Source organism: Gossypium raimondii, chromosome 3 (assembly GCF_025698545.1).
Source record: "Gossypium raimondii isolate GPD5lz chromosome 3, ASM2569854v1, whole genome shotgun sequence".
In the NCBI taxonomy this organism is placed as follows: domain Eukaryota; kingdom Viridiplantae; phylum Streptophyta; class Magnoliopsida; order Malvales; family Malvaceae; genus Gossypium; species Gossypium raimondii.
Window position 1 is genome coordinate 14127165 of NC_068567.1, and position 144179 is coordinate 14271343.

General features: G+C 33.2%; 5 protein-coding genes, 1 non-coding gene and 1 pseudogene across 11 annotated transcripts; 4 read left to right on the plus strand and 3 right to left on the minus strand.

Annotated features, from left to right (window-relative positions):
- Positions 1 to 23071: 23071 nt before the first annotated feature.
- Positions 23072 to 26267, minus strand: LOC105797259 (uncharacterized). Of its 2 annotated transcripts, XM_052628141.1 has the most exons (5): positions 25818 to 26267; positions 24084 to 24141; positions 23960 to 23985; positions 23675 to 23789; positions 23072 to 23280 (listed from the first exon to the last, which is right to left on the minus strand). In XM_052628141.1, the coding sequence occupies exons 1-5, from the start codon at positions 25969 to 25971 to the stop codon at positions 23079 to 23081; spliced, it is 555 nt and encodes a 184-aa protein (XP_052484101.1). In that variant the 5' UTR covers positions 25972 to 26267; the 3' UTR covers positions 23072 to 23078. The 2 variants fall into 2 exon arrangements, with proteins under 2 accessions (XP_052484101.1, XP_052484102.1); XM_052628142.1 differs by lacking the exon at positions 23675 to 23789 and having other exon boundaries at positions 23111 to 23280; positions 25818 to 26262.
- A 27808-nt stretch (positions 26268 to 54075) lies between these two features.
- Positions 54076 to 79629, plus strand: LOC105797260 (BEACH domain-containing protein B). 4 transcript variants are annotated; one of them, XM_012627211.2, is made up of 41 exons: positions 54076 to 54244; positions 54730 to 54947; positions 55243 to 55306; positions 56164 to 56386; positions 56939 to 57109; positions 57500 to 57820; positions 58205 to 58427; positions 59333 to 59401; positions 59815 to 60273; positions 60428 to 60734; positions 61518 to 61979; positions 62071 to 62229; positions 62341 to 62490; positions 63474 to 63629; positions 63783 to 63824; positions 63946 to 64290; positions 64442 to 64615; positions 64838 to 64998; positions 65121 to 65436; positions 65550 to 65985; positions 66124 to 66460; positions 66603 to 66791; positions 67476 to 67737; positions 67850 to 68041; positions 68137 to 68355; positions 68464 to 68640; positions 69018 to 69133; positions 70056 to 70517; positions 70661 to 70874; positions 71553 to 71774; positions 71932 to 72405; positions 72503 to 72814; positions 72905 to 73357; positions 73469 to 73515; positions 73620 to 73713; positions 74518 to 74724; positions 76525 to 76650; positions 76751 to 77122; positions 77230 to 77461; positions 77882 to 78632; positions 79191 to 79629. In XM_012627211.2, exons 2-40 carry the CDS (start codon positions 54829 to 54831, stop codon positions 78565 to 78567), a joined length of 9750 nt encoding a protein of 3249 aa, XP_012482665.2. In that variant the 5' UTR covers positions 54076 to 54244; positions 54730 to 54828; the 3' UTR covers positions 78568 to 78632; positions 79191 to 79629. The 4 variants fall into 4 exon arrangements, with proteins under 4 accessions (XP_012482665.2, XP_012482671.2, XP_012482666.2 ...); XM_012627217.2 differs by having other exon boundaries at positions 77888 to 78632; XM_012627212.2 differs by having other exon boundaries at positions 54080 to 54244; positions 54688 to 54947.
- A 4769-nt stretch (positions 79630 to 84398) lies between these two features.
- Positions 84399 to 88497, plus strand: LOC105797264 (GATA transcription factor 25). Its single transcript, XM_012627222.2, has 7 exons — positions 84399 to 84867; positions 85129 to 85212; positions 85298 to 85431; positions 87130 to 87228; positions 87446 to 87551; positions 88092 to 88151; positions 88262 to 88497. The coding sequence occupies exons 1-7, from the start codon at positions 84604 to 84606 to the stop codon at positions 88370 to 88372; spliced, it is 858 nt and encodes a 285-aa protein (XP_012482676.1). The 5' UTR covers positions 84399 to 84603; the 3' UTR covers positions 88373 to 88497.
- A 3032-nt stretch (positions 88498 to 91529) lies between these two features.
- On the plus strand, positions 91530 to 96009 carry LOC105797261 (serine hydroxymethyltransferase 2, mitochondrial). The gene is made up of 15 exons (XM_012627219.2): positions 91530 to 91717; positions 91821 to 91859; positions 91974 to 92060; positions 92217 to 92338; positions 92632 to 92708; positions 92853 to 92977; positions 93184 to 93276; positions 93772 to 93864; positions 93962 to 94159; positions 94298 to 94402; positions 94535 to 94600; positions 94739 to 94816; positions 95012 to 95123; positions 95224 to 95334; positions 95439 to 96009. The coding sequence occupies exons 1-15, from the start codon at positions 91628 to 91630 to the stop codon at positions 95585 to 95587; spliced, it is 1545 nt and encodes a 514-aa protein (XP_012482673.1). The 5' UTR covers positions 91530 to 91627; the 3' UTR covers positions 95588 to 96009.
- Positions 96010 to 99081: 3072 nt separating this feature from the next.
- On the minus strand, positions 99082 to 101942 carry LOC105797263 (probable beta-1,4-xylosyltransferase IRX9H). The gene is made up of 4 exons (XM_052628143.1): positions 101037 to 101942; positions 100136 to 100385; positions 99810 to 100025; positions 99082 to 99542 (listed from the first exon to the last, which is right to left on the minus strand). Exons 1-3 carry the CDS (start codon positions 101786 to 101788, stop codon positions 99891 to 99893), a joined length of 1137 nt encoding a protein of 378 aa, XP_052484103.1. The 5' UTR covers positions 101789 to 101942; the 3' UTR covers positions 99082 to 99542; positions 99810 to 99890.
- Positions 101943 to 127304: 25362 nt separating this feature from the next.
- On the plus strand, positions 127305 to 127911 carry LOC105797266 (SKP1-like protein 1B; annotated as a pseudogene).
- Positions 127912 to 132115: 4204 nt separating this feature from the next.
- Positions 132116 to 135553, minus strand: LOC105797267 (uncharacterized). Of its 2 annotated transcripts, XR_001134737.2 has the most exons (5): positions 134615 to 135553; positions 134244 to 134407; positions 133570 to 133685; positions 133212 to 133299; positions 132116 to 132566 (listed from the first exon to the last, which is right to left on the minus strand). It is a non-coding gene; the product is annotated as an uncharacterized LOC105797267 (transcript). The 2 variants fall into 2 exon arrangements; XR_001134735.2 differs by having other exon boundaries at positions 134244 to 135548.
- Between the last annotated feature and the right edge of the window lie 8626 nt (positions 135554 to 144179).

Below are 144179 nucleotides of genomic sequence, written 5' to 3' on the forward strand. Positions count from 1 at the left end.
TGGGACAATATTTGTTCTCCCAATATAATTTTATTTTATCTCATGGTAACCGTTATATCTTCCTTCATCAAAAGTCAATTACTATCAAATAGTAATCAAGTCATTCATCACAAAGACGAACGACCTATGCCCGTATTTACTTTTCATCAACCATGTAATGTCAAGGAGAGGATATCATTTACCCATGTCTTGGGTTATGAATTCCACTATTGTTAATGATGTTACGTATTGTAGAAGTCGTATACCCAATGTACTAGCTTTAGGTTCCTTATCTCTTTGACCTCAATTTTTTATTACATCAAAGCATACAAGTCATGCATACATAGTTCGTCATCCACTAGGGATTTAGGTATGTCATACTATGAACATCACAAGTGAATAAATCCATAAACAGATTCAAAATTTATTCTTCTTAGGTCTTATCTAATGTACTATTAGTCCAGTCAGTCACATCTATGTCTTTATATTCTCGAAGTCATCTGTTCTAATACTCAAGACAAAGCATCTCCCCAATTGGACTTGATAAACGACATATTAGTCTTTCAATCAGTTTGCTTAATTTTGATTAGACTATGGACATGTTTAGGTTTTTCTATGGTGTATATTGATGCAAAAGGGGAAAGTAATTGCATATGCTTCCCGACAACTCAAACCAAATAAGAAAAATTATCCCACTTGTGACTTGAAACTTGTAGCCGTAGTTTTTGTCTTAAAAACTTGGAGGCACTACCTTTATGGGGAAAGATGCCATGTTTTCACCGATCATAAGAGTCTATAGTATTTTATCATAGAGAAAGAATTAAATTTAAGGAAGCGTAGATGGCTTGAGCTACTTAAGGATTATGATTTGATCATTGATTATCATCCGTTAAAAAGCCAATGTTGTGGCTGACACTTTGAGTCCAAAAACCTTATTCGCTTTGAAAGCGGTGAATGTACATTTGGCTTTAGAGTGAGATGGCTCTATTTTAGCAAAGTTGAGGGCTAACTCGTGTTTCTCTAAGGAATTTAGGAATTACAGAATTGTGATATTGAGCTTGAAGCAACGCAGAGACTAGTTGAAAGTGGGCAAACCAGTGAATTCAACATAAATGTTGATAGGAGTTTATACTTTCGTAATAGATTGTATGTGTCGAATAATGCAAGTTTGACATAAGATATTCTCCATAAAGCTCACATCAGTACCTGTGTGAGCATATAGGTAGCAATAAAATGTATAATGGCTTGAAATCGTTCTTTTGGTGGCCAGGAATGAAAAAAAGATCTAACCAAATACACAACTAAGTTTTTGGTGTGTCAGCAAATAAAAGCAGAACATCAAGTCCCCCCAAGACTGTTGTAACCTATAGTGATTCTTGAATGAGAGTGAGCCATTATGGATTTTGTGAAGGGACTGTTTTTATTATCGAAAAAGAATGACTCAATTTAGGTGATTGTTGTTAAATTAACGAAATCTGCTACATTGTATTCCAGTAAGAGTTGATTATTCACTAGAGAAATCGGTTGAATTTTATATCTTTGAACTTGTGAGATTCCATAGAGTTTATTGTCTACCATCTCAATCAGGATCCGAGATTTACCTCTAAATCTTAAGGCAAGTTGCATGAAGCACTAACACAAGTTTGAACTTCAGTACAATGTTTCACCCTTAGAATAATGGTCAATCAAAATGAGTAATTCAATTACTCAAAGATATGTTGCGATGTTATGTGTTTGAATTTTATGGAAGCTGGGAAAAATTTCTACCCCTAATTGAATTTGTATAAGCTACCAATTGAGCATCAAAATGGCACCTAACGAAGCTTTGTATGGTCATAAATGTCGAACTTCTTTGTGTTGGACGAAGTTGAGTGAACAAAAGATGACAGGAATTGACCTAGTTTGAAAAACTAAAGATAAATTTAGGATCATTTAAGATTACTTAAAATATACTTCTGATAGGAAAAAGTGGTCTACCAATGTAAAAATAAAAGGCACTGAGTTTGAAGTGGGGGATAAAGTCTTTTTGAAAGTCTAATCTGCTGTAATTTGGTATAGCAGATTAAAATATTTTCTGTACTTGAGGAGCTTGAATAGAAGCATTTTCATCATATTTTAGTTATGTTTTCTTAGTTTAGTTTAAACCAAATAAAAAGTGTATTTTAAGTCTTATTGACCTTAGGAGCCAAATGAGGCATTAAGGTGAGCTAATGTACTTAGTAAGTGTGCAGGAAACCATTTAAGGGCACAAAATTTAGTTGTTGTGTTGCAACATGGGAAGTTTAATGTCACAACATAGGGAGCAGAATGCAAGAATCTCGAGACTACCTTTAGTGTCACGAGACACACCTGCAGCTATCCTAAACCTAAGCATACGACTTTCGATGTTGCGACACATGCAAAAGGATGTTGCAACATCGGCCTTGTACGAGAAATACTTATGAGCCAGGGGCGTTTTGTTCTGCACAATGAAAAGTTAGCAATAGAACATCAACTAACGTAGGGTTAAGGATATGGCAACCCTAACTTTATAAATAGGCTCTTAAAACACTTGTTAAGGATAGGTTTTTACATTCTAAGTTTTTCTCTGTAAATTTAGTTTCAATTTTTCCTTGTTCTTAGGTTTTATATTTCTTTTCAGTTTATTTCTATTAACGTTCGTCGAAAGATCTGATTTGTAGAATCAATCAAACTCTTTGTGGATTTTACGTTCATCGATTAAATATAATCAAGATTTCTCTGAACACTCTATTATTGAGTTACTCTTAATGTCTATTTATTTTATCAAGTTTATTATGTTTATGAAATCTATGAGAAACTAATCCTCTTATGGGGGATTAATGAGTGGAAATGTGATTGATTAATTAATTGCTATGTAGGGTTTCTATTGGGAGATATGTAGTTCTTGTCGACTCATTAGTTTAGTGTAACATCGAGAGATCCTACTAGGGCAACGACTAGTTGATTAAGTTTACAGATTCAATTTTTCTATCATTCTTATTTTATGCATGTTATTTCTTCCTTAGGTTATAAGAAATTTCTCCCTTTTATATTTATTCGTAGCATGGTTTATTTAAAGTAATAATTAGATCTATTTGCATTTAGGTTAGAATTAATGTAGTACTTGCCTCCCTTAGGTACAATCCTCAGAGTACTCATCCACTCCATTGTAACTATATTACAACCTGACTCATATACTTATGGACACTGCCTTTATATTTCATATCTTGTAGTTAAAGTATTCATACTCTAGACGTTAATCCGTCTGGAGGAGGTCAAATTCTCACCTTGGAAGAAAATCCTACCATTCGACAGAAAAAGAGAAGCTCAACCTGAGGGGCATTATGAAATTCTTGAAAGGATTGGACTTGTGGCATATTCTTTAGCTCTACCACCAAAGTTAACCAAAATTTATAATGTTTTTCATGTGTTAATGCTGAGAAGGTATAGATTTGATCCCTCCCACATCCTAGCTCCCAATGAAATTGAATTACAACCTAATTTGACTTATAGTAAGGAACCCATTAATATCTTAGCTCGATAAGTGAAAGACTGAGAAACAAGCATGTTGCATTAGTAAAAGTATTGTAGCATTGTCATGACATGGAAGAAACCAGTTGGGAGTTTGAAGATTTTATGAGATCTCAATATCTACATATTTTCTCAAGTAAATTTTGAGGACAAAATTTCTTAAGGAATGGAGAATTGTAAAGACCCAATTTTCAGTGGTACCAAAAAATACAATTTCAGAACCCCATTTTCATGAATCAAGTCTTTAAATATAAAATAGGATATTTATAGAGTTAATATGAAAATTGCTAAGGAATGATAAAGTAATTTCGTCGAGAAAATAGTTAATTAAAGCTTAGAGACTAACTTGTAAAAGTCTAATCACTATTGAATTTTAATTAGAAAAATCTTGAAGGTCAAAATAACAATTATCCAAATGGCCAAAATGGTTATTTAACCATTTCGAAGCTTGAGTTAGTGGAAGATGATGGTGTTTCCCACTTAGTGTTAATAGTAGAATTAAAAATGAATAAATATATGTTAATTAATGTCATAACCATGATTAAGTATGTTAATTAACTTAATAATGATAGTATAAATATTAAACAAAGTGGAATTTAATGGGAGCATCATCTTTCTTCATTCATCCATGTCGTCCAAACCTTGAAAGAAAAAGAAGAAACCTTGTTCAATTCCAAACATTTGGTCATCCATATTTCATAGGTAATCAAGCTATTTTATTCATTTTTTATAAATTTATGATCATGGGAGCTTGATTTATGATCATGGGAGCTTGATTTAGCTTGATTAATTATTGAAGTATTAGCAAGTTTCTATTATTTATAAATTGATTAATTAGGCTTGGAATTTGTTGATATTGAGCTTAGATTATGAAAAGAACAAAATTATGAAATTAATTAAGCTTGTTTGCTAGCTTTGAAATTTTAGGGACCAAATTGAATAAATGTAATGTTTTTCATGAAATTATACTAGAAATAGAAAGTATAATGTCTCTAATGAAAGTATGTGAAACTGGATTTTAATCCAGAGCTAGGAATCAAAAGTTATGCATATCCCGAGTTTAGGGACTAAAATGAATAAAATGCAAAAAAAATGTGTGCAATCGAAAAAGGGATTCATATAGGATCATGTATCTCATGACATTGTGTGATAAGGTAAGTTATTGATTTGGTATATATAAATATTTGTATAGACCAAGAATTGGACCAAAGTGGAGCTAGTAGAGGAAAAGCAATAATTGCGGCTTAGGCCCCGAGAAATCTACTATTTGTGTTTTGAAAAGGTATGTTCATATGGAACTTACTATCTTTCCTTTTATTATATGTATGCTTGCATTTAATTCATTATATTTATGTTTGAGCACAATTTGAAACGTTGATGAATTTGGCATACAAGGCTAGTAAATTGGATTGAATTAAAAAAAATGGGATTGGAGATTGAATGTGATAGTATAGGGTATGAAAATGCAAATGTGAATGATACAAGGTATGAATATGTTATTGTGTATGATAGATGCCAATGTGAACTTAGTAAAAGGTTAGGATACGATTGGCATGCCAATAGGGTCATATGCGCGCCTATACGAGATATTTGATGATCTGGAAATTATGACAGGTTATATCAAGATCCAACATCTATTATGGATAATCAAATATTATTTGTCTTTATGAAGACTTTGGTGTGGTGGAGGGGTGTAATTGAAAATGTTTAAACATTTTATGCCTATGGGCTTTGCACTTTGGTGCCTTAGTATATTGTAATTCACTCGTGTATCTAAGTTTGTTTTACTATGGTTCCATTGGGTGAAATATGGAAAGTGAATCTTGAATCTTAAAATTAGAAAAAGGGTAACAAACCGAATTTGATATATTATAATGATATGTGACTCAATTTGAAATAGTATGAAAATTGTAAATTGATGATATATGATATTGTAATGATCTTATATGGTTTTGTATGGATTTTATGCCATGATTAAGGCTTGATTTCAAATGTTTGTATGATATATTTGTAATTGATAGACATGAAATGATGTTTTGTTGCTCTTGGAAAGAACATATGAAAGTATAATTGTGATTGATAGGGTGAAACCAAGAAAAAGGATTGAACTTGTAGTAGATTGTTGGCAAGGTCATGACACCACCTCATGGTTCTTGCGACACTAGCCTTCAACGTCATGACATTGAACCCTTGATGCTGTGACAATAGTTGAAAGAAAATATGAATCCATAATATACTATTTGCAAAGTCGTGACACCATTCCATGGTTGTCGTGACACTAGTTATCAACGTCGCGACAACCCCTGTTGAAGTCACAACGCCAAGTCGATAAAGTTTGAAAGTTTTACATTTTAGACCCTAAGTTGTGATGCTTGCATACTATTTTGAAGGTCATGACATTACACCCTTGATGTCACAACACCAACCTAAAACAATTTGAATATTTTCATTTTAGTCCTCCAATGGTCTCGGGCTATCAAAAGAGCTTTCACAAGCTCGTTTAAACCCCAATTCAGATTATATGTTCTGATATAATGAAATAATGATCTTTTTAGTAATTGTAAATTGCTGAATTGATAGAAATTATGTTGCATTCGAATATAGTTGCTCTTAAAATGAATTTGACATCTTGTAGCTTGGACAAGACGATCGGGTCAAGCAAGGGGTGTTACATGGTCAACTAATAGATGGCATGATAATTTGGTATTTGAGTCATGAATGATGAATTGAAATTATTAGAAATTTTGATCATGTTAAATGTAAACTTAGCATATTATGTTTGTCATATTATTGTCTTGAATCATGAAAATACCATTGAGCTCTATCACTCAGCGTATGATTTGTTATTTTTGTACATAGTTTTTAGTGGATCTCGAAGACTCAAGGATTGATCTGGCATCCAAACTGCAACTCTCGACTCAGCAATGTTTGTATAGTCTCCTTATGATTTGATAAATGGTTGGTACCTAGGGTTGAGTCAATTTTAGGTTGTGATTTTGTCAACTTGATAATTGTATAATAGGTGTTAATTAAAGAATGATACTTGAAAGGTTTAAGGTATGTATAATAGTAATCTAAGGCTTCAATGGTTGAAGTATGTAAATGATCTTATATGTTGAATTGAATTGTATTTAGGGGACTTTATACACATTGAGATTGAGAATTGCAAATTGACCTATTGAATCAAATCAAGTAAATGTTAAGGGAGCCTACCATTAAATTTGCGAACCAATCTTATTAATGTCGTGGCATTATCCCCCAACATCATGACATCAACCTACTACTTTTGAAGTCGCGACGTCAAGCTTCTTTCATTGATGTCGTAACGTGAGTCCTCAATGGTCGTGACACCAACCCAATTTTAATAACTTGTATAAATGTTGTTGAATTGATTGGAATTGTATTTGTAATTACTTCGGAAACGAATGTGACATTCTATAGCTCAAACTTGACGTATGGGATGTTTCAATACAAATACAAAACAAGAGATTAAAATTGAAAAGAACACATTTTGAAATGGTTTTGGAGGTAAAAATGGATCAAACATGTGTTAAAATAAAATCTGGATTAATCAAGAAAATAAGATTAAAATTAATACAAGATTAGATGAACATTATAAAAGATAGAGAACCATTTTTCTTTCATTAGTCACCAAAGGTAGACTCTTCATTTTCCTTTTACTCCCCACCCCCTTGTGGCCTTTTCTTTCCTTTTTGGCTTTCCATGCATAAATAAAGGAAAATGGGAAGGCTCTAGTGAATGTGGTGTTACCATACTGATGATCCTCTATCACCAGGTTGCCCAATTTCCTCCGTTCCTCAAAAATACCAAAAGAAAGAGATTTCTTTGAAAACAAAAAAAAAATCGGTTTACTTCCATTTATTTTTTCCTTTCTTTAGAAATAAAATCCGATGAAGCTGTATCATCAGTTTAAAGAGCTTAGTTGCGAAGACTGAAATAAGCAAGACCTGGCCTCCACATATGTAAAGAAATAAAAAAATGGGATGAACCCTTTTTTGTTTTCAAAAAGAAAAGAAATAATTTTTTTAAAACCTTTTAAATTTCTTACCATCCTACACAGTGCTCCACCGTTAGAGATTAAAGAACCCAAGGGTTTTTCAATGGCGAAGTTGACCAAAATTAAACAAAGGATTGAAGAATCCTTTCATTTGGTTTTTTAAAAAAGGTAAATTTAGGTTATTCATATCAAGATCACTACTACTTTTTTTTTCTCCTAATAACTGAATGCTAAAGACTCTTTGATTATTTTGCTTGCAAATAATTGAGGGGAGAGGGATTGTTGAAATTGATCTTCTTACCATGGATTCATTCATCCCCATTTTAGTAGTTCTTCTTCTTGTCAATTTTCTAAAACTTCATTCATCATTACTCAACCTACTAAAACACGATACACAACTATTATCAATTCTAAAAGTCAAAGACGATTACACAAAATAAATAAAGAATACAACATAAATACAAACGAAATAGAATAGAAAAGATGAAGGATTTGAAATTATTTTTGTTGATGCACTGGATCAACGATTGTGGAAAGAGATAGGGCTGAGTGGTTAAACTCTCTAGGAACAAAGAATCAGAAGCAGAGAAGAAGAAGAATAAGAAGAAGAAGAAGAAGAAGGCCTACTTCCCTTTGGGATGTTCATTGCTTTTTATTGTACCAGGTCAGATTTCGGGTCGGACCCCAGGTTGGGTTATTTTAATTATAATTATATAACAATTTTCCCCTCACCTGGTCGAAGAAGAGTTATAAAGTGACTCTTCTCAGACAATCTGACATTCATGAAGTGTGTGTAATTTGGGGCTTACCATATAGGTTTTAACTTGAAGCATTATTAAGCAAGTTTTTTTTGTTTGATAGTATGATACAAGGATAAAAAATTGTATTACAGAATATTGCGAACTGTATTTCCTGTAAGAAAAAAATTGTAAATTAGCGAACTCAGAGAAAATTATTCATGACATTAAATCGAATGAACTTAGGTTGCAATCTCAAATCAACGAGTTGTTCTGAGGGTGCGATCTTAAATGACCTAACTCAAATAATTGGAGGTTGTGATCTTAAAACAGTGAGCCTCAATAAGATCAGCAGAGAAGGTAAGTCCGTGAGCTGTTTTGGAGTTTCAAGCTTAACTCAGCTAACTCGAATAATTTGGAGGCTGCGAGCTTAACTCAACTAACCTTTAATCGTTAGCTAGGAATGTAGGTCCGCTTATTTTCAGAGTTGTGAGCTTAACTTAGCTAACTTAAATATCTAGAGGCTGCAATTTTAAACTGGAAAGCCTTTATAATATCAGCTAGGAGCGTAGGTTTGCAAGCTGTTTCAGAGTTGCGAGCTTAACTTAACTAACTCAAATATCTAGAGGCTGTGATTTTAAATCGAAAACCTTTTATAATATCAGTTGGAAGCGTAGGTCTGTGAGCTATTTTGGAGGCTACGATCTTAAACTGGCAAGCTTTTGTAATATCAGCTGGGAACGTAAGTCCGCTAGCTATGCTGGAGGCTGTGATCATAATTCGGTGAGCCTTTGTAATATCAGCTGGGAACATAGGTCCATGAGCGATGTTGAAGGCTACAATCATAAACTGGAAAACCTTTGTAATATTAACTGGGAACGTAGGTCCACTAGATATGTTGGAGGCTGCAATCATAAACTAGTGAGCCTTTATAATATCAATTGGGAACGTAGGTCCGTGAGCAGCTTCGGAGGCTACGATCATAAATCGACAAGCCTTTATAATATCAACTGGGAACTTAGGTCCGCTAGTTGTGTTAGAGGCTATGATCATAAACCGACCAGCTTTTATAATATCAATTAGGAACGTAGGTCCGCAAGTTGTGTTGGATGCTACAATCATAAACCAGCAAGCTTTTGTAATGTCAGCTAGGAACATTGGTCCGCTAGCTGTGTTGGAGGTTGCGATCATAAATAGGCGAGCCTTTGGAATACCAGCTAGGAACGTAGGTTCGCTAGCTATGTTGGATGTTGCAATCATAAACTAGTACGCCTTTGTATTACCAGTTGGGAACATAGGTCCGTGAGTTGTGTTAGAGGCTACGATCATAAACCGGTAAGCCTTTTTAATATCAGCTAGGAACATAGGTATCTTAGCTTTGTTGGAAGCTGTGATCATAAACCGTCGAGCCTTTGTAATATCAATTGGGAACGTAGGTCCGTGAGCTGTGTTGGAGGCTGCAATCATAAATCAACAAGCCTTGATGAAGTGAGACTACAAATGCATGGCCATGCTCAAATAAGTTAATATGAGATATTACACTTATTTGTTTATTGTAGTCTACTTCAGGTATCAAGAAACATTAGATTGGACTTTACAAGTGTGACTATTCCATGACTTGTGTCCAATTGAGATATAAAAGACAAAAGGATATAATACATAAAAAATTATCACAAAAAGGTTATGTCGAACCACGACTTCTTGTAACTTGGGTAGCGATGATACATTGCTAAATGCCACTCATTGCTTGTAATGTTAGAAGTGTTCTGGTATTACTACCAATGTTACAAGAGCCTATAGGGTCACACCCTATGGTTGAAACGAACAGAATCTAAACACAGTCGATATTAAATTTAATTGTCACGAGAATTATATTAATTGTTGAATTAATTTAATTTGACAGTTAAATAATAAACCTCGTATATGTACAACTTCGTTGTACAACTTTAATACAAGAATAGAGAACATAATTAAAATAAATGTATCAATTTGATTCATATGAAATATTAATTATGATATGTTTACCTAAATTATTAAAATAAAGTATTATAATATTTTAATTTAGATGAAACATAAAATACATATGGAAATTAATATCCTTTTGGAAAGGATATTACAATGTAATATTTGCATATATATTCGGAACCAAAACGAGGATTTCATTTTGTTTTTTTAGGGAATATTAAATAAAAGGAAATTAATCATAAAATAAAATCCTAGGGTGCAAAAAAGTGTTTACCAACATTAACCACAAAAGAAAAATAACCTAGGTCTAGTAGCCGCATTTCTTTTCTAAAAAACTCTCTGAAACGTTCAGTGAGAGTTTTTGTTTGTTCTTTCGCAATAGGGTGGACTACGTAGAGGTTGGAATGATTCTGTTGCGGCTTAGGATCGGCAGCATGCGAAGGGAATTAAAGCAGCAGTGGTTCCTTCCTATTTTTCAGAGTACGAAAGGTAAATTTCTCAAACCTTTTCTTCTCGATTTGTTCCTCATGCTGAAGTAATTTTTCCGCTGCGCCATGGGGCATCCCGGCAACCCAACATTGGTATCAAAGCCACTTGGACGATATAGATTCGATATTAAATTTAATAGTTGATGCAATCGTATAATATGCATGTTGTTCGTTTCGATTTGCTCAATCTATTTTATGTATACTTGATGCAAGTAATCTGTTTAACAAAAAAAATTGTTGTTGATTAATACACTATTTGTTAAGGGTTAACGAATTTGTTTAGGAACAATGGGGTTTTCATTGAAGTTAACAGTTAACTTATTAGAATTTTCGAAAGGGAACAATAGTTGTTCTAGTAATCCTATTCAAAATTTTACTAGCGCCTACGCAGCCTTCATAGATCCTCAGATTTACCACTATTTTATTTTTAACAATCACTAAAGAATAAAACATAACATATTTTATTTTACAAGTATGTTGTATGTTATGGTTATAAATACGACCAACGTGTTGTGCCTTACTATTTTTCTTTTTCATTTCTCTTCTCTTCTCACTCCCTCATATGTAAAATGAGTTTCTACAAATTGTAAATTACATGACTTGCATGACTTGCTGTGAAGAGGCTTACACCTTTAGGTTTCCTTTTGGGTCTTCCGTTGGCTTGGGAGGAACCACCTTAGTTAATGGGCTATAACTATTGCATTTATTTACTGCTTTATTTACTCATGTATGAGATGCTATGGATGTCTAAAACATGTCAAATATTAAGTATTTTAAAATTTGATAACTATAAACAAGACTAATTAATGAGATCAAATAAAGGACTAAATGGACTAAAGTAGACCATAATTGGTGAGATGCAACCTTAACAAAATTCTCTCAATCAAAATATTAAGTCAATGTTGCATTCCAATCCTTTCCCTAGTTAAGGCCTCGATTGATACTATGTAGGTTCTACTAAAGCGAAGTACTAGTATCTATCTTGGTTAAACACAAAGAATAAGCAAATGATATTCGCTAGTTAAAACATTGGTTAATGGCTCAACTAGGTTACTCTAATAGGATTAGAAACCTAGAGGCAAGTAATTTTTAATAAATTATAAGATGATTACAACAAGAGTTGTTCACCCAATATTTAGGAGTTACATGTGATGTAATTAGCAAGTGTTGCTTACCTAAATAACCATAATCTTGAGAGTAAAGCCAAAGCTGACTTAAGAGGAGGTGAAATATGGATCCTTACCCACTAGAAAAACTTTCGAGAAAGTCTTTCTGAAATTAAAATATGAGGGTTGTTAATTCTGAATAAAATAGTGGGAGAATCATTTAATAAAGTCCTTTTAATGATTAATATAAACTTGGTAAATTTACTCACTCACATATTTCATTGTTGTAGATATATTCTGGCTGTAAATACAAATTCACTTTCATTGCGATCAGTCCTTGAGAAGGAAAAATTGAATGGTTAGAATTTCCTTAATTGGTTCCGTAACTTGAGGATTGTCCTCAAACAATAACAAAAATTATATGTCATTGAACAAATCCTTCCTAATGAATCACCTATTAATGCCTCGAGGGCTGATAGAGATGTTTACAAAAAGCATCTCGATGATATGGTAGACGTTGGATATCTTATGCTTACTACTATGAATCTTAAGCTTCAAAAGCAACACGGGGACATGGTTGCTTACGATATGATCAAGCACCTAAAAGAACTTTATCATGGGCAAGCACGGCAAGAGAGGTTCGATACCTCTAACACCTTTTTCCAATGTAAGCTGGCAGAAGGAAGCCCAGTAGGACCTCATGTTCTTAAGATGATAGGTTATATTGAAAGCCTGTCTAAACTTCGATTTCCACTGAGCCAAGAGTTGGTCATTGATGTTATTCTGCCACAGTTACTCAGCATGTTATGAACTGCTGAAGGTAACATGAAAAAGGCTAAACCCAAGCCCATTCTGATGGTCCGTAATAACAAGGGCAAGGGTAAAGCTAAAGCTAAGACAAAGCCCAAGGGCAAAGGCAAGCCCAAATTTGAGAATGGAAAGGCTACACTAAAGCACAAATGAGGGGTGGCTAAGGAAAGAAATGGCTTTAATTATGGTATGATTGGACATTAGAAAAGGAACTACCCTGTCTATCTTGAGGGAGTCAAGAAGGCTAAAGCAAGCAGAGCGTCTGCTTTAGGTATTTATGTTATTGATATTAATTTATCAACTACTACTTCTTGGGTATTAGATATTGGTTCTGGTTCTCATATTTGCACTTCTGTACAAGAACTGCACATGAGTAGGAGTAGGACTCTGGCTAGAGGAGATGTGGACCTACGAGTTGGAAATGGAGCAAGAGTTGTTGCATTAGTTGTAGGAACATATACTTTTTCTTTGCCTAGTGGATTTTTTTTGTTTAAAGGATTGTTATTTTAGGTTTAGTTGGAAATGAAGCCCTTGAAAAGTTCAAGGAATTTAAAAATGAGGTACAAAATCAACTAGGAAAAACTATCAAGACATTATAATCTGATTGAGGTGGAGAAATTTTTCGCCTAGAGTTTGATGACCTTTTGAAGGAATGTGGGATAGTCTCAACACTTACTCCTCCAGGTACTCCTTAATGTTTAAAGGAAATTCAGCTATGATTTTGTTGTTGCCAGCATTAAAGATCAATCAATTTAACCTTAGATAAGGATCAAAAGAATATATAAAAAGATTACCTTCAAAATTGTTCCCATTAAAAGAGAAAACATAATTCAACTTAACATACAAAGTATATAAAGAAATAATAAATGGAGGAACTAAGCCAATGAACTGATTCCCACCCAAATCATGTAATAAAACAAATTCACTCAACGAAATTGGGGATGGACTAGAACCAACATTTATGAGAGCATTCCTACAAAAGAAAAAAGAGTACAATCCAACCAGATCCATCTATGACATTGACAAATTCAGGGAACCATTAGAGCAATCCCAATGGGAAAATATTGAAATGTTCCCAGACAAGGAATTTTGGCTGATACTAAATACAACCACACATGGATCATAAATTACAACTAGAAGCGAACCACGTTCCAACTATCCCTATAGCAATCAGGTAACAAAGACATGACAAACTATGGCTTGGTTCATACAAACAATGACAAACAATTTGTAAACTAGAATTCATAGTGCAAACAAGCTTAAAAGGAGGCAACATGTTATCCCTGCTATTAAAGATTTAGAAACAAGGAAATTAAATCAACACTTGTATATAGAATCTTCCCTTTTTTACTACATGCATACAAGAGCATTATTTATTCTATTAAATAAATAAGGCACCTTGGATTCTTAGTTCTCTACTTACTATTTCATTGAATGGTATTCAATAAAACGATAACAACAAACAAGCAATTTATACCTGTGACTTGGCCATTCATATTTGATCACAGAAAACAGTGCTGAGATATTAGAAAAATGGGAAAATAGCACAAAATCTAGCTAAGCAGAAAGTAAAATATCAAAACTTTTTTTCAAAAAGATAAATGAGTAGATCAAGATAAAGAAACTCAAAATGTTGTTAGAACTAACAAAGTAATTGACCAATGCAAGCATAGCAACACTACGGATATATACTTGTATTACTTCTGCAGTATGAGCAGGGACATCCCATATAAGTTCTTGTACCTTCAGTTTTACACTGTCAGTATCATCTAAAACTTCCCTAATGTTTATTCTAATACCAGTGACGTCATACCTCGCCATCTTTGAGAACTTTAATCTCCTAAATTCGCTAGCATTCTTTTGATTAACTCACAAGCCATAGACCTCGTTTGAATCGAAGTCCACAAAATATCCTTCTTTTTTGTGATGGGCAAACGATGTTAAAAAATAAAAGTAGGAAAATAGAAATAGCCATAAAACAAAAAGCGGCAACATCTTTTCCCTCAATGTAACCAATCTGTCGTAGATCGTACAATCTAAATAGGAATGCAATTTTGCCTGCTATTAGAGCACTGGGGTGAAAAATGTTTTAAGAATGAAAAAATTATCCAAATTCAGTAGCCCCATTGTGTTTAACATAGAATAAATCAAATACTCTATCTGCAAAAAGATTTTTCTTGTTGTTGTTTCTAAAAATCGAGGGTTAGTAGAATCGGAGGTTAGTAGAAATGGGTTTGTGAATTGAAAGACAATGGTCATGCCTTAATTTTTTAGATTATCTATGCGTTTTTAAGAAACAAATGAGTTAATGGCTTGTTGGTTAAGTGTTAGTGGAGCTATCATTGAAACCCAAGTTCAAATCCCTGCTCTTACACTATTTTTATTATTATTTTGTAAATTTTTCATCAAACCCTAGTACGTAACACACCTTGTTTTTAAAATAATTATTTCAAAATTATTTCAAAAATGAGAAATAGCCCAGTTTTCAAAAGAAATATTAGAAAGCATGAAATTAAATTAAGGTCCCAAGTTTGAATCTTTTCCCTTGTGAAATAATTAAGTTTTGCAAAATCCCTTATTTTTTTAATAGTGTGTCATCCTTGCCCTTATAAACCTAAGTATAAATATTATTTTTACACAAAATGATTAGCCTTTAATTCTTTTTCCCTTACCTTAGTCGTCCCTCTCATTCTCCTCCCTCTTGATTTCAATTTTTTTATTCTTTCTACATTGTTGCACCACCCATAGCTTTTGATTTATCATCTTTTTCTTTTCTTCTAGCCACAAGATCATGCCTCATCTCCCCCAACAACTTTTTATCATTTTTCCCTAAAATATTCAGTCCCAAATCTCAAATCCTAGACCTACAAGATCGATTCATATAGTTGCCAAGAAGTGTCATTGCCGCCCATAGCATTTAGCTTGTGTAAGATCTTTTTTGTAATGCCCTGAATTTTGGGCCTAAGAGAATGGGCTTCGAGAGTCGGAGCAATTAGATTTTTATTACGTGAAAGGTTATCACCAATTGCATGTCTGCTATATTGACTAAGTGATTTTCGAGTGTTAGGGGGGTTTCTAGAAAGTCCTGGGATCAAGTTATGGTATAGGAAAAATTTTGGGTTTTTAGCCTTAGGGGAGCTTTAACTTTAGGTAGGAAGTCTTTTAAAAAAATGGGAATGAGATATGATACAAGGAAGCTTGTGGTCTAGCGGCAAGGTAGCGTCATGGGGGTGACAAGGAGGTCCAGGGTTCAAGTGTTGGCATGGTGTTTTGTTGGGTATTTATTTTGCATCTTTGGACAGCCAGTGGTTGAGTTGGAATTGAACTTTGGAGGGGAGAGTTTGAACTGGTCAAGTGAGAACATTAAGGAGGGGATCATGGATCAAATCATGGAGAAAATCAAGGGGATGTGGTTGGTTGAGGAGTTAGAGCCGAAATGGGACTTTAGGTAATCTTGGAATCGGTTTTGAAGAGGGTAGAGAGTAGTGCCGAATTCCTTTTGGATATTTTGACTCTTGGTGTTTTCTTTTGGAAGCCGAATCTTTATTTTCTCTCAAGTGATAGCTCTCTTGTCTTCTCTTTCTCCTTAAAGATCGAGTACAACCCTCTTACTTTCCTCGAACATCTTTTTTTGTTTCTTCTAAGCAGTGGTCGAATGCTTCTCTCTTCTAAAACTGATTATAATCCTTTGTTCTCCTCAATTATCTCTTTGTTCTTCTTTTAAAGTTTGGCCGATTAAATATCCTCTACTATTTGGTTTTCATTGTGGATTTACATCTCTGTGTTTTTTTTTCTCCTTTGCGTCTCTTGAAGCCGTTCTTGAGTTAGCAAGCGATCTCAGTCAAGCAATAAGTGAAGGTGACTTATTCTTGTTGTTCTAATCTTTTTCAAGGCACCTTACTGGGGTGTTATTTAAAAGCCTAAGGTGTTTATTCCTCTTTCTCGTTATTTACTTCCCTCTTTGTTGATTGTTAGGTACGGTGTTAGGAAAGGTTGAGTGTGTTTAAGATCTCTCGATCATCATTTGTCGGAAGGAAGGGATCCAACAAGGAATCATGGGTAAGGCCGTATGTAGATCTTTGATGAGGCGTATGTTTTCTTTGAGGCGTACATTTGAATAACTCTAGTTATTGGATATTAGTAATAGATAGACTGTGTTTGTGATTCAGATCTTTTTGCAAGAAAGTGAGCGTGTTTCGTAACCAACCGATCTACGAAGGGATAAACCGATTTGAACAAGGCTCGAGGCTCGTGATCTAGAGTGTGGCTACTCAAAAAGATGTGTACACACCGCACACACTAGGAATCGGCAAGGGCCGAAATCTTAAAATACCAAAAGTTTGGCAACGGTAGCCACACGAGCATGCAAACGCTTGCGTAGAAAGATCGATATGATGATAGAGGCCCATGAGCGATCTCATGGACTTGGACCACTTTTTAGCCAAGTGGGCCGAAATGGGCCATATGGGCCCGATGGGCCGTAGGCCCGACACGGGTGAAATTCATGGATGGATAGAAATTAACGAGCCAGTCATGTTGTCTACATAGCCAAGGGCAGATTTAGGCTCAGTGGGCCACACAAGAGTGTGGGCTCTACTTGGGCCACATATTGGGCTTTTGGGCTCTAGTGTATTATTGGTTGCTAGGGTGACATAAGACGCGCTGAATGATTGTGGGCTCGGTAATAGTCAATTTGTGTACTTGGGCTCATATTGGTAAACGACTGTTATGCCCCTAAAGGGAAAAATGTCTAAAGTACCCCTATATGGTTTACGATCAATTTTGTATGCTATTTCGTATGTCATTAATGATATGTTGCGTCTTACATATGATACCATGCTGCATGGGTTGGGATCATTTATTGGAGGAAGTATTGATTGATCTGTTAGGGTCACACGGTCGCGAGACAACTGTGGATCCATCGATGGCTTTTAACCGATTATGTGATTGGCAGCTCTGCTACGTTTTTGGTTAGTGCCACAACCGGTACTACATTAGAGTGTAGGGATGGGTGGGTCGATTAAATCCCCATAGGAGTGTAGGGTTGGACGGGATATGGAGTGCAGGGTTAGATTGGGCATTGTGCATTGCATACCTTGATATAATGGTTGATATGGGCTCTGGCCCAACCGAGGTTGTTTTGGGCTAAGGCCCAATTGGCACTGTTATTGAAAGGGCTTAGACCCAGTTTGATGTGATAATTGTTAGTTGACTGCTAGGGGTTGTACACACTGAGTTTCCATAAATTCACCCCGTTTCTAACTGTCTCAGGTAATCCTCAGTGACGGGCTGTTAGACGTATCGGGAGACTCAGAGGGGGCCACATTGCAAGCAGCTACATTTTAGTATTCTAAACTACTTTAATTTACTCACCTTTTCTTTCATTTGGGTTTAATTATAATAAGGTCCTTCTCTGGTCATTATTTTAATTGGGATTTTTAGCTATTACAATTTATATCAGCTAGAAGTAGAACATGGATTTTTCCAAAACAATAATTGTTTTCTAACACTACGTTTTTCGCAACTCAATTTTTTAAATATCATGTTTTTGTAAATCATTTGTTTAAAATTATGCTTCCACAATAATAAGGTTTTGAAGGTAACAAATTTTCTTAAATAAACCTTAATTGAAAATAAACAAATGCAAACTGAGGTTTTGTACAAGTTTTAAATGGAAAAAAGGTTTGAAATTTCAAAAAGGGTTTTCAATGAAAACATGGTTTTCGAAAAAAAAACTTCAATATGACACGCCAGATTTGGGCCAAACTTCTAGGCCGGGTTTGGGGTGTTACATTTAGTGGTATCAGAGCCAAGTTCAAAACTCGGGCTGTGAAGTGAGATTTTAGTTTTAAGGTGTTAAAGTGTTTTTCAATGATTTAAAAACATTTTTGAAGGATTTTATTGTGTGACACACCGAGCCTCCAGCGTCGAACCAATTAAGCTTTCTTGATACTAAAATCTGTTTTAAATTGATATTTTGGAGATAGTTACTGAGCTACTTTAGATAGATTATATTGAGACTCTTAGCTAGAGTAAAACTGAAGCCTGTAGGAAACTGAAACTGTAGTGAGCTTACGACTGCGAAAACAACTCTGAACTACTGCCACTTTCGTAAGACATTTGTTTAATTATTAAAACTAAGAACTAAATTCCATAAAATTTCTAATTAAGATAATACGCAAATCGACGATGAGCATTCGAAGAGGTGTGAGAGGCCGCGGCAGAGGCCGTGAAAGTGCTAGGGCTGGATCTTCGGCATCAGGCCATATGCCAAAAAGGCAAAAAGTTTTAAATTTTCAAGAAGGGTTTTCAATGAAAACATGGTTTTCGAAAAACATTTCAATGTGACATGCCAAATTCGGGCCTAACTTCTAGGTTGGGTTTAGGGTGTTACTTTTTTCTCTCACTTTTTTGATATATCTTATTAAATAAAAACATAAATTTATAGAATTGGAATTTGGGTGATTTTTAAAGATTTAGTGGTTATTTTTCTAGCTTTTTAATTGATCTCAAAGGTGGGTTTAAATCAGCCCCAATTCGGCCATTGTAGGTGGTGGTGCGCACATGATCTTTGGTTCTTGAATCCATCCTCATCAACCTTTAAACATGTTCTAATTAGGAAAAATCGATCATGATCAACTAATAAATCAGATCTGACAATTCGGGAAGCGTAAGAATGGGTAATTGTAAACTAGTGAATAGTTTCGGTGTAGATATTGGGAAATTTTGTTAATTGATGAAATAAGGAATTTTTAATAATATATTAGCTACTTATTTTCAGTAATTAAATGTGTTTAGGTTCCAACTTAAACGCCTCAAATCAGCAGCAAAATCGAAAGATGTTCGTGCGTACGATTCACCTCAAACCAGTGTAAGAAATCTCACTAGTTTGGATTCAAAAAATTGTTGTACTTGTGACGATTGGATTGAACCCATAAGTGGGTGTTTAGGGGATTTTTAATAGGTGTATTGATTGAGTTTTATACTAATTTTTAATTTAGGTTCGTTTTAAAGTTTATTAGAGAAACTGCACGATTCATTAGTGTGCTACAAAATAGCGTAAAATAAGGTGTGGGTCCTAAACTCAAAAACTTGATTGGGAATAATAATTATATGATTTAATTTATGATTTAGTTTGTTGATTGGGCTTGGCTTAATAGCTAAGTAATTTAATTTGTGAGTGACCAAATCAGGTACGTTTCGAGCCCTAACTATTTGGCATGATAATAATACTGCTAGTTTGACTGAATGATTAAATGATTGACATTTTCATGAAAGTTTGGTTAATTTGATGAATAATTGGTTGTATGTATAGCATGTTTTTAAATGAAAATAAGGCTTATGCATGATATATTCGTACGAGTGATTTGCTAACCGCTATGCATGCACATAGAAAAGTTGTAAAAGTACATGAAATTGTGATTTTTGAATGATATCATCTTAATGGTAATTGTAAAATTGGATTGTTGATTCCATATTCTAAAAGTATTTGATAATTGAGGGCGTTTTGAACATGCCAATAAAATGTAAAAGTACTGAATTATGGATATGTATGAGATTGTATGACATATTGCATATTAATTGAGCCGGGTTATTTTTGTGGTTGACGAAGGAGTTCTGTGGAGTACTGGTGGCATATTATGTCCGCATTTATACGTAGTCAGTGCACTACACCTAGAGTACCAAGGGGATTGGTGATTTTATCGCATTATAGGTTATACGATATATTTTTTGCATTTATGATATACAATGGTTTTTACCACATCGAACTTTTATTTTTTGCATTTATGATATACAATGGTTTTTACCACATCGAACTTTGCTCAGATTTGTTGGAGTTTGGGAGACAAGTTCTGGGAAACTCAAGGTGTATAACGGATGGTTGAGGTAGAAACCTTTTTGCATTGCATCATACTCACGGCATACTCAAACATTATTTATTTATGCTACGGATTGTATTGTGTTGTATTGAATGATATCAAACTTAATGATTGTTAATCGAACGAATTATAGTCATGCTTATACACCAGTTGACATCGATTCGTTAATGGATATGTAATGATATGAAATTCCCATTATGGTTTTGTGTTCTTATGTTAATGCAATATGTTTCAGTGTATTTGATATTTATGTTCATTTAAATAATTGTTTAAGTGACACTGAGCTTTCGTAAGCTCACCCCCAATAGTGTTTAACTTTCCAGGTAAAACTCAAAACTAGGACCGGACCCGGCATATGGAGAATCTGTAACAGCCCGATTTAGATCCTAGCCGGAACAGTGATTTTGTAACCACAAATCTAAGGTTGTAAGATTATTTTAATATTATTTTTATGTGTTTACAGCATGTTAGAATGCATGGGTGAAATTTTCGTGAATTAATTTTACAGATTGGTTGTTTAATTTGATAAAAAGGACTTAATAGCGTAAAATGCAAACGTGACTTTCTATTTGTTAAAATACTAATTTACTATGGCTTATTAATTGATAAGTCCTTAAAATGATATTAGGTCACTTTATAGGCAAGATAACGGTAATGGACCACCATTAAAAGGTTTTGTTATTAAATTAAAAAGGTTAATTTGGTGATTGGCTTAGTAATATTAATTATAATAAAACAAAGCCACATTAGTGTTCATCTTTTCTTCATTATTTTCAACCGATAATAAGTAAGAAAAGGAGAATATAGAAGCTAGAGAAGAGGACCGCCGCATGCAGTGGAAAAACCATGAAATTGTTTGTTTAGAAGCTAAAATTTTGAAGTGGCAGGGTAACTCTTCTAAACTCTCCATTACCTATAGCTTTTTATTGATAAATTCTGGTTAAATTGTTGATCTAATTTTGACCGAATGTTTGAGGGAAGGAAAAAATTGAATTGTTATAATCGGTGTTGGGAAATATTAGCAAGCTTTCCTTGAATTTTTTTTTATTTCTTTAGAGTTTGATAATTTTTGAAATTGTTAAACTGCTGTCCGAATTTTACCCTCATTAATATTGTTAATTGCTGCTCTATTTATACTGTCCGATTGTGGTATTGATGTTGTTCGAATACTGCATTGTTAATGATGTTCAGTGAGTGGTGTATTTATGTTGCTTTAAGGACTGTTGTTTGGTGTATTAATTTAGCAGAAAAATATGTTATTTTAAGGACTATTGTTTGGTGTATTAATGCAGCAGAAAAATTCTTGTTTAGTCGTCAATTAATGTTGTCTAAGTGACTGTATTTATGTTGTTTTAAGGACTATTGTTTGGTGTATTAAAGCAGCAGTAAATTGTTGTTTAGATGTCAATAAATGAGGTTTGAATGACTTTAAATTATGTTAATAATGGTCGAAGTTGCAAATGAATAAATAGTGATGTATTTATTATGTCTGAAATTTGAGAAAATGAGTGTTTGATGCTGCCTTTAATGTAGCCGAGAAGGTAATAAAAGACCAATATAATGCTACAGAATTTATGTCTTAAGTGTTAGTTAATGAGTTAGTTATATGGTAATAAATAGTCGTATGTTTATATCGTTTGGGCGGTTTGTGGACTATTAATTAATGTTAATTAATGTTGTCTAAATTGATGTCAGATTAAGCTATTGAAGAGTGTAATTAGTAATTAATATGTACTGCATCAATAAGTTAACTGTTAATTATTATTAAAATTGGTTTTAGTGGATTAATTGGGCTGCTGTAATGCAGGATTTGAATGCTGTTTGAATTGATATTAAGTACTTAATTATACTGCCATATTTTTTGTATATTAATGTTGTTTATTAAAGAGTATCTTAATGCCATCCAAATATGTAAATCTTTCAGACTTTAAGTTTAATGAACTAATATAAATTCCTATTGTATTCATGTTGTCCAAATTGGAATAAATTGGATAACGGTTGTGTTTGTAATGACCATTTGTGAGGAATAAATATGTTTTTACTAATTGTAATTTAATGACACTACACCAAAACAGGTTTTTAACGGCGTTTTTTATGCCTTTAGCGGCGCTTTTTAGTGTCGCTAAAAGTATTTGTGGCGTTTTTGAAAACGCCGCAAAAAATGCCGCTGTTCTCAACGCCGCAAACGTTTGTGGCGTTTTTATAAATAAACGCCGCTATAGATCAAGACCTTTAGCGGCGCTTTTTCAACAAACGCAGCTATAGATCAGGATCTTTAGCGGCGCTTTTTTACAAACGCCGCTATAGATCAATACCTTTAGCGGCGCTTATACTACAAACGCCGCTATAGCTCAAGACCTTTAGCGACGCTTCTCGCAAAAACGCCACTAAAAACATAACATTTAAAAAAATTATTTTAATCAAATAATATTTATTTTTATGATAAATATTATATTATGTTTTATTTTTTAATTTGAACTTTAAATATACTTTTAAGGATAAAAGTATTATTTAATAGAAAATTTTAACTTTAAAACTAAATATAAAAATTAATGAATTTAGTTTTAGAATTTAAAATAATAAATTAATAACACAATTAAAATCCAAAAGTTAGAACTCAAGTTGTCGTAAATATTAAAGTAATATTTACACATTGCAAGGTAATAAAAAATACAATGCATTTTCTTAATCAAGTAAATCTTGGTAATAAAAAATACAATGCAAACTACATCTGCTACATTCCTGGTTATCCAATCTTCATGTACCCTGCAGAATTGGGAAAATAATTATAGTGCATTAAAACAAAAATTGATATTGACAAGTTAAATATGAATGGGAAACAACATGAATGCAAAAATTAATACTCGAGGAAATTGACAACTTAGCTATCTCAACCATGGAAATGAATTAGATATTGAATAAGAGAGATTACAGCAATGAAACCAATGAATTCCTAGTTTACATATGTATGTGCCATTGGACTTGTTAAGTGAAGAATGAGAACCAAATTTTTTTCAATGACTACAGGACATAAGACCAAGAGCATCAAAAGTTTCCAAACATGAAACAACTAATCTATTAAGCAAGTCAGAAAATCAACGAGCTTATTGTTTTAGCTAATAGTGGAACAAGGAGACAATTGAGATCAATTGAGACTAACCTCGGCTGAGATGCAGAAGTTTCACGACAATCAGAAAAGATCACCTTGATATACTTATAATCTTCGCACCATAAATAATCAAAGTAATAATCATCGATATTATTCACCTTGTTGCCTAACCTCACATAATAATCAAAATAAATTTTAAAATCACTCAAAAATTTTAAATAGATTACATCAACATATATTGAGCATAGCAACCTTCTAAAGAGAAAATCAAACAAATCAACTAAACAAACATAGAAAAATTGATGCTTCAAACCAAAACACCAGAATTTACTTTACCTCCATCCCATGGGGTGTCATCAAGTCTGCAAATCCATCAAGTAAAGACATTAGCACAATTTAATAGAACTTTAATCTAAAAAGAAAGTACATAAAGATTCTCTAGTCTTATTTCATAATATACCCAAATATAACAGCATTCCAAAGCATAATGTTGTTATCTTGAGGTGCACCACTAATTCCTGCACAAAATAAATGATAAAAAAGGCCACAATTCTTTAGCATAAACAGCAAACAAATTAGATGAAAACCGGACTTCTACAACTAAACCGAGTTTAGAACATCAGTTCTATAGCTTCACATGTTGATTGACATTCAAATCTCAATATTTACTTTGAGGTGCATGCAAAGACCCGCCAAGTCACGAGCTACACAACAAGAAGAGACTGTTTTCAATCCCATAAGCTCTAGTTAACATCGCAAGGTTCAATTAAACTCTTCCAACTAGGAATCTCAAGCTCTAATCGTTGGGAAACATCAATTCGCACACCAATCATAAACGTTGATATTTTTATTTGCTTACAGATTACATAATAGTGAAAAAAATCATACGGGGCATAAAGCACACTATTGCTTTTAAATTCTGCTCTGGACACTGATTCAGCAAATCACAACCATTAAATATGAAACTAAGCATAGAAAATCCCAGAGAATCTAAGCATAAAAAGTTAAAATTGCCATGGAAATAAGCTAAAAACACAAATCTAATTAACACCCAAGAGAAATCAATCCTAACCCAAAATCCGTAACCATGACAACAATAAAAAGCTTCAACATATCTATATATTAAAACAATACATATAGACTACGTTGAAATTAGACATCTAAATGCAAACACGTTTGCATCTTATTGTTTTTTTTTCTTCTCGTTTGGGTGGATGGGAAAGCAAAGGCAAAAAAAAGTTATTATTTGTCAGCCCCTGTGCTTTTTAAACATTAGAATTTAGCCATTCTACTTGCTTTTAATTTTAAATTTTAATCTCTCTTCTTATTTGATTTAAAAATTTAATCAATAAAATTTAAATTGAATTTTATAAATTTAAAATGAGTTACCAATTTAAACTTCAATTTTGAAATCAAAGCTTTAAATATAAAAATGCTGCATATTCAAAAATCAACAAAAGTCTAATAAAAGTGGGTGTGTGTTATTAATTGAATTTTAATTTTAAATCAATTATAGAGGAGCTGAATTACTGAAATTAAAAACAGAAGACCAAATTTCAAAATTTTAAAAAATACATAAACTTTTATTTTGAACTCCAATTATCCCTTAAAAGATATTCAAAAAGAAAAAAGAAACGAACCGATGACCAGAAAAACCAGATTCAAGAACCCAAATCATAATCAACAAATAACATAAGCTCATTGGCACACAATTACACACATATTAGATGCCAAATCCAAATCTAAACATAAACCGCCGGAATAAAGCTACCAAATACAAGATAAACACCACATCATGCAAATGCAGACTAGGCTATACATAGAGAAGTTGGAGCATAAACACCAACTCTAAGCCACTTTCCCATGCCTACCCCTGTTCATTCTTGCACAATACTCGAACAAGCTCCCATCAAAACATGGAAATAATTCAGTTTGAAGATTATTAAAACCAACTTTTTTAATGTTTGTCGAAAAGGTAAAGAGGAACAAAATCATGTGAAAATGATGCAGTGATGCAGAAATAAATAAACAATGCATTAATTCATTCATTCATGACAAAAATTATGTCAGATTTTTCCTCTTAAGCCTCAATAATTTATACTTGAACCCAAACTTTGTATAAACAAGGCATATAATTAAAGCAAATAAATCGAAATCAAAATTAAAATTAAAACAAGAGTATGAAATTAGAGACCTGGTAGTGTCGTTATCAGGGTTGTTCGACGATCACCAACGTGGTGTTCGACGTTGCAAACGACAGCTCCTTCGGGGATAGATCTAAGAGGCAACACGTTTCCGACCATAAGGGTGGCCTTCTTACCACAGTACACGAACTGTCCGGTGTACATACCCTCAGCGGCGACGAACAGTTCATTCTGCTTCTTGTAACGGAATGGGTGACAGAACACGACGCGAGCTAAGGGTGCACCGCGGCCTGGGTCATGGATAACATCGGTGATGACGCCTTTGAGGTAGTTGTTTCATTCACCGAAGTCGAGGTTGGGAAAATGGGCGGGACCAACGAAGATGTAGAGGGCTGTCGATTTGGGGAAATTGGGGGCAAAAAATAAAGGAGAAATGGTTTGGGAAAAATAAAATGGGGAAAAAAGAAAAAGATTTCAGGTGGGATTTCATTTGAAATTTTGGGAAAAAGAAGGGGGAAAAAAAGAAGGGATTTTATAAAAACCGAGCCATTTTAAAAAAAGAAGGGAAATTACGGCGTTTTTTAGTAGCGCCACTAATGTCCAGGTAAAATGACACCATTTTGCGAAAAGTGAGAACAGAACCTTGCGGCGTTTTTCCCTTAGCGCCGCTAATGACCACCTTTAGCGGCATTTTTTCCTTAGCGCCGCAAAACCCATTAAATTCGCAGTCAAAAACTGCACCGTTCTGTCTTCATTATTAAGAATATTTTGCGGCGTTTTTGTTCAAAACGTCGCTAATGTCTAGTTTATTATATTCAAATTATAATTTTATTTTTTTATAATTTTTACAATTTTTTACAATTTTACAATTTTTATAATTTTAAATTATTATATTCAAATTATTATATATTGCATATCAATTTTAAATTAATAATCTTTACAATTTATTATTATCTCTTTTACAATTATATAAATAACTTATTTAATATATAAATTAAAAAGTACTAATTAATTCAAATCTTAAACCCGAACCCGACCCCAAATCCCTAACCCCTAACCCCTAAACTTTATTTAATATAAAAATTAAAAAACACTAATTAATCTAAACCTTAAACCCGACCCCAAATCCCTAACCCCTAAATTTTATTTAATATATAACTTAAAAAATACTAATTAATCTAAACCCTAAACCATAACCCGATCCCTAACCCTTAACCCTTAACCCCTAACCCTTAATCTCTAAACCTTATTTAATATATAATTAAAACACACTAATTAATCTAAATCCCTAAACTCTAACCTAACACCGATTTTATCAACCCTAAATCCCTAACTCTTAACATCTAACCCATAACCTAACCCCTAACCCTGAATCCCTAACCCTTAACCCCTAACCCCTAAACCTTATTTAATATATAATTAAAATACACTAATTAATCTAAACCCTAAACTCTAACTTAACACCGAATTTCTAAACCCTAAATCCCTAACTCTTAACATCTAACCCCTAACCTAACCCTTAACCCTTAACCCATAAACCTTAAATCACATTAACCCTTAAACCAGAATCCCTAATCCATAATCCCTAATTCCATAATCTATAAAACTTAAAATTGTAACTCCTAAACTAATCTTAAATCCTAAATTAACCATATATATACCCTAAACCATATTTATTAAACCCTAAACTATAATGATAATTAAATTAAATATTTTAAAATTAATACCATTATATTTGAAATTATTTAGTATATAAATTAAAAATCAATCAGTCATCTACCCAAAAATTTTAAAATTATGGCTTAATAATAGTATTTTAATTTTTCTATTTTTAACAAATATTTTTCTATGTTTTTATTTCAATTTATTTCTACGTGTCATTATTTCAAATTAATCTATTTTTAACAAATATTCGTTTAAAAATAAATTGAATTTTAATTAATATAAATAAACAAATTAAATAGTAATTAATTCAATATTTTAAAATTAATACTATCCCTTTTACGATTAAATAGTAATTAATTCATGATGAAGACGGTGGTGGAAGAGAGAAACACTCAGGTGTTTTGAGGATACCAAAATTTTTAATCATTAATCATTAATCATTAATCATTAATTTATAAAGCGCCGCAAAATTTTTTCATTTTGAACAAAACGACGCCGTTTTGCTATTCTAAAAATTTTTTATTTTTTTTATAAGTCGATTTATTTTTTGCGGCGTTTTTATATGAAACGCCGCTATTGCTTACCTTTAGCGGCGCTTCTTATAAAGCGCCGCAAAATTTTTTCATTTTGAACAAAACGACGCCGTTTTGCTATTCTAAAATTTTTTATTTTTTATAAATTGATTTATTTTTTTGGCGTTTTAGTAGGAAGCGCCGCTATTGTTACCTTTTAGCGCTTCTTATAAAGCGCCACAAAATTTTTTCATTTTGAACAAAACGACGCCGTTTTGCTATTCTAAAATTTTTTTATTTTTTTATAAATTGATTTATTTTTTGCGACATTTTTATAGGAAACGCCGCTATTGCTTACCTTTAGCGGTGCTTCTTATAAAGCGCCACAAAATTTTTTCATTTTGAACAAAACGACGCCGTTTTGCTATTCTAAAAAAATTTTATTTTTTTTTATAAGTTGATTTATTTTTTGCGGCGTTTTTATAGGAAACGCCGCTATTGCTTACCTTTAGCGGCTTCTTATAAAGCGCCGCAAATTTTTTTCATTTTGAACAAAACGACGCCGTTTTGCTATTCTAAAAATTTTTTATTTTTTTTATAAGTTGATTTATTTTTTGCGGCGTTTTTATATGAAACACCGCTAAAGCCCTGGGCATTAGCGGCGCTTTACCAAAAACGCCGCTAAATCCCTGAAAGTTCAGAAAACGGCGTCGTTGGGCTTAGGTTTTTTTGCGGCGCTTTATCAAAAACGCCGCTAAAGCCCTAGGCATTAGCGGCGCATACTTAAAAACGCCGCTAAATCCCCGAAAGCTTAAAAAACAGCATCGTTGGGCTTAGGTTTTTTTGCGGCGCTTTCCCAAAAATGCCGCTAAAACCCTGAACATTAGCGGCGCTTTCTTAAAAACGCCGCTAAATCCCCGAAGGCTCAGAAAACGGCATCGTTGGGCTTAGGTTTTTTGCGGCGCTTTCTCAAAAACGCCGCTAATGCTTTTTTTAGTGGCGTTTTCCGTAATTCGCCACTAATGATCGATCATTAGCGGCGTTTTTTATCCAAACGCCGCTAAAAACGCCGCTAAAAGCCTGTTTTGGTGTAGTGTGATAGAATGGTTTGAGTTTGAACTTGATTTGATACTTGAGTTAGTTAATATATTGATTTATTATTATGCTTTGATAGTGAAACAAATAGATCGATTAGGAATCGGGGAAAAGATACGGTCGTGGAATAATCATCTATGACTTGAGATAAGTCTATAAGCATATAAATGTCGTTAAATTTGATAATATATAAATGTTACATGATGAATGGAACTTTTGTGAATATATTTGTGTATGGTCGAATGTGTATTGAGCAAAGGAGCTATATTTCTAGTTCGATCCGATCTAGATTCAATGTCCAAAAGTCTCGTTGATATATGACTACTTGTAAGACCACGTCTGGGACGTTGGCGTTGTACGAGCTTTCTGATTATCCGTGTATCCTTTTTAATTCCGAACGGTTCCACAGGCAATGTGAAGTAAAGACCAAATGTGAAATCGAATTAAAAGGTTCAGGTATGTATTCATACTATGATATGAATTCAAGGTAAGTTGTAAACTTGAATTGATGTACTTGTGATATTATAAGTGATTCGGCCTAATGATATAGTTGTGATATTTAAGAGTGATAATTATATATGTTTATGAGTATTGGTGCATTTAGCTATATGATTTTAAATGCTAATTTACATTTGAAAACATATAAACTTGTGAGTGTGATATATGTATATTTCATTAAGGTTTGGACTGACTCGGTTAATTGACTTAGTGTTAATGTTCATATGATTATTGTTCGCTTATGACTTACTAAGCTATGAAAGCTTATTGTGTGTATGTTTGCTCTTCGTTTTATAAATTTTGGAAGTTGGTTACGAGCTCGGGGATCGTCAGAGAAGACTATCACACTATCGACTCCTTTCGGTATTTTGTTAAGTTTGAATTCGATCTTATGGCATGTATAGCATAGCTGAAATGCTTGATTTTGGGTTATGTAATATTGGGCCATGTGAAAATGGCTTATTTCTTTTGGTTAAGCTTAGTTTCTATCCTTTTGAATATAATGGATTTATTTGATACTTGAGCAATTAGATTCGGTCATGGTATAATTATGTGTGACTTGTTTAATATGTTTTGTTAATGATCAATTGAATTAAGTCATGGTTTAAGCTTGTATCGAAAGTAATATGTATTTCATACGTATGTGATATATATATATTAGGTGTATGCTTAGTGATAAGGTTTTGATATGTGGATTGAGTAAATGGGTAAAATGCTAAGTATATTAAAATGAAATGATAGTTAAGTTCGGTTATAAGATATGGAAAATATGTGTAATTTTGGTCATGATTTAGGCTTGTTTTAGAAGTGTGTTTTATGTTATAAATGAATGTATGAATTTGACATTGGTAAATGAGAAATGATATGTATAATTTTAATATATGAATTAAGTATTATGCATGCCATATAAGTGTGATGTGTTTGACAAGAAGATATGTAATAAATATGATTTGGTTGCGGTTTATTATGGATTCATTTATAATGTATAATTTGATTTATGGATAAGCTTGAAAGTGGTAAATGATTGTGTAGTTATATTTGACTAGTGATGGGAAAAACAAATACATATACCTATGATATGTTTAATTGTGGTTCGTTATTTAAATGTTGAAAGATTGATTTGAAATGTGTTAAATATGTGGTAGCAAATTCGGCTTTAGTAAATGGTTCATTTTGATAAGCATGTGAGTTGGGTGTAATATTATTTACCTATTTGTGATCGAATATGATAAATTTTATTATTGAAAAATGCATATGAATTGGTAAGGAACAAGATACTATTCTATTATTTGTAATGTTTGCTAATGTTTCATACATGTTTTTTTTAAATAGGATAAATGATCGTTTTTTTGACTTAATGAGTGAATTTGCAAAAGTACATATATTGTTATGTTTGATAATTAACTAATGGAACGGGCTTTTATAAGCAGATGGATATATGTATGCGGTATATGTGAAATAAAATAGGTTTGATGATTAATTAAAAGTCTGAAAGCCATGAACTTTAGTCATAAGGTTTGGTTATTGAGATTATATGATATATGTATTATGATCGATGTAAATTAGTTGGGTCGAATAAGTGATTAAATTATTAATATTGATATGTTTAAATTTTTAAAGCATGACTTGTTTATATACCTTAAGTAGTAAGCATGATTGGATTTTAGTTGGTTAAGTGAACTCTATGTATAATAATTTTATTTGAATGTATATTGGTTTATAAGTTGTGTGATATTGATATTAAATATAAAATGCATGTGTATTGATGTGATTAAATTACGAAACAAGAAATGTAGTAAATGTCTGTTCTGATCTATATTATGTCCGGTAATGCCTTGTAACCCTAATCCAGCGACGAATATGGGTTTGGGGTATTACAGAATCACCTTAGACCTTAGACTATTTTTAATAAGTATTATTAAGTCTCTATTGTTTTTGGTTTGTAATTTTTAATTATTCCTGGTCTGTGGCTTGATAACTTTTCATTTGGGGATTTTTGCATGCATGGATTACTTAAGCATAATAACCAAAAAATGCATGATATCGAGCTTAAGTAAATTTTTAACATTGATCCTTAATTTTCACAGCATTGCAAAGAAACCGTTTTCGAAAAAAAATAAATTAATAAGGCAACTAGATTTCCAAAATGACATGAATAATGGTTTTTCCACTGCATTAGTTAACATCAAGGTTTTACAAAGTAAAGCGATGAACAAACAATTTTTCTAAAACAACACTGTCAATAATAAAATGAATCTTAAGTACACACGACCTAATAAATGAGTGTTTTTAAACTAACTCAAAGTACAACTGCGATTTTTCTCTAAAATGAGTTTATTTAAGGTCTTCAACAGTAACATAAGTTAGCTTAGTCATTTTCAGTGGCTAATGTAGCCTTCTCAATCTGGCCATAACATCTATGTCACATCCCAAAATTGGGCCTAGATGTTTTGGGGGTAAAATGGCAATTTTAGCTCATATGTGTTCGGAATTTCGTAGCATTGTAAACCGAAAATGTCTTCATCTATAGCTTTTAGGAAATTAAATCAATTTTTGAAAATGAGTTTCAAAATACCTTTAATTTTGAATAAGGATTGTTTTGTAAAAGGATTCAAACATGGAGTAGTTATAAAGCAATTACATCAAAGTTTTAAAAATACCCTATTTTCTCTTCCATCTTCATAAAACCCACGTTAGATTCTTCTCCATATTTTTTTGTCATCCCTTGCTCTCCCAAGCCTCTCCCGTTCGACTTTATTTTACAAATCTTAATCTTTTGATCTCTATTATCACCTAATCAATAAATCTCCATAGAATTTTAAGAAAAACACCTAAAAACACCATTGATTTCATCATTTCTCGACTTTCGAGTTTTTTGGGATTTTGATCAAATGTTTGATTCTTAGTCAACTAAGGTAACGATTTGATTTTTTATTAGTTTTTTATGTTATTTGATCATTTAAACTAAGTTTTTAGCCATTAAATTGAATGTTTTGAATAAAAGCCGAAATTTGGGTCATTAATGATGGATTTTGGGATTTTGAATAAAAACAAGGTTCAAAGTGTTTTCCCTTTAGTTTTGATGTGATTAGAAGGTTTATAAACATTTCTTAAAGTTTCGTTAAAAAATTCTAATATTTTAATATATTTTCGTGAAAATTGCCATTGTTTCTCAAAATTTTGAATCCATGAATTTGTATAGTTTTGAGTAGTTTGAAGGTTGAGAATTGTTTTTAGATGTATAATTAGATCATTGGAATCGATTATAGGCAATGGGAATGAGTAAAGATTAGGATATTTGTGTTTCAAGTTTGTTAGTCGAAATTTCAGTTTCATGACGAATATAGCTTAGGCTTGCATTTTTTGTTGATTTAAGTGAGTCTTTGGTTGCTAATTGATTGTGTACATTGTGTGGTTATTATGAGTGAAGCATTGAAACCATTAGAGCCTTCTAAGAGCAAGGGGAAAGGCAAGGAAAAGCTAGTTTAAGCTTTCAGCAGTTAGGCAAAAGCGTGATCGGTGAGTGTTTGGAATATCTACTTGTAGACACAATTCATAGTGTTAATTGGGAGCTTAGGAATAGCCTAGACCCCTATCTTAAGTTTCAAGTGTAAGGATTCTATGTCCCTTACTTTATTTTGACAAATTATGTGTTTATGTGAATAATTGTGGATTGATTATTATGATGCGATATTGTGATATGAGACACGTGTGATACTATTGTGAATTGTGTTGTGTTGTGGGCATGATATACATGGCAAATGACAGTAATAATGATATGCTAATAATACAAATATGTAGCGAAAGCGAGCAAAATTTCAGTAAGTATATATGTGCTGAATTGTGGAATGTGATATTATTATGACAGGTAATATGTGAGAATACTTGTATGTGATATATGATGTACTGATTTTAATGCACACATATGTGGTTGAATATGTGATGGTTCTGTAACACCCCTAACCCGCATCCGTCACTAGATTAAGGTTACGAAGCATTACTGTACAAACAGAACATTTAAACATTCATAATATAAAAGAACCATTCTTATACATGTCATCCCTAATTTGAGCCTTCAAGGACCTAGAAAACACCTTAAAAACAATTCGGGACCAAATTGAAAACATTTAGAAAGTATAGGAAAAAGTTGCAAAATTTTGACTACAGAGGTCACACGGCCGTGTGCCTCAGACGGTTGAGACACACGCCCTTGTCTCAGGCAATGTAACATTCGAAATAGGGACAGACGGCCATGTCCTAGCCCATGTCCTTACTCATGTAACTCTCAAATTATCCCCATACGTTCATGTACCAGGCCGTGTACTAGGTCGTGTAAAAGCCTGACTTGCATGTAAAAGAACCTACAAGGGACACACGGCCATGTCACCAGGCTACGTGTCACACACGGCTGAGACATGAATTTGCTCAAAAATTAGGTCATTTCCAACTCTAAACCATACATACACCTAACGACATTTTTGTGCACATAATCAAGACATCAAACCTTACCAAAACTTACATATAATAACCAAATTCAATAGTCCTAAACCAATCAACCAATATGTCATTCAAGGCACCTCAATTGTAAACATTCAAACTTACCTAAACATATATATTTTACCACATTTCAACCATACACATCTGGTTAAATACCATCTCAAAACAAACCATATCTTGACCATATTGAAACCAATTCATCACATATCATTTTAGTCATTCAAACATGCATCATAACTTAATCACAGTAACATATACTAATAAGGCATCAAAAGTTTCAAACCAAGTAACTTATACAATCCAAATCATCAAACAACATTCAACTAAACATCATTATAAGTCCACCTATACATGTCATTATAACTCTTAGCCAAAAATGTTCAAAACTACTGAATTAATTGCTGGATAGTGTGAAAGGTCTCTGATGAAATTCCAACCAAATCAAACCTTCTGATGATCTACAAGAAAATAAAACAACTAATGTAAGCAATAATGCTTAGTAAGTTCGTATAAAGACAACTTAACTATTGACATAATAGAATAAACAACGAAGCATAATTTTTATTATATTTTAAGCTATCTTTAATTTTCTATTCACTACACCTCTCATGGATAACTGGTGTAGCCTTTCATATTCATGTATATATATTTTCCTTATAAGCATTTCATATAGCCATTTTACTTAAACCTTTCTTCTTACCATAACACTTACACCTTTAACATATAGTTATTCGTAATTCATCTTTCATTTCAAACTTTCCTATAAGTATATCATCCCGAAACCACTTACTTTCACTAAACAAGATGAAAGCTAAATAAATAAATTAATCATACTTGTTATTCATTTACGAAGCACTTATAGGATTAGTACTAAAAATGGTTTATAGTATGCTTATTGTACTATAATAATTCAACCCAAACTCATACATATATGTGTATAAACATCTATTTTTAACCTAATAATCATCAATACGATGATACTAACATATGATCAAGTAATTCATTAAACATTTAACATTTAACATTTAACATTTACTAATGTCTTGACTATACATTAGCCTTTATCATTTAAACAATTTTGTAAATTCCATTCACATTCAGCCTGATGAACTAGTAACTTGACTCGGATACTCAGGTAACTACACCACACCAGAGGCATCATAGATGCATAACAGGGGCACTGAAGTGCAGACAGGGGCGCAAATGTGCAAACAGGGTTATCGTAGTGCGAACAAGGACACCGAAGTGTATACAAGGGTACCAAAGTGCAAACAGGGGCATCTAAGTGCAAATCTCATACAAGTGCGCATTCTAACCCTATTGGCATGCCAATCTTATCCTAATCGTTTACTATGTCCAAATGGGTATTTAAACAAAATTATAACTTTCATGAATCAGAGGCACTTCCATATATCTCCATACACATGCTTTAACAATTCATAACCATTCCAAAATCACATATATCATATTTCATAACTATTCAATAGTTTTCAAATAAATCATTTCTCACCTTATATTCAAATATAATATTTTGATTTCCAATTCACACATTAAACATCATATATATATATATATATATATATATATACATTAATAAATCAGTAGTAACATTATGTATATATATGTATGTACAATTCTATACCTTCAAACTTACCTCGACAATCACAGTTGTAAAACGAGGCCGACGATTAATCCGACACATTAGCTTTTCCCCAATTTAAATCTGTTTGATTCGTTTTTGGATCTAAATAAATAATAATTTTTCATTCAACTAATACAATTCTAGCACTTAAATAATATTTCTAATACAATTAAGTCCTCCTATAAAAATTTTACAAATTCATCCCAATATTTTACCTTTTATGCAATTTAGCCCCTATACGAAACTTGAAAATTTACCATTTTAGTTAAAATTAATGCTAGAAAATTTTCATCGAGTTCATAATCAGCCCATTTTATCATCATTTCATAATATTTACCTTGAATTTTACTATTTTCACAATTTAATCATTAATCATAAATCCATTAAAATCAATTAAAAAATACTTATAAATAACAAATAATACTTTAAATTTATCATTTAACATCTAAAATCACAAAGATTCATTAATGACAACATTCAAAATCTTTAATAGTTTCAAAAACGATGGTATGGGCTAGCTAGACCTAGTTGCAACGATCTCAAAAACATAACAATTATTAGAAACAGAATGAAATCACATACCATGCATCAAAATTTCAGCTTGGCCGAAAGCTTTTCCTCCCCACACCATAGCTATTCGGTTGTGAATTAAAGAATGAAGAAGAAGATGATTTAGATTTGGTTTATTTTAGATTAAATTATTTAATTACTAATATACCCTTTTAAAATCATTAAATTTACCATGCAACCTATCCATGAATATCCCCTCACACTAAATAAGGTATAATTACCATTAAATTCCATTAATTCACCTTTTCAAAGATAATTGATCCATTTAATTAATATAATTCAACTTTTGCAACTTTTACAATTGAGTCCTTTTAATTAATTAACTATCTAAGCATTAAAATTTCTTAACCAAATTTTAATACGACCTTAATAACACTCTGTAAATATTTTAAAATATTTACAACTCGGTTTATAGAAATTAGGTCTCGATACCTCATTTTCTAAAACCACTTGACTTTAGGGTCATACTACTTGAACCAAATTATTCTCTCAAATAGCATAAATTACCAATTCAAAATTTATTTTATTACCATATTTGACTCATAAATATTAAATAATAATATTTACAAACTCACTCGTCGGATTTATGGCCACGAAACCACTGTTTCTAACACCATTAAAAATGATTGTTACAAGTTCAATTAGCATTACTGTGGCACTTAAAGTGTAATTAAATGTGAAACCGATAAGCATGCATTGTGTACAAGCTTATCAGTAATTAAAAATGTGTAATTGCGGATATTTTGGCCTTGTGATCTCTTAAAACGTTGGATATAGTTGGCATACCATAGGATTATAAGTATTCACCCTTGTGCTTTGTGATTTGGGCATTGAGGCCCTGAGACAATTTGAAAACATAAGAGAATGTGAGCTAAGCTCCATTCACCAGGATATGTTGGTGTGTCGGAGATTGTTATCTATATGCTACACTTTTGGGATATGTTCGACTCAATGAGTCACTTGGTGGGTTAGAGATCTATAACACCACAAACCTGGCCTAGACATTATGGCCGAATCTGGCGTGTCACATTGAATTCGTTCCTAAGTTTAAAAACCCCTTTATTATTTAACAAATCATCAAGTCAAAACATTTGCCTTGTTAACTACCATTGTTATTATAGGTTGATCTAAAATCGCAGAAGCTTTTGAAAACTCTAATGTTTAAATTGCGTGTCTTTGAAAATAGTAATTATTTTGAAAATTCGTCTTTTCCTACACTAGCAGTTTAAAATAAGTAAAAGCCTAATTAAAAATTTAAACAAACATAAATGGCCTTATTACATAAAGAAAACCCAACGCAAACTTTAAATTTAAGTAAAAGCAAGTGTATAACAACTGCAGTTGTGTAGCCACCTCTTAGTCCCTCGCAGCACCAAATCGCCTATGGCTGATGATTACCTGTACAGTTAAAAGGAAAGGGTGAGTTTACGAAAACTCAGTGTGTAATCCCCTATCAGTCAATCAGTACACAACAAGCGATGTGATCGGGCTTGAACCCTATTCAAGAATGAAGATATCGGCTTTAGCCCAATCTGATAATAGTGTGGGCCTTAGCCCATTCTGATGTCGACAAAGGCAATAATGCAACCCATCTCAATCCAGCCAACACACCACTCCGTACCACCAACACACCATGTGGGGATAAAATCGACCCACCCAGCTAACACACCAATATCGCAGTAAAGTTGCCAGTAATAGTAACGCAGCAAAGCTGCCATTATCAGTATCGCATCAAAGCTGCCAGTACAGTATACTTCCTCCATAACAGTATCCCAACCCCATGCAGTATGTCGTGTCATAAATCATATGTGTATGCAAAATGTCATACTCAGTAACAGTCATATACAAATCATGAACACATCAGTCAACCTACCTCTATGGGTATAACCATCATTTCCATCAAATAGGGGTAAAACAATCATTCTACCCTTTAGAGGTATTTTGGTCATGGTCATTTTACCTATTTTGGGGTTTCGGAGCAGACATCGACCTCTCAAATGGTCCACAGTCGCCTCGAGCGACTAAGGTAACCTAAATGGTCATAACAGTGTAAATGGACCCCAGGCCAATTACTCGGCCCAAGTGGGCCCACACGCTCGTGTGGCCAGATCAGCCCAGATTTTGCCACGGCTATGAGATCTACATAGCCCAGTCCAGCATTTGCCACAAATCATGAATTTTATCCGTGTGGGCCCCACGAGCCCATTGAGCCCACACGTCTCATTTCAACCCAACGTGGCCCATTACGGCCTAAGCCCATGAAAATGCTCATGGAGGCCTCTACAGTCTATCGCCCATGGTTCTGTTGGAACGCCGGCACCCTTACGGTACAGCAAAAAAAATCCGGCGATCCTAACCATGGATCCATGTGTGAGGAACGAATCGGGGTGAAATAAAGATTGCGAAATTACCGAATCTTTATTTTGAGTAGAATGACGCCTCGGTAACGAGTAATCTGATCTACTATCGAACCAAGCCACAACCTATCGTGACTCCGGCCTCTACGTAATCCACCCAGCTGACAATGAACGGAAGGAATCCCCAAAACTGTTTTGGAGAAGACTTTTCTTTGACGGCTGCTAGACTTACCAAGCAAAGAAAAATGAGATTTTATATCTATTTTTAGGGTTTCTAGAAATTAAATAAATATAACAATGTTTTTTAAACTGAAAATTATAATTACATTAATTATAATAATGATTTCGGTAAACTATATATTTATTTGAATTTATATACGAACCAAATTCATGTTCTCATTATGTGTACAACAACCTTGTACATATAATGTATTCGATATTTGATTACCCAATTAAATTAATTCTATAATTAATTTAATTCAAGTGACAACCAAACACAACACCAACTATGTTTTATTCTGTTCATTTTAACTATAGGGTGTGACCCTGTAGGTTCTTGTAATGTTAGCAGTAATACTAGAACGATTCCAATGTTACAAACAATGAGTGGCACCTAACAATGCATCATTGCTACCTAAGTCACAAGAAATCATGATTCGGCATAACCTTTTTATGATTAACCTTTCATGCAATAATCCTTAAGTCCTTTATCTCTGGATTGGACACAAGTCATGGAATAGTCACACTTGCATAGTCTATTTCATGTTCCTTGATATCTTAAGTAGACTATGATATACAAATAAGTATGACATCTCATATCAGCTTATTTGAGCATGGCCATGCATTTCTAGTCTTACTAAATCAAGTGGCCTAAGATATTACTCCCATTATGTAGGAGAGACTTATCCTATATCGATCAACCATATCCCTCTACACAGATCGTGGTATATCCAACATCAGCCTTTATAGAACAACCCGATTCTGATTATACGTTTGATCGTATCAAAATATACAACTCACGATGTTGGGATTATGATGATCTCAAGTCTGAGGATCATATACATATTAATCACTATGAGTAATGTTGTGACAATTACATAATAATCCAAGAAACATACTCATAACGGGTCAGTCCAATATGTTGTTCTCTAACACACATATTCATGCATCGATTTTGACACTCCATATCAATGACAACTCTTTATCATCAATCAACTACATGTTAGTCTTAATGCATTATTGTTGTCCCAGCCAACAATAATACTTGACTAAGGACCTTTCAAGAATAATCATATTATTCTCAGGACATTATTATAAAACAATTTATTTATACACACAGAAAAGAAACTGAAATAATAATGGTAACGCCTTATATTAATAAACATGATAAATCAAGTATGTTATTACAATCATCTCATGATTGATCTCTGGGCTTACTCTAACAGGTTCGTGGGTTTGGCTTACCACACGAGCGATCACACGCTTGTGTGGTCTCAAACACCGTATTTTTTACTTTTCGGCTTTTGTCGTTCTACAGTTACAGTAGGGTGTTTACACACCTGATTATGAAAACGCACTAAGATCCACGAGCACCAAAGCCTACATTCATACAAGGCTTTCCATTAGTCACTGAACAATAGGGTTAATATCCCCCTTTTACACCCTTAACCAAAGCTAAAATTAACACTTGCCTCGATTGTCAAATATGGCTTAGCCCACTTATACCACTGACGAAGGTTTACTACAATCTCTTTGACGGATATCTGCATTACAAATGGATTTTATTAAACAAGATTTTTTATTCATGTGGTTTACATCCACACATGATAATTTACAGAACCGCAGAAAGCACTCGGCCTACACTTTAGAATGCTAGCCTACATACTTACCTTTGATCGAGTGACGAAAAATAGGTTTCGACAACTTTAATATCACTTGAAACTCCTTCACTCCTCGAGAAATTCGAACTGTAAGAGAATAGTTGTCAAGCCAAAACAAAATTGAAGAGATGAAGAGGGAGAGAAAAGTAATATTCGACAAACAGTTGACCAAAAATGGGGTAGAGGAAGAAGAGCAAATCAGAAGAAAGATACAACATGAAACTACTCAACACTATTCGGTCAAGGTTTGGAAAAGTAGAGGAAAGAAAAGAAACAACAAAGAGAAGAGGGGAAAAGAAAAGAGGATTCGGCAGAGAAAAGAACCAAAGAGCTATTCGGCCAAAACAAAAAGGGAATTAAAGGGAAAAGCAGAAAAAGAAAACAAACAAACCCGAGAGGTACTTGAAGTCTTAGTAAAACTTTGGCACCGAAAGTAAAAAGCTGAAAGAAAGCTAACCAAAACTGAAATAGACAGAGAGAAAACAACCTAAAAACCCCAAAATTGGTCATCTTACTGCCTAGTGACCAAATTCGACACAAACACTACACATCACCCCAACTTCCACTATTTTCTCTAAAAACAATCCACCACATCGCAATCCCACTATTCTCTCCATGATTCACTCCCCCATTTCAAATTCCACAGCATTTCAGTCAAACTCCCCCACCTCACAGCACAAGTGATAAAAATAAACACTCCACAGTGCAGCACAAGACTTGAACCTCAGACCTTAAGAATACTTCACATGCCACCTACCACTGGACCAATAAACTCTTTGTGTGTCATAAAACAAGCACTATTATTAATAAGGCCTATATGCCAGTGTTCGGATTCATTTAAGAGCAAAACTAAAAATTCAGCAGAAGCCAAGACTTGATCCCAGGCTTCTAAAACACTCCTATACACACCCAAATCACTTAACCATTAAAGCAAACAAGCAATTTCTGTCATATAATGCAAAAAAATTAAAGACTTAAATTTTTGGGGCGTTACAAGATCCGTGTATCCGATGTGTGGTGATAGAGCTCATTTTTATGTTTTATAGATTCAAGTGTCAAATTATCATTTAAATGTGACCTTATTTATTGTAATAATACGATGTAAGATGGATCAATAAACATGTAAATAATATGCTAAATGAGTCGATTTAAGTTTCATGAAAATGTTAGTATGTTCTCATAGTAAATTGTATATGTAATTGTGGTTTGGGCCATTTTCATTTAACTTGTGAATATATAAGCTACACTTGTGAGTTATTAAAGCACGTATATTAAAGCACGATATCGATGTTTAGTCTTTATGAATTATTGTAAAATGAAATATTTGTATATAAGTTGAGTGTAGTTGTACGTGAGAGTATATGCTAGTTTTATGATTTAATGAAGCGTAAATATGTCATGGTGACTTGGCTAGAATATAGTTGTGAACGTATTATAGTATGCTTTTGTTTAACCTTTGATATTAGGTATACTTTGTGGTTATTCTGACATTCATTAAGCTTGTTTAAGCTCACCCACTCTCTCTAACCATTGCAGATATTTAGCATTTGCAGTGTGAGCGGTGCAGGGATACCAAGGAAGTGATCCAAGTTAGGCTTTAGTACTTGCATATGTGGTATTAATATTATTTTTTTGAACAATGGGGATAAGGCAATGTGGTTATACTTTGTTTGATTATTATTATGGTCCTCAGGATATTTTATGGGTTTAATTTTCTAGCACTTTTGATGGGTGTTATAATTATTTCATTGGTATTGTTTGGATTGAATATTTGCTATGTTGAACTGCCGTGAATTGTATGTATGGTCAATGGAAATTGAAATGTGGTAGAATTGTTGAATGAACCTCACCATAATGTTTTGATTACTTTCATAGCTTATTTGTTCTTAGGATTTATGGATATTGTTCTTGTTATATCGTTTGGTTACTCGGACATGTTTTCAATGATTGAACCGTTATTGTGGTCATTTTGGTGATTACTTGATAAGGCAAATGTTTCATGTTGAGCAGTTATTATTTTGAACGGATTATATGCCTTAAACTGCTGAATTTTTGTGGTTTGGAGAAGAGGTATCGATATTTGTGTTTTAACAACAATACCTCCATAATTTTTTGGTATCGATACCATATCACAAGTATCGATACTCGGAGTAAAATAATCCATACTTTATAAAAGGTACTGATACTTTCTGAGATTTTGATTTTAAACGAGAAACAAAATGTTGTTTTGGTATCAATTTTCCAAATTGTATCGATACATTTTGAGAGAAATATTGATACCTTTGATTCAGTATCGATACCTACGTAAATAATTTAGAATTTCTATTTAGTGGTCTATAAGCATGTTTAACTCTCATTTTAAGTTTGTTTGATGAATGTTTAGCATGTTTTAATGACGATTGGTATGCGTATGACTTATAATAATTACGAAAGCTAAAATGAAAGATGTTTGCTTAATAACGAGACCATGGTAATGCATGTGATGTGTGATGGTGGTATGACATCCTAATATTCGGGCTCGGCGATCAGGTAGGGTATAGGGTGTTACAATCTAGGCCAAGTTTGGGAGGTTACATTTAGTGGTATCAAAGTCTAGGTTCAAAACCTCGAACTGAGTTCTAATTTTCAAAAATTAGTTTTTATACATGCATACATGAAAAAGGGGTATTTTGGAAAAAAAAAACAAGTCACAGAGAATTTTGAAAATGATATTCTATAAAAAAAACAGGTCCGAGGCTCTAATGTTAATTGCCATAAAAAAAAGCTATTGTTAAATTATAGGTAAATGCTAGAGGTTTATTACTATAGACATAGAACTAAAATATTTTGTATTTAATTTTCTTTGAAACTGTAAGATAGGAAACTGAAAATTGACTAAAGGTAGCTAGTGATTATTTTTCTAAAACTATAGATCAAACTTAAGATCATAAGATACATAATGAACAACTATAGAATGAGGAACCATGGGGCTCAACCTAATGCTACACAAGTTGAGTCATTTGCTTCTCAAGAAATTGTGCCTAACCCGGAGACAAATGACATCGTGATTGTGCCTACTTCTGAAGGTGGAAACCGTGAGTCATGACCTTTAAAGCAGGTCAGAGAAGCTAGACCTTAACAAAATTTTGTAGTAGATATTACTAGAGAAACCGTTGGATTGACTGGTGTTCTAATTTGTAGATAGTGTGATAAGTGTCATAAGGGAGAATGTTAGAAAAAGTTGGGTGCATGTCTGGATTGTGGTTCGATGGAACACATGGTTAAGGATTGTCCTTGCCAGGTAAATCAATTGCAAGATCTAGCATAGAATTAGGGGTAGGACATGGTACAGAATCAAAGGGTTAATCAATTTTCTTCGAGAGGTCTAATTAGAATTGAAGTTAGACAACTAGCACTAGTTTAAGCAGCTAAGCATCACTAGGACCAATACATATTTGACCTCAATGCAAGAACATTTCCTAAATTGTACTTCGCTTTGATTAATTCTAACTTCACTTGTTTGTACAGTGTTAGTAAAGTTTCTAATAAATTTGGAATTGGGGTAGAGGAATCCAATAGTAAAATTTTTGTCATTAGATCTTTAAAAGATACCTGTTGGGATTTAAGAAAAGCATGTCTAGAATTGTATTGGAAATCAGAGTTGTACATCAAAAGCATGGTGACTCAGTCTAAAGAGAGGAGTATAAGATTTTGTGACTAAGAAAATTTCGAGGACGAAATTTCTTTAAGGATGAGAAAATTGTCACATCCCAAAAATTAGGGGTTAGTAGAATCAGGTTTGTAAATCAAGAGAGAGTAGTCATGCCCTAATTTTTTAGATTATCTGTGCATTTTTTGGAAATAAATGAGTTAATGGTTTGTTGGTTAAGTGTTAGTGCAACTATAATTGAAACCCAAGTTCAAATCCCTTCTCTTACACCATTTTTTATTATTTTGCAAATTTTGTATCAAACCCTAGTATGTGATACGCCTTGTTTTTAAAATAAATATTGCAAAATTATATCAAGAGAGGAAATAGCCCAGTGGTTAAAAGAAAGTATGAGAAAGTATGGAATCATGATTTTTCCGCTGCATTAGTTAACATCAAGTTTTTACAAAGTAAAGTGACGAACAGACAATTTTTCTAAAACAACACTGTCAATAATAAAATGAATCTTAAGTGCACATGACCTAATAAATGAATGTTTTTAAAATAACTCAAAGTACAACTACGGTTTTTTCTCTAAAATGAGTTTATTTAAGGTCTTCAAAAGTAACGTAAGTTAGCTTTGCCCATTTCAGTGCCTAATGTAGCCTTCTCAATCTGGCCATAACGTCTAGGCCGGGTTTGAGAGGTTACACTCACCGCACCAATTGTTGATGCACTGGATCTAAGGGTGAGCAACACTCGATTTGAATCGAAAAAATCGAAAAAAATTCGAATTTCGAGTCAAACGAATCGAGTTATTCGAGTTAATCGAGTTATTCGAATCAACTCGAATTTTTTTTTCATATTTCGAGTTCGAATCGAGTTGAGTTTTCGAATTCGAATAACTCGAATAATTCGAATATTAAACTATAATATTTTACATTTTTACCCCAAACTCCCAAACCTTTTTACTTTTCTCTCAAAACTTTTACTCCTTCCCACTTTCCCCCCAAAACTTTTACTCCCCTCCCCTCCCAACCCCCCAATCTACCCAAAATCCATTTCCCACCAAAATTTTACTCCCAAAAACCCTCAAAACCTCTTATTTTCCCCCCAAATTTTTACTACCTCCCACTTTTCCCCTAAAACTTTTATTCCCTTCCCATCCCACCTTTCATCTACCCCAAACCCTCCCCCCTCCAATTTTTTTTAATATTTTCCCTCCAAAATTTTACTCCCCCTATTTACTTTCTCTCAAACTTTTATTCCCCAAAACATTTTATTTTCCCTCTAAACTTTTACTTCTCACCCTTTACTCTCAAATAAAAAATCAAAATTATCCAAAAAAAATCACTTAACATAAATAGTAATAATTTTATTTATATCTACTATTTATATTATTAAATTAAATTTCACATTTTATATTACTTATATTATTGAATTATTTAGCCATCTTGAATATTTATATTAAAATTGAATTATTAATTATGCCATAAAATATTCAGTATTAAAATTTTATATTAGTATCAATTTCACATTTTATTTTAAAATAACTTTTATTAAAAATCATATTTTTACATTTAATATATTTTTAATTCCAAAATACATAGTGACAAGAATCAAGATAATTGAAACAACTAAGCAAGCAAAGAAGCTAACCAGTATATAAAAAATTAATAAATAAATTATGAGGTGATGAAAGTTAGTAAAAAATTTGATTAAGGTGGACAAATTTTATTACGATGGGTGACAGTGGTTACAATGACCCAAATTTATTTTTTAAAATTTAACTCTAACAAATATATTCGATTCGATCTTATTCGAATTCCATCTCACTCAACTCGATTCGAGAAAACTTCAAATAAAGTTAGGATGATAAAATGATATTCTAAAACTCGATTAACTCGAAAATTTTAGATTTGATTCGATCTAATGCTCACCCCTAACTGGATCAACAGTTGTGGAAAGAGATAGGGTTGAGTGGTTAAACTCTCTAGGAACAGAGAATCAGAAGCAGAGAGGAAAAAGAAGTCCCCCTCACCTTTGGAATGTCCATTGATTTTTACTGTACCGGGTCGGACCCCAAATCAGATTATTTTAATTATAATTATATAACAAATTTAAAATCAAAATAGTAGCAGCAGAGATAATGGATTTGAAATGGGTTTCAACACCCAAATATTTGTTGAAGGAGAAAAAAGAAGTGGGGGATAATCATACAATAAATTTAAAAACATTTTATAAATAATATGTTTTTAATAAAGAAACAAATTTTTAAAGAAAATATAAATTATTAATGAATTAGTAAAATAATCTATTTAAGAAGACATTGAGAATTAATATGGAGAAATATATATATTTAGATTTCATAATATATATTTTTAATATATACATATATTAAGTTTATATATGATTTTTATAATTTCCTTTTATATATATAATTTATAATTTTTAAATTATCATTTTATTTTCTTATATATTTATTTTCATTTTATATATACTTTAATATTTATTTATATTTGATGAAAGAAAGTGTATATATTTTCTTTAAAAAAATGTCATGTGATACTATTTGTGCTAAATTTCATTTGGCCTTTTAGGTTTTTTTTTTTAATTTAGAGAAATAGGTAATTTTTTAATAGAGAAAGGGAAAGCGCGTCTAGCTGAACGCGCTTTCCTTCAACATTCAATTCCAATGACTATTGAATGACTTTTTGAACGTTGGTTGGCAACAATGAAAAAATTTAAAGGGCCCCCAACAGTCATATTTTTCTATAAATACCATCCAATTTTATTTTTTTTTACTCAAGTCCAACTCTCTCAATCCTTTCTAACCTCTCAATTCTCTCAACTCTCTTAATTTTCTCAATTTTCTCAAGTTTTGTTCTAAATTTTTTATACACTCGTTTAAAATTATTATTATTTTAATTATTTTGCATTTTATTCGTTTCAATTACTTTTTTTACAAATGACAACCTTTTTGCTTTATTTCGATGACAAGCACATTTCCACTGCTCAAGCTATACTTGTAAGATGAAATTTTAAAATTCCTTATTTTCAATTAAGTTAATTTTAAAAAATTTTATTTTTTTAATATTTTAAATTAATTTTTTTGTCGATATAAATAGGCGGATGATCGTGTTTTGGAGGGGTTCATACACAATTTGTCAAAGGGCCCAATCATTGAAATTTATGGTTACTTGCAAGAAGTGAGATTCTTGCATGCATGTCATATGCTCGGGGGCTACAAACTCAATCCTACACTCATCAGCACATTGGTGAAAAGATGGAGGCCCAAGACACACACTTTCCATCTTCCATGCGGCGAGTGTACAAACACACTCGAGGACATAGCTTTACAACTCGATTTACAGTGGTTGGGCCAGTTGTCATTGGATCAGCGGTTGGTCCTGATAAAAGGACCTTTGCGAGGCATTTTTGGGGAAGGTCCCGAACAAGTTTCAAGGTGGCCGGATAGAGATAAAGTGGTTAGAAACCAATTTCGAAGAGCTTCCTCTGAACGCAACCGATATTGTCAAATAACAATTCTGGAATTAACTCATGCAGCGACATTAATGCAAAAAGATAATAAAATTAAGGATAACATAGGCTAGGATTCACTGAGTTATAAAATACAATTTACTAAACTGAAAATGCTAAAATATATGCTAAGGATAACTAAATGTAACACCCCTAACCCGTGTTCGTTGCCGGATTGGGGTTACGAGGCATTACCGAACATATCACAGTTCATACAGATATTCATTACATTTCACAACTCAAAATTTTACCACATCAAATCTCGAAACTTAATCAAATATCAAATTTATAAAAATAGTCATAACATTCGAAAACATTGCATAGTTAAAACATAATCCGGCATCTATCTAAACATATCATATAACGAACGTATACAAAATTACTATTCCTTTAGTCGTATATCAAATTTATTTTTATAAATATATATAAACTCTTGCACATATACAAATTTAAACTTCAAACAAAACAAACTTTACTATTAAAATTTTCATTTATTCATTTACATGGCATTGGAAATATAAAACATAAACAAACATACTTTATTTACTATAATATCATACGCATATTTACTAATGTCTAAACCATAACTACATATAATTACCAAATCAATATTAACTTATTCCATTAATTAACCACATGGCATACTAGTCATATATACACATATAATCATTTAAACAAGTATCATTTCAATGACCAAATATATTTCTTTTCTTGACACAAGTTCATGCGCAAATGACCAGATTGCTTTGAACCATTTGTGCACAAATTATACTAAAAAAATCACCAAATTCGCATTCTTTAAATCCATACACATAACCATTCACTAACTATATATTCGGTATTATAAGATGGTTTTATTACATAACATAAACCATATCACATACCTATTTATAAAAGTTTAATACTTTAGTCGAATATTCTTGTACACATATTCCTCATTTCTAAACCATTTCACCAATGCAAACATACCATTTCAATTTGACTCAAAGTAACCATATCAAATTGTCAAATTCCTATAGCTTAGCCTAGTACACACATAAAAAATAAAACAAATTCCAAAGTTACCAACCGTACCTATTTAACCAATTAATCAAAGCATAACATATATGAATACATTACTAATACAAACCTATTCAATATAACCTATACACATTCAGACTTACAATCATCTAACCCATACAGATTCAGACATATAATTAACTTCTAACCTTTAAATACATAGCTCATTTTAAAAGACCTAACCAAGCTCACTTAAATACTAAATCCATACATACCACACTTTATACATATATATATCAAAACATTTACCACAATATTTTCTAACATAACAATCACATACCGAATAATTAAGCCATGGTCAAATGATAAAACCAAACACATTAAACATTTAAACAAGAACTCATATAACCGAACCTAAGCAAAGTCATCAAGCCATTTTCGTATGGCTTTATATATATACATACGCAAAAATCAAACATTTCAACTATGCTATACATGCCTTATGCTCAAAATCAACTTAGTAAAATACCGAAAGAAACAGTCGATAGTGTGATAGACTTTGCTGACGATCCCCGAGCTCGAAACGACTCCAAAATCTATAAAACAGAGGTAAACAAGTACAAACACACAGTAAGCTATTAAAGCTTAGTAAATCATAAGCATAAACATAAATATTAATAATGGCATATTAACATTTAGCTAGTAAGGCCGAATTCACTTAATTTACAATACAAAGATATCATTTACTACCAAGGTCATACTTTGATCTCACATACATATTATATGGCCGAATATAACTATCATAATTACATACATAAGTTTCACTTTTAATTTCATAATGACCTCAATATGCCGAATCATATACATATGTTCAAATATACTAATCCAAAATTCTTATTCACATACCTTATATCATTTCAAGTAATCAACTTACCTTGTTTCCATATAAACATTTACTATCACATACCTGAACCCGTAATTTGATTTTTTATTCGGTCTTTACCTCACATTGTCCGTTGAACCATTCGGAATTAAAAAGGATACGTGGATAATCGGAAAGCTTGTACAATGCCAACGTCCCAAACGTGGTCTTACATGTAATCACATATCGATGCCACTGTCCCAGACAGGGTCTTACACGTAAACACAAGTCGATGCCAATGTCCCAGACGTGGTCTTACACGAAAAACACATATCAGAGGTCCTATGTCTTGACATATGTATCCTATCTATTCCTAGAGTTTGTACGGGACTTTCGAACATTTTATCTTGATCGAAATGAGCTTGAAACATAATTCCTCTATCTCAAATCACATTCGGCCAAACACATATATAATCGAATAATTCATTTCATCACATAACATTTATATATTCTCAAGTTTAACAACATTTAAATGCCTATAGACTTACCTCGGATGTTGTCGAACCGTTAAATCGATTATTCGTCTACTTTCGATTTCCCCCGATCTAATTCCATTTTCTTCCGTTCTTGATTTAAATAAATTCAAATTTAATTAATTTAACCACATATTCATTCAATTATATCCAAAAACACATAAATGGGAAAATTATCATTTTGCCCCTGACATTTTACACTTTTTGTAATTTAGTCCCTATCGCATAAAACACAAAATACACAAAATTTCACTTCACCATAGCTAGGCCGAATATTCACAAGCTCCAAACAAGTCCACATTTTTCATTTATTTCACATTTTAGTCCCTCAAAAATTTATTTTCACAATTTAGTTCAAATTACTCAAATTCATCAAAAATCACAAGACAAAACATGTTAATCTTTCACATATCTTTAATATTTCATCAACAAACAACAAAAATCACAAGCTGTCATCAATGGAAAAACACAAAATCATCATCAAATTTAAAAATTAAAACATAGGCTTTGAATATAACTTAGCAACGATCTCAAAAACGTAAAAATTATCAAAAACCGAAACCGAAACATACCTCAAATTGCTTGAACAAGGGCCGAAAACCTAGCTTTCTTATTTCTTTTTCTTTTCTTTTTGTTTCGGTTTGAAGAAAGATGAAAACATGGCTTTTAAGTTATGTTTATTTTAATATAACATTATATTATATTATTATTTTAACTTTTATTTTTAATATATAAAAACCATATGTATTATCAATATGCCGTCCACTACCTATTATTATTGGCTAAATTACAACATAAAGCCTCCAAATTATAAAGACAACAACAATTAGGCACTTTCTTATTTAAATCATCAAATTTTCATTTTACGCGATTAAGCCCTTTTTCTCAAATTAAGCACACAAACAATAAAATAAATTCACGAAACTTTCACACATGAAAATTCTCACATAATTAACACATAAAATAATATTTAAATATTTTTCAGACTTGGATTTGTGGTCCCGAAACCACTGTTCCGATTAGGGTCAAAATTGGGCTATTACACTAAATTGGAACAATTTAACTAATAAGTAAGGAAGAAAACTTAGGTTCTTTCTAGTGTTATCAGCAAGTTATAAGAAATCGTGATTCGACATAACCTTTCTGTGATAATTTTTCATGTATTATATCCTTTTATCCTTAATATCTAGATTGGACGCAAGTCATAGAATAGTCACACTTGCATAGTCCAATCTCATGTTTCTTGATATTCTGAGTAGACTATAATAAACAAATAAGTGTGATATCTCATATCAACTTATTCAAGTATGACCATGCATTTCTAGTCTCATCACTTCATCAAGAGGCCTAAGATATTTCTCCCATTATGTAGGAAGGATAAATCCTATCTCGATCAATCATCTCCCACTACATAGATTGCGACATGCCCAACATCAGTCTTTATAGTATAACCTGTTATAGTAGACATTTGACTGTGTCAAAATATGCAACTCACGATGTTGGTACAATGATGATCTTAAGTCTGAGGATCATATACATAGTTGTCACTTTGAGTAATGTTGTAACTATTACATAATTATCCAAGAAACATACTCATAGTAGGTCAGTCCAATATATTTTTCTCTAAAACATATTCATGTATTGATTTTGACATCCCTATATCAATGACAACACTTTGTCATCAATCAACTACACATTAGTCTCAATTGTTGTCCAAACCCACAATAATACTTGACTAAGAACCTTTTAAGAATAATAATATTTTCTTAGGACTTTATTACAATTCGGTTTATTTATATACACGTAAAAAGAAACTTAAATAATAATGGCAATGCCTTATATTAATAAATAAGGTAAAATAAGTATGTAATTGCAATCATCTCATGATTGGTCTTTAGACATACTATAACAAATGAAATGTTAAAGAAATTAGCTACTTGGAAATAGAGAAAAAATTACGTTGATTACACCAGAAATCCCTTTGTTTTTCCCTATGATTATGACCTCAATCTTATGTATGGTATACATAAGGCATCATTTATGGTGATCTAAATAACTTGAACTTGTGGCTGCATAACAACCATCAATTGGCCCCCGGTTATAATCGAGCCTGTGACCACATCACGGACGCCTACTGGGACCTCCACCTAGACTTCGACCTGTGACCGTATCAAGCACTATCACCCCAAAACTTGACTTCCCCAAGGTTTCTAAGGTAATGGTCTTATCCCACCATGACATATGGAATGTATATCACATCCCTAACCCCTCAAATCTGCCTATAAACTTTCGTGGTTTCACCCCTAAACTCTTAAAAAACCCTAACCCTAACATAATTAAAAAAACTCTAACCTTGGGAGAGAGAAAGGGAAAGCACACCCAACTAAGAGCAGCCTATTTACCTAAATTTAAAAAAAAGGCCTAAAAAGCAAAAAAAAAAAAATTGGCATATATAGTTAATTTGGCCTGCTATTTGATAGGCTATTAATTTTTTTAAAGCATGTTCAAAATTAGACTAAAAAATATAACTTAAGCATAATTTACGTAATAAATTAAAAAATAAATATAATTTAGGTACAATTTAAAAAACTCTTTTAAGTATTGAAATTGAAAATTGTTTATATAACAAAGGGTAAACTACTAAAATAGTCACTTTTGTTTACCTTAGGTTACATTTTAGTCACTTACGTTGAAATGTTATGTTTTAGTCACTTACATTATCGTGTTGTAACATTTTAGTCATTGAGTCATTAATTATCGTTAACGGTATAATAGTAAGCTAATGTGGCACGTTAAATAATCATTTTAAACGAAAATTTTAGGTTAAATTATACAATTAGTCCTTATATTTTTCATTTTGAACAAATTAATTTTTTCTTTTATGTTTTTAACTTTTTTCTTTATTCTTCATTCTCTTTGCTTCTCCTCTATTTTCCTCACTTCTCAATTTATTTTTAACATAGTTTTTCTATGTTTTCATTTGTTAAACCGCACCTATACTTTTATTTTGGTATTGGGTATTTAGGTACATTCTATTTAATCTTCCTTTTGATTAGTTTTTAATATGTTTTCAACTTAGGGTAACAATTTTGTATTGATCTTCAATGAAAACCCAAAATAAAGATTTTTTAAATCTTTTTTTGCTTATTATAGACAATTGTGAATTGGGGTTTATGATATTTTACAGTTATTGGTGAAGCTATACAAAGGATCCAAAAATGGATTATTGTGGTGATTTATAGAATTGCTTGAACCTGATATTTCAATGAAGATCATCATGATACTGGTTAAACCTTCTGATCTTATTAGGGTTAGCTTTATTTCTAGTTCTTGGCATCAATTTGGTAAGCAAATCAATGTCTTTGGTAGAATTTAGCTTGGTGTTCTATTATATATCAAAGAAGAATTGGTATTGATTAATTCAATAGGATCGATTTCATTCATCTTGTAGTGATCGAAAATGGTATCTAGGTTTACACATAGAGTATGTAATCAAAGATATTTGGTTTTAACAAATAAAGAAATAAAAAAATTAAATTGTTCAAAAAATAAAAGTACAGGGCTAGTTTTAACAAATGGAAAACATTAAAAAACTATATTAAAATAAATGGAGAAAAGAGGAAAACAAAGGGAGAAACAGAAGAGAATGGGAATTAAAGAAAAAAATTTAAAAGAACATAAAAGGAAAGAATTACATTACTCAAAATAAAAAAAAGATAGGGATCAATTGTACAATTTAACCTAAAATTTTTGTTTGAAATGATGATTTAACGTGCCGTGTCAGCTTAACATTTCATTGTTAACGACAATTAACGGCTTAGTGACTAAAATGTTACAATACGATAATATAAGTGACTAAAACGTAATATTTTAAATATAAATAATTAAAATGTAACCTGAATCAAACAAAAGCGACAATTTTAATAGTTTATCAACAAAAGTCTTAAGTTTGGAAGGCTTAGGCCTATTTCATTCTATGGATCAAATGCTCCGATAATTATTTATTTCTTTTTTGCCTTTAACCTTCTTCTTTGTCCCTTTTATTTCTTATTATTTTAGTATTCGCTAATTATTTTTTTCTCTCTTTAAATTTCTCATTGAACTCCATTGAAATAAGCTCAAGGAAACAATCAGAAGTCAGATCTTGCATCATAAACCCTAGAATTCAAGACAAGACTCAAGCTGTTTGATCTGATCGGGTACTTTTACTTTCCGCAACTAACGACTGCTTTATTTCTATCGTCTTTAATTTGATTTTGCTTGAATGATCGACTATCATCCACGAGATTTCTGTCCATTTCTCTTTACTTTCGAGATTCTTAATCTTCAATAGCGTGTTTTTGAATGTTTCTCCATTTTAAAGTATATTTGTAATGTCTTCCATTTTATTATCTTCATGGAAATGCAATAACTACCATCGGTATTACTTAAATTAAATGACTTTCATAACTAATAAATTTTACCGGCTTAGCAAAAAAAAAAAAAAAGACTTAGCTCTTTCCATTTTATTCGGCGTAGAATTTTTCTGTAGAAGAAGAGGAAAGTGGATTTACAACAGGGGTGATAGTAAGTTTTTAAAAAGAGTAAATAAATAAATGATCTGTTCCGAGTTATTTGATAAACTGAATTTATAACTGCCTAGGTTACTATTTTGAAGCATTTCAGTGTGGTGTGATATGTACAGCTGGATTGATATTGGCTAAAAGTGATGGTCTGGGATGGCCATCTGTTTATTGATTGTTGGATTGTGAAGCTGTAGTTATTGCAAATCTTTGCGGACAGCATGAATATTGTGAAAGGTGTGGCTGACCTTATTCGTCGGACATCTAGTGGCCAAACTGGAGATTCACCAGGGGCACAAGGGGAGAGGTTGTCTCCTCCTACTCCAAGGATTCGCTTCAGGTACTGATGCTTGATGATTGATGGTTGTTATTTTATTTTACCTTTTAAATATGTGGTGATACAAAGGAGTTTTTGAGTGAGTAGAATTTCGGAATGCTGTAGCATTTTAGTTTAAACTTACTGTTCTACAAGTTTGATTAGTTCCTTATTTGACGGGAGTCCGGCTGTACTAATTCATTGTTTGGAGGTTTAGATTAATCCACTTGGTGCTTTTGGATGCACTTGATTTACCTTATCATTTTATTCAAGCTGAACTTTATTATTATCTTTTCCCCTTTGGGGTACTATCTTCCAGTGAAGGAAATGATGAGGCAGTTTTGAGTTCACTGTGGGAGAGATATGAAAACACGGTTGATAAGGTATGGCCCCATGTCTGAAGTTTTCAGATTTCTATTTATCTTTTCTAATTACACCAACCCGTTGTAGAACTTATTACCCACTCTTATCAGTTCATATGTGTCATGCATTCTTTTTTCTAGATTTAATCCTAGAAAAATAATGTTATGTTAGCAGCATAAAAAAATGCGAAAATAATCTAGACTGAAATTCAGCCACCTTTAAAGGAAGTGTGTTCATCCTGCTAAATAAGTTAAAAGGCTTAGAGAAGAAACTTGTCTTGAATCTTTGAGCATTGGAAGTTTGTTTTCAGTTATGTAATATTCTTATAGTATGCTTAACTACTCTAAGTGTGTTCAATTCAAAATTTTAGAGGCTTTTCAATGTCATTGAACAAGAAAATTTAAGTATCTCTTTTACATGCTTTCTCACTTAGGCTATGACATACAATCGAGATTACAATTTGGCCATCTTTAAAGGAAGTGCATTCATTCTGCTAAATAAGTTAGAGAAGATACCTTTCTTGGATTTTTGAGTGTTGGAAGTTTGCTTGCAGTTATGTAGTATTTTTATAGTATGCTTAACTACTCTCAAGGTGTTTAATTCAAAATTTTAGAGGGTTTCCGGTGCCTCTGAACAAGAAATTTTACTGTCCCTTTTATATGTTTTCTCTCTTTTGGCTCTGGCAATTGTCTTACCAATTTATTCTTTTTCCCTTCTTAAATTCAGGTCTTTCTAAGTAAGCTTTTATTTATCAAAACATTCTCCTTTAAAGTTTTCATTTCAAAGGATTAATGTTCATCTTTGAGGTTCTTTCACATTGATGGGTATAACTTCTGTGTTGTTAATGGATTTCTGTCCCTGGTTTGCTTGATTTTAGGCGGAAAAGAAAAGGTCGTTTCATGTTTTCCTCAAGCAGTTTCTGACAGTATTCAAGAACTGGGAGCCTGATAATGGTGGTCAGCTACCAGAAGCTGCTTCAATTGCTGAGTATTCTACGAGAGTTAATGATATAGTAGTTGGCTGCTCTGCTGGGCATCCTGCTGAAATCATTTTGACTTTGATTGAAGAGATTGGGCAATTAACCACTTTGGTCTCTGAGTGTAAGTTTATTTATATCTTCTGTTGGAGTTGCTTTTGTTTGGGCAGACAATTTTGTTGATAGGGAACAGCAAACAGTAAGAAATTGGAATGTCCAGAAAGAAAAGGAAAAAGTAAACTCCCATGATTCTAAAATATTTGTCCTTTCTGCAAAATGATATAAAATTAATGAAGTAATTACTTTTAAAAAATGAAGAAGCTCCATGTGCAACTTAAATTTGTGTGTTCTAGTTCATGTTGAAGCATTTTTTAACTTGGTACTTCTATTGGGTGGATCTCTTGTAAATAAAAAACCTCTTATTTTTGGTACTCCGTGTTACTGTCATTATGTCCTTTATTGGATTCAGGAAAGCTTTTAGTAAATTGTTTTGTAAAGTAAAATTAGTCTGAGGGCATTGTTTTTTGGATATTTTTTCGTAGATATGGTTGTATGCAGTCGCTTAAATCTTCCTACTTTTTATGAGTCTCTCTTCCTATGTATAGATTGATTAAATATTTAATGTAAAATATCTAATGTCATTTTATGTGCTTTATTTCCTTTGTTGTAAATCCAGTAAATACTGGTGTGGGACGCACAGGAATGGATTTTCCGGCAGTTTCCATAAGCTTCACTTCTGAAGGATTACCTGTTTTGGATGCTTTAAAAATTATTACCCGCTCGTTGCATAATTGCAGAGTTTTTGGTTACTATGGTGGAATTCAGAAACTTACAGCACTGATGAAAGGTATGATTAATATTATTGATGCCTCCATAATGTTATTTGAGAAGCTGGCACTTTTTGTTCTGGTCCATTGATACTGAAATTCAATGTTGTATGTGATTGGAGGTGGAATGCTTTTTATAGTATCCTAGTTTCTGGTTATGTAAATAGCTTTATGGAACATTATTCATCAGGTCTTGGATTGTTTTGAAGGTTAAATGCAATTAGTTAAAATTTCTTTTTTCATTTAGGTAACTACAGGAATTAAAGATTCTTTAATTGGATTCTACTTGTATGTTGATCTTCCCATTAATTCTGATATGAACTTGTCATTTTTGTTTGTCGTTATGATTAGATTTTACATGGAAGTGTCTGAATTTCATTGCTTAATTCCAAGTTCATTTTTTATCTCAGGGGCAGTTATCCAACTCAAAACAGTGGTTGGTGCAATTCCAGCTGATGAAAGTTTTTCTAATTTGATAGTAGAGAAAATGGGGTTCTTGCAGCGAGTACTTGTATATGTGGTGTCAATCATATGTTGTTTTATTGATTTAAATTCCAATGTTTATGAGAAAGCTCAGATGTATAGTATTACTGAAGATTTTTCTGTAATTGGTGCTATGTCTTCAATTGACCCTGATAGTTTAAAAGATTCTCTTTCTGAAAGAACACTACATTGGCATCGGAAGGCAGTTGTCTCAGTGATGGAAGCTGGTGGCCTTAATTGGTTAGTAGGTAAGGTAGGCATTTTTGTTTATCATTATACATAACTTGCTAACATGTGAACCATTTGCTATGGCTACCATATGCATTTTCTTTTGTTTGACAAGTAAAAAGCAGCTGAAAAGCAAAGATACCGATAGGTTCAATATGGTTATTCATGGTTTTGCCTGAAAATTGAAATGATACCCTTATAATTGGCTACCGAATTTGATCAGTTGGTACACTTTTATTATTCCTTATAGTTCATTGGGTTGTTCCTTTTTAATGCTTATGTGTTTAAGATTTAGTTCTTTTGGGTGCTTTTTGATTTGATACGTCTTCACCCCCTCCCCCCCTCCCCTATTAGCTGTTTGTTTGCATTTGATTTTTTGTTCATGAAAGCTTCTTGTTTTTCAGAGTTGTTGCGTGTCATCAGAAGGTTGAGTATGAAAGAACAGTGGACAGATATGACACTTCAGTTCTTGACTTTGAGAACCCTTTCTTTTGCATTGTGTGATAATCCACGTGGTCAAAATCATTTCAAAAGCATTGGGGGGCTTGAAGTTCTGTTGGATGGGCTTACACTTCCATCAATTAATATGCTACTCTTAAAGAGTGCCACACAAGTTGATGGGCGAAGGTAGTTTTTCTAACTTGGTTTGGGAATTAACTGGTGTCTTGATACTATGTTGAACACTTCGTATGAAATATCATACTGAGAATGCTAGTTGAAAAACAGTGGGTACCATTTTGTTTGGTTGAAGAAAAAGAACTAGACCATTTTCTGATATACATTTAGTCACCTTCTTATAAGTTCCCATCAATTTCGTTTCCAGTCCACCTTTTTTCTTGGTCAATGACTAGATAACTGTTTAGTGGTGTTATCCAACTTCTGTAAGTATTGGGTTTCTTGCGGCCTTTGCATTAGAGTTGGGCCTTTCCACCTATAGCCAATTGGTTTAGGTGGGATGCTTAACAATAACTAATTTAAGCATATCATGTGATAATTTTTCTGGTTTATTTTTCTTCCTTTCCTACTCCCACCCTCCAATGTTTAAAACTTGAACCTTTTTGTTGAATTGAATTATATGGATGCATTCCATGTGAAGTTGTGTGCATATTGTATGATTAGGTTACTTCCTAGAAGATTTTTCTTTATGCTTTCTAAACCGTGTAGATAGAGCCAGAGTAATGGCTAAGGTATCCTGTCCTAGGCCATTTTGTTTGATTATTGGTTTTGATTATGTGATGGCTTTTTGTTTATGTGATGGCCATTTTGTTTGTATCTGGTAAAAGTGTGGTAGGTTATCTTAATTTCTGGTGGGCATATCTGGGAATCGTATAGCTTCCCTGCAAAGTCAATGCACAATGATCTTACAACTTTCTCTAGTTGATTCTTTCCAGCTCTGAAGCCTTGAAGTTTTTTTTTCCTTTTTTTGTTGCCTGTGAAGAATTTATTGTCTATGAATCTGTAGAGGAGTATTTTATTCCTTCCTTATCTACTCTTTCTTGATATTATGATCTTGTGGTTAAACTTTTATGCAGGGAGCAATATAGCTTGCTGAAAATTTTTGAGCTCCATGTTCTTTCTTTGGAAGTTCTTCGGGAGGCTGTGTATCCTATATATCACTCATATTTAGTATCTTGTATGCTGTTTTGTTTTAACTGAAATTTGTGAACCTTGTATGCTATTGGAGTTATATAATCTCCTGCTCATATAGTTGAATCTGCTATAAGTGTGTTTCTGCTAGCATGCTGTACCTGTTACTTACTCATGTCATCTTCCTTTTGAGACTAAGGACACTTTTGGATGGACTGTCTTGTTTGAAATTTCAATCTGATTTTGTTTAGTGCAGCAATGACAATGTGCTATTTCACTGTTCCTCTAATGTTCTATAAAGTGGATCTTATTTATCAAATGAAATCGGTGAGAATAGTGGTTTCTGTTCTGAATTTATTGCCCAAATTTAACAATTTATGCTATCGGTATGCCTGAACATGTATTAATGACCTTAACAAATCATCAGCTTTGGGAATGTGAATAATCTGCAGTTTCTATGTGAAAATGGAAGAGTTCATAAATTTGCAAATAGCTTTTGTTCACCTGCTTTCGTGTTTCAAGAGTACATACAGCTTATGGAAGATTCAGCTCTGCCAGAAGGCAGTCAAACATCCACTTTAAACTTAAAAAATGATAATGCTGAAAGTTATTTGGCGGAGCCTTCTGCTCCTTCACCTGAGAAGGCTCCTTGTAATCAGCTTTGGAATGATTGCGTTGTCAAGTTGAGCAGAGTACTTTGCTCATTTCTTCTTGCTGCAGAAGATGTTAAACTTCAACATGGCCAAGCAACCTCTGGTCGGATTCCCACATCAATTTCTTCAGTTTATGCGGAACTTTCGGTTAAATGGGTATTGAGGGTTCTTCTCCAAGTTTTCCCATGCATTAGGGCTTGTTCCAATCAAAATGAATTTCCAAATCATTTATGGTAAAATTATTCTATTCCTGTCTCTATTTTAGTTGTGGTGCCCTGAAGCATTGTTCAGATTCCTGCAAGCTATGCTTCTGTCTCCCTTTAGCACTTTGTTCTCTTTTCCGCATTAGTAACCCCCCCCCCCCCGGTGTTATTTTGTTTCTTGTAGGGTTTTCATCAGTACCTTGCAGCATTGTGCTCTTAATGCTTTCAAGAAGGTTTTGACTTCGTCAGCTCCATTGCTTGAGGTGTTTCGCAAGGAGGGAATTTGGGACCTTATCTTCTCTGAGAACTTTTTCTATTTTGGATCATCTTCTGAGGAATGTTATGAAGAGTCTACTCCATACCCTGATGGATCTCCAAAAAAGGTTGAAGAATATTCTGCTTCTGGGAGTACTGGGATTCAAATTCTTCAGATAGAAGCAAGTTCATTTGTGGAGTTAGCTGCAACTTCTAATGGGAGTATCCATAACTTGGTATGTTCTTGTCACTTCTGAGATATTCTCTGTGAAATGGTTTATTTTCTTGTCAACAGTTATCTTCACTGTGTTTCATGCTTGAATAAATAATTTGTTAGCTAGATAGATTTGTTATAATAAATAGCTCTGAATGTTAGGATAATGTTGATATAAGATTGAGATTGACTTGGGTGATCAAGGGTCAGAGTGGGCAAGTCAGGTGTTTTGGGCATTATTAGAAGTCTTCAGTACTCCCCTTTAATTATTCATCCAATGTTTGTATACTCGTGTTGCTTGTGAATTCAAGTGGGTTGGTAGGTCCAGCGTGGATACCAAAATGCTGAATCACAATGCTCGGTATAGCCCAAACTATGATAGTGCTGGGAAATTACCTTAATGCTCTCTTTATAATTAAGAATTTTCTATATGTATGATGTTCTTCAACTTGGTATCTTTCCTTTTTGCTTGCATGTGCTGTTAATTTCTTTTGCCTATGATTCAAAAAATTTTCTATACATATGATATTCAGGGTATTAAGAAAATTATAAATATTTAAGTTGATACCTTTCATATGGTTTTGTGATTTAGTGGACCCCTATGGTAGTTTATGATGTTTATGTCTGGGTTCATGTTTAATGTTTTTGATATCTGTGCTTGGACAGTTATTCCCATGAATGTTCTGGTTGTTCTACGATCCTACCCATAATCTGAAAGGATTTTTTTCTTGATTGTTTTTAAAGGCCTCTATTTTTTGTGCTTGGAACATCACTTACTTTTTACCTTCACCTCATGTTGTCACAGCCTGAATTGTCCGCTTTACTGGAAGCCCTTGAACAATCTGCTTGTAATCCTGAGACTGCCAGTGTTGTTGCAAAGAGTTTGCTTCGAATATTGCAGCTTTCATCCGAGAAAACTGTTGCTTCCTTTAAGACACTCAATGCAGTTTCCAGAGTTCTTAAAGTTGCTTGCATTCTAGCCCATGAATCTAAAATGTCGGGAAATATGGGTCCTGTGATCGATAATGATTATTTGGAAGGGGTTCTGTCTCATGGCCACCAGAGACTTTATTCTAGTCAAACATCACAGTGTTGGATTAAATGCATGGAAACATGCATGGAACTCTTTGCGGAATTTTTCTTGGTAGCAGATGATGCTAGAACTTTGGTTTTGCATGATTCTACCTGCATTGATTGTTTGTTCGAATTGTTTTGGGAAGAAGGTTTGAGAAATCAAGTTTTCAGATACATTCTTGACCTCATGAAGGTATACTTTTTGGCTGTTAGAAAGTTTTGTTCTGGTCATTTTAGTTATTAGCTTGCTAAGACTCTACTTTTTCTCCCCCCTATCATTTTAGATTGAATCACTGTTTGAAGAAGATCAAAAAGCGGTGTTGTACATATGCTCAAAATATTTTGAAACCTTCACTGTTATAAAGGAGCGTGAAAAATGCTTTGCTGAATTGTCTATTAAGCTATTGATTGGAATGATAGATATACTCCAGACTGATCCACTGGTATGTTCCATGAACTGCTCACCTTGACTTGCCTTTTCCCAAGGTCTGCGTATTTGGAAGCTTGGCCATTGAGTTTTATACAAATATCTTATGCATTTCATGTTTCATCAGCATTACCAGGTTTTATTTCGAGATGGAGAATGCTTTTTGCATGTAGTCTCTTTGCTAAATGGCAATCTTGATGAAGCAAACGAAGAGAGGTTGGTTTTGGTTGTTTTACAAACTCTTACCTGCCTGCTTGCAAATAATGATGCCTCAAAGGTAATTTTCATTCCTTTTATAATTTTTTTTTTTCCAGAGTCAATGATTTTTCTGGAGTAGTTGAATGCTTTATCCATGTTTATCCTGAAGGTTGCAAAGATTTAGTCTTTCTTGATGAAGGATTTTGCTTCAGTACTATTTTGTCTTTATTTTTGTATGCCATCATTTGAACTTGAGATTTTATGTTCTTAGTGTGGCCACCATTATTTTCTATGCCATAGCACATGAGAACACCAAAAAACTTAGTAGCTGGTGTTGGTATGACTTTTCCGAAAACATAGCTTAATGTTCAACTTAATTCATGTTTATCTCAGGAAGGCAGTGTCCAGTTTGCATTACTGCAGTCCTTTTGTCTTGTGTAATATTTGCACTCAAACTCTTATTGTGTAATATTTTTCTGTTTTAGTACATGAGAACACTAAAAAACTTTGTAGCTGGTGTTGGTATGGCTTTTCTGAAAATGTAGCTTAATGTTCAACAACATGCATGTTTATCTCAGGAAGGCAGTGTGCGGTTTGCATGACTGCAGTCTTTTTGTCTTGTGTGATATTTGCACTCAAACTTTATTGTGAAATTAATATGGATTCATGTGTTGGAATCCTTGAGCTTTGGTCTGTGTAGCAAGAAATTGCTTGTTTGAACTTGAGATGATAAATGGCTGCGTAGTAAATATTAGAACTAGAACTAATTTTTCATGTGATTAGAACAGTTGAGACATCTAGAAGTGGTGGTGAATTGAGTTCAATTTTTTATGTTTAAGGATTTTAATTGTTCATGGTGTTTAGATCATTGTAATCACAACTTGTTGTTCTGGGTCATTTTAGGAAACTGGTGTTACTTCTGTCATGCTTTTAAAGCACACCAATCTAAAATTAGGTCGACATTTCCTATATCATTGCTGTCTTAAGAATGTTAATGTGTCTTTGCAATTATTCTTTTATTACTCTTATTTTCCATTTTTAATTCAATAATTAATTTTACAGGCAGCATTTAGAGCTCTTGTTGGTAGGGGTTATCAGACATTGCAAAGTTTGTTGTTAGACTTCTGTCAATGGCATCCAAGTGAAGCACTTTTAAATGCACTTCTTGATATGCTTGTCGATGGAAAGTTTGAAATTAATGGAAGCCCTCATATAAAGGTGAATTAATGCCCTGAGAAGTCTCTTTGATCCGCCATCACATCCTTTGTCTGGTCATGTGAATGGATTTCATGATCTTTTGTCATTTTACTCATTGTGATTGTTAAATTGTTGTCCCTAAATTGGTTTTTTTCCTGATCCATTTTGGTTCAGAATGAAGATGTGGTTATACTGTATTTGAGTGTTCTTCAGAAGGTTAGTAATTCTCTACTCTATTTGATGATACCAAGTTTTCCCAGAATCTGTTATAGCTGATTCTTACTCAATATCCTTTTGAATATTGATGTCATTATTTGCTATTTTTGTGATTGGCCAGAGCAGTGAGTCTTTGAGGCACTATGGTCTCAGTGTTTTTCAGCAGCTGCTTAAGGATTCCCTTTCCAATCGAGCTTCATGTGTTGCGGCAGGAATGCTTAATTTTCTTCTTGATTGGTTTGTCCAAGAATGTGATGACAGTGTCATTTTGAAAATTGCACAACTGATTCAGGTTATTGGCGGCCATAGCATATCTGGGAAGGATATGCGCAAGATCTTTGCTCTCCTTCGAAGTGAGAAAGTGGGGACTCAACAGCAGTACTGCTCATTATTATTGACCTGTATTTTGTCAATGCTAAATGAGAAGGGACCAACTGCCTTCTTTGATCTCAATGGGGATGATTCTGTAAGTCCTTTTAGTGTCTTAGGGAGAATTTCTGAACAATTTCTTCTGATATCCATATTCCTTTTAGTTATTTTTGGAACTTGTTCCATTCAATTGTTGCCATATGACTATAATTGGAACCTGGTATTCATATTGTAATTTCCTTTTGTAGGGTATCATAATTAAAACACCCGTGCAATGGCCTCTCAACAAGGGTTTTTCTTTTTCATGTTGGCTTAGGGTGGAGAACTTCCCCATGAATGGAACAATGGGCCTTTTCAAATTTCTAACTGAAAATGGAAGAGGATGCTTAGCAACACTAGCTGAAGATAAGCTTATTTATAAGGTAAAAGATATGCAGTATATTTATCTCTAGGAAGTTTCTTCCCAAACACATTACATGTTTATTCACTATTAAATAGAAAAGCAGGCCCCCTTCCCCCTCCCCCAAACACTGAAACGCAAAGATACCTGAAAACAGCTTGTTTTTGTTTTACTTTGTTTTCCTCTGTCTTTGGTGTTACTTCCAATTTCATGCACCTATTAATGTTTTTCTCGTGTCCTTCAGACTATCAACCTGAAAGAACAGAGTCTTGAGATGCATGTTAATCTAGTCAGGAAGAAATGGCACTTTCTTTGTATTACTCATACCATAGGAAGAGCCTTTTCTGGGGGTAGCCTATTGAGATGTTATCTTGACGGTGATCTTGTATCCTCTGAAAGATGCAGGTAACATGCCACCTTTAATCATTCTGTGTTTGCATTTTACGTTTTATAGGTAATAACTTCAAGATTAATATTTTCCTCAACACAGTTAAGTTCCCTCTTGATCCCGTCATTTAATGTCTCAGATATGCAAAAGTGAGTGAGATATTGACTAGCTGCTCTATTGGTACAAAAATTGTCTTGCCTCGACATGAAGAAGATGATCCTGTAGAGACCATTCAGGATTCATTTCCTTTTCTTGGTCAGATTGGTCCACTTTATTTGTTTGGTGATGCCATTTCTTCCGAGCAAGTCAAGGCTGTACATTCCCTTGGACCCAGCTATATGTACTCATTCCTAGATAGTGAAACTACTGCATTTGGTGATAACCCTATGCCTAGTGGAATTCTTGGAACAAAAGATGGTCTTGCATCCAAAATCGTATTTGGACTCAATGCACAGGTTCTTTTCTCTCCCTTTATTGGAAACATGTCCACAGAAGCACACACATGCATGCCTAAAAGGTAATTTTGTTTTTTTGTTAGCTGAATCGAGGTGTTGATTCCTCTTTTCAGGCGAGTAATGGCAAGATATTGTTTAATGTCTCACCTGCATTGGATCCTGTATCAGATAAGACTCTATTTGAAGCTGCTATAATGGTTGGTACACAGTTATGCTCTAGACGCTTGCTCCAAGAGATAATTTACTGTGTTGGAGGGATATCTGTGTTTTTCCCTCTTATCACTCAGTCCGATAGACATGAAAATGGTGAAACTGGAGTTTTAGAACGTACACTACTCTTTCCGGTTGCAAAAGAACGTTTGACTGCTGAAGTTATTGAGCTGATTGCTTCTGTCTTAGATGAGAATTTAGCGAATCAGCAGCAAATGCATCTTCTTTCTGGATTTTCAGTACTGGGATTTTTATTGCAATCACTTCCACCTCAGCAACTCAATATGGAAACACTCTCTGCATTGAAGAGTTTGTTCAATGTTGTATCATCATCCTCTGGTATGCATAATGAACTATATCGAGTTGTTTTTATGTAGGAATTATTCATAGCAAATTTTCTTTTGATCTTTATCATTATTTTTATACCCATTTAAGGATGTATCTAATTTCTTTTGATGTTTTCGTTTTCCTCTTTAGGATTGTCGGAGCTGCTAATGAAAGAAGCCATATCATCCATTTTTCTTAATCCCCATATCTGGCTATACACAGCTTACATGGTGCAGCGTGAGCTGTACATGTTTCTCATTGAACAATTTGATAAAGATCTGAGGCTGCTTAAAAGTTTATGCCAGCTTCCACGTGTTATTGACATAATACAACAGTGTTACTGGGATAGCGTGAAATCTCGGGTTTCCATTGGAGGCCAACAACTTCTACATCCTATTACTAAACAAGTTATTGGAGAAAGACCTGGTAGAGAAGAAATACATAAAATTCACCTTCTTTTATTAAGTCTTGGCGAAATGAGTCTCAGGTACGCATTGTCAACTGGGTGAGGGCATCTGATGTTGCCAGATGTGAAGTATTGGATCAGCTGCTTCATTTTTCATGGAGATGCATAGCAGATTATCCTATTTTCTCAGTTTTCTTACAATACTGTTGCATGTTGTATGCAGGCAAAACATTGCTTCAGCGGATATAAAAGCTCTTGTATCATTCTTTGAAACAAGCCATGATATGACATGCATTGAGGATGTTTTGCATATGGTTATACGTGCTATTTCTCAAAAACCATTGCTTGAGTCCTTCATCGAACAAGTAAATCTATTAGGTGGCTGTCACATTTTTGTCAATCTCCTAAAGAGGTAGGCCTTATGTATTGAAAGAGTGAAATGTGGAAACTTATTGTCATCAGAGACAACAACGACCTTTGTTTCATTGAATAATGACTTCCGGCATTCTTATTGTAATAGTTTCACTTTTATTGTATATTCCTTTAATTTACTTTAATCTTCATAAAATGTATAACTTTATCTTTATGCTTCTCTACTAACGTTGAGTTTTCTTAAATAATGTCCTTCTCTGAGGAGAAATCTGAAAATTTAATTCGTCTCCTGGACATTTTATGGTTGGGACAGTGGTTCTGCTGTCTATCCTAGCTTATGTTTCTCTGGAATCCTAGAATTTTGTTCCTCTTATTTTCAACTTTAAAACAGGACATTCTTTTTGAAATATGTTTCTGTTTTTCTGCCATGGTCTGAGACAACATCGTGTACTGGTCTTTTGATAGAGAACTTTAACCATTTTTTTACTCCAAATGTGTATTTAGAGAAGCATTCAGTTGCCAGAAAATGATCCAGTTTCTGAACCAAATGCGTGCTTAAGTATAATTTTACTCCACTAATTTGCTTATAATTTTCATATGTTGATCTGTTTCTCTTCCTATGAATGTTGAATTGTTTTAACTAGAATTGGTAAAAGTGATCTGCTTTAAATCAAAGGTTTAGAGTGAATTTCTCTTTAGTCACCCTACAATTTGTTTTTTGTAGGGAACATGAGCCTATCAGATTGCTTAGCTTGCAGTTTCTAGGGAGATTTTTGGTTGGTTTGCCATCAGAGAAGAAGGGGCCAAGGTTTTTCAATCTTGCTGTTGGAAGATCAAAGAGTCTTTCTGAAAACAGCAAAAAGACCAGTTCAAGGATGCAACTTCTCTTCTTCGCTATATCTGATAGGTTGTTTAACTTTCCACTGACGGATAATTTGTGTGCCACTTTGTTTGATGTTCTTCTAGGTGGCGCTAGCCCGAGACAGGTGGTCTACCAATCATGGATTTCCCTCCTTGTTTTGTTAGTTAATTTTCTGTTTTTCTCTTTATTTTGATAATTTTCTACCTTACCTGTTTCTTAAAAATGTTTGTTTACAGGTGTTACAGAAAAATAGCCTTGTTGACAAGCAGAAGAGCAGAGGGAATAATTCTCACTTTCTCCTTCCTCAAATTTTGCTTTTGATTTTTAGATACCTATCCAGCTGTGGAGATGCATCTGCAAGAATGAAAATAATTTGTGATCTACTTGACCTTCTTGATTCAAATCCTCTGAATATAGAAACGTTAATGGTACTGCACTACTGCATACAATTGATTTTTGATATCATATGTATGCCGTGTATGCTTTTAAAAGTGCCATCTAATTGTTCAAAATTTGCCTTTAGGAATATGGTTGGAATGCTTGGTTAACAGCTTCTGTGAAACTTGACGTTGTAAAAAACTATATGTCTGATTCAAGACATCAAGGTGACTATGAGATAAATGAGAAAAATCTTGTGATGAGGGTTTTCTCAGTTGTTCTTTGTCACTATATACAATTTATGAAAGGTGGCTGGCAACAATTAGAGGAGACTGTGAATTTTCTACTTCTGCACTGTGAGCAAGTATGTCAAACTCCTTATTTTCTTTTACATATCTATTCTAGTCTACTTTATTTTTGTGATTTTTTTCTCCATTAATGGATAATTTGCTTTAATGCTTGTCCTTGGTAGGTTGGCATATCATTCCGATGCTTGCTCTGTGACATTTATGAAAACTTGCTTCAAAGGCTGGTAGATTTATCTGCTGAGGAGAATATTTTTAGTTCACAGCCTTGTCGAGACAATACATTATATCTTCTGCAACTTGTTGATGAGATGCTTATCTCTGCAGTTGGCAATAAGCTTCCGGTACCTACTTACTTGAGAATGTGTCTATATTATATTTATCCTTGGTTTATCTGCCCTGTCATGGGAATTTTTTTCTTCCAATTCTCTTTGTCAAATTCCTAACATACCCAATTTAATTATGTGCCTTTCCATATAAGATGAAGATTATGTTATCCTTTATTAGATATTTAGGCATTCAAACATTTGAGAATTTAAAAATAGTTGTCCTTCCATGAAAGACCAAGCAAGATTTGTCTTTGTGCGTCCACATTCTCACATACAAACATGTTACTACAGTGAAGTATGTTTTATGACTTGTCTTGTCTTTCCTACTTATGTATTTTCTTTTTCTTTTTCAGACTAAAGATTGATATTATTTTTTTCTCTGTTTCTTACAGTTTCCTGCTAATAGCTCTGATTCTTATCTGGGTTCTTTAGAGGTTGAAAGCCAGAAAGAATATGACTCTTTGTTGCATGAGGTCTTGCAAGGAGAATTTGATGACAAAGTATCTGGGTACTGCTAGCTTGATTTTCACTCATTATCTCTGAAACTAATATGTTTTGTATTATCTGTTTGTGTCGTAATTGTGATGAAATCTGTGTGGGTGATTGAAATTAAATGATTTCCTCCAACTATGGTCCACTCTGTTTGTCTAGTCACTGCGTTGAGGTTTCCTTTTATTTTGTATGATATTGGCTTTTTTTTATCTTCTATCTTTTCTTAACTTCAAAGTTAGAGATGATGGGCTATTCTACTCTTCTAATCTTTTCATAAATCCTTTGGCATTGTTCTTTTATCTTTTATTTTCTTTCTCTGGTCAAAAGCAAATAAGTCTTGTTTTGCTTTTCTAGTTCAGGACAATGAACTATTTTCATTTTAGTAAGGAATGACTAGTGATTTTCTGGTGAAAAAGATTTACCCCCTTGTTTTCTGCAGGATGTATATATATGGCTCTGCATAATTATCTTAATGTAAAATCCACCATTCGCTATAGAATTTTCACTCTATGGGAATATCAATTAATATAATTTGGAGAAGTAGAAGCAAGTTTTTACTTTATACAATTTTTAAAAAGTTCTTATAAGCTTAGAATTTTCTTGTGATGATTTAGAGTACTAGTAGTTGGCATTTGTTTCTTTCATGTAACAGAATGAAGAATATCAAGTTGGCTCAAACTTTATAACAATTGGATATTTGTCTTACAGTACAATGTTCATGCTTTCCTTGAGTATGTACTTGTTGGAATAGTAGTTGTTGCTTTTTTCCTTTTGTACAACATCCAAAATGGTGTTTGAAACATTGCACTGTTATTTTTACTAGAAGCTTTATAATTGAACTCAACCTCATATGGAGATTTATGGAGACGGTATTCTTCCATCATATAAGTTGTCCAGTAGAAAGTAACTTCATCTTGTTGTGAATCTTCCATTCTCAGAAATATGGAATCTTACGGGCAGGCAGTGACAAGTGGAGAGGACATACCTACTGATAATTGGTGGAACTTATTTGACAATATATGGGTTGTTATTAGTGAGATGAATGGAATGGGTCCAAGCAAGACAAGACTCAGAAATTCAGCATCTGTTGGTCCATCTCTTGGCCAACGTGCACGTGGCTTGGTAGAATCTCTTAATATTCCTGCTGCAGAAATGGCTGCTGTTGTATCTGGAGGCATTGGCAATGCATTGAGTGGAAAACCAAATAAAAATGTTGATAAAGCCATGGCTTTAAGGGGGGAAAGGTGTCCAAGAATTGTCTTTCGACTTTTAATCCTATACCTCTGTAGATCCTCCCTGGAAAGAGCCTTGCGCTGTGTTCAACAATTCACCTCACTGTTGCCTTGCTTTTTGGCCACTGATGATGAGCAAAGCAAGAGTCGATTGCAGCTCTTCATCTGGTATTTTTTTAATGCCCAAGTTTCAATATCTTGTGTGTCATACAACCGTTTATCTTGAGTTTTAAGAAAGGATATGGATTAGTGCTTTCTGTTGCCTTATGCTTGTTCCATGAAGTGTAACAATAAAATAACATGGTGCTCAGGTCTTTGCTCGTTGTACGATCCCAGTATGGAATGTTAGATAATGGCGGTCGTTTCCATGTAATAGCACACGTGATTCGAGAAACTATAAACTCTGGAAAGTCAATGCTTGCTACTAGCATGGTTGCCCGGGATGACTCATTTGATTCAAGCAGCTACTCAAAAGAAACAGGCTCCATTCACAATCTAATTCAGAAGGATCGACTGCTTTCGGCGGTTTGTTCTGAACTTCAAATTTATCATCTTTTGTTTCACTAAGATTTGTTGTCTACTACCTGTTTCAGTCAGATGGAAATCACATCTTATATTTATTTTCTGATCTTATATTTCAAATGGTTGACAATATTCTGGAATTAGGAAGTTCCATGAATGTTTTGCTGTACTAAAGTTCCAGTAGATTACGAATGGTTCTCAGTCTATTTTTCCAAAGTTTGTGTTGTTTATGTAGACCGTAGTTACACTAGAGATAAAAACCCGGTTTCAATTGATATTTTGATAATTCAACCCATATGATACCCACATGGTTTCAAGTGATATTTTGATTTTTCAAACTATTTCTATTAAGTCTCACTTTGATGGAAGAAATAAAATGAGATATGAAATGGTGTAAAACTCTGCTTTGTTGTTTACTCTTATGAACATTTTGGTTCTCTGAATTGAGAAAACTCTTTTGACATATCTCCAAGGGTCAATGCCAATAACCCTCACGGAGATATCAAATATGTGCATTGCATGTTTTATTGATGCTGCCATTGCAGAAAGGCAGGCAAATATAATGCTAACACTGAATCTGTTGCTTTTTTTATGTGATATTTTTTTCAACTGGCTTTGCCATATTCTGCTGCCCCCTTTTCCAGGTTATCCCCCATTCAGTTCTCTAGTTTCATGATTCAGGTTTCTGACGAGTCTAAGTATGTAAAAACGTTAGAACACGACCGTAGCAGACAGTTGCAGGAGCTACGTGCTACGATGGGAGAAAATTCTTCTTTAGAAATTCATAACCAGACGGCATTTGAGGATGAGATACAAAGTAGCTTACACACTATTCTTGCTTCAGATGAGAGGAGAAGGGCTGCATTCTTGCTTGCGCAAGAGGAGCAGCAGCAAAATGTTGCTGTATGTTAAATGATTTTTTCTGTTTTGGAACATGCTCTTTCTTTTGGTCCATAGTTTCTTTAATAGGTTCATTGTCATTGTTTCTTTTGCTTTCATTCCTTTTATTACTTTTGAATCTTGTGCTCATGTGTGTAAATAATAAATTTTGCTCTAACAGGAAAAATGGATGCACATGTTACGAACTTTAATCGATGAAAGAGGTCCTTGGTCTGCCAATCCATTTCCAAATGGATCTGTGATACACTGGAAACTTGACAAGACGGAAGATACATGGCGCCGTAGACCAAAGTTAAGACGGAATTATCATTTTGATGAAAAGATGTGTCATCCTCCTTCCACTTCCCCTAGTAATGAGGCTTCTCTTCCCAGTAGCGAGAGCAAATCTAGTTTTGTTGGGCACATTCCTGAGCAAATGAAGCAGTTTCTGCTCCAAGGTGTACGCAGGATTACTGATGAGGGGAGCTCTGAACTTGTTGAAAGTGGTGCTGAACCAAGTGTACAGTCGGTTATTCTTGAGGATCCTTCAGACAGTCACAGTGTGGAAGTAGTTAAAACCATCAATGATCAGATGGATATTGTTCAAGATAGAAAAGAGTTTTCAGCACCTTCACCTGAAACTGAAATTAATGAGGTACCTCTTATTGGTGGTATAAGAACAGTCAATCTGTGTGTTTTTTTCTCGGTAAAACATCTGGAATTCATTGTTAATTTGTGGTTTGATGTTGCAGGTTGTTATGTCACTTCCATGTGTGCTTGTGACACCAAAAAGAAAATTGGCAGGTCAATTGGCAGTCATGAAAGATGTCTTGCATTTCTTTGGCGAGTTTATGGTTGAAGGTACTGTAGGATCTTCAGTTTTCAAGAACTTAAATGCATCAGGCCATTTTGAGAGGGGTGATCTAAAGCCAAAGTCTACTAAGTGGTCCATTCCTCTTGATATAAATTCTGAGAAGGGGACTTCTGACAATGTAGAGGCCGAAAATTTGCATAAAGAACAATTGAAAAATGTAAAGCGTTATAGGAGATGGAGTATTGGAAAGGTAGGGAACCATAATTGTTTCATTTGTGCTGCATTGCTTGTATATCTTATCATTAATTTAATTTCTTCTTGTTTACTTTGCTGGCCATAGATTAAAGCTGTTCATTGGACTCGGTATTTGCTTAGATATACTGCTATCGAGATTTTCTTCAGTGATTCTATTGCTCCCTTATTTATAAACTTCGCATCACAGAAGGATGCGAAGGAGATTGGAACCCTGATAGTCTCTACCAGAAATGAGCTGTTGTTACGAAGAGGAAGTAGTAGGGACAGGAATGACCCTATTTCATTTGTTGATAGACGTGTGGCATTGGAAATGGCAGAAACTGCAAGGGAGAGCTGGAGGAGAAGGGATATAACGAATTTTGAGTATTTGATGATTCTCAACACACTTGCAGGAAGATCATATAATGATTTGACTCAGTATCCTGTCTTTCCTTGGATTTTGGCTGATTACTCATCTGAGTTTCTTGATTTTAACAAGTCATCGACTTTTAGGGATCTCTCCAAGCCTGTTGGAGCACTGGACTCGAAACGGTTTGAGGTCAGTTAATTTTGCCTTTTTTTAAATGAATGGCGTACTTAAATACTAATCCTCTACATCACTGTTTTCTTTTTCTTTCCTAATATTTCATTATAATGCTTCTTGATTCAGGTGTTTGAAGACAGGTATCGGAACTTCTGCGATCCCGATATACCCAGGTAATTTTTAATCCTGGTTTCAGTACATTAAGTAGTTCTCTCCTTTAGAGTTTGATTAATTAATTTTGTCTTATGGGCTGCTGTGCTTGTACTTCCTGGTGCAGTTTCTATTATGGGTCTCATTACTCAAGCATGGGGATTGTGCTTTATTACCTCCTTCGGTTAGAACCTTTTACGTCTCTTCACCGTAATTTACAGGTATCTTCTTCACGGCATCACAAATTTAGGTATCTTATGATGTGCGGTATGTAAATCGACCTCCTCGTCTGATAATGTTATATGATGTAAGGGGAGGAAGGAATATCTGGTGATCGGACTGTTTCTTTGGTGCAATGATGTTTAGCTGATAAACTTCTGTAAAACAGTGTCAGAAGCACTTTTTTCTGTGTGATCTTTGCAAAGTGTGCTTTTTTGGGACAGGTAGCAAGTAGCAATATATCTTTTATTTACTCTCGTATGGAGGGGAGTTGAGTACACTTAAATTATCATTACTTGAAACGTTCAACTGTAGGAATCGACCAATATGGTGGTCTCTCTATTTAAAGGAGAACATTAAGTAGTACAAATGACTAAGATACCCTTTAACCTTAATGCTTAACACAGGTGGAAACTTATAATCTTAGGTTTTTGCCTGGAAAGAGCACAGCAGTAGTTTTATGAATAAATATTACGAGATAATATTAGGATTTAGTTTTTCAAGGGTATGATGAATGGTAGAGTTATGGGTGAATTTTAGCTATTAATTGATAAGTCATGGCAGTAATGTCATACTAAATCTGAAAAGTGTAAAGTCATTGCAGTAGTGTCACACAAAGTCTGATCAGTGTATACTAGTAGTCATATGTATGAATGCATTAAATATGGTTCAAATACAGACTTATGAATAATTTACGTTTCTCATTCAATGTGTCCTATATGCAATTTGGTTTCTTTCCTCGTTTATCACTTAAATTGCGTTGATTCTTGGTTTACCAGCTCCACTAATTTATCATTTTTCGTCAGGGTGGTAAATTTGACCATGCAGATCGTCTTTTTCAAAGCATTGAAAGCACATATAGAAATTGCCTATCTAATACAAGTGACGTGAAGGAGTTGATTCCTGAGTTCTATTACATGCCCGAGTTTCTTATCAATTCAAACTCTTATCATCTTGGGGTGAAACAAGATGGTGAACCCATAAATGATGTTTCTCTCCCTCCCTGGGCTAAGGTATGTGAATTCCCATTGAGGATGTCAAGTTTCATAAATTATATAGCGCCAAGTTTCTGACTAGGCTGTTTCGGCTTCAAGAACTTTTTGGAGTTTATAGTTGTCCTTCATTGCTCGAGAATTATTTAGTAGTCAGAAAGGTTATTTGATTTGTCTTAAGAGGAATAAATACATATGATGCTTGGTTACACAGGAGAATGTCTATAAATTCTGTCAAGGAGATAGAGACTTCTGCAATAAAAATCTAACAGTTTCATTTTAGAATGTTTCACGGGCTTGTTTTTCCAGTAACTCCTTTTTCTTGCTCAGGTTGTCCAATAGTTTGTATCATATCAAATTCACTAACACCCTTGATTAGGATTGTGATTCTAACTGTATGGGTACAGAGTTTTATTGTTCGTACAGGGCCTATCATGAGAAATATTGTAAAAGTAACAATTATCAAGGCTCTAATGCATTTGTAGATATTCCATAATGAAATATGTTTCTATTGATTGAATTTTGAATAAATCTATTCGTGAGATTATTTATGGGGAAAAAAAAATAGAAAAGATGCGCAAGATTATATATTAGGTGTGTCTGGCAATACTTTTGCAAGAGTAAAAAGCCACATAAGAAGATAAGCAGAATGAGCATATTTTTTACCTTTTTTTAATAGGAAACGATTTATGTTATAATTTTTGTTGACATGATAATGGAGATGAGTAGGTTAACAATGACTGTGAGTAAGTTGGGATAATGGTGAATCTTGCAATGAAAGGTGCTTTGCAAAGATTTACAAAGATGTGGCTCATTTCCCAGAAGGACAGAAAGACCATTGGAAAATGAATAGAAGAAGAAAACCTTGCCTGATTTATACGAAATCATACAGAAACAAATGAATGAAAATTCCTAGGGAAGATAAGATAGAATTATTTAAGATCAGTTAGCATTAATTTTATTTTCAGACTGCAACACGAATTAATATGTAACCTTACAAAATTGAATATCTACCACAATAGGGTGTTGTAAAAATAGTGGATGATGGTTGGAAAACATTGTCATGTTTCCCTTAGGCTTTGCTTGGTAGAGTTGAAAGAAGATTGGAAAGATGGAAAATTGAAGGGGTAGAAAAATAGAAAGATAGAAAATAAATTTTTTTTCCCTAGACGTGCTTGATAGGGAAGATGGAAATTTTGAAAGAAAAAGTAGTTTTCTGTCCATCCGTTGCTTGGTAGAGTTGAAAAATAAAAGGAAAGAAAATAAAGCATTTGAAAAATGCATAATTTTGAACTAGCATACATCTCTCTCTCTCTCTCTCCCTCTCTCTCATTTTCTCTCTTATCATTCCAATTTGTAAGGATTGGTTTTTCTATATTAGGATAGAAAACCATCATCTCTCCTATTTTCTTTCCTCTCAACTTTCTTCTCTACCAAGCACACTCCAATTGTATTTTCTTTCCACTTTTCCACTCCCTCCTTTCATACTTATCCACCTAACCAAGCGCATCCTTAGTCCTATGAGATGAGGGGTGAACTTTCTAGGAGTTATGCTTCTTAATTTGATGAGAATTTGTGAACTAGACTTGCTTTATACTTTTAAGATTTCTTTAGTAACTTTGTATATGTGTGTGTTTTCATATATTTCTTTGTATACTTTTTTAAGACTCTTTTTTCTGGGAATTAAGCTCCCATTGACTCCTTGACTTGCTGAGCTGAAGAATCCTTGTTAATATATGAGTTGGAATTGTATTTTGCTGAGCATTTAGTTTAACCCTAGATAGCCTGCTAAGAAATTTACTTCTGCTCGTCTTTTTGTAGGGGTCAACTGAATTATTCGTTATTAAAAATAGAGAGGCCCTTGAAAGTGAGTATGTTAGCTCAAATCTCCACCACTGGATTGATTTGGTATTTGGTTACAAGCAGCGCGGAAAACCAGCAGTGGAGGTATTCTGTGCAAAGACATCTTTCGACAACCAAATATTGATTTTCCTTTTCTATTCTTTTAACTCTAAACTGTCTCATTTAAAATATACCTGGGTTGCAGGCTGCAAATGTCTTCTATTATTTAACTTATGAAGGTGCTGTTGATCTGGACTCTATGGATGATGAGCTGCAGAAATCAGCAATTGAAGATCAAATTGCAAATTTCGGTCAGACACCAATCCAGATTTTCCGCAAACGGCACCCAAGAAGAGGGCCTCCAATTCCAATTGCTCATCCTTTGTATTTTGCACCTGCTTCTATCAATTTGACATCTGTTCTTTCCTGTATAAGTTATCCACCATCAGCTGTTTTGTATGTTGGATTATTGGACTCGGTCATTGTCATTGTGAACCAGGGTCTTACTTTATCTGTTAAGATGTGGTTGACAACCCAACTTCAGTCTGGTGGAAATTTCACCTTCTCAGGTTCTCAGGTTAGTTCTTAGTTATAAGTTTTTTTTTTTTTTTTTAAAGATCTTTTGGATGTCCTTCAAATTACCTTTGATGTATTTTTGTTTAAGTAACTTTTCAAAATCCGCAGGATCCCTTCTTTGGAGTGGGTTCTGATATTATCTCCCCTCGTAAAATTGGGAGCCCTCTGGCAGAAAATGTTGAACTGGGAGCACAATGCTTTGCGATAATGCAAACACCAGCTGAGAACTTTCTGATATCATGTGGCAATTGGGAAAACAGCTTTCAAGTCATATCTTTGAGTGATGGAAGAATGGTTCAGAGCGTACGACATCACAAAGATGTTGTCAGCTGTGTTGCAGGTATTTACTTATAAAGGAATCTCGTAAATCTGCTGACAAAAGGAATGTAAAGCTGGATTCTATTTTTTGAACCTCGAGTTCCTAATAATAATTGCAATCTGCTGAAAGTAATCATTTTTTTTCTTTATGTAAAAACGTTTCTTCTTAAAGTGGGTCACATTAGCAATAATGAGAAATTTAAAAAAAAAAATTCAAGTAGTGATGCTAAGATGGTTGTGTAATTCAAAGGTTCATAGGGTATTGATGCGTAAAAGGAAACAAAGGGACAGACATGAACATAAAACTTGAGTTGTATCATCTTATGAGTCTAGATGAGGATGATCTGTATCTGCTAAATGTTTTTTTCCTTGTGAATTGTTAGTTTGTGTTACTAGTGCTTCTTGGAGTCTGGTTTCACTAGGATTAATTAACCTACTGCAGTTACAGCTGATGGAAGCATTCTTGCTACTGGAAGTCACGACACTACAGTCATGGTGTGGGAAGTTCTCCGTGTCAGAATCCCAGAAAAGAGAGTTCGGAATATGCAGACAGATTGTGTCATTGCTGAAACTCCCTTCCATATTCTGTGTGGTCATGATGATATAATTACATGCCTGTATGTCAGTGTGGAGCTTGATATAGTTATTAGCGGGTCAAAAGATGGAACTTGTGTTTTCCATACCTTGAGAGATGGAAGATATGTCCGATCTTTACTACATCCATCTCGAAGTGCGTTGTCAAAACTTGTGGCTTCTCGGCATGGACAGATTGTACTTTATTCTGATGGTGATCTCAGTTTACACCTCTATTCTATTAATGGAAAACATATTGCCTCTTCAGAATCCAATGGGCGTCTTAACTGTGTTGAACTCAGTGGGTGTGGCGAGTTTTTGGTTTGTGCTGGTGACCAAGGACAGATTGTTGTTCGCTCTATGAGCACACTTGAGGTTGTTCAAAGATATAATGGGATAGGGAAGATAATAACCTCCCTAACTGTAACTCCAGAAGAATGCTTCTTGGCCGGGACAAAAGATGGAAGTCTTCTTGTGTATTCTATAGAAAACCCTCAACACCGTAAAGCTAGCGTCTCCCGGAATCCAAAAACCAAAGTTTCTTTAGCAGGCTAAGCAATGATTCAGGATTGGAATGACTGGTTTGACAATTACGGTTTGATTGGTGTTACTGATCTCAGGTATTCTGCTCACCGATGTTTTTTTTTCTAGTCATTTCTTTCATTTTAATATAATTCTTAGCATAAGCTTCGTTCTTTAAAAATACTAATCTACTACATGCATGTAGTGATGACTATTTTCAGCATGTAAGATCAAAATCTGCTTAATATGGTTTATGTGTCGTTTCTTTCATTTTCTATGTTCATATTGATACTATACATGTGTGTACACAGTCCAGATTCGTACCTTGGACCTCAAATGAACAGAACTAATGCTATATATTTGCACGCATTTAGAAAATGCCGTAACAAATTTAAGTGATTATTTTACTTGAATATTTCTAGGTATTTTAGGACATGTTGGAATTTGTAATAGGGTTTCACTGCTTATCAGTATTAGACATCGGCAATGGTGGTTAGGAGACTCAGCTTTGCTAAATCTCGGCCTGAAAAAATAACTTAAAAGCATTTAGTTGCAGAATTTGAGCTCAATATCCTACTTTTCTTTCAACAAATGTCTGGCATTTTATGTTCTGTTTTCATCTTCTTCATTTGCCTTCCTTTTCCAATTTTTAACAGGAATGCATTTGAAAAGCCTATCCATTCCATTACCAGGTACTGGGGCCATGCTGATCTATATATTTAGCACATGATGAAGAATACTGATTAGTCTTTGAACAGCATTTTATTTTCCAACATACAGGATTCTTACCCATTTTGTAACATTAAGAAATAGGAAGGTAAGATGTGCAAACTTTTTAGAAATTCAATTGTCTTTTTTAGATCATAACAAGGAGCTGAGACAGAATATGTGTACAATATTATTCTGAACTAGGTTAGGTTTCAATTCTTTTGTATTACCAACTCTCTCAGCTCATATATATACTTTTTTTTTTTGCTTTTATAAATAGAAAAATATCCAAAATCTCAACCCAAACTTTGTACATGTATGCAACGGTGCCTGGTTCTGAATGAATAATTTTCGTCACCACCTTTGAATGAATAGATAATTCATAAATCCATGTCGGTTTTTTTGTATTGTGTCGTGACATTATTGTTTTTAGAGTATTAAATATATTCATATAAATTGTGATACGGTAGTAATTTTATATTGTGTTGCGGGCGGCGTTCTGTATACTGGTATCCTGTTCATGTTATCGTTCTGTGTTGTGACGCTATCATGTTTAATCTTTGCCAGATCTATTTTGGGACGTTTTATGATATGTTTTCTTTTGGTTAAAGTACTTGGGAGGTCCCTGTATTATGGGGGCTGGATTAAATTTGTCCTTTTGTTATTAAGTGGATTAATTTAGTCCTTGTACCACTAAAAAGAATTAAATAAGTTTAGATTACAACAGGGTTGTGATTTATTGTATAAAAATGTTCTGATTTTTTTAATTGCAGTTTAATTTTAAATAAAATTTTTATTTACAAAATCAAACTTCAAAATATTAGTTTTGTTAAGTAGTAAATGATTTTTTAAAATAGTAACTTGTAAGTTTTATTTCAATTTGACATCAATTTTATTTTATTTGATTTTTTAATAGTATAGAGTTTTTTTTTTTTTGAGGTTTCTTGCTGTTGATATAAAGGAGACACGACCCATTATGGAGAAAAAGGTGTACTTTGTTATCATTAAGTATTTATGTCATATATTTTCATTAATCACGATTAGAATTTAAACTTCAAGTAAAGAAGCGGCATGCATATTTGGATATCTTTAAAAAATTAAGGATAAATTAATAACGAAAAGAACAATTTATTAATTTTATCCATAGAACAAAAATTATTGTACCCAAAAATGTATATTTGCAATAATTTAAGAAATGTATCTTTATATTTTTGTTGAAGTTTTTATTGACATTTTAGGGTCGATTTACAGAAATATGCTGAATTTGAATTATTATTTTTTGAGCATATGTGTTCTTTTTGCAATATACTTGTATATGCTCAATTTGAGAGAAAAGAAAATGTGTCTTGACGCATTTTCCTTCTAATAATAACTTTTTAACAGTTAGAATATCCCCAGCAATCATAAATTTTCTTATATAAATCCTCCAAACTTTTTTCTTTTCAATTCAATACTCAATTCTCAATTATTTTTAAAAATATTTATCCGAGTCTTATTCTTTTTATTATATTTTAATCCTTGTAATTCGTGAAATGGAAAATTAGTTTATTCATTTGGAAAGCAAGCACATCTTCGGCGTTCAATTACAAATGGTAAGAAAATATTATTAAATTATTTAATTTTAAACAGTTAATTATTATGTTGTTAACATTATTAATTTTTTATGTTTATATACTTAGGCCGAAGATTGGATTTTAGAGATGTACATACACAAATTTAGTTGAGGTGCATCAGATGTCATTTATGGACACTTGCGAGACGCGAGATTCTTATACGTGGCTCGCATGCTCGGGGGGACTAAATTGGATCCCTCACTTATAAGTGCTTTAGTGGAAAGATGGAGACCGGAGACACACAGATTCCATCTTCCTTACGATTAGTGTACAATTACATTTGAGGACGTTAGTTTACAACTCGGTCTACTGATCAATGGGGAAGTCGTTACGGGGCCAATGGCGAGTGCCGATTAGAGTGCAACATGTGAGCAACTACTAAGGAAGGTGTTGAACAAATTTAGGAATAGTCGGATCAATATGGGATGGTTGGAGGACAACTTCAAAGCTATCAAGGCTTCCACGAGTGACGTTGAAAAAGAATAATTCGCAAGCGAATTCCTCTTGAGGTTGATCAGGGCTCTATTTATGTCAAATAAATCTCGAAATCTGGTACATTTAAGGTGGCTACTACTACTAGCCGACTTGAAAGAAATGAGACGACTTAGTTGGGGATCATAGGTGTTGGTGACATTGTACCGATAAATGTGTCGAGTGATGAAACCAGAAAAAGTTAAAATCAACAGTTGCATGCTCCTTTTTCAATCGTGGGCATGGTATCGAATACCATTTTTACACCCTGAGTAGTCCTCACTTATGAATTCTCACTTGTAATAAGGTAAAATTCATTTGATAATATCATTATCATTATAATTTTTCACTGTTATAATTGTGAAATAACATATTATTTGAATAGGTGGAACAATCTCACAAGACACATAGGTATACTGATCGAGCTCGAGGATATTCTACTAGATTTAGATCAACAAATCAAAGAGGAGGTTAGTTTATGGATTTCTAAGTTCTATAATATTGATCCCATCATTTGAAATTAAATGCACATGCTAAAATTTATAAATTCATACTACAGTTTGTATAAATGCCATATGCGGATCCAAAAATTCAAGAATGCATCCCGACCAAATATTTGGCCAACTACAACATTTGGCATGTTAAAGTGCCACTGATAATTTTTTTGCAACGGTCAAGATGCACAAATTCGACCGAGTGATGCAGCAGTTTGGGTGTACGCAACATATTTCGCCACCACCCTAGGAGCTCGATGACCTGTACAAGATTGACTTTTGGGGGAGACTAAAGGAAGATTGGCTAATATTCCACAATAAGCATATCAAGATGTGGCAATGTACGTACGATTATTTGCCAACGCGTGAACCATTTCTCACACCAGAGTTGGCGACATCTCTGGATTACATGGATTGGTTTAGGCATAACAGCAAGTCGTATCTACTGTCGATTGCAGAAAGGAGTAGGCAATGTCGTCGTAGGAGGCGAAGACAAGAGCCCATCAATTCTAGGTAGGGAGAACATGCCCCGGGGGGATCAACATCTGCTTCAGCTCCATACGAGGACTCAATTATTGTGCAACCTCCCAGTCAATATAGTTCATATATTTTTGTTTCTAACCCAGTTTATTATACACAAGCACCACAGCACGCACCATCAGTCATTGTATCAACATTTTCTCCAGGTGTATATTCACACGACTGCCACCAATAACACCATATTACATGCTAATGTCGCCAACAACACTAACATGTTCGGTATTGCAGACAATTGCCACCTTAATCACTGCAATCAGGTTATGAGACACCATATAGTTATCTGTCGATAGTGTCACAAACACCCCCAACATCGTTGTTCTACCGAGGTGGGTCATCCTCGCAACTACCTATTCATACAAGAGGGATGTACAATGGGCGGCCAGAACCCAGACACAGTCAACCACGAAGGAAATGAATATGGAAATCAACATCGAGGTGCACGTGAAGATGAAGATAAAGATAATGAGGAGTCGCCAACCCAAATTGTTCGACAGAACCCTAGTCGTACCTGACGAACACTCGGTTATAGCACACATTCAAGACACCGATGATTATCTTATTTGTAATACTTCTCAAATACTTAATTCTTTAGTTTGTTAAATTTTAATTTACGTTGTAATAAATGTTTTCACTCTAACCCTAACTTGATTGCTTCTGCCTCTGAGCCCACTACAACCCCGGATTCTTGGTATAAATTTCATACACTGCAACTTGGGATTCCTGAGATAAAATTAAAAATTTCCTTTTTTTATTCCTACCCCATCACCTATATAAATGACTGTTCCTATCCCTTTACTCCATCATATCTCTATCTCCTTTAAATTATTTTTTTTCTTTTTCTTGCGTGTTGAAATTTTTGAGTTTACAGATTTATTTCTCTTTTTTCTTTAAGGAAAACTTAGTCATAGTTTTAAGTTGTGTTTGGGTTCACGGTGATGTCGTGGAGCTCGATAACCTACAAATTTCACTTGTCATGTGAATATGGAGCCATCACTTGAAAAGTCGGGATCGCATTGCAACTCGAGGTCCAAGTTGACGGTGATTATACGGTCTCGGGTTGAAGTGTAACTAAGGCTTCAAGTTTATAAAGGTTATATTGTCAAAGGATGGAGCATCACTAGGGCCCCAGTTGATGGTGGTTATACAGGCACAACAACGAGTTTCTCCTAGTTGGAAGAGGATGCTTTATAAAATTCATAAAAAAGTCAAAGACAAAAAACACAAGGGCCTTCCAGTATAATCAAGTAATTCGTTTTGTCCATTTCAATCGAAGGCAGTGACCCTATTACTAAAACATGTTATACTCCAATTCTGTCACAGGTTATAGTAATGGGCTCATCGTTTTCGGTGGAGATGGATAAAATGAATGACTTGATTATACTCACTAGATTTTTCTTTTTTGACTTTTGTATGGGTTTTATAAAGCATCCTCCTCTGACGAGGAAAAACTAGTTGTTGTGTCTGCATAACCACTGTCAACTAGGGCCTTAGTTATGCTCCATCATTTGACAGCATAACTTTTGTAAACTTGAAGACCTAGTTACACTTCAACCCGAGACCGTATAATCACTGTCAATTGAGACCTTGAGTTGCAATTCGATTTGGCTCTTCGGTTGATGGCTCCATACTCACATGGTAGATGAAATTCGTAGATCACCCAGCTCCACGACATCATCGTAAATTTAAACATACTTTAAAACTATAACAATGTTTATCTCAAACGCAGAAAAAAAAAATATATTTACAAACTTTTAATTTCCAATCGCAAAAAAAAAAAAAAAATCAACATATTCTGTAAGATGCATTTTCCTTTCTATCTCCAAATACAGCATACTCGCTTATTTTTCAAGCATATTTCTTTCAGATAAAATTACCTAATTTAACATTGATTTGCATATATCTCTAATGTTCATAAAATTTGCATGCTTTGGAAAAAAAAAATTAAAGGAGCTTGGCATTGTGATAGACCACAATCGAATGGGACATGGAAATTAGAATGGGCAAAGGCCTTTAAAATGACATCGTCTCGTTCTGGCCTCACTTTCTCATTGGCGTCGGTCGGACCAACAACACTCCTCTTTTTAACTTAGACACCATTTCTGACATCACATATATCTCCCACAACAAACCTAATAAAACGCAATTGGATTAATTAGGGTTAATTCTTTTTTTGTCCCTATTATTCCCCCCCCCCCTTTTCCCCTTTGTTTCACTGTAATGCTTCCACATCCTCAATTTCCTCAATGTACGGACAGTCTCAGCCCATGAACATCCCTGCCTCGATCGCCGACAACGATGTTTCTGCCTCAGCACCGGCCGATAGCGTTAGTTACGATGCTGATCCTCTTGACGACGGCGTCGGAGTCGATGACGTCTCCGCCGATCCCCTCTATGTCACTTCCACCCCCTCTGACTTAGCCATCGTTCAACGTGTCGACGGTGCCAGCCAACTCACTCTTTCCTTTCGTGGCCAGGTCTATGTTTTCGATGCTATTACTCCCGAGAAGGTATATTACATTTTTTCTTTTTCTCTTAACAACTTTTTCTCAGTTAGGCCAATTAGGGTTTGCTGAATGGTTTGATTTTTGAAGAACCAAAAATCGTTTGCTTAAATTGTAGAAAGATGTGATTGCTTTTCCTCTTACTTCAAGTTATCAAACCGAAAAATGCAACTTCAATATCATACTTTTGACCTTTCGTGTTTCTATATTATCCCCCCAATGAAATGCACATCGTAATGATTTTCATTTTGGTCGTACTGTTTGCAGTTCCATGCGGTGTTATTACTTTTGGGTGGAAGTGAACTGACTTCAGGTCCCCATGGTGTTGAAATGTCAGCTCAGAACCAAAGGGTAATTCTCTTAAATTTGTTTAATCTAGAATTTGAATTTATTTTTCTTTTTAATTTTTAGTTTATCTATTCCTTGTTCTTTTTAGGTTGTTTTGGACTTTCCGAGAGGATCTAACCAACCGCATAGAGCAGCCTCTTTAGATAGATTTCGTCAGAAGAGAAAAGAGCGATGCTTTGATAAAAAAGTCCGGTATAGTGTTCGTCAAGAAGTTGCTCTTAGGTGTGCATTTTCCTTCCCTAAATACAGTTATTTTCAACTTTGATATTCAATATGTTGTTCTTGCAATTGAGGCTAGAAACTTAACCCTGAGAACTAGTATTAATGGGCTTTTGAGGTTTGAGGAATTACTGAGAAATAGGATTTTAAGAAGGTTATGGTTTATTAAACTCTGAGAAATAGATTGGCTATGCTGGATGGGTGAAGCATATGACCTTTTCCATAAATTTTGTATTTCTGCAAGTTATGTTGTTCCGTTTTATATGTTATTTAACATAATCATTGCATTTGAATCTGAGCCAATTTTTTCTTTATTATTACTGAATGCATGATTAACGTTAGATTAGTTTATCTGTTTTTCTGAATCTATTCGCTCATTGTTATAAACCAAGGATCTTTATAAAGAGTTTGCTGTGCATTAGTAGACTATAAATATAAATTATCATCCAATTCTAAATTGTGATAAATAAGGATATTGCAGACTGGTAGCAGCCCAGCTAGATAAGATTTTAGGAATTGTGCTAATGAGATATTATAAAGTCCTATACTCTTATAAGGCCTAATATACCATAAAATTGTTAGAAAAACTCTTAAGGACCTAGGGAGTAAAAACAGAACTGATAGACTAACAAATCAGTGTTACAAGTGAATATGTCTTAGAACACTGGACTGTGTAAGGATATTTTTCAACCCATTTGGTATTACCAAGTTTAATAATTAATTTCTTGGTGCTTGTGACTGACCTTAGCATATTTCATTTTGCTACAAAATTATCAATTCAAGCAGAAAAATGTGATAGAGCATAATATTCACAGGGAATAACCGAATAAGCATTGATCTGGCATGTCTAATCATGTCCCATTTGGTATTACCAAGTTTAATAATTAATTTCTTGGTGCTTGTGACTGACCTTAGCATATTTCATTTTGCTACAAAATTATCAATTCAAGCAGAAAAATGTGATAGAGCATAATATTCACAGGGAATAACCGAATAAGCATTGATCTGGCATGTCTAATCATGTCACTTTTTTTAAAACCGATTATAAGTTTATGCAGTGCTTTTTAAATTGGAAGATTTTGGCATAAATTTTCAATTCTGGAATCTTTATGAACTCATATTTGTAATTCCGTCATCTATAGTGAGGATGCTGTACAATAATGCATTTCAATTCACTAATATCTTCTTGTATCCAAAAATATTGGGGATTTATTTTCTAAAGTGGAAACAAGAAGTCTGAACTGTAGCAGTCAGGCAAGTTTAACTTTAACTGGTTGTCACTTTAAACTATCTTTCCAGTTTGACATACTTATGTACAAGAAATGATTGAAGTGCAATAAGGGTCTTACTGAAGGGAAAAGATATTGAAGAAATCAAACGATAGTGTAGAATACTATTTTTCCTCCAGGTTTAATTGGCTGCTCTAGGTAATAGAACGACACAGACAAATGAGAGAGGATGCCCTTTTTATCCTTCTAGGGAAGTTTACATTTCTACCAATGGTTAAAAGCATAATTTAGAAAAAGAACATGCATATAGTTAGTTGATGGAATTGAATTCTTAATATCTTATCTTAGTGTGCTTTATTAAACCGAAATGGGGGCCTAGAAAACTCATTAGAGATGATCTGTCCTTGTTGACAAATTTTTCTTTATTCCATATTTAGTAAGTTCTTGCTTCTGATTTTTTTGAGTGCATTAGGATGCAGCGTAATAAGGGTCAATTTACATCTGCTAAGAAGTCCGAAGGAGCTCACAGCTGGGGTTCTTCCCAGGAGGATGATAACTTAGCTGATGGCATGTGAGTTTTCTACCATCTTCTAGTCTGTTATTCTTTGCATTTTCTTTCTGCGAAGATCTGGTAAATATGTTTTATTTTTACTTCCGTTCATACATCTCGATTTCTCATTCATCTTCTTAATCTGGAATTAGCATAACATTTACATTTCCTGGTAAAATATCAATATATGCTATAATAATCGTAGTTATGGAGTAATGTCATTTTCTCACTTGTCCAGATGTACACACTGTGGCATTAGCTCAAAGTCCACTCCAATGATGCGACGTGGTCCATCTGGTCCAAGGTCTCTATGCAACGCATGTGGACTTTTTTGGGCAAACAAGGTAGGTGTCTCTACTGTGATTTACACTTCACATATCTTCATTTTGTCCATGGTTCTTGTTTACCATTGAGAAAATTTGCGGCTACATTTGTAATCGCGGTTGTTTTCATATATTGGGTAGTTTTAGATGAGTGAATCACTTTAAATTGCTCCTTGAAGATTTTATCTATTGGGATGATTGCAATTAATATTCCAATTGAAAAGTTTAATTGCCATGTGCACAAGTTCTCTATCACAAAAAGTATTGTGCTGTTATAACGTTTAAGGGGACTGACAGGACAGGGATAAGAACTCTTTTTTCTGTCTGGGATGGGGTATGGAAAAGTCTGGGAATGTAAGAGGGGACACAATGCATTCCCTCCCACTAAACCCTCTCCCATTGTTTACCTCTCCAATTTTGATTCTTGCCTCTAAGTTCTGTCTGCACTCTGCTGTCTCTTTATGAGATTTATTATTATTTGCTTTTTAGTTTTGATAGTGCATCTGCTGAACATTCAGTAAGCTACATATGTCGAGTTTGAAAGAATTGTACTTCATGCAGGGAACTTTGAGGGATATTCCCAAGAAAACTCAGGATCTCTCCCTAGTTCCTGTTCAACAGGTGTGTTCCTTAGCACCTAAACTTGTTAGGTTTCTTGATCTAAATTATTATCCCTTGCACTTTGTAAAACATAAACGTGGCTTTGCTTTGCCTTTTATTTCATGATATAGGGAGAATGTGAAACAAATGACTCAAATTCTGGAACTGCTATCCCTACTACACAAAGCAATGTAGTTTCTTTCTCAAATGGTGATGGCTCGGCTCTAATTGCCGAGAACTGATCATTTTTGCCAATATGACCATTGTGTCGACTAGGTCTTGGATGGTAAATTTTTTAAAAAGAACTGTCTTTGTATGTACAGATATCATAGTTGCCTTCATCAATATACGAGGTTTTCTCCTCCTATTCCTCCTTGTGTTTTTGTACTTTTGCATGAGATTACCTGTTTTAAGAGAACCCTACACCGGATGTATGAGCTGAAGCTTCAAATTTCTACCTTTGGTAATTTTTCCTTCCCTGTTTGTCAAAACCTTTTTTTTTTTACCCTACCACATTCCTAAAGGTGAACCTGGTAAATAATATAATACTAATGGTAAGTACTTTTTCTAATGGCTTTGTAGTATGTTTTTTTTAATCAATTAAAGGAACTAGATGTCATTAAAAGGAAATTACTAAATTGTTCGATACAATACACTCTTTTGCATATCACTAGCTAATATGGAGGTTAAACAACTAAAAGAGTCTTACATAAACAAAATAATTTGTGAACTATGAGCTGCTAAAAGACCGAGTTGAGAATTGCTTCCAACACATGTTAAAGCATTTGTACAATTATTGCTTTAATGACCTAGAAGTCACGCTACGCACTCGGTGATCAAAAAAGATAAGTGGATATTAGAAATTGTATCAGTAGACATAAAATGTTTAATGGTAGTGGCATTCACTTCTATTTCTATGAGTAATATTTAGGTCCCTCGCCAAATTTAATCTGCCCTTCAATGCCTATAATTCGGCCTCAACATTTGTTGTTCTTTGGATATGCAGATATCCTCCAATTACTTAATTCCCAAAATGATTTTTTATGAGATCCTCAGCACTCACTCTATTAAGGTTTTCTAGAGAAGGTTCATCGGTATTAAGTTTAAACCAGTTCTTTGGAGGTGGTTTTCAAGACACAGCAACAAACTCGGGTAGATGTATTTCATTTACCGCTAGAGATAGCGAAAAACTCTTTTAGGACTATGTTCTTTCGGGCAATCATCTCCAAGTATTAGGGCGTTGCGGGTGATCCAAATTTTCCATAGGGTGAAGGCAAATAACAACTTCTAATAGATCCTTGGTTTTACAGACCAGACCTTAGCAAAGTTATTATCTACCGTCTAGTCTACCCATTCAACATAAAAAATGATTGGGACTTTGGTAGAAGCAAAAATTCCCTCTGAAAACACGACGAGTTAACTGACAATCCTTAAATAGGTGTTGTATATCTTCCTGAGCAGATAAACACAGAGGACACGAGTCTTTCGTCGTTAGCTTCCTATGTCAGAGGAACGACTTGGTGGAGACCACATTGAGGCCACATTTCCAAAGGAATATCTCAAGTTTCAGAGAGAGCTTAGCTTTCCAAATGAGCTACCACAAATGAGAATTGTGGTTCAGTCTTTTAGGGCTAATAAATACACACTTGCAAGCGAGAAGCGGCCATCAAATCTCGTGGGATAAACACAGAAAAACAATGTATTACCAGATTCCTCCCATTTTCTCTAACTTGGCTGAAATTCCAGCTACCTTCCTCCTGGTTAAGCGGGCCTGTTCCTAATCCAGACCATCCTACCATTGCGAACGACCCAATTGATCCTTGAGGTGAGTAAAGTAGTAATCTTTGGCAAGGAGCTCAGTGATTAGAAGTATTCATTACAAATTGTGAATTGTTGGGGTTCAGAAAGTGTTTACGAGTTTGAGTCCTCATGCATCAGTCTCCCACCCAACTTAGCGAAGAGGGCTTGATTTTTTTGGGGGGATATATCTAACACCCCCTATGTTTAAGGAGAGTAATGATGTCCCAACCAGCTAAATGTAGTGTCGAGTGTGATTCTGTCCCTACGGTGGAGACTGTTTAGAATAGAAGCTGGAAGTAGTTTGGGATGGTAGACAGGATGACAACTAATCGGCTTGTTGGAGAGAGACGGTTTGGTTACTCAAAGCGTCCAATATTCTATTTTAAAAGAAAAAAGATATTAAAGAAAAATGAAGAGAATTTGTGTATTTGTATCACAAATGGTATTCTGTAAGTAATGTTTAACTGTAAGGCAGCATGTAAGATAAAATATGCAAAAGGGCTGCATGATTTTTAATGTTTTGGGTAAGGATATGGGAAGTTTTGAATTATACCAAAAATACAAAATTCAATTTAATTGCTCCATTTCAAATACACTAAAAAGGAATAACTATATTGTGATAATGAACCAGACTTTGTTCTCTGATTAGTTTGGCCACCTTTTATAGATTTCCAACCGCAACGTTTAGATCCAGTCACCTACTACTACCGTTCTCAATTTTTAAAATATAATTTCGAGTTAATTTAATTCGCAGTTAGGAGTGAGCGTTTAATCGAATCGAGTGGAAAAAAATTAGAGTTAATCGAGTCATATTTTATCATTCTAACTCGATTTGATTTTTTTTAAAAATTGAGTCGAGTGAAATTGTTTGAGTTAAATTAAAAATTATATATATATTACATTCAAATCTTGTTACATTATAATTAGTTCCATATTAGAAAAAGTTTAAAGAAGAAGAAGAAGATAATTTAGCATGATAAACTTAAATCATTAATTAACAATTTTAAAATTTTAACTTTCTTTATATACTGTTTAGAATTTTTTATAATTTAAAAAAATTTGAAATTTTATAAATATTTTGAATTTTAAAAAATATTTTGATTTTTTAATTTTTGTTAAGATATTTCCAAAATTGACAAGAATTGAAGGGTCTATTATTTGAGTTGACCCAAATAACTCGATTCAATTAACTCAAAATTCAATTTTTAAAAAATTTTTGAATCGAATCGAGTTTTATTCATCCTTCAATATAACAATTGAGTTCATTTTGATACTTACACTTTTTCACAATTATAAAAGTTTGATGATATAATACTATAAAATTGAATTATGTATTTAAATCTTAAGAAAAACTAAATTCGGGTATAAAACTAATCTAATCATCACATTCAAGTATAAAAAAAAATTAAATACAAGAATAATTGTAAATTTGAAGTAAAAGGGAAAAAAATATCATATTAACCCATATTCTATAGATTGAGAGTGTGACGTTACACCGCAGAAGCAAAGCAACCAACCAACCAACCCCGTCCTGCCCGAACAAACTTGGATCTGACATATCACAGCCCGCACTTCTATACTTATACATATAATATCAATAATAATCCCAACACAAACAAACATTTTCAGTCCTCCACCAACCCACTCTCAAACACTTTCTTTTCCCCCCTTGGAACAGCTGAGCCAAGACGCGAGTAATGGCGGTGGCAATGAGCTTTCGTAGATTGTCTTCCTCCATTAAGTCCCCAATCAGACCTCTCTTCAGTGGCAGCTCCCTCTATTATATGGTTCTACATCTCTACTTTTTCCTTCTTTTTTGTTCCATTCCTTCTTTAGTTAAATTTCATTTCATTTTTTTTCTTTCTTTCTGATTTCTTTTTTCATTTGCAGTCAACAGCTGCGGCAGAGAAAGAGAAAGCTCGTGCTAATGTAAGCGTCATTAGTAATATTATTTTCAACGGAGCTTTAGATCTTTGATCTTTTTAATTGTGATTTATGCAAAAAAATAAAATAAATAAAGGAAAAACGTGTTTGGTTGTGCAGTGGATACATCAGTTGAATGCTCCGCTAGAGGAAATCGATCCTGAAATTGCTAACATAATCGAACTCGAGAAAGCTAGGCAATGGAAGGTATTTTTATTGTTAATTCAAATCTCGAGCCTTTTTTTCGCATTTCTGATTTTTATTTTATAATCTATTTCCTTTTCTATAACTTCAGTCAGGTATTTGATTGATTAAGAGATCAAATCGTTTTTTTTTTCTTATTTTCTGTTTAATGTGTAATAGGGACTAGAACTCATACCATCAGAGAATTTTACATCCCTATCGGTAATGCAAGCAGTGGGCTCTGTCATGACCAACAAGTACAGTGAAGGGTATCCTGGTGCTAGATACTACGGAGGAAACGAGTTAAGACGATCTACTTTGATTTTGCATATTGTTAATTTTATTTCACTGCTAATATCAGTTTAAAAATGGATGTGGGTTCATCTACAATTGATTTCAGACTGGTTGTAATTTTCAGGGGATTGAATTGGAAAATAAGATGCATTGCTAGAGATGTTATATGTGGTTTTACTTTTTAGTATAAATTATTGATAACTATGTTGCTCTGATTCTTCATTTTTCTTTAAGTCAGTCTGAATAACATAGATTAATTGGTTAAAGTCACTGTCTAATGTTGTTAATTCTATTTGATCAGATACATTGACATGGCTGAGTCCTTGTGTCAAACGCGTGCACTAGAGGCTTTTGGGTTGGATCCTGCAAAGTGGGGAGGTGAATGGATCGTGCAAACCCTTTTCTATATTTAGTTAAATATCTGTTTTCACCCTTTATTTTGAGCATGCGAAGGATTCTGTGTACAGAATATTTACTTTCTAGGTAGCATATAACTTATCCTGTATCTGTTTCATTATGCAGTCAATGTGCAGTCACTTTCCGGATCTCCTGCTAACTTTCAGGTTTATACTGCATTGTTGAAACCTCATGAGCGAATTATGGCACTAGATTTACCCCATGGTGGACATCTTTCACATGGTTATCAGGTGCTTATCAATTCCATCAATCACAAGCTTTTATGCTGAACTTGGTTATAGTTTTGTCTTCTCTTGTTAATTCTAGTTTGTTTTTTTTTTCTATCTGCATTTATTTTCTAAAGAAATAGCATATCAGGTAACATTACTTTATGGCCAATCAACTGGTGTTTATAGTGTTTGAAACTCAAGTGTTGATTCTTCTTTGCATCATGCAGACTGACACTAAGAAGATATCTGCTGTGTCAATATTCTTTGAGACAATGCCATATAGATTGAACGAGAGTACAGGTTACATTGATTATGATCAGGTAGCGCTTCTCTTCTCTTCTATGTTGGTAGAGTTGTGAATTTCTCTTTCTTAAATTTCATGCATCTTCAGAAACAGAGTGTCTGCATTTTGGATAATCTAGACATGTGTAACTGACAACTTTATCAAGTTCAAAACCTGGAATGCACATTCTGATCAATGTTTCTCTTACTTCTCACAACCCTTTTGAGATTCATGGCTAGAACATTTTGTGAATACTTATTACATGCTGTATCTTTTAAGCATAATTTGACAAAGGAAATAATTATATCTTATAGTTAAAATAAATTTCAATGAATTGTTTGGATTTTTCTGATGTATGGAACTTGCATATATTTCATAAATGAAATTCAACAGTGGAGTGGAAGCTACACGTCTTATCTGTGTCAAAATCTCTTTGCACAAAGTTTTCTTGCATACAAGTATTTTCTTGACTTAGGTGAAACTTGAGAGTCTCTTTCGAATAGTTGATTTAGATGAATTGAAATGTTTGCAGCTAGAGAAAAGTGCAGTGCTTTTCAGACCAAAACTTATAGTTGCTGGTGCCAGTGCTTATGCTCGCCTTTATGACTATGCTCGTATACGCAAGGTAAACACCCTTGACTTGCAGTTGGAAAACGTCATATATCAGTGGAAATTTTGACTCACCTTTAAGAAACTAAGAGACTCTAATTGCTTATTGACAGGTCTGTGATAAGCAGAAAGCAATTATGTTGGCTGACATGGCACATATTAGCGGGTTGGTTGCTGCAGGTGTTATTCCATCTCCTTTTGAATATGCTGATGTTGTGACAACCACAACACACAAGTCACTTCGTGGTCCACGTGGTGCTATGATTTTCTTCAGGAAGGGAGTCAAAGAGATTAACAAACGAGGGAAAGAGGTGAGTATGTTCTAAGTTTTGGTGTGTTTCTCTCTCTCTCTCTCTCTCTCTCTCTCTCTCTCTCTCTCTCTTATGAGTTTGATGGGTGGAAAATAAGGAACGAGTGACTTATTTAATTTCTTGAGTTCCATCCTACAGGTAATGTATGACTTGGAAGACAAAATTAATCAAGCTGTCTTTCCTGGTCTTCAAGGTGGACCACATAATCACACCATAGCTGGTTTAGCAGTTGCATTGAAGCAGGTATTCTTTGATAAAAAAAATTTTGTGTATACGCAAGTTAAACACACTATGCCAAGCTCAGGCCATACAATATCTTGATACAAGTTAACCAGAAGTCTTTAGGTTTCTTGAGTTTGACATATGTGCTTATAGGTCAGAACACCCGAGTACAAGGCTTACCAAGAGCAAGTTCTCAGTAATTGCTCGAAATTTTCTCAGGTAAACTGAATGATCCAGCTCCTATTGATGCAAGTTCACTACTTGGCTTAAGTGAAACATTATGAATAGCATTATCGTGTTTACTCTTGAGTGATTTAACTGTGATATGTTGCAATTCTATATTTTCGGCTTTTGTAGAGGTTGCTGGAGAACGGCTATGAACTAGTATCTGGTGGGACCGAGAACCATTTAGTCTTGGTCAATTTGCGAAACAAGGTATGAGCTTCTTGACTTCTTTTTCCTCTCAAACTGATTTACTGAAAATTCTTTTACCTTTTATGCTGTCCGTACATAGATCGTGATGATTTTTCTTTTCCAATTTCAAACACTTTTGAACTATTTAATTGGTAATGGAAGTATAAACTTATAAAACAATAATAACTTCCTCGCTTTTGGAATGGTGTTCAACAGGGTATTGATGGCTCAAGAGTTGAGAAGGTATTGGAATCAGTTCATATTGCAGCCAATAAAAACACTGTTCCAGGGGATGTGTCTGCTATGGTTCCAGGTGGTATCCGCATGGGTATGGGACCCTTCACACCTTTGGTCATTACGCCATCTGTTTCTTTTGGTGGTTTGCTAGGTCCCTTGGATTTTAAATTCTTTGTTTTAATGTGATTCAGGAACCCCAGCTCTCACATCTAGGGGTTTCATTGAGGAAGATTTCGAGAAGGTAGCTGACTTCTTCGACGCTGCTGTGAAATTAGCCTTGAAAATCAAGGCCCAGACGGAAGGTATATTTTTTCAGTTTCCTCTGTCACCTATACAGCAATATTTTTATACGTTGAAATAAAGGAAAGTATGCTCACATATTTCCCTTGAACTATGATTAATCCAGGAACAAAGTTGAAGGATTTTGTAGCAACCTTACAGTCGGATACAAACTTTCAATCCGAAATCGCTAAGCTCCGACAAGAAGTGGAGGAGTACGCAAAACAGTTTCCGACTATTGGTTTTGAGAAAGAAGCAATGAAATATAAGGACTAAAGCGGATATCTTTACACACAATGCAAGGTTTGTCAGCTCTAAAGAACTTCCTAAGCTGGTTGCTGTCTTATTTGTTGAACGTAATCTTCTAGAGGCAAACTATCTTAGAATTTATTGAAATGCCAAAATATGCACGTTTGTTTTTAGTATGAAGGATGTTATCTGGGGTTGAGCCGAACTGTATTCAAACCGTATGAAACTATGAGCTTTTCATTCAAAGTTTGAGACTTGAAGTTCGGCTCAAGCTCGATCACGTTTCGTTTTCGAAGCTCAAAATCGATTCGCGATTTAAAAAAGAAAATGAACTGCTCATGTTTGTTTGATTAGACTCGATTATTGGCTATTAAATTCATGTATCAAACAATTCAGTTGAGTTGGATAGCTAGTTTTACTATTTAAAAGATAATAAAATAATTTTTTTATATTTATGTTTATACATATATATGTTATTATTAATTAGTAATTCAGGTCACTTGAGCTTGTATTTGAGAAAAATTCTTGCTCAGGACTGGTTCAAACAAATAACTATACCTTTGGAAAAATTTATTTATTTAATATTTTTTGACTAGTAATGGAATTTTCAATTAACCAAGCCAAATTAAAAAGAAATGGAATCTATGAAACAAGAAGATTGGGAAACCATAGCAAATGTGTTATGTTTAACCTAATGATGACGAATCATGTACATTTTGATGACATGTATGCATGTATTATAGCCAAAGCGTGCAACAAGTAGCTGCAACTACCAGTGCTTGCCAAACTCCTGCCTCTCTTTAAATTATGGGGAGGTTATCTTTTCAGGTTTTAACATTTATTCAAAATTCGAGAGGATTTGCGCAAAAATGTTAGGTTCGAAAAACGAGATTAGACAAAAAAAATTAGGCTCATTTAAAATATGGGTTAGGCTCCGGTTTGAACATTCAATGCTTGAATCCAGCATGACCCAACCAGTTTTTAAGTTTATAATACTTAATACTATTTTATTTTTATATATTATGTAATTTATAACATGTTAAAAAAATAAATATGTACTAAATATATAATATTATTCTAATGTAAATATTAAAATAATATTAAGATGACTATATAAAAAATTTTAATAAATAAAAATTATATAAAATTATTAATTATTGAATATTAAATTAAAATAATATAAATATTGCTATTTTTTTAAAAATATGGGCGAGATTAAAATAGGCTTGAACTAATCTTTTATAAATATGAGTTGACTTGGATAAGTTTTAGACATATTTTGAGTTGACTAGATTTGAGCAAGTATAAAGTTATTATCATGCTTACGCCTGATTTGGCCTATAAATACATCTACTTACTATGATATCTTTACCCGATTCGGGCCTTGCTTTGCTTCATGTTCATGATTAGATATTATTTTCTTGTATCAATTGAATTATAAATATATTTTAAAAGATAATTGAATTACAAATAATTAATGCTCGGTTCTACGAATCACATAGGAATAATTATAAGTATTCAAAAGAATTTAACAAATAGCAAAGTTTTAATGAACAATCAAATGAAGAATTTAACAATATATCCAAAACAATCAAATACCTTAAACATAATGATACAAATATCTTTAGGTAATTTTAGGTCAATTCAACAATTTTCAAATTTAAAATTAAAAATTAAAGTCAAGTCAAGTAAAGTAATTAATATCAATAAAGTTTTTGGTTAAATACATTTGTGTAATATTTTAAAATTAAAAAATGACATTCTAAAATTTTTAAAAGGAAAAATTATTTGGTATAATTAAATTTAATAGAGAAATTTAAGGGTTTCTTTTTTATTCTTCATCAACATTTTATGATCCAACCAATTTTGAAATTTAAAATTTAAGTTCAGTTGTTAATATTGTTAATTTTTGTTAATTTTTTTGTTAAATTTGCTAGTGTGACATTCTAAAATATAAAAAGAACTCACTTAGTAGAAGTTAAATTCGTTATTAAGTTCAGTTGTTAATATCGTTCACTTAATGTCAGTTTTATGGTTCACGTTCTCGATAGAATTGACTTTTTTATTTTGAAAAAAACCCAGTTGGTAGAATTGAAATTAATATAGAAATCCGATGACTTTTTTTTTTGTATTTCTCATGTCTATTTTATAGTTCATGTTCAAAATTTGTAGCTTTCTTTTCCAACAATATTATCTCCAAGGTTCAAACTTATATTTCATATTGGGATGCAATGTGCCTTATTATTACACCCAATACTTGTTGGTGAAATTCAATTGTGTTAACAATTCTTAAAATTCACTTCAACATTTTAATTAGAATAAATAATTTAGATTGTCTCATCAGTTTATAAATATAAAGATACTATATCAAAATTAAATATAAATTTTAAATTTTAAATTTATATATAGTATAAAAATTGAAATTGAAATTTAACTAATTTTATATAATTTAAAACAATCAAATAACAGAATTAAAATTTAACGATTATGTACATGTTCATATTTTATTAAATTTTAAATTTAAATAATTAAAATAAATCAAACCCTCATAAAATAATTACAAATATGATTAAGCCTTAAATATCAATATTTGTCATATATTTTTACATAACACATCATAGTCATATCATCATTTAACTACATGTCAAAACTTCAATGAAAAAAATATGTTAAAGACTCAATTGAAGCTCAATTAATATTTTTTAATTAGATACTTAATTGATTTTAATTATTTTATAATAATTTTTTAAAATTAATTATAAACTTAATTGGATGATTTTTCATGAAAAATAGTTGCTTTCTTTGGTAAAAGAATCACAAAATTCCTTATAATATATTTTAGATTGCATTTTAGTCATTTTACTGAAAAATAGACAAATTAACCCCAAATGTTACAATTTCGTGTTTCTATATATAAGGTATAATAACAAATTTACCCTTCAACCTTCAACCTTTACACATTTATTCAATTTGACCCTATTCTTATTGAAGTAAATTTTTAAATCTTATAACCTAAGATTTTATTGAACCGGTATTTTATTTTATAAAAATTTGTTTATAATTTATAATTTTAAAGGACTTAATTAACTTTTTAATTTGCTACTAAGATTTTTTAACTCTTTAGTCCTATCAGACTAAAAATTTCTAGTTTACTTCCAATAAAAGAGCAAAATTGTCTTGTACCTTATATATAAACACTAAATTTTAAAGGGGACTGTTTTGCTCATCTACCCTAGAGGAGTTAATTTACCCATATTTTTCAGTAGCGAGAGTAAAATATAATAGATGGGGATTTGTGATATTTTACCATGGTTTGTTTGTGAAATAAAAGATAAAATGGCCAAATAATTAGTTATGCATCTAAACAATTCAAGACCGTACGGCACCAACCATTCAAATAAAACATTTGATCCGATTATGAGTGCCTATTCTTTTGCACCCTCAATCCACACATAACTTTCTAGTTTCTTACCCATATTATTCAAAGCCAGGCTTTATATGTATATATATATATATATATATATATTGAAATAATTGAATGAATTCTCAACATGTAACCTGTTCAAGCATCCCAATTCTGAAAACAATACCTTCAAAACAACACAAGAGAAATCATGAGCCTACAAGGATGAGGTTAAAGGAAAATGCTGCCTTCAGACAAGTATGATATCGCCATACAACGATGCTTAAGTACAGGGTATATAAACAATGGATCCACAACAAACCCCACCTTTTGTGGTGTATGTAAACTGCTCCTGAAAAATACCAAATTAAACCCCCAAAACACCAGAACTCTACATGAACAAAATTTGTTCCGAAGAATATTCATACTCAAACTCTAGAAAGAATACTGCAAACCTTTAGTTTCTTTGCCAATGTCACATGAATATCGGCATACGCTACGATATGAAGATGACGATGATGGCAAATCTGGTCAGATAAGTTTGAACTACTGTGCCACCAGCAGAAACTATGGGCAGAACTGTGGCAAGAAAATAGCTCCAATCAGACACTATATACATATCTACACTAAAAATAAAATCCAAGGCAAAAATATGATTTGCATCAACTTCAAAAGAGGCAACAGCTCAAGAGATAACTGATCTAACACTCGTTTTCATTAGTTTTATCTTCACCATCTATTCATGAGTATTTTTGTCTTTCAATTTTCCGTTAAGGGTTCTCTGTCTGATAAGTTAAGCTTACAGAAAGGAAGAATTTACATTAAATGCAGAATAAAATCTCATACCCAATTAAGCCCTCCGCATAAAAAGAACTGTAGAGATGAGCTTCCATCACTTAATAGGCAAAATAACCTCTAGATTCTTCTCTAGTAACCAGCCTTTGGGATAAAAAGATTGTCTGTATCTAAATGGAGATGCCAGTTCATAATCCTTGAACAACCATGTGGTATACCTTCCATTTGACTTTCATCTTCCACCACTTGCTCTATAAATGTGCTTTCCTGTATAGAAAAAACAATAAGCAAATCAAAGAATCTTGCTGCAACATTGGAAGAGATATTACATAATAGCTTAACTGTGAAAGTATAAAACACAATGGCATAACTCATACTTGGAAACCCTCCTTCACTGTGTCTAACTGTCGAATTGGGTTTGAGAAGGGGCGCGCCCATCTTTTTGAATCCCACAATATAGAGCTGTTGAAAGCAAATCCTGACATATCAGCATAAAACCTACGGAGTCTTTTACTTTTATCATTAGTGTGCCATCCAATTACTTGACTTGCATTGCATACTGGACCTTCCAGAATTGCCTTGTTTTTGCTTTGTGCAAGCATGGCAACAGGCCAAGTTCCGAAACGGCTACAAAAGAAGATGATGAAGATTATGAATTGGTGTATGACCGTGTGTAAGCAAAATTAGGAGAATACAAAAACTACTTCATAATTACACCATTGAATAGCTCTCTGCAGTCTCTAACCTACTGACGAACAAGATAGACTCAGAATTCAATTTACAATAATCTTCAATTAACAAGTTACATCATTCTAAGCTAAGAAAAAACATGTAGAAGTTAACATCTTCTTTAACCATTCAAAAAAGGAAAACTTTTAATCAGACGCTAAGAGTTTTAAATTGACATATCATAAGCAACCGATACTAACACATTAGGTGATGTCAATGAAACTAGATCTAGTAACTCAAGCTATTTGCTCGGAAGTCAATGAAACTAGATCTAGTAGCTCAAATACTAAAGAAACAACAGGCTGATTTGATTCACAAACGAAAAGCCCTAACACATTAGGTGATGGCAATCATTTACAGATAGTGAATGACCAACTACATAACCAAAATCAATTTAATTTTCCACTGCCTCCATCTCTAACTAATAGCCTATTAAAACAATGCTGTTAATAGAATCAACTCGAACAATTATTTGCACGCCAAGAAATACATATCAAAAACCTATTTTTTACCCCAATTTTGTAGAATAAATTAATTTGTTGAAGTTACCTGATAGTTCTCAAGCTTTCAAACAACTCGAGCGTGTAGACATTGTCGTCGTCGGCGAAAAACACGATCCCGTCGAGCTTATGCCGTTCGATATGTTCCAAAGCGGCGTTTCTTTGATGAACCCTTGGATCCTTCACGCTGCTAGAGTTGAACGCACATAACACGTGCCGATACATAACCCCGGTTTTCCTCAAAATCTCGGCCGTCTCATGCGACGCCGCTTTCTCCTCCACCACAATCCAAACCAACGGCGGCTTCACTAACCTCAAAACTTGCCCTAACCTGTTCAAGAAATACGCTTGAAATCCCCGATTATAAGTCGGCGTGACAACGATTAACTGCTTTAACGGCTCGATTATATCGGTCGATTCCTTCGGTTCCAACAATTTCGTATTAACGCTCAATGAAACAGAAGTAACAATCTGATCGTCGAATCGGAGGTTGGCATGTGGCGGTTTGAGTTCGGGGAAAGTAAAATCCTTGGCTCGGACATCGGTATCGGAGTATCCGAACGGAGCAATTCCGAAGACAAACCCTATTACAAAAAAGAAGAGACACCTGCAGAAAGACCGCCGCCACCCTTTGCGGTACACTATATTTACGGCGTTGAATAAAAAGGGTAAATGCGAAGAGGAGAAATGTTTACTGCTACCGTTGGGTAAAAACTTGTTAGAGGGAGAGGAGAACCCGGCGCCATTCTGATACGAACGGTCATGATATGCCGGCGAAAGAGTCCGACGGATCGAAGCCATTTGATTAGTTGACAAAATAATTTTTTTCTTTTTGGAAAAGGAAAATCACATACTGGGAAAAGAGAAAGGGCTGAGATCTATTGAAGTTAAGGGGCAGAGCTGGATTTTTGTTTTGAGCGCGGAGGCGGACTGCTTCTTTTCCCTTCCTCTTCGTTTATTTTTTATTTTTTAATTATTTTTGCTTATTATTAAAATTAGCGTAAAATTAGAATATAAACTTGTCTACTTGGTACTTATGGTGTTTTTGTTTTAGATTGGTACCCGATTTTTTTTTTTCCTGTCAACTAAATCGGTACTTAAGTCTAAAGCCGTTAAATTTAGAATACCTGGCAAAATAATATTGTGACACGCGGCATAAATGCATTGCTCAGACTTTTCAAATATTTTTCATTTCTCTTTTTCTTAGATTTTTAAATTTAAAAGACTTTCAATTTTTTTAATCAAAAGCTTCTTTGTTTCTTCTTTGGTTGTTCTTTTTGTTTAATCAAAACCCTTTTCAATACATGTTTAAAAAATGGGGTATTTTTGGTTTTCGAATTGGATCATTGAGTGGGGACTAAGTTTGAGTTTTGGGGTTGTTGCAAGTGCTGTAATGGAAGCTAATGGGGTGAATTTGAGGATTTTGGTGTTAGGGTTTGAGGGTATAATGGAGAGAGAAAAAGGAGGTAAAGATTGTGTATTAATGCTTGTGAAAATAAATAAGAGGAAATGATAGAGCAAGAGGAAAAAGTTGACCATTTAAAATTTCTCCCCAGAATAGCTTTTCTATCGTCCAAATGTATAAGTCAAATAAGAAAAATTGAATCGAAACATAACAGTAGTTCAAAATCTTTTGAACTTTGTTCATCGTTTTTCTTACATATTCTCAAAGGAAAAAAAGGTCAAAAAAAAGTTTTTAAATTTTTTTTTAAAATTATGATGTTACCATGACATCCTTTATGCCACATGTCACAATCTTATTTTGCCACGTGTCCTACACTTAACGATATTAGACTTAGGAACTGATTTAGTTGATGAAAAAAAAGTTCGGGGTACCAATCTAAGACAAAAAAAACCATAAATACCAGTCTGGAAGAAGTAGACAAGTTCAAATACTAATATTATATTTAACCCATTAATTAATAAATAAATTAATGACAACTAAAGACTTTTTTTATGGAGACGCAAAATTTTGGCAACGGTACTGATAGAGATCCTTGTGCTGACAGTGATCGGAATACTAAAAAAGTAATATTCAAGGAAACGGTCGATGAAGAAGTCACCAATATGGTCGTTGATTCTGATCAATAGCCGATTATGTCTTTTAAAGACAAACTTTTGGGGGGAGGTGTTGCCTCTTCTAATGAGAATCTTGAAGGGAGTTTCGAAAAGAATGAGAGTGATTTTGAATTAATGGAAGGAGATGTGAATACGTCCATGGTTAGTGGGATTCCGACAATCGCCTTCTCGGATTGTATTAAGGACATACTGTTTAAAGAGATGGAGTTGACGGTTATTCACAAGCTGTTAGGGCGCAACATTGGCTACAACGTGCTTCACAACCGTATCCTTAATCTCTGGAAACCTGCAAAATCTTTTCATCTAATGGATATCATTAATGGATATTTTTTGGTTAAGTTTCAGGACATTGACGATTATAACAAAGTCTTAATCTAGGTTCATGGATCATATTTGGTCAATATCTTACGGTACAACCATGGACGAAATCGTTTAATCCAGCACAACCTTACCTCAGCGTGGTAATGGTCTGGATTTGACTGCTGGGTCTTCCAGGTTACCTGTACAAAAGACAAATCATTGAAGCTATTGGAGGTTTAATCGAGAAAGTCTTCAAATTAGATTTACAAACTGATAACAGAACCAGAAGAAGATTTGCCCGCTTGGCTGTGTTCATCAATCTTGATAAAGCACTGGTCTCTCAAGTTTTGGTTGGTGGCACCGTGCAACTGGTTGAATACGAGGCACTCTCGATGGTTTGCTTCAGTTGCAGAAAATATGGGGATGTTAAGGAGTTGTGCTTAACGGTGGGGGTAAATCCAGCTTCGAAGAGCCCTATGGCTGCGGCGGTGACGTCCTCCGGTGAAGACGTCGGTGAGGGTGGGGAAAGGAAAAAAGTTAACTACGGGCAGTGGATGTTGGTTGAGGGTAAATCACGGCGTGGTCAAAGAGATTCTCGAGCTAACAGGGTAGTAAATTTGGGAAAGGGAACGTTGGGGTCTAGGTTTTCGCCGTTGATTGCAGAAGATGTCTCATGTGGCGACTTAGGAGAGTCTTATGGGGTTTTTTGGGGGAGAAGGATGATAGTTGTGTGGCTGTGGGTATGAGAAATAATGGAGCTAGGGTTAATACTAAAGGGTTTTGGGTAGGGTTAGTACTAAAGGGGTTTTAAGTCATGTTGCTAAAGTGGACCATGGGGCAGAGGCAGGCTTTAGGCCTTCGGTTGGGCCTATCTTGGGCTCAAATTCTAGCGGACCAGGAAATATTGAGACGGGTCAGATTGAGGGGGTATTAGTTTTAAATCGTTGGGGAAAAGGCCTGTAGGGTCAGATGGGTTTCCCCAAAAGGATAAGGACTTGATAAATAAATTTTCCATTTCTAAATCTATTTCTCTCCTTCCGTCTATAGGTTTAGCGCAAATAAAGATGGGTGATGCACGGATAAGTGGGCCGTCGAATGAGAAGCTTGGTGGACCAAGAAAGGAAAGGCCTGGGCAGGCTGGTCCTTTCGCATCTGATAGGTTAACTCCTAGTGGACTGGACAGCATGTTTGTGAACGGACAAAATATTATTTTGGATAAGCAATGGTTTGGTGGGATGTCTTCTAATGATTTACTAGAACAGGAACTTGTGGAAGTGCAATCGGTTTCTTTAGGAAATGAGGGGAATAAATTGATTCTCAATAATCCATGTTCGAAGGCCCTAGTAAGACTGTGGTTAAATTAGATGCGAATCTTTTAGACCTAAATCTCCATTTGACTGTTATTATTAATGAAAATAATGTGTCAAAATCGTTCAAAGGTAATAAAAAAATATTTTGGTCAATACTAATAAATCTTTTTCTGTTTCCAGAGGGCGTGGTTCAGAGAATAAAGTTGGCAATAATCGTGGTGGAGCTTCTCTTAATCGCACGTTCAAAGCAAAGGGAGGAAAATTAAAAAACGCTCAAATTTCTCGAATTCCTTTGACAAAAGCTATAAGCTCCATGGCTAATATCATCAATTCTCAAGTTGGGCTTGGAGCTGATGAAACTGGTTAGGGGTGAGTGAAACTCAATTCGACTCGAAAAAATAAAAAAAATTCAAATTTCGAGTTAAACGAATCGAGTTATTCGAGTTAATCAAGTTATTCGAATCAACTCGAATTTTTTTTTCAAATTTCGAGTTCGAATCAAGTTGAGTTTTCGAATTTGAATAACTCGAATAATTCGAATAACTCGAATAATTCGAATATCAAACTATAATATTTTACATTTTTACCCCAAACTCCCAAACCTTTTTACTTTTCCCTCAAAACTTTTACTCCTTCCCACTTTCCCCCAAAACTTTTACTCCACTCCCCTATAAGGGTGTTCATTCGGTTAACCGACTGGTTAACCGACCAAATAGCATTAACCGAATTAACCGACCTTTCAAAATTTTTAACTGTTAACCGAACCGAAATTTTTTCAAAAAAAATTAACCGAACAGAATTAACCGAAAATTATATATTTTTTATTTTTGGTTAAAAATTAACTGAATTAACCGAATTACCCGAATTAATCAAATTAATCGGATTACCCGAATTAACCGAATTACCCGAATTAACCGAATTAACCGAATTAACCGAATTGAATCACTACATAATTAAATTATTTTTAGACTTTTAGACTTTAGTTTTAGTTTTAGTTTTAGAATTTTATTTTTATTTATTTCATTATTTGTAATTTTTATGATTGGGTTGGGTAATTGGGTTGGGTTGAATACTTGGGTTTGGATTGGGTTTAGGTGAATAGTGGGCCTATTTATATATTATAATTTTATTTATTAATTTTTTCTGTTAAACCGAAAAAAATCGGTTAATCGATCGGTTTTGAACCGAATTAACCGTTAACTGAAAAATAAAAAAATAATTAATCAACCCCCGATCGAAAAAATTCGGTTAACTGACCGATTAACCGAATTCGGTCTGTTAACCGAAATTTTTCGGTTTTACCCGAATTTTGCACACCCCTACTCCCCTACCAACCCCCAAATCTACCCAAAATTCATTTCCCACCAAAATTTTACTCTCCCATTTACTTTTTCTCAAAATTTTACTCCCCAAAACCCTCAAAACCTTTTATTTTTCCCCAAAATTTTTACTCCCTCCCACTTTTCCCCTAAAACTTTTATTCCCTTCCCATCCCACCTCCCATCTACCCCAAACCCTCCCCCTCCAATTTTTTTTTAATATTTTCCCTGCACAATTTTACTTCCCCCTATTTACTTTCCCTCAAACTTTTATTCCCCAAAACTTTTTATTTTCCCCCTAAACTTTTACTTCTCACCCTTTACTCTCAAATAAAAATCAAAATTATCCAAAAAACACTAAACATAAATAGTAATAATTTTATTTATATATATATTATTTATATTATTAAATTAAATTCACATTTTATATTATTTATACTATTGAATTGTTTAGTCATATTGAATATTTATATTAAAATTGAATTATTAATTATGCCATAAAATATTCGTGTTAAAATTTTATATTGGTATTAATTTCACATTTTATTTTTAAAATAACTTTTATTAAAAATCATATTTTTACATTTAATATATTTTTAATTCCAAAATATATAGTGACAAGAATCTAAAGATAATTGAAATAACTAAGCAAGCAAAAAAGCTAACCAATATATAAAAAATTAATAAATAAATTATGAGGTGATGAAAGTTAATAAAAAAATTGATTAAGGTGGACAAATTTTATTACGATGGGTGACAGTGGTTACAAGGACCCAAATTTATTTTTTAAAATTTAACTCGAACAAATATATTCGATTCGATTTGAGTTCCATCTCACTCGACTTCGATTCAAGAAAACTTCAAATAAAATTAGGATGATAAAATGAGATTTGAAAACTCGATTAACTTTAAAATTTTCGATTCGATTCGATCGAATGCTCACCCCTAAAACTGGTGGTAGTGCTGATGGACAGATTGATGGCCTTGGCTCCACATCTGCATAATATGGTGGTATTTTTAATTTTTTAATTTTTGATTTTTATTTTAAAAATGAATTTTACTATTTTTTGCTGGAATTGTCAAGGTTGTGCTAGTTTGAAATTTCCTCTTGTTTTTTGAGAGTATAATAGAGAGCATAAACCTGATTTGGTTGGCCTTTTAGAAACATGGGGTAAGTGGTGTCAAAGCTGATTTTGTTATTGCTAAGCTAGATTTTGATTTTTGGCACAGTGTGGAGGCTGTGAGTTTCTTTGGTGGAATTTGGATAAGATGGAAAGATACTATTTCTGTGGATATTTTGGGTAATCATTCCTAATTTATTTTACTTAAAACTTCAGGAAATTCTTATCGGCAACCGGTTTTGGTAATTTTTTGTATGGTAGTCCTAATGGTCAGAAGCGAAAGCAGTTGTGGGAAGCTCTTAAATATATTATGCTGGTGGATGGGACTCCATGGTTAGCGATTGGAAACTTTAACGCTATCCTTGCTTCTTATGAAAAAAGAGGTGGTCGAGTCATTGGGAAAAGATGTGCTCTCTTTAGTGAGTTCATGGATTCTATGGGGCTGCATGATTTGGGGTTTAATGGTCCAAACTTTACTTGGAGTAGAGGGGGAGTTTTTGATAGACTAGATAGAGCGATTTGTAATGATGCTTGGAGCCTTAAGTTTCCTTTGTCTAAAGTCCTGCATTTACAAAAGCTTAAATCAGATCATAGACCCCTTAAATTAACTCTTATACCTGATGTTTAGCCTTCCTCAAGGAGGCCTTTTCGTTTTTTGGCCGGTTAGGTTGAGCATTCGAGATTTTTAGATTTTGATAAAAAGAATTGGGAGTTTCTAGGGGATATGTCGACTACCCATGCTACTTTCATTGATCAAGTGAAATTATGGAATAAAGAGGTATATGGTCACATTACGCATTAGAAGAATCTTTTGAAGAAAAAGCTGGATAATGTTTAAAAGGAGATTGATCGAAGAAGCTCGACTTTTTAAAATCAGGTTAAGTTAGAAATCCGAGAAGAGCTGGAGTCAGTGCTACATCATAAAGAGCATTTATTGAGGTAGAAGGCTAGGTGTGATTGGTTAGTTTTTGGGGATTAGAATACAAGATTCTTTCATAGGCGAACTTTATAGAGAAAGAAGCATAATCGTATTGTTGCCTTTTAAATTTCAAACGGGAGAGTGGGTTATGGATGAGGATGACTTGAAACAGGAAGCGGTTAATTTTTATAAGAATCTTTATGGCGAGCAATCAAGAAGAACGGACAGTTTTGGGTGTGGTGGCTTCCCGTCTCTCGAACAGGAAGAGATCCAATTCCTTAGTACGCTAGTTTCTGATGAGGAGATTAAGAAGGCTCTTTTTGATATAGCGCCTTTAAAAGCACTTGGCAGTGATGGATTACACGTTATTTTCTATCAGAGTCAGTAGGAGCTTGTTGGTCCTTCCATTTGTGAGTGGGTTAAATGGGTTTTCTCTGGTGATAACATTGATCCAGACCTTAATAATTCACTTATTGTCTTTATACCTATAGTGCAACATCTGGAATGTTTCTCGTAAATTCGCCCTATCAGTCTTTGTTTGGTCTTATACAAGCTTGTGATAAAGATTATTGCTAATAGATTTAAAGTGGTTTTTCTGAAGATCATAGAACCTGAACAAGCAAGATTTGTCGCAGGAAGGAACATAAATGATAACATCATCATTGCACAAGAAGTCATACACTCTATGAAGAGTAAGCAAAAGAATAAAAGATGGATGGCTATTAAAACTGATCTCGAAAAGGCCTATGATCGTGTTAGTTGAGATTTCATTGATGCTTCTCTATAAGCTGCAGGTATTCCTAACTTTCTTCGTAATGTCATTATGTCAGCTATTTCTGGTTCAACTATGCAGGTGCTTTGGAATGGAGTGCCATCCCAGAAATTCAAGCTGGCAAGAGGAGTTCGTCAAGGATGCCCACTTTCACCGTACCTTTTCATTTTGTGTATGGAGTGGCTAGGGCATGGTATCCACGTAGCTATGGCAAATGGTAGATGGTCACCTATCCGGCTGACTAGATCAGGTTTGTCCCTTTCTCATTTTTTTCACAGATAACTTGGTTCTTTTAGCTAAGCGGAGGAGGAGCAGGCACGGGTTTTCAAGGAAGTTTTAGATACTTTTTGTAGTATTTCGGGATATAATGTTAATCTACAAAAGTCAAATATGTTTTTCTCTAAAGGGGTGGATGAAGATATTCAAAGGCGTATTAGTGGATTTTTTGGGTTCCAAGTGGTGCAGAATCTTAGTTTGTATTTAGGGATTTCCCTCTTTCATGAGAAGGTTACAAATAATACTTTGCGCTTTGTCATTGATAAGGTGAGGAGTAAACTTTGTAGTTGGGACGCTAGGCAACTCTCTCTTGCAGGTAGAATTACTTTAGCTCAAGCGGTCTTGCTTTCAATTTCGAGCTACTTTATGCAATCGATGATGATCCCGAAAGGTTTGTGTGAGGAGATTGAAGTTATGGTTAGAAAATTCATTTCGGGATCCACTAATGGTAATAAAAAAATTGCTTTGGTAAGTTGGGATTTGATATGCAAACCTAAATCGCATGGTGGTCTTGGTATAAGGTCTCTACGTGATCATAATACTTCTTTCATGATGAAGTTGAGATTTAAATTATTGACTGATTATTCTTCTTTATGGGCTAATGTGCTTTGGTCTAAGTATGGGGTTCAAGGTGGTTTACTTGAATCTTTATCAAGGGGACTATGTTTTTTTTTGTAGAGATCTTTATCGAAGATTTGGCCGCTCATACATGAGAATCTGCTTTGGTCAGTTAGAGATGGACGTAATATTAACTGCTGGAAGGATTCTTGGGTTCCTAATGTTGGGCAATAATACAAAAAGATAGCTTATAATTCTAGCTTGGATATGGATTGTTCCCTTAGTGATATGGTCATAAAAAATGGGGATTGGAATTTAGATTTCTTCTGTCTTTGGTTATCTGAAGATATCATTCATCAGATTGTAGGGGTTCCGCCACCTCAACCAAATTCTGGTATGGATAGAATTATTTGGGGGGAGTACGTTTGGCGCTTTCTCAATTAAAAGTGCGTATAAGAAACTTTGGGAAGACCCATGGAATGTGAAAGAGGATGTTTGGAAATTACCATGGAAATATCAGGGACCACAAATGGTTAGAGTGTTCATTTGGCTTGCTATTAAGCACCGTTTGCTCACAGATGTTGAAAGAATAAGAACAGGATTGGGTTCAGATACTGCTAGTGGTACATGTGGCCATAATTATGATAGTGTCATTCATGTTCTATGGGATTGCACAACGACAAGGGATATTTGGATGTAGCTAATCCCTCCATGTAAATAATCTATTTTTTTGCAGGGTCTTTATACAAATGGATAGAGCTTAATTTACGAAATCAGCAAGCCATAAACCTAATGGGTGGAGTCAATTGGGCTTGTCTGTTCGGGATCATCATTTGGTGCATGTGGAAGAATCAGAACCTTTGCACATTTCAAGGCCTTTCGTGGAGTATTGATTAGGTTGTCAAAGCATCTCTATATTGGGCAAAACAGTATGTTTCGTTGTCTGGTTCGCAAGGCATTAAAATTTCAAGATCGGATTTCGTTCCTGTTTCTTCAAATTGTTGGGTCTATTTGAACACGGATGGTTCAGTTAAATATGTTGATATGTTTGCCACAGGTGGAGGACTTCTGCGAGACCATAATGGGACTTGGATTGTTGGCTTTACAAGGTATTTGGGTAATTGCGAAGTTATTGATTCGGAATTATGGGGCGTTCTTGATGGGTTGCAAATTACTCTTGATCGCAGCTTTCGGAAAGTCATCATTCGAACAAACAATCTTGAAGCTGTTAACCTTATTCATGAAGGAGTTCGTGAAGGTTCTAATTCTGCTTTAATTACGAGAATACTTTTGTTTTTGAAGCTTCTGAGCCACTAGAATCTTCAACATATTCCCAGAGAAGAGAATAGTATTACAGACAGGATAGTCAAGCTTAGGAGAGATAGAGAACCAGGGTTGCAGTTGGTTGATAAGAATTATGTGATGAGTTTTCTTAATGTTTGATAATTGAGTTGTAATTTCTTTTTCACCAAAAAAAAAATAATGACAACTCAAAAACATATTACAAAAAACAATAAAATACAATAAAAAAAGGAAATAGGGTTATTGGTCTTTATTATGCTATGCTATGTTGTTTTTATTTTATTTATTATATAATTTATATAATATAAAATTAAATATACTATAATATAAATGTTAAATAATGTATGTTTACATTCAATAAAAGAAACATATATAGTATTAGTAAAATATATATTACTAAATATTAAATAAAAATAATTACATTTTCAAAATAAAATAATTACATTTTCAAAATAATAATTTGGTTATTTTAGTCTTTATATTTTTGAATTTTAAAATTTTAATCCTAATCCAAATAGTACTCATTAATTCACCAAGTTAACATTTTAATTTCCAAAATCTTATGTGCAACAAACATATTATCACATGTGTAATGCCATGTTAGCTTGTTATTTCCACATAACACTAGCAAAGAAATCACATTATTTTAGTTAATAGATATAACAACTACTACTTGAATCGATATTGAAAATTCAAATTAAAAAGAGTAGGCCTAAAATGATCAAAATTGAGAGCGATGTAATTTGACTTATCAAATTTAATTGCTAACGTTCGATTGGAACTAAAATTTCAAAATTCAAAAAACACAAAGACTAAAAACAACCAAATTAGAATATAAACTAAATCTGCAACTTACACATAATAAAAGACTAATAACATAATTTAACCAATGAAATTAATAAAAATTTCAAATTACATAGGTTAAATTCACTATTAGTCCCTATACTTTATGAAGTTATGGATTTAGTCATCATACTTTAATTTGGTCATTTTTAATCTCAGTACTTTTCAAATTTTGAAATTTAAGTCCTCACCAAATGATAATTGTTACATTCGTTTAGTTAAGTTCTGCTATTTTTAAAATTTGAGGCCACATGTAACATCCTTCGCTTGACTTAATCGTAGGGTCCAAGCTACAGGATGCTATAGTCGTTGCCAGAGCAATTGCCGTCAAATTTACAACAAAACAATCATTTAACACCCAATTCAAAACATTATGCATGCAAACATTAGCATTACAAGTAATATATATGTTATACATGTAACAGCCCGGTTTTAGTTAAATCGGAACAGTGGTTTTGGAACCACAAATTTGAGGTCATAAAATTATTTTTATATTATTTTTGGTATTTACAGCATGTGAATATATATGTGTGAAAGTTTCGTAAAGAAATTTTACTGTTTGAATGCTTAATTCGGTAAAAAGGACTAAACTGTGTAAAGTGTAAAAGTTGTGTTCTATAAGCTAAATGTGTCTAATAGCTATAGAACATTAAAGTAAAGGTCCTTAATTAGTAAATAGGCCATTTATGAGTTAGTGGAGTGGCATTTGGTGTAATTACTAATTTTTTTAATGGTAGGATAGTAAATAAGTAAATTAAAGATAAAATAAATAAAACAAAAGCCAAAATTTTGTTCATCTTTCTTCCTTGGCCAAATGTTGAAGAAGAAAAACTCCATTGAAGAACACCTAGGGTTTTTGGCACATACATAGCTTGATTAAGGTATGGTTTGAGCTCGATTTTTGATAATTTTACGTTTTTGAGATCGTTGCTTCGTATTCTAGCTAGCCAACGTCCTAATTTTTGAATTGGTTGATGAATTTGTGAGTTTCCATTGATGATAGCTTGATGTTTTTGAATAGTTGTTGATAGATTAATATGTTTTGTAAAGTGGTTTTTGACAAAAATGTCAAATGGGGATTAAATTGTGAAATTTGCAAATTGAGGGTTGAAATGTGAAAAAAATGGAATTAATGGGCTGCTAGGGACCTGGATAAGATTCTTCCAAGCATGGGTTTAATGAAATTATGTGTATTTTTTGTCGTTTTGAAATAGGGACTAAATTGAGAAAATGTGAAAGTTTAAGGGCAAATGTGTAAAATAGCCCTAATATGTGTTTTGGACTAAAATGAATAAATAGTCGATTAAATAAGTTTATTTTGATAATATATATATCAAGATAAGCTGAGATTGAGATTAGATCGGGGAAAAGGAAAAGCGGACGAATAGTCGATAATTTCCATCTGAGCAACTTGAGCTAAGTTCGTATAATTAGAATCGAACTTTCATTTAATTGCAATTGTATGAAATGAAAAGGTATATATATGTGAATTGAATGGTTGAAATAAACGATATAGAATTGCTTAATTTAAAATGTATTGAGTAATACCGAGCCCCATTTGAACTATAGAAAATCGTAGGATACGAGTGACATGTCACTAGGGTTACCGTTTTGGTCTCCTGCATTTGTTGCGGACTCATCACAACTCGTATGAGCTTACCAATATATCAGCTCTTATAATCTTATCGTTTCAGCTCGATAGAGCTTATCGTTCTTCAACTCGGAATGAGCTTACCGATCATGGCTTGAAAGAGCGAAAATGATAATGAATTGACGGATTACCGATTAATGCACATGGTGTGTATCACCTGAGTATCATTCGATGTTTTATTAGGTTCAACGAGTATTATACTGTTACCGATTATATGATTGAGAATGAAATGGAATATGATCTATGTGAATTGTATAGATGAAATATGAGATGTGTTATGAGGACGTATGGAACTGGAAACGAGATTTTATGAAATGTTTGAATGAAATGCTATGTGAGTTGAATGCCAAATTGAATCATTCATGGATGAAATGTTAGTTATATGCATATTTAAGACTCTAACCTATTGAGGTGTATGTGTGATAGGCATTCGAATATTCAAGTTAGACATATTGATTTAACTGCTTAAATTATGCAATGTGGTAAGTTTAATTCTATTATACAGGCTTACTAAGCTTTAATGCTTACTGAATTTATTTCTTCATGTTTTATAGAGGTTCGTTAGCTAGCTCGATTCAGATGACATCGGAGATAAGCATCACACTATCCAGTCGATTTGTCAGTACTTTTGAACTCATAGAAGTTGTGTAAATATGGCATGTATAGGCTAGTTTATGGGAATATGTTTTTGGTTACTTTAGCTTATAGCATAGTTATGTGTTTTGATGGTCTTAGAGATTTGGCTTAGTTATTATAATGGTCAAATGTGTATAAGATGATATTTTTGGCAAGTTTTCTTATAAAGGATTTGATGCATATGATAATATTAGTATGTGATGAGTTGGTGACTGGAAAATGCATGAATGTTATTTGATATTAGGATAGGTACGAAGTTGAATCATATTAGTTTGACATGTGTTTAAGTGCACAAATGGTATTGATTTGAGTTTGTAAATGATTGGTTTGAAATGGCATATATGTGCATTGAAATGGTTGTTTATAGTTGCTCATATTGTATGTGAATTTGGTAACATATGAATGGTTTAGGTACATGTGTTTTGGGGTGGGAAAAGTGGCTTAAACCAAGCCTATTTCATGCCACATGGCCTAAGTACACGGGCATGTGACCCTTATTCGAAAATTTTTCTAAGTTTTCTCAAAACTTTTATATGTTATCAATTCAATCCCAAACATATGAATTAAGATTTGTATGCTCGATTTTAGCATGTTATGAATATGTATGATTGAAAATTTCTAAAATGAAATGATATTTGTTAAATGTTTGATGAATTACCAATCTGAATTGAGTTGAAAGTCTGATAATGCCTCTTAACCTCTTTCGGCGATGGTTGTGGGTTGGGGGTGTTACAATACAACCTTTCTTGGGTCTTATACGAGCCTACGAATGCTCAAAATTTAACTCGACATCTAACAAGGACCAATTTGTAAAAGTTAAAAAATTTCAGGTGATGTCACGACGTGAGGGGGTTCCTCATCGTACCGTGGCCTGGAGTCTTTATCTCGTCGCGACAATAACTTTCCGACGTCACATACTATTTCTGTAATTTCTTATAGATTTCCAAATGAAACTTTTAGCTACAAAATTTAAGTTAACAATATACACACGCTAATCATATTTCTAGCCAAACTATACAATATACATGGACTACAATGCCTTATCATTCAATTACTGATTAAAACAAACCAAGACATATCAATTGATTGAAACATACAAATACCAACATTCAACTATGCCATGTCATATTGAAACATGCTATTTCATTTCAATTACATACAATTTCAATTCACTCATCCTAACCTTCATAACCTTGATATGGACCATATAATTCTATACCAATATCTAACTCAAACATGACAATCAAACACACTAATTTCAACAAGGTATCACTGTCATTTAAATACTCAACTAATAACTGCTATCATATGCAAACTCTATTAATGGTAAAAATATTCTTTAGTTGTTTTCGAATTCAATTATACAACACTACAACTTATCTACTAGTATCTGAATCACCCACTCTGATTCTCTGTTAGTCTAAAGATGACATGTACTGAAATTCAATTTTGTGCCTAGAGCTTCATACAATCTATCTCAAAATCTAAAGGTAATTCTTAGGTCTCGGTTAGAAATGAGAGTTAATGGCATATCATATAATCTAATAACTCAGAGATGTACAGTTCAATTAACTTTTCAAGTGACTAGTCTATTCTGATAGGAATAAAATATGTTGACTTGGTTAATCTGTCAACTATTACTCAAATTACATTTTTTTGATATAAAAGGTAAACCCGATTTAAAATCCATTGCATCTCATTTCCATTCTCATTCTGCAATCATTACAGGCTATAGGAAACCTAATGGAACCTGACGTTTGGCTTTATTTTGCTAGCATATCTAAAATTTAACCACGTATTTTGAGATTTTCTCAACGCACACAATCGGTTATGAAAGCAAAAATTTTCGTTATCATTAATACGAAACTTAAAAGTCTAATCGTTGCCAAGTAGTTTACATTTTGCTAAACAATAGGCCTTTAACAAACTGTCAGTAATATCATAGAAAATTACATAGCTCTGTAACATTCTTATGAGGTTTCCAGTTAACAATCATAGAGGTTTTTTAAATTAACTTCGCTACCTTCTATCAATATCATGACTCAATAATTCCACTTCTCGAATCTAGAATTCATATTAATTGAATTTTGCATATAATTGTTTCTTTTGCAAAGTCTACAACACAGTTTTCAAATACTGATTATGTTCAATTTCATTCTTCTAACAAATCAAAATGTCGTCAATAACCACATCCACAAAGTTGTCCATACACGACTGAAAATTCTATTTATTAGGTCCATAATTGTGACTTGAGCACTAGTTAATTCAAACGGTAATACTAGAAACTCACATTGTTCATATCAAGCTCGAAAAGCAGTTTTTCATACATCTGAATCTTAATTCTGTGCTGACAACAGCCTGGTCAATATTCAATCCTCGAAATATAATAGCTCCTTTCAATTAATAATAGATAATTGTTTTTTACAGTCACTTTCTTCAGTTACTTGTAACCAATGCATAATCTCATAGTTTCATTTTTCCTCTTAATAACTCTTTTCTCAGACCTCTAAACTGAAGTATTTTCTTGTAATTAAGAAAATATGTTTGCATTTTAGACTTATCATTAGAGCATTGCATACTAAAGCTTGGATTGTGTTTCAACTGTAAATTTGTGTTACTTTTAATTGTTCGAAAGAGGTTTGGTAATCTTTGATCGTAGCTTCAGGTAGGATGAAAAAAAAGAGAAAGAGGAAAGAGATCAAAGTATGTGAAACATTGCCATGGAAAATGGTGGGATAGATTGCCAACAGAAATGCCATGGAAATTCTAAGAAGATGACGCAGCACTCAATCCACATCACGCCCAGCCAGCTGTACGTGTACTAGATAAATCACCCTAAAAAGATAAGTAAAAAATGTGTGTTGAGTGGGACGGATCTACCCTATAAAAGAAGGAGAGAAAAGAGAAGAAAACACATATGGATTGTGAGGAGAAAAAGAAAAGAAAGAGAGCAATTACTCTCTCTACAATAACATCCAGTGGAGTGATTCAGAAGGGAAGAAGAATTGAGCAACTAAAGAAAGGGGGATCATAGACGTGAAGAAGGGGAAGAGAAATCTTCCTTGGGTTTTGCCTAGAAGCTGGATAAGAAGTTAGAGTGAAATGAGAACTTCCTGCAGTTCTGTTTTTATTATGTTTTCTTGGTTTTGAATTCTGTAATTTGTGAAACTTGAAGTATGTTTATGAATGATTTAATTTTGGATTTCATTGCACAACCTATGAGTTAATTATCTTCAGGTTGGAGTTATTTGGGTGAATATTGAATTAAAAGTAATGCCCATGATATGATTGTGATTAAATTTACTATTTTATTCGATTTTGGTTTATTTGGAGTGCATGCAAACTCTAGACATAGTTGATTGCATGTTATGAACTTAGATGGATTTGAATCTAAAAAAATTAAATACATCAGATTATTGATTGTTTGATACATGTGAGTACTCGAAAGAATATTCATAGCACTCGAGACATAGAAGATGTGGTCTATACAGGTATAGCACATTAGTTGAATTATCATTTGTGAGTCTTGAAGACATACACAGACTCCAAATAATAATTAGACTTTAACTCTCGAAATAAGTAAACTGCAGCAGTGAATATTTGGGCAGTAGTTTAGTTAGAACTTTGCCATGGCATTATTATGCTATGAAAATATTCCCTAAGTAATTCCAACCTTTATCATTCAACAACAGAAATACTCTCTACTTATTCCTTGTGAATTGCCTCGACATTTAAATTGTTTGATCATTTTTTTATAATTGATATTATTAGTTCATTCATTAATTCCCTTCACCAATTTATATTTTGTTCCTTTTACACAATTTCATTCTTTAAATCTTTAGTAATACTTACCAATTCAAATCAACTTTCGATCCCTGTGGAGACGATACTCACTCATCATTATATTACTTGAATCGACGTGTACACTTGCACACTTGCATTTCTTTTACACACAACACTTCTTCACAACAATACTAGAGTATCATTATTCACATATGACATACTCAATCAAATTAATTCACAGTTGCAATGGAGTCTTTACTTCTTTTAATTCTTACGATGTCATTCCATATAGTACAATTGATATTGGAGTAGCTCCATGTGTTACTTCAATAACAACTTCAACTCTCTCACTCTAGTAGTAAACCTGACAATCCTTTAGGAAACACATCAATGCATTCATTAACTATCAAAACTTATTCTATATTGGATTATGGTACCCTGTTATCTAAAATGTAGGCTAAATACACTTCGCAACATTTTTTGATCATTTCTCGGGCAGATACTGCTGGAATAATTCTAATAGTACAGTTACACCTGTTAGCCTAAACTTTAATCGGTTTACCATTCTGACATTTTAAATGCATTCTTTCTATCAACAGTTGACTACAGTGTCATACAAAGTTACGCAACTATACTGAGAATAGTATCAAATTTGTCGATCGCTAGCAACATAAGCGGTAGTGGTTTCTCTTCTAATCCAGTTTAGCATAAGCATTAAAAGGCACATAAGCTTCAAATCTCACCAAAAATTGTATATGCTCAGTCAATCCTCTATTCGACATGAGTACACATTTAAGCTTTAATAAACACAATTTCTCTAGTAAACTTACTGAAAAGGGTGAATTCTCGTTCATACTGTCACAAACATGTCGCCCATTTCAGTTCCATAAATCCTCTCTTTTCTTCTCTTCTAAAAGTACAACCGACTAACATTTTTTTAACTTGGTTTGGAAGAAGTCTCAATTTACCCAATTTTTAGGAACAACATTTATCGACGTCATCCACCACAGATATGCTTTTTTTAGTAACGATACAACACATTTCAGACTGTCTTCCAAAGAACACATTCATTCATCAAGCATTCTCATGAATATGTTGCATAGCATGAATGTGAATTACACTATTTTCATGTGCAAATGATTGTATGTTGTAAAATTGTCTCAAGTTGCTCCGGTGATGAATATGGCATCTTGTAGCTCAGGCCCAACGATCAGGTCGGATAAGGGGTGTTACAGGCCTATGATCACTTCCAACCCTTTCTAAATGATGCACTGATGAATTCAAAAATATTAGTAGCCATTCCGTATTATCAAGTCATCTAGCAAGCTATTTAAGAAGCCCCCATCGGGACCATGTAAACCATGAACCAACAAAGTCGAGATCTTTTAACATTGAAAATGAAATCCCCAAATAGGCTATGCATAATTCCTATCCCTCTTCTATTACTATTTCTCTCATCCAATAAGAGCATAACATTAAAATCTCTACCAGGTATCCATAAAATAACATCATTTGACTTTAACGCTTCTAACATGTCCTATAATAGCTGACGTTTGGTTGTCTTAGGGCTACCATACACTATTGTCATCAACACCTCTTCATTCTTTAACTTTATCCAATAACACACATAAATATATTGGAATTCAACATCAATAACCAACAAACTGACCACATTGTTCCAAAGCACCTATATTCCACTTGAAAATCCCCATGCCTCCACCTGAAAAGAACAATCAACCCGATCCTTCTGATAACCGAGTACACCTTTATACCACTAATCTTTGTTTCCATAAGCACAAGAATATAGGGTCTATAAATCTCTAAAAGTTACTTCAACCTATGCATAAACTTAGAGTTCACCGATCCTTGACAGTTCCAAAATATAAAACGTAACATATTAAAATTAGTTAAAAATGAAAAAAAAATTTAAGCAATATAAGTTTACGAGAATCCATTCTCAATAATTAGGACCACTTGACAAAGCTCGAGGGCACCAAACCTTCCATCAGATTCTCATTCTTCTCATTACATTCCCCAATTGAAGGCCCTCCTATGCCATGAGCTTCTAGTTCTCTTAACATGGAATCCACCCACTCTATCACATGGTTATTAGCTATACGAATTGATTCTAGTCATTTCCGTACCTTGAAACCTTTCTTTGTTATATCTCTCATAAAGATACCCTTCTTCTTATCTTACTCCAAGTTTCGACGAAACCATTCGCCCTAGTCGTCCCTTACCTGCTGCTCCCTATCAGAATTCTCAACTATTACAACAACCTCGTTTGTTCATTGGTCCAAAATAACAGGTTTCTCTGCTATAATTTTTCCCAGATTGACTTCTGTGGACATACATCTTGTATTACAAATAAGCTTTCCCTCGTCATAGGCCTCAAAACAAGCATGTTGTTCCACAACTACCTTCTTCCCTTTGGCCTAAGTTGTTAGGCTAGTAGTAGTCCGATCCTACTTTGGAGAGTCCTACACTGCTTCAATCCCTTGTTCAATAATGGCCATGTCATCCCTAATTTTATCATGATAATTCTCATTAGTTAAATCTTCAATTGTATTATACTTATTATTTTGGGATTTGGATGAATTTTCATAAGATTTCTTTTTTCCTTATCCTCTCTGTTTAACACGTCATTCCTCCTCTGACGATCAATTACCTATATCCATGACTAAACAACCCTTTCTCTCTTGTCGTATCATCATTTGGCTTCTCATTTTGTTCCAGTTTCTCAACCTTTACAGTCGATGCATCACCTTTAGAACATGTTGCTTGTGAATGGCCATAACAACCACATCCATAGCAAATGACTGAAGACCCTCATACTTGATAACCTGGGCTCTACCATCTATCCCCACATATGGAATCAGTGGTTTATTAACGTTAACAACCATCACAATATGACCAAAGCGGCCTCTATTACCAACTCAAGTATTGTAGTATACTTTAACTACTTTACCTATCACCTCAGTTATTGCCCTAATAAAACCATTGGTATAGTACTTATATAGGAGTCCAGGTAATCGAAGCCAAAGAACAACCTTAGACAAATTCCCATCACTTGTTAAAAAGTCCCTACTCCAGGGTTGGACAATCAAATAATGCCCATAAATCACCCATGACCTTTATGCTAGTGCTTTGTTATAATCCTCCACTGCAATAAACTTGATTATGTAGTAGTTGTTGTTATCCAAGTCTACTACTTGAAATTTTCCCGAAGGCTTTCATAACATTGTGACCCTATTAACCAAAGATTTGTATCATATTGCTCTTCCCATCAGTCTGATGAAAATCGAGTTCACCATGCTCATGTCAATAATGACATGCACCAATTTTGAGAACGTTATTTTTGGGTAAGGTCTCTCTTTGCTTACTACCACATCATCATTCCTCGGAATAAATCACCCTCTAATTCAATCTCATCCTCCAGTCTCAGAATCAATGTGTTCTTCTCCATCAACATATCCTTAAAAGACTTCCTTAGACTATCCACATTCTCGATATCAACATCATCTCATCCAGATCTCTATTTTCCTTATTTTTTGCTTCTTTTTTGTTGCTCACTCCTCTTCCAACGAAATTAGATCATCAGGCCGTTCATTGCTTTGTATAAGAGGAAATGGGGAAATGCCTCCATCTCTTTTAATACTTTTATTTAATTAAATACATTAAAAGTAAAACAACTTTATTTCAATTAAAACTTGTCACACCCTCTTCTGTGCATCTCACCATAATTCACTTTTCTTCTTATTCTTCTTGATTAAGTTTGATGTCAATTTGAAGTTAAAAAATATCAATTCCCACAAAGAAACGTCTTGTCATCTCCGACAAGCTAATCCTATGGTTTGGTGATTTTAGATTTGAAATGTAAACTATAGGCTCACTTATGTTTACCAAAAGGCTAATGGCATTAAGAATTTGTTGAAAATTTACTACTTTTTTGTGTGTAGCTTTTTTAATTTTTTCAATTTGGATTTTTTTATTTCAGAATATGTTGGAATAAGTTTTAATATTCAGTGTTTTGACAAGCATAAAATGGGGTATAATGAATCTACTTTTATTTTTTATTTTTTTTATTTAAGATTTGCGTTTCAAGTATAAGAATGGGTTTCCCATTGATATTTGGGTTCTGCTTCTCTAAAACTTGCAAATATGTTGGTTTGAAATGCAAGAACATAACCATGATTGTTTTTTCCCATGTTTATATATGTAAGTTCAATTTTCTTCAACTTCAATTAAGTATTTTTGTCTTTCTTTGTGATCTTGTAAGAATATGTTACTTCCTCATCGTTCAAACACACTATTTTACAACTATAAAAGAATATGTAACTCATAACCGTATCAAGAACATGAAAGAATATGGAGTTAGGTTTTCTCGAGTTTGAAGAAAGGAAGAAAAGTCGATAAACATAAACATAGGTTATGAGATTACCTAAATGGGATAACCGTATCAATAACATGATAGAATTTTTTTTTGCAAATTTTATTAAAAACTAGTAAAACAATTAGGCACATATTTCGTTCTAATTGATTGATTATTCCTTTAACATGAGTAACGTTTGTAGTAGTACCAATAAATTAGACATATTATACACTCAATAAGATAACGCATATTCAAATATTGAAGACAATGTTATTAAGAAGAGTAACTATAAAAAGTGCGGAACATCCAATGTGTATAATGAGAACCAAGTTTGATCTTTATTTCATTCTAACGTGGGATTAAAAGTGTTTTTTTTTTTAAATAAAATCAAGTTACACAAGAAAATATCATAAGAAATTAGAGGGGAAAATTCTTAGAAACATAAACAAGTTCATAAGGTAAGGCTTAAACCATACTTGTGAAACATTGCTTTGAGACTAAGCTGTGAAACATATAATACACGTAGCAGGGTAAGTGTGAGTCTCCTTGGGACGGTTTACTCAAAACTCTAATAGTTAAACTATCTAATTAATCTCCCAATTTTAAGGTGTTTTCATTTTAGTCACTCAACCGTCAAATCTTTAACGGTAGTTAATTTGTAGACGCCACATCATGTTCACATTTTTATTTACTCTTTTGCTAAAAGCTCTAAATTTCTGTTTTTTTTTTTTTCAATTTTGAAATTTTAAATTTCAAAACATCAAAATCAATTAAATAAGTTATTGAGAAATTTGTATCCCTTGATAGTGTCAACCAATTTGCTAATATAATATTGAAATTAATTAAATTAATTACTTTAGTCTCCTTTTAAATCTTAACATTTTATTTTATGTTTCCAAATCAAAATCAACTCAAATAAATAATCTTTAACAAATCAAAATCAACTCAAATAAGTAATCTTTAACAATTATACATGAAACTCAAATTTCCTTTGATCATATGTTCTCAAGTCTTTCATACTAAGCTAAAAGAAAAGAAAATCCTTACAATTAATTAAATTAATTAATTTTATATCTCATGTCAAACAAAATCCAGAAATTTTTCATCACTTCTTTACCTAAATGAAGAACAATTAATTAATTTACTTAATCGCAATGATTTTTCTTTTATTTTAGCTTAGTATGGAAGATTGGAGATTATATAATAAAAAGGATTTTAAGTTTCGTTGGTAAATATTAAATATGAGTTATCAAGTTGAGTTTATTAACAATAATATAGAAACATAAAACAAAATTTTAAAATTTAGGAGATTAATTTAATGAATTTCAATATTACAAGAATAAATTTGATAACATTATCAATTGATAAAAAATTTAACAATTTATTTAATTGATTTTTATGTTTTGAAATTTAAATTTTCAAAATTGAAAAAAACAATTTTCAGCAATGTGATAAACAAGTAAAATTTGTCAAGTTTTTAATATATTATTTTAGTTTCTATTGTTTTTTCATTTTAATCCTTTTTTTTTGTACCCAATCAATACTTTAAAAAAAGATTTTTTTTTTTGACTGGTTAAAATGAAAGTGACCTAGAAGTTGAGTGATCAAACTGAAAGTAAGAACATGAAGTGACGTGTACAGTTAACCACCGTTAGAGATTTAACGGTTGGGTAACTAAAATGAAAGTGCTTTAAAAGTTAAACGACGAAATTACAAGGATTTCGTTTTGATCCCAAAATAAAAGCGCCTTAAGAGTAGGATGACTAACTAAGTTTTTTACCGAACTCTAATTAATACTTAGTGTGTGAGCTAGATGATTGTTCTCTTACTTGGACCATCCAACTTGTATAAAGAAGGAATATCAGGAGCAATGCACATGATGCTTGAGCTGCAAGCAAGCCAATCCAGAGTCGAATAGGTAACCGACCCACATGTTGGCTCCAATGGCATGGTTGGCCTCTTTAACACCCCACAACCAGTTGTTTGAGGGCAATTCATTTCTCTTGCCACAGGAGTATGGAGCATTAAAAAACTAATCGAGAAGAGGAAACCTTACAAATCTCAAATGTCTGAGGTTGAGACAAAATAGGTGCTCTATCTATTGCATAGAGCCTACAAAAAGGGTGAAGGGAAAAACCCAAGTAGAAGAGGCAATCTGAAAGGGGTTTGGTTGGGCCATAGCCTCATGGGCTTGGCCAAGACCAGACATGAGGATTGTGCCCAAGTATCGACCAATATTTGAAAATGGGCTGTTTGTATATTGTTTCGCGTAAAATTTCACACAATCACGATATAGTTGTTACCAAAACCATCAACTTGGTGCTATTCCATGTCCTGTTTACTTGGAATTTGAGCTATAACGACAAAAGTTTCTTTAATTTGCTCCCTTTTTTTGACTCATACAATAATAATAATAATAATAATAATTATCAGAACAATCAATAGAGAAATCCACAGCAAATTGTTTCTCTCTCAGCTGATTTCATGGACGGTGGAGGATAAGTATTATGGCGGCAATGGGATCTTTGCTGCTCGTTTTCAGTCCATATAACCTCCTCCTGTATAGATAGTGAGATTGCTGTTGTTTAACAAAATCAAGCAGCCGACTGTCTTATAATCCATTTGCCACATCCACACAATGGGAAAGGCTTGTATAATATAATTTTCGGGACCAAATTTTTCATATTTAAATTAGTCTGGAACAATTGGAAAGAAAAGAAACCACAGTAAGAATGAAGGCCAAGATATACTTTCTCTTTTTTTGGACCACATGTTGTCTTTTCGGTAGTTCGTTAATGGTCAGGACGGAGGCTGACTTAATTGGGTAAAAGTACAGCAAACCCCCTTTACTATACCTTAGATTGCATTTTAATCTCTCTAGACAAACTAACCCAAATTTGGTGCATATTTAAGGTATAATAACAAATTTAGCCCTCAACCCCCTCCTCTTTTAATATAGGAAGTAAATTAGAAGTTTTTGAAACTTATAAGGCTAAAGGGTAAAAAAGGCCTTAGTAACAATTTAAAAAAATCAATTAAGTCCTTGTAAAATTTAAAAATTATTTTAAGAAATCATAAAATTAGAAATAAAATTTATTAAAAGTTATGAAAATTTTATTTAAAAAAAACCAACCCATTAAAATCCAATGGTTATAAGATTTTTAAAAAATTGACCTCTATTCTTTTATTAGATCAGTATTGTTATTTTTAAAATAAAATTTTTATAACTTTTATTATATTTTGTTCATACTTTTTTAATATTTTTTAAAATTTAAAATGACTTAATTGATTTTTTTTAATTTGTTACTAAGGCCTTTCACTCTTTAGGCTTATTAATTTTAAAATTTTCTAATTTACTTCCTATATTAAAAGAGTAGGGTTAAATTGAATAAAATATAAATATTGATAGCTAAATTTGTTATTACAAGTTATATATAAACATCAAATTTTAACAGAAGACTGTTTTGCTTACTCATCCGACGTATAAGAGTTAATTTATTCCTTTTAATAGAGAATAAAATGCATAGTAGAGAGGTTAGTGAGACTTAAAACTGAATAGTTTCTTAGTTAATCTAGCTAATGTAGTCTATGAGAAAATTGTCTCTTTGTTAAAAAAAAATATATATCATAATAATTTATTGGTTTAAATATAGCATGTGGTTTGTTAATTTCTAGATTTATCCACAAATCTAAAATATATTATTATCATATATATATATATATATATATTAATTATATATAATTATAAACTAATTATAATATATTTTAATTAACAATGCATGGGAAATTTTTTTGATTAAATTGGTCAAACTCATTAATCGAATATCAATTTAATTAAAAGATCAAAATTTCATTTCTTTTACAAAGTAGTAAATATTATTTTGAAGATATTTATATCCTTTTATATTTTAATAAATCTAAAAACTATATACACATGGGATTTGAACTAAATGCACCATACTCTTTATAATCTCAATTTCACTATTTCAATCAAAATCACATTTGATTTTTATAAATTTATAATGGCATTGTTTGGAAATTGGTTGATAGCTGATTATTGATTGCAGTGGCTGGTTTGACCAATTGATTCTATTAACCGATTTGACCAATTGTTTCTATTAACTGTTTATTTAAAAGTGTTTGATAAAACTTAGTTGATAGCTAAAAGATGATGTGTAAAATGACAAATAATGGCATGACACATTTTTTTGTTAAGTATTTATTTGTTTATAATATTTTAGTCTTTATTGGGTGATATTATTGAAATAAAACACTATTACCAAAGAATTAAGACATCCATCATGGAAATTAATTAGTGAATATTTTTGAAAATATTGATTCCTTATTTTGCAAATAAAACCTTGTGGAAAATGATAAATATTAATAGTGTATCAATATAACCGTAAACTATATTTTTAATGATAATTATGTCATGTTCTTAGTATATAAATTAGTGATAATTATGTCACACTTTGTCAAGTAGCATATTTAAATTAAAATAAAGTTGTATAAGAAATCATTTTACACTAGGGGTGAGCAAAACTCGATTCAACTTGAAAAAATAAAATAAAAATCGAATTTCGCGTTAAACGAATCAAGTTATTCGAATTAATCGAGTTGTTCGAGTCAACTCGAATTTGTTTTCAAATTTCAAATTCGAATCGAGTTTGATTTTCGAATTTGAATAACTCGAATAATTCGAATAAACCAAATATTAAACTATAATATTTTATATTTTTATCTCAAACTCCCAAACCACTTTATTTTCCACCCAAAACTTTTACTCCTCCCACTTTCACCCAAAAACTTTTACTCCCCTCCCATCCCACCTCTTTCTACCCCAACCCCCCTCCAATTTTTTTTTGAATATTCCCCCCCCCAAATTTTACTCCCTCAACCCCCAAAATTTTTTTATTTTCCCCCTAAACTTTTACTTATCACCCTTTACCCCCAAATCAAAAATTAAAATCTTCCAAAAAAGATCCCTAAACCCAAATAGTAATAATTTTATTTATATCTACTATTTATATTATTAAATTAAACTAGGATGATAAAATAGGATCCATCCCTCCAAAGTTTAGAAGGACGTTGTTCTGTCATTGCTACTCTAGTTCTTGAAGATAAGAGTTTGTGGTGAGAGAATTGTAGAAGAAAACAATGGGATCGACATCGACCAAGATAAAGTTGAGGACCTTCGACCAAAAGGTTTTCAAGGTGGAGGAAGCGGTTGTAGTCTAGTCTTTAACGATCAAATACTTTTACGAAAACGGTTGCCCCGGCAGCGTCATCCTTGTCCATAGCGTCTCCAGCAACATCTTATCCAAGATTCTCGACTACTGCAAGAAGCACTTAAATTCTGCCACTGGTAAGAAGACATCTCCCTTGAGGAACTCTACGAGTGGGATGCTAATTTTGTTAAGGTTGACCAAAACACCTTCTTCGACCTCATCCTAGCGGCCAACTGTTTGAAAATAGAGAGCTTGTTGGACTTGACATGCCAAACTATTGCCAACATGATAAAGGCGAAGAGACCTGAGGAGATTCGCACTACCTTCAACATCAAGAACGATTACACCCCTGAGGCAGAAGAGGCTATTAGGAGGGAGAAAAAATGGGCATTCGACATGCTTGGAGTATGAAGCTTCACCGGTGATAGGTTCTCAAGTTTGGAAAAGTTACAACATTGCCCCTTTTTCTTGACATTTGCTTTACAATCTATTTCTTGAGGATTTCATATGAGAATGCCTCTTTTCCATGCTTAAGTCTTTAGTTTTCAAATTTGATTGAATGTGTTGATCGATTTCTTGCTTTGCGTTTTGTGGTATATACTTAAAATCATCGTAGAAACAAACATATCTTACACCATCCTAGATAACAATCGAAGTTTAGTTGATTCAAAAAAAAATGAAAATAAACTAAGAGTACAAATTATTCAAGAAATATATAAATGTGGAAAATGGAGTAATTTTTTAGCAAGCATGACCAGATATGACATTACACATATCTCATTCCCAATCAGCTATGAAAAAAGTTGTCCATCTCAACATTTTTTGTTTTGGAGGTTTTAGCTCAACAAGCTCTTGCAAATTTTTATTCACCAAACACTATAATTAAAAGATTTGACTACGCAATCCTCCATTTGTACCCAAATCAATTAAAAAAAAAAAGACCGAAAACTATATTTATCAAACACCCCTATATAAATACTTTCACCTACATCAATTAATACACAAATGTTTATTTTATGTCAATGTCATGGAAAATCAAACTTCAACGTTCAAACTCTTGGATGAATAATTTATTTATCACTTCATTTGATTGATGACATTTCTTTTGATTTATTGACTTAACTTTCCCTACAATGGTCCACATGGCCATGGGTCAAGCTCCTTCATACAACACCATTCCATATATATTGAAATTAGAATTTAAAAAAGGGTCTCATTATTTGTATTTTTTATTTCTAAATTACTTAATCTACTTGAAAGGAGCATTACTATAAAGTTAATTTCTAGACCACTAACAAGATAAAAGCTGCTTTAAATATATGGAAAAAGAAAAAAAGTGAAATATGAAAAATGACTTACCAAAAAAAGTGAATGGGTTAAAGAGATGAAGTGGAGTGAGTGTGAAATTATTTGATAAACAAAAGATGAAGCAAGAAGGGATGGGATATGACACAACAAGCACTTGAATGATTTAGATGTGTACAACTGTTTCTATTGAAATTTAAATACATCCTAAGTATAAATTATTTATTAAATTTTATAAATTCAGTTTTATCAAGTTTTGGGCATGAATTTTTTTATTCCATCTTATTTAATTAAGTTGAATTATTATTAAAGGATAATGTATACTTTGTTTTTTGTTTTTGTTTTGATAAAAGAGATCCAATTTATAGTTTGTTTAAATTTAATTATAAAACATATCAACATTAAATAATTTCTTAAATAAGGAGTTAGGCTTATCCCTTAAAATGAGAAATTTAGTTTTTAGCCCTTTAAGTTTTATATAATTTTAAGTTAGTAAGTGGTATAATTATATAATTTTCTCTTTAAAAATGATAAAATTTTGATTTAATCCTTTAAAAATTTTAAATAATATAAATTATTAAGATGATGAAATTTTATTTTAACTCTCATATACAATTTAATTCCACCCTCTAAAATATATTTTTGATTTTGGATCTAACATAAAATTTGGGGACAGTGCGTAATTGAATTATTTTGTTTATAGTGTTAAGTTGTATAATGCCAAAAAAAGAAATGAAAGACAATAAGCACGATCAATGGCCTTGGGCAGGTCAAGATCACAATTATCTTGGTGTAATTGATGGATATGGTATGGGAGACATGAGTGGAAGTGTGGGAAAAAATGTGAATGCCAAATTGGACCAACCTTACCCGTTCAGTTGTGATTTCTCATGTTTTAATTCATCATCTCCTTGGCTTTGCTACCAAATCTCTTGCCCAATACTTTAATAAAAAATTATAAGGAATGAGTGGAAGTGGAATTATAAGGAATTAAGAATTGAATTGATTGATGTTCCATCATGAATTGATAGAAAAAAAACACAAAAATCTGACCTGATAAATTTGGAAAAGATCTTAGGGAAATGTATTATGCATTAATAAAATAATAGAGCCCTACTCAAATACTTTGTCAAAGGATCAACTTAGAATCTAGAAGGGATGAGTGGCATCCTACATATAAGGGGTAGATGTAAAAACTATATATAATATCTCTTTTTTTTTGGAATTATGGATTCTCTTAATGAAAATGTTATGTTTGGAGAATGCTTTACGGAAGGTTTAATCCCTAAGAAACTCCGTTTTAGAGATAAAGATGAGAGTGTGAACATGGAGTTAGAGGTAGATCAGATTGAGAAACCAACAACTTCTTGGAAAGACAAGTTAGTTGCTTCTTCTCCCAATTCTGGTGGGATTGATTTAAAGGCAAAGGAGGATTTTGAATTGTTGGAAGCAGACGCAAAAAAGTCCTTCATCAATGGTATTCCTTCAATCGAATTCTCAAATAGAATTCAACATGTTCTTATTTGGGGTATGGATAATACTGTGATATTGAAGCTTCTGGGTCGTAATATTGGTTTCTTGGTTTTACAGAACAAAATTTACAACCTATGGAAGCATTCGTTGTCGTTCCATCTGATGGATATTGAGAATGGCTACTTCTTGCCCAAATTCGATAATAAGTTTGACTGCAAAAGGTTCTCTCGGAAGGTCCGAGGATTATTTTCGGTCAGTACCTGACTGTGCAACCGTGGTCGGTGTCATTTGATCTGGCACAAACATTCCCGAGCATGGTAATGTTGTGGATCAGATTTTCGGGGCCACTAGGGTATATGTATAAACACAAGATCTTAGTGGAAATAGGAGGCCTGGTGGGTAACGTTACTAAACTGGATTTGAACATAGATAATAGAATAAGAGGAAGATTCACTCGCATGGCAGTTTATGTTAATCTGGACAAACCAGTGGTGTCTCAAATTATAATCAATGGTAAAATACAGAAAGTTGAGTATGAATTTTTACCAAGGGTTTGTTTTCACTGTGGAAGATATGGACACATGAAAGATGTTTGCGGGTCTCTGAACCCAGATCTGAAAAGCACCCAACGTCGTCTGAAACGTTACCGAAAGAAGAAAATATGATCGTTAACCAAAGGATTCACCATTGATGGGCGCTGGAATCACGGCGAAAAAAATGAGGAGTCCTATTTTAGAGCTTTAACCGAAATGAAAAATAATCCTAGAAATCATTCTAATGATAAAGATGACAGTCTGGCTAATTGGCACAATAAGGGAAATGAAATCTTGTCTGGAGGCATTCAAGATTCTGAAACCCTGCATTTGAATATAGGTTGACTGGATATTAGGGCTCAGCTTAAAGGTCCACTCATAAGCTAGGCTTCGAAAATTTGGCAGGCCCTTCAAGGCCAAAACAGACTATTAAGGGATCAAGTGTTAGGCCTATTTGGTCCAAAAAAACAGATAGATAATCTAAGGGCACGTTTGGTTCGCTGTAATGGAATAGAGACGTAATAGTAATTTAATTGTTTGGTTGAATGGAATGGAATAGAACTGTAATAGTATTCTTGTGTTTGGTTGAATGAAATGATGTTGTAATAGCATAAGGAAAAAAACTAAAATGACTAGAATACCCTTAGCAGATTTTTTTTAGGTAGATGATTATTGTTATTGTTATTAAATTTTAATAAGATTATTAATATAAATAATAAATAATTTAATCATATTTTAACAGAATTATTATTAAATATAATTTAATAAAATATATAATTTAATAAAATTCTTAATATTAAATATTCTTATATGAATTTACTAAAATCATAATATATAATACTATAAAATATAATTTAAAATAATTATTATTAAATATAATTTAATAAACATATATAATTTAATAAAATTCTTAATATTAAATATTCTTATATGAATTTACTAAAATCATAATATATAATACTATAAAATATAATTTAAAATAATTATTATTAAACATAATTTAATAAAATATATAATTTAATAAAATTCTTAAAATTAAATATTCTTATATGAATTTACTAAAATCATAATATATAATACTATAAAATATAATTTAAAATAATTATTATTAAACATAATTTAATAAAATATATAATTTAATAAAATTCTTAATATTAAATATTCTTATATGAATTTATTAAAATCATAATATATAATACTATAAAAATAATATTTTTATTTCACACCGCTAAAAACCATATCAAATTCAACTTCTTTTTAATCATCTCATTTACATTCTTACATTAAATGATCATACAAAATTTAAATGACCTAACAATGGACACTAATTATTTTTGAGTTCAAAACATTAACAAGGAACTGTTCATAATGTTTGATCAAAATGTTAACATAATCATATTTGAAAACCCAATCTAATAACCACATTACATACTTTCTCCTAAAACTAAAATCTTTGAAACTTCTGCCGAATAAACAACATGATGTTCATTATAAGAAACTTCAACTACAAGCATACTACAATAAGTTAATACAAAAGAGTTCTTTCAAAGCTGTTACCATTGCATTATAAATCTTTTCACCCCATTCCAGCTTTAGATTTGTTAGTTTCTCCTAAAAATTGGATGCCAATATGGATTCTTCAGATTCTCCTGCCATGATGAGTATAGAGTAGTGGCCTGAATTTCTACTTCATCAGGAGGAAATCGCGACTTACAAGTGTCATGAAAAGTCTTTGGATCAAGCTCTTCCATTCTCTTTAATCCAATATTAGTGCGAATACCCAACAATTCTGGCAAACCCTGCATAAAAGAAAAAGAACATTGATTTTATGACCAGTTGCTTGAGTCTGCATCATAATCCAAGGCTTAGGCAAACGTAATTCAGTTTTAAGCCAAGATAAAGTAGGCAATACCAGAATTAGCCAAGATAAAGTAGGCAATACCAGAATTGTGATGAACACAAAGTCAATTGGCATTGGTCCAAACTATGATAAAAAGGAGCTACTCTTAGCAACTAGGAAAAATATGACATAAAAAGACATCAACTTAATATTTTTCCCATGAAGAAAAAAAAGAACATCTTAACACCATACATCAATGGAAAGCAAGACCAAGTCATTTTGCCTCTATATTAATGGATTTTCCAGCAGCAATCTGAAACACAACTCCATAAGTTAAGCTATCATAAAGATACAATTATGGCTATAATAGTGCTACAGAGCTTTATAAACTTTAAAATACAGCAGCCAAGTACATTGAATAATCAATGCCCATATTGATAAAGAGAAGGCCAACAACCACAATAATGAAGAGACATTTAAGCTATCTAAGAACAAACATAAGCATCCATGTTAATCAGATTCACCAAGACCATGAAACAACTTATAGAAAGATATAGAAAAAAACGCTTATGAAAACAACTAAACATGAAAAAAAAATACCTACATATATCTCACAACAGTACTAGCATAATCAACAGCTCTCCTTTGGGTCAGCTTTCTCATTCTTTTCGTAGCAAAATTGTCACCATGAGCTGAAAGAAAAATAAAAGAATTTTGTCAGAATTAAAATTAAGATAGCCTAACTTCTTTGAATTGTAACTCATCTAAACAGGTAGTTGAGAGTAGCCATAGACCTAGAGGGGTTACTAAAACATAAAGCTCATGGTAGAAAATGAACATCTAAGTGCACCAAACAATTCTCCTCAGGCTTAGGGGGTAAAAACATGAAAGAAGTACATGAAATGATCTAAGAAATATTGAGCGTTAGCTGTTAAGAACAATGAAAGATCAACAAGACTCACTCAAGCTCCTGCCTAAGTGCATCAAACAATTCTCTTTTGGTCTGTTTCTCCACACCAGACGTGTTTAGGACCTTACTCTACTCTGCCATTTTGATTGTTGTGTTCTTCAGCTCCTCCTATAGCAAAGAGAAATTGCAAATATCATATACATTGGAGGAGTGTTATAAGTCATTACTCTTCAAATTCAATGAAAGTAGGTTTTGTAGACAATATTAATTAATTATGTAATGTCAGCAAAGCACACAATCAATATCAGCAACTTCAATGGAGACCCAAGAACTTAAGTTAACCATCATCTTTAACCAAGTTAGAACAATAAATATAATAAACAAATCATTGAAGCTTTATGGAGTCAAACATTTATAGAGATTATACGATAAGCATATAACATTATAACCAGTACCCATAAAAAGAACAAAATCTTCTCTTTTATAACATCATAAAGAAAGAGAGACTAAAAGGACTTAATTGTATTCAAACAAGGAACAAATATTCATATTCAAGCTATTATCAAACGAGCTCAAATAAATAACATCAGTAAAATTGTAAAATTTCATGATAATAAACAAAATTAAGGGGCACTGTCCCAGAAACTCATTCAAGGAACTATTTTTACATAAAAAACACACAGATAAAACCAGGTTGAATATAAAAGAGATTATTGAGAGACTGACATTGGCTTTTAGCTGATTTATAATCTTCAACTTGAGAGCATCAATGGTTCCATCATTCATCAATGGTTCCAACACATCTTTTAGGGTTATTACTGATGATGACCCCATATTTTAATTTTCACCAAAAACTAAAATTGACAGATTGAATCCCTTCAATTCAATGCCTGAAATAAAAGAAAAAACAAAAACACTCCTAGGGCTTCGTTAAGCAAAAATAAAATTTGGGTATTTGAAAAAAGAAACAGAAGTTAAATAGCAGACGATGAAGATTAGAAAGTTAGAAATGAAGATTAGAAAGTTGAATAGCAGACGATGGAGATTAAAAAGTAAAATGAACGCTGATGATGCAAGGCCATTGACGAAAATCTTACCTCGTAGAAGACGAAGAGCGACAGAGAGAGAGAGGAAGAAAGACTGAAAGAAACAAACCAGACAAGACTCACCGTAAAGATTAATTCAACAACAGTAACGCGATTTAATCCGCCATTTAGAAATTCTAGAAGAAGATTTGGAAAAGAAGGAAATGTAGGAGAAGAAGGAAACGTAGGAGAAGATGCTGAGGGCAGAAAATGGAAAATAGGAAAGAAACTCAGATGGAATCCCTATTCAGCGCTTAAAGGAAGGAATGGCTATTACAGCCAATGGTTGTAATAGAGCCTGAATAGAATCAAGCTGTAATGCTATTACAGCTAACCAAACACACGTTTGGTGGTAGGCTAATTGAATTGGGGGGAATGCATTCCTATTCCCCCAACCAAACATGCTGTAAGGGTCTTAAACCATGGTTCTTCTTTGGACCTTAGGGTGAACAGGTCGACGATAGGTAATAAACCAGGTCAGGGGAGTAGTTAGTCTACTAGGCCAGTGACAAGGGAGGATTTAACTATTCATAATCGAATACTGGAGAATCCTAATCGGTAACATCAATCGGAGGCATCAGTTACTGAAAGTGAAATCAAGGGTCAGGCTGGAGGTGATGGGTTTACAGATTCAGAATTAGCCACTCCCAACGGTAACAATGGTAGTGCTATAAAGTCCTTATCCCGACCTAGTTCAGTGTTGCAAGGACTTATCGACGTTTCAGTTGGGGATCCCATCAGAGGCCTCAACCCCAGCAGATACACAGCAATATCCTTCAAGGATCTTAAAAACCCAAACGACGACGTCTCGACGGAGGGGGGCTTCACTTAAATTTCAGGGGTTGAAAAATTAAAGACGCCGGGAAAGAATTTAGGGGAGAAAGTTGGGGGAGCACATGTTTCTAAAAAACTTAATAAATTATCCATGGACAAGGGAGCAAGTTTAAAGTAAACAGTATCTCTAAACCTTTGTTGCATGATTCAATGATTCTATTGGTTGAGTTTATTTCAATAGAGCTTGTAGAGGAGTTAGGCCCAAGTGACCCAAATTTAGTTAAAGAACCTCAGGCCTGAAGTATATTAGTTGGACAGTAAGGTTTCAGTTTACTTCTCTTTACTTTATTTTATATGGATTTAAATCTAACTATATTTTCTTGAAATTGTCAAGGCTGTGCTAGCAGTAAATTTCTTCATATTTTCCGTAAGTTTAATATTAAGCATAACTCAGATATTGTGTGTTTGCTGGAACCGAGAGTAAGCGGTAAAAAAGTAAATTCAATTATTGATAAATTGGGTTTTAATTATTCTCACCGTATTGAAGCTATTGGTTTTTTAAGAGGAATTTGGGTAGGCTGAAACTAATCTGTTTGGATTAGTAGTATCTATAATCATCCTCAGTTCGTTCTCCTTTGTGCTTCTGGCAATGTTCCCTCTAACTTTGTTTTTATCATTTTTGTTTATGGTAGCCAAGACAGAGGGAAAAGAAAGCTTTAATAGGATAACTTGGTAGCTGTGTTACCTCAAGATCCCTTTCTGTGGCAGATTATGGGAGACTTTAATGTTATTTTATCACCTAATGATAAGAAAAGTGATTGTGGCACAGGAAAGAAATGTAAGTTTTTTTGGTAATTTTGTTGATTCTTGTAGTTTGCAGGACATGGGGTACATTGGGCCTTCCTTTACTTGGCAAAGAAGTAACACATATGAGAGGCTTGATCAAGCACTAGCCAATGATACTTGGGTTTTATCTTTTTTTGCACAGCCTCGTGTATCACCTTCCATGTATTAAATCTTATCACAGGCCCATTCTTCTAATAACTAAATTAGATTTTAGTGTGCCTAAAGAAAACCCTTTCGGTTTCTCGAAGGATGGACAAAACACAGTAATTTTCCCGCTTTGGTCAAATATAAGTGGAATTACTCAGGTAATATGGTTGACTCTCTTACTAGTTTTACCTCACATGTTAAAGAATGGAACAGGTTCGTTTATGACTTTATAGGTACTTGCAAAAAAGACCTTATAAGATCACTTGCGAACATTCAAAAGACGGTGGATCATTCGGCCTCTAATCGATTAGTCAATCTAGAAATAGATGTACGAGAAGAGTTGAAAAAGCTGCTCAATCATGAGAAATTACTTTGGAGACAAAAGGCTAGGTGTGTTTGGCTCCAGCTTGGGGATTGTAACACACAGTTTTTCCACAGTTGTGCAATCCAAAGAAAGAAATTAAATCATATCATGGCTTTGCACATTGATAATGGTGAATTGTATTCTGATCAGAATATTCTTAAAAATAAGGCAGTTGGTTTTTTCGAAAGACTTTATGGCGAAATCCCTGCTCCCATGAAAGGTCTTCCTTCCAACATCTTTCCACGTCTCAAGGACAAAGATATTGTGTTTTTGACGAAGCTAGTTTCAAACGAAGAGATTAAAAATGCTTTATTTGACATGGCTTCACTGAAGGCTCCGGGGAGCGATGGTTTTCATGTTCACTTTTTCCAGAGTCAGTGGGGTATTGTTGGATATGCTATTTGTGAATAGGTTCAAGGAATTTTCACTGGTAACAAAATTGATCCAGATATCAATAATACTCTGATTGTGCTCATTCGGAAGAAAGATAGACCAGAAGAATTTAGTCAGTTTTGGCCCATCAGTCTCTGCTCGGTGTTGTATAAACTGGTGATGAAAATGATTGTAAATAGGTTTAAATTGGTATTTCCTAACTTCATCTCGCAGGAACAAGACGATTTTATCACTGGTTTTAATATTCCTGACAATGTTATTATAGCGCAGAGGTTATTCATTCTATACGTAGTAAAAGGATTGGCAGGAATTGGATGGTGATCAAACTAGACTTGGAAAATGCCTATGACAGAGTAAGTTGGGACTTCATTGGAGCGTCTCTACTAACTGTTGAAATTCTCGAGTTTCTCAGGACTATGATCATAGCAACCATATCTTCTTCTTTTATGCAAATCCTTTGGAATGGAGTTCCCACTCAGAAGTTTAAGCTAGTAAGAGGAATTAGATAGGGTTGTCTGCTATTGCTTTATATTTTTGTGCTTTGTATAGAATGGTTAGGATATATCATTCATGCGGAAATAGATGATGGTAAGTGGAATCCAATTCGTCTATCAAGATTGGGTCCGACTTTATCTCATCTACTTTTTGCGGATGGCCTGGTCATTTTTTGAGAGGCGGAATTGGACCAAGCATATCTATTAAAGGGGGATTTGGAAGCACTTCTGTGAATTTTCTAGACATGAGATTAGTGCAAGGAAAAGTAATATGTATTTTTCCAAATGAGTTGAGATTGATTTATGTGTTCAGATTAGTCAGCTATTTGGGTTTTAGAAAGTTCATAATCTTGGGATTTACTTAGAGGTGCCACTTCTTCATGATCAAGTTATTAAAAGGACCTTAAATTTTGTTGTAGACAAAGTGGGTCACAAATTGCAAATTTGAAGCAATGAAGTTGTCCATTACAGGAAGAGTCACTCTGGCTCAATCAGTTCTTCTAGCTATCTCAAACTACTTCAAACAGTTAATGCTAATTCTGAAAGGTGTTTGTGCAGAGAGCGAGTGAATAGTAAGACAGTTTATATGGGGCTGTTCTGGTGGACATCCAAAACTTGCTTTGGTAGGGTGGGATTTAATTTGCCAGCTAAGGTCTCGAGGCGATCTTGGGTTTCGACACCTTTAGGATCAAAATAATTCATTTCTTATGAAGGTTGGGTTTAACTTAGTCACTATGAAAGATGTTGTTTGGGTACAAGTCCTTCGTACAAAATATGGATGGAAGGATTACATCTCGGATTCCATTACCAAGAGTCAATGTTCACACCTATGGTGCTCCTTTTCTATGGTTTGGCCCATTTTCCGTGATAATTTAATTTGGTTAATTGGTAATGGCTTTATTATTCGTTGTTAGAAAGACTCTTAGATCCCGAGAGTCGGTCATTTACTTTCGCATGTTCCCGCTCATACAATATTATATTTGGAATGCACCTTGAGAGAGACTGGGTCATGCTTGATGGATCTTAGAATTTGGATTTGTTTCATATTTGGCTGCCCGAAGAGGTGATTAGACAGATAGTGGGTATCCCCTCCACATCTTGTTAGTGGGACAGATAGGATTATCTAGGCTTGTTCAGGATTAGGATCTTTTACTATTTACTATTGGACCTTAAAAGAAGACTCTTGGAACCCCAAAGATGGCTGTTAAAAGATTACTTGGAAATATTAAGGCCCCTAAAGAGTCCGTTTTTTTTGTGGCTAGTTTCTAAACAGAGACTTCTTACTAATTCGGAGTATACTCAGAGAGGAATTGGTTCACATCAGCTCTTTCCATTTATGTAGACATGACATAGAGGACACCCTACATGTTCTTCGAGACTGCATGACAACAAAGGAAGTTTGGATGCATGTGGTTCCAATTGAGAAACAACACAGGTTCTTTTTTGATCCTTTTTAGATTTGGCTTTCTTCTAACCTTTGTTGTCATTTTAAAATGCAGGATCGGTGAGTCGCTTGGTCGTGTCTGTTCAACCTAATTGCTTGGTGAATTTGGAAGAACATGAATCTATTCATCTTCTAGAACATTACTTGGTCAGCCTACGAAATTATGAAAGCTTCACTGAGTTGGGCACAACAATTTGAACCTTTTCTTAACAGATACAAGGTCATTCCACTTAATTCGGTGGTTCATTCACACTCTGAAGGAAATTGGGTTCACTTATTCTCTGATAGAGCAGTGGCTAGAGATTTTGGGAATGCTTCTGTTGGTGAGTTGGTTCGTGATTCATTTGGAAAATGGATATTTGGATTTAATTGTTATCTGGGCAAATGTTCACCTTTTGAGGCAGAATTTTGGGGTATTTTGGACAAACTTCTCATTTTATTAGGATACAAAGGAGCCAATATTCGGACAAATAACCTAGAGGTGGTTACAGCCTTGTCTATGAAAGGGTTGGTTGACTTAGGTATTACCTTGCTTAGAAGGATTCAAAAACTTATGAGTTCTGGAGGACAGTGGGTGACCAGATATGTACCCAGGGAATGCAATTCAATAGCAGATCGTCTGGCGAAACTCGGCTTAATATGGCAGTTAAGCTTACAGATTTTTAAAGTGCCTCCTGATGCTGTGCCTCTGGTTCTTCAACAAGACAAAGCGCATAGCACTTTTTAGCATTTGATTTGTTGTAATTTTGCTTTATCTTTCACAAAAAGACAAACATTTTTATAATAAAATTTACTATTTTTAAAATTGTTTTTATAATAAAGTTTGTAGATTATTTTTAAAAGGTAAGACTAATTTAAGGAGTTGGTGAGAGAAATCATTTATTATTATATTGACACATGTTATTCTTTCAAGGAAAAGAAACATTGAAGATGGCACTTGTCATTCTCTTATGAAATTGTTACCGGACATGACAATTTTTTGTTTTCACGAGAGAATGACAGGTGATATCTTTAAATTTTTTTTTATATGTTAGCACCATATTAAACCCCACAATTTCTCTTTCCAAACTTTTAAAAATGATCTTACTTTTCTAAATAATCTAAAAACTACCTAACTTTCTAAATAAATTTTCATTTTAGTATTTTTCTTATTAATAAACCCCACTCTAATTGTCAATAAAGTATTAATAGGTTGAATACTTTTTATTTTTATTCAAAAAGTCAAAGAATTTCCTCGACCGATTGTATGATTGTCCCTCAATTATTTACCTGTCCCTGTTCCCAATTGATAGAGATATTGACATCTCCGGTTCCCTGTACAAGAGACTGACCAGTTGATTTTAAGTCATTCATTCCCTTATATGTGTTTGGATATTATTTGCCTATTTGAGAACTTGCAATATTTTTTTGGGCATAGAATTTTTAAAATATTGCAAACCATAAAGTATGGCATCATCCCAACTGATAAATCCGGTAAAGGAAAACAGTCTCCCTCCTCTTCACCGTCGGCTTTTCATTTGTCAAAATTCATGTAACAAATGAAATCTTTTGAATGTATATATAATAAACATTAATCTAAACTCTATTCTCCATCAAGACATTACAGTGATAGGTTAATCAAGCTTTTTTAACTTTTTGGTATAACTCATACATCATCACACTTTGCTAAATGGTAATCTTAATGTGTTAACATACAATTTTATATTATTTGGAGATAATTATTGTGAGAACTCTTTGAATAATGATGAGTTTTGATGATCGATTGGGTGTGGTGTGATACGTTTAATTTATTTTTTATTTCACGTTACTGTATCTAATCTCATCGTCACATTAACTACAAACCCACCCTAAGAATAAGTGGCAACCCAAATAGAATGTCAGAAAAACTAATTTTAATCGTCACTAATTGTAAGAGTTGCCACTGATATACTGTTGTCTCTGCAAAAACTGGTTTACATGTCTCCCACTTCAAATGAAGCAGACCGTCTAACAACCAAAATGGAAAGAGACAAAAAATGTAATAAAATACACATGGAATGGGAATTGGGTGTTAGTGGAAAATGGCACCAGCGTGCTTTGACTGTGTGTCTCCAGTCTAAAGGTCCCGTGATGAATGTTGAACAATGGTTTGTCTCCCTTTTCATTTTTGGAATTTCTACATCTCATGCCCCACTCTAATAATTCTGTCCTAAATTTCACACGAGTGCTTTTGGGATTATAAATTCTATATTTTTTTTTCTAAACCTAATATTTTTATTCAAATATTATACATTAGAAGTTTAATTATTATTGGATACATCGAGCAATTTTTTTAAAATTATATCAATAGAGTTAAATCTTATTTATTTTAATATTATAATTTTAAATTTTACTTGTGCAGTTTTCTCTTAAGTTTATTTTGAATTTAAGTATCATCCACGATATTATTAAGCTTTACTCTAATTTAAGTCGGGATATATTCTAATTTTTAGTTTGGCTGTACTTTGTATTGAATTGGTTTTATTTATAATTGTTTAAAACATATATTTTATGGAGTTAATATTTGGTACACTAATAATGTATTTTTTATTCTATAAGCAAATTTTAAAAATTATTATGTATCCTTTTTTTAAATTTTACTATACTCCTATAGGATATTTGTAAAATCATTGGTCTTACTTGTGAAGTGTAAAAACTCCACTGGCAATGTTCCAAATGATTTCCCTTGTTTAAAACATATATTATTTATGGGGTTAGTATTTGGTATACTGGTAATGTATTTTTATTCTACAAGCAGCGCCTTAAAAAATTGTTATTTCTCTCTTTTTTTTTATACTTTTATAGGACACTTATTAACCTCTAACCCTACTTGTGGAGTCTAAAGCTTCATTGGCAGTGCACTAAATATTTTCCCTTGTTTCACGCATATTATTTGTGGGTTAGTATTTGGTACACTGATAGTGTATTTTTTTATTCTATAAGTAGCCTTAAAAAATTGCTATTTGTCTCTCTTTTTTTTCAAAATATTTTTTTAATATTTTAATATACTCTTATAAGACACTTGTCAACCTCTAACCCTACTTATAAAGTCTAAAAACTCTATTAATAATGTACTAAATATTTTTCCATCGGATTATATTTTTACTTGTGATTGTTGTTAGAATTGTAAGTGTAAATTTCTTAATAGTATAACTTTTTGAATTTAAAAGAATTATTTGACTATTAGTGAAATAAAATATAAATATAAAAATAACATGCAGCAACTTTTAATGCAGCTTATAGATAAAACGTTATATTATTTATTTTAATTAATTTATATAAAATTAGGAAACAATGGATAAAATCATTTTACTTTCCACTATTTTTCTCCTCCACCAAGTCATAATTAATTACATAAAAGTTTGTATGTTAAAAAAAGCCTTTTTAAGAAAATGTAAAAAAATATTAAAATCTTACATTAAATTCGCATCTAATTAAGTCTCTGCAGTTAATAAAAAAGTTAATAAAAAATTTATTAAGCTCTTCCGTTAACGGTTTCTTTCATTGACCACATTCATCGTTAAAAAATTAATAGACTAATCAGATGATGACATGTGATAACTTTTGATTTAATCTAATATTTTCTCATAAAAATATTAAAATATTTAAAAATTATAAAAAATATAATATTTATTAAACATTAAAAATAATAAAATTCATATAAACTTATAAAAATTTTAAAAACCTATAAATATTATAAAAACATATAATAAATCTAATAAATTTTAATAAATTATACAAATTTTATAAAATTAATAAAACACATTTAAAATATTCAAAATTTTATAATAAAATTTCTTAAAAACTTATAAAATAAAATCTTAAAATTTATTAAAAATTATATAAACTTATAAAAAAATCATAAAAACATGAACTAGACCAGATCAATCGGTTAGACTGAAATTGACAAAGGCACCTATCCGAAGAAGGCCATTAGATTAGTTAAGCTAGGAGCCAAGTGGATGAATCGATTTTTTTAATTTTTTTTATTTTCAATGTCTTATTTAATTAAAATGGAAGGACATGTCGAACTGGCAAACCAGTGGCTTGACCGGTTTGACCACAAGTCCATTCTAAAAGCCTTGGTCAGAATATTTCATATTAACATATGCTAATAGTTGAATAATGAAATTTTATAAAATTAATAAAATATATTCAAAAATTAGTATTTTTGGTATAGTTAGACCAGTGGTTGAATCGGTCAGGCCACTGGTTTGTCGATTCGACAGGTCAATCCAATTTAATTAAATAAAACATTGAAAATTAAAAAAAAAATCGGTTCAACCGTCTGGCTCCTAGGTCAACCAATCTAATGGCTTTCTCTGGATCGGTACCATTGTTGATTTTGATCTAACTGGTCAGACCGACTGATCCGATCTAATTCAAGGTTTTATGATTTTTTATAATTTTTATAAGTATATATCAATTTTAATATATTTAATAATTTTTTTAATTTTTTATAATTTTTCATAAGTTTTAAGAATTTTTATATGTTTTTCCTAAAATTTTAAATATTTAAATATTGTTATTAATTTTATAAAATTTGAATAAACTATTAGAATTTATTAGATTTTTTGATGATATTTATAAGTTTTTATTAATTTTTTATAAATTTTGTAAGTTTATATTAATTTTAATAAAAAATTAATTTCTTTCCTATTTTTATAATTTTTTTCTATTTTTTTATTTTTTATCATTTTTATGGGAAAATATTATACTAAACTAGAAGGTGCCACGTGTCACCATCCAATTGGTCCGTCAGTTTTTTTAACGGTCAACGTGATCAATGACGGAAACCATTAACAGAGGAGCTCAATTTATTCTTTTTATTATGATAGGGGCCTATCTAAGTCCAAACGATTGGTTCTTTAATATTATTATGAGGATTAAAATGTAAATTTATCATTATACTATTGGTGAATATTGAAACTAGTCATTATAATTTATTTTGATTAATACTTGTCATTAAATTTTGAGAATATGATTAAACTTGCCACACAACTTTTATGTGATTGAATTTTACTGTTATATTTTAAATTTTGCCACTATATTGATTTTTAATTAAATTTTACAACTTAATATTGATTTTGATGATTT

Coding starts and splice junctions, on each gene's coding strand:
- LOC105797261 (XM_012627219.2), top strand. CDS start 91,628: ATGGCGGTGGCAATGAGCTTTCGTAGATTGTCTTCCTCCATTAAGTCC. Junction 92,061..92,216: donor AGAAAGCTAGGCAATGGAAG/GTATTTTTATTG, acceptor AATGTGTAATAG/GGACTAGAACTCATACCATC. Junction 95,124..95,223: donor TCCAGGTGGTATCCGCATGG/GTATGGGACCCT, acceptor AATGTGATTCAG/GAACCCCAGCTCTCACATCT.
- LOC105797260 (XM_012627211.2), top strand. CDS start 54,829: ATGAATATTGTGAAAGGTGTGGCTGACCTTATTCGTCGGACATCTAGT. Junction 65,437..65,549: donor TATTTGGACTCAATGCACAG/GTTCTTTTCTCT, acceptor TCCTCTTTTCAG/GCGAGTAATGGCAAGATATT. Junction 73,714..74,517: donor CTCTTCACCGTAATTTACAG/GTATCTTCTTCA, acceptor ATTTTTCGTCAG/GGTGGTAAATTTGACCATGC.
- LOC105797263 (XM_052628143.1), bottom strand. CDS start 101,788: ATGGCTTCGATCCGTCGGACTCTTTCGCCGGCATATCATGACCGTTCG. Junction 100,386..101,036: donor GAAAGCTTGAGAACTATCAG/GTAACTTCAACA, acceptor CTTCTTTTGTAG/CCGTTTCGGAACTTGGCCTG. Junction 100,026..100,135: donor CAGTGAAGGAGGGTTTCCAA/GTATGAGTTATG, acceptor TTTTCTATACAG/GAAAGCACATTTATAGAGCA.
- LOC105797259 (XM_052628141.1), bottom strand. CDS start 25,971: ATGTACACCGGACAGTTCGTGTACTGTGGTAAGAAGGCCACCCTTATG. Junction 23,986..24,083: donor TGGAATGCTGTTATATTTGG/GTATATTATGAA, acceptor ATGGATTTGCAG/ACTTGATGACACCCCATGGG. Junction 23,790..23,959: donor TGACACCCCATGGGATGGAG/GTAAAGTAAATT, acceptor ATGTGAGGTTAG/GCAACAAGGTGAATAATATC.
- LOC105797264 (XM_012627222.2), top strand. CDS start 84,604: ATGTACGGACAGTCTCAGCCCATGAACATCCCTGCCTCGATCGCCGAC. Junction 84,868..85,128: donor ATGCTATTACTCCCGAGAAG/GTATATTACATT, acceptor TACTGTTTGCAG/TTCCATGCGGTGTTATTACT. Junction 88,152..88,261: donor CCCTAGTTCCTGTTCAACAG/GTGTGTTCCTTA, acceptor TTCATGATATAG/GGAGAATGTGAAACAAATGA.